The sequence below is a fragment of the Callorhinchus milii genome, unplaced genomic scaffold (assembly GCF_018977255.1).
Source record: "Callorhinchus milii isolate IMCB2004 unplaced genomic scaffold, IMCB_Cmil_1.0 Scaffold6, whole genome shotgun sequence".
NCBI classification, from domain to species: domain Eukaryota; kingdom Metazoa; phylum Chordata; class Chondrichthyes; order Chimaeriformes; family Callorhinchidae; genus Callorhinchus; species Callorhinchus milii.
In genome coordinates this window covers 28321518-28465696 of record NW_024704747.1, presented here as the reverse complement: position 1 = coordinate 28465696, position 144179 = coordinate 28321518, and the positions used below count along the sequence as shown (strand labels likewise).

Here is a 144179-nt window from a genome sequence, read left to right as displayed (position 1 = left end):
AACTGAGCCTACTGCCAAATTAAATATATTAATGTAAAATAGTGCCTGACCTATTTTGTGTAGGAGTTAATGAACACTTTATCTGGTTCAAATTGTGAGATCCTAGTTTGGTTTTCATTATTTTTACTTCGGCGTAGAGGGAGAAATGGCTTGTGGCTGAAAATGTTTTTGTGCTTTTATGACATGTTCTCAAGCCTTCTGATGTAGGTGGCACCCTGTAGGTGGTGAGGATCAGAGAGAGAGATACCCACTTGAAACGGCCAAAGAACCCCTGTCTGAAGCACACTCTCACTCAGCAAGGAGAGGCTCAATCATGGTCAAGTTGAGGCCGAGAGAAATTGCCATCACCAGTAGACAATTCTCAGCATTTGTGGAACGCGTTGGTGTAGAGAAGCTGGATTCAAATAGAAGAACATCACATGGGTGATTTAGACAGATATCCCCACAATTCCTTATGATGTTTCAACGAGCTAAATCCTGAAGGGGCATCATAATAAAATAATAAGGAGCCAAGGTTGCTGTAAATCCAACATTACTCTAAAAGCAAAACTGGTTGACAAACATTCTATGAATGTATATTTTAAATGGTATGAACAGCTGCGTGATGAAATACCCTGGCCGGGTGACTAACTGACTGGGGGAAGCCTTGTAATCAACACTCACGCTGCAGGAACCTCCAACTTTTGTAGAGAGTGAAAAACACCCTTAATTTTTAAACTTAGTCATCATTCTTTCACAATTCCAGTTCAGACCTGCTGTGTATGTTATCATTTGTCCTCCAGCTGTGATCGTCTCAACCTTTCCCCCCCCTCCTATATTATTTCACCAGGAACCCAATGTTCCACAGTTGTTAAAGAGTCCCCTTACCTGCTGAGAATGCACTTACTGCAGATTGTGTTTCTCAAGCACTTTCCACTCCATCTGATTACAGCACAACCAGACCACACTATCCTAAGCATTTCTCCGTCCTACAGTTTAAATTGCAAAATGCTCCCAGTTTTAAAGCCATCCGGCTGTTTATCCCAGCTAACTACAATATTAGCATTATGACCTTTAATTGACAACTATAGAACCAATTGGATTGTGCTTGTGGCTATCTATAATCAAAGGCTTTAGCGCTCCTCTTTCCAGCTAATGCTGAGAGAGCTTTCTGATCTGGAATGTTTAATGTGCTGGTTGTGTGCTGTGTGCTAATCTCTGCCGTTGATACAATGTGGAAGTTAGTGGTTGATTGTTTTACATCTCCCAAGTGTTCATATCTTAACATGATGCCCTGATCTTAACCTGGTGCCCTTATTGGATTTGGTTCTGGGCTGAATCACTTCACTGCTCTTATTGTAGGTGGGAAAAGGGAATGAGTTAGGATGAATGCCACCGCGCTTTTCTAGTTGACAAATGGTTCTGGCTTATGATTAGGTATAGCTGATGGCCCTGGACACATTTTTGATGCTTTACCCAGAAGTGAGTATTTGGATAGTGATCAGTTGTAGAAATCATCTTGTATTTTCATCTGCCTAGCCTGGGAGTACAGAGGCACATTGCAATGCTCACACTTCGACCTCAACTGATACATTTATCCATAGTTATTTTTTTCCAGAGAGTTAATCAATTACGCACACAAATATTACAAATGGGATATCCGCTGCAGTTATATTGCACACCATTTCAGGGTTAGCCAGATGGACTGCGATAGTCTTTTCAAGTTCTGTAGAAACTTGTGTTCCTATGATTACATTATAATATCTTATTATTAAAATTTGGTCACTCAATCAAAGTGCTTGTGGGACACTGCTGTGCGCAATTGGCTACCGTCTTTCGCCCACAAAATACACAGTCAATTTACTTCACACTATATTCTGTGAAGTGCTTTGAGTTAAATGACTCGAAGACATAATAAGGCGCTATATCGAATACAAGGATTATTATTATTATTTTGTCTTTTTTTAAAAAACATGGTTTTCAAGCAGTCTTAAGTTCATCAGATCTGCGTAACGTTGACTTCTCAAATATTCTCCGTCTATCCCTTAACAGATTTCAAAAAGCATTCACTTTCTGTAAGGATCTACCTTCCAGAACTGTTCTTGGAATTCAACAACAAAACAACAATTTGGATTCATACAGCGTCCTTCACATGGGGTAGTGTCCAGGAGCACTTGAATCTTGGAGCACAACAAGCAGCAAATGATTTGTAATTTGACAGAATCACCACAGATATATCCGTACTGAATGTTCATCTGCAACGCTGCAACTACACCTTCTCATTACCATTGAGTATTTTCAAAAGACCCAAGGGCAACATGGAAATCAAAATCCCTGACCCAGTTACTAATCTTGAAGAACCTTCACTCTTTAAGATCGTTGCCTGAACTGAGCATGTTCAGTTCAATAATTTTTTCAGATCCTTTATTCAATAGGACATTGTTTCATGTAGAAAAAAAAAGGATTTTTTTTGATGATATCTCATGTAGGACAAACACAGAAAATTCTGATTCAGCCAACAAAGGATTTGTGGTTCACAGCAAAGAAAAGCATCAAATCAAAATCAATGCCATCACAATCTTTATGAGCCAGTTGTAAACGTTTGCTATCTGAGCTTAATCTCTTATTCTAGATCCTTGTCCTTTGCCACTAAACAATGTTCTTTGATGTTTTAGTACTGCAACTACAATTTACTGTTGTAGCATTCCTAAAATCTTAGTGTGTTTATTCTCTTTTCTTATGGTTTTCTGATATTTTTCTTTGTTGCTTCAGAACGTTTCCCATTTACTGCCTGATCCGTCATATTTCATTTCATCCGCCTCATGTCTAACTTGTGTATTTGTTAATCATTGTTTTGCGGCTACATTGAGCCGTCCAATATCTTCTAAATAACCAAAAAATTAATATTTCAAGAAACCCGATCAATTCCTACGATTTGAAAACCAAGCTCAAAACAGTTCATCATATAATAATTGATATCACTTACACTGCAGTGTAGAATTCCCTTGCATCAGCGATTTTCATATCTAAAAATATCTATCATTTGTTTGCAATGGACCAGACTTATGCATTTGATGCAAAATGGCTGAGTTTTTTGGAATGCTCCCTCAATACTTCTCAGTGGTGTGTGTAGCTACATCCTGTTTCCTCCATCTGTGCGCCCTTCATTGGCATCTAATGCTATATAGCATACAGCATTCATGCCTGGAGTCAAAGTGGTATCAACAGGGACAAACCCAATGCCAATTATCAAGTCTTTGCGAATGGAAAACATTTGGCTTTTAAAGTTGAACGAGGAGCAAACGCCATAAAATCCAAACCCGAAGGACAGTAATTATAGTATTCTGACAAGGAGCCTAAATCCAGTCTGTCAGGCTCAGGTGGTCATAGTGAAATGACTACTATTAGCAAATGTGGAATTTCCCACTCTTGTTACAACAACTTGTGTATTTATATAGCGCCTTTCATGTCGAGAGGACGATTTCTTCCAGGTGGCATTTAATTCCCCCCTTCTGCCCAATTTTAAAGTCAAAATACTATCCAAAGCCGGACTGAGCCATTACAGATATTTTACCATATATTTTCTTACTTTGGAATTAAATTACAAATCCCATCAATAACCGTTTCTTGTGAGAAACAAATCATATACAAGACTATAGTGGATCATCTGGAATAACAAAATAGACATATCGTTTAATGGACTTTTTTTTAATAGCAGGAGTCACAAAGAATTATCTTTTTATCAAAACTGTTGAATCAAGGATGTTTTAAATCTGTCCTAAAGCAGCTTTAGTTCAAATTAGTGGTTAACTCACAATTCCTACTGTCCCTGATTGCACCAGCGTTGATGCTTGTAAGCAGCTTCTAGTAGTTTGTTCTAATCTGATATAACAATTGTATTGCTTTTCCACTCTCTTATAACAGAGCTCACTGAGAAGAAACCCTATTCCCCATCCTGAACCAGATTATACTTGACAAGATGGCCTTGCAGGGAGAACTATAGCAGCTCTCAGTCACAATCACACGTATTCCTGTCCTTTATAAAAGGCTTATCTTTATCAGTAGTTGAAATGGAAAGGTTCCTTCCATTTCATGAGCAGATGCGTTCAAGTGGAAGGTAGACCTTCACCTCGGGGAGAGAGGAATAGAAGGCTATGGGAGGCAGTAAGGAGTGGGTGGTGACACATGTGGAGTATCAATACAAACACAGTTGGGTCGAGTGACCTGTTTCCGTGCTGCACAGTCTTTGTAAATCTTATACAACAAACTTAAGTTGAATGCGACCTCATTAAAATCGACAAACTGTGTGATATTTACAACCATAGAAAGTGATGACAAACAGTAGTATTCTGTTTTAGATTCTCGATCACTTACGTAATCACCAAAATAGACGCATTAATGTGGAAAAGCACTTTGGACACCTCAGCGGGCAAACACAGCAGTGCTGTGCTGGCATTCAACAGTGAGAGAAGTTACTGCAGACGTTTGGCATTCCAATGAGACTCGCTTGAACGCTCTTTGAATGGGAGATTTAACAATTATTTTTGATGAGAGATGGCACTTTATTTTGTTCGAAACTAGATTGTTCAGCCTTACAACTAAAACCATAGCAGATTTCCTGCCGTTATTATAATGATAATAATAATGATAGTAGCTGTTAAAGAGATATTCATTTCTAGGAGACTGAAAATGAACCAGGCACAAAAAAGACAGAGGGAAAATCTTTTAAAAAGTTGAATACATTTTAAACAGTCAATAGATTTAAATAAATTAATCAATTAATGGAATACAGATAAGATTATATGTTTAAAAAGGATAGATTAGAAGATATTGGATGGGGCTTTAACTGAAGAGGAAAATTTATTCGGTGGAGATGTTGATCTGCAGTGTTTCATATCAAGCTTTCTATAAATTATTTTGCTGTGCTAACAAGGACAGTTATTCAAGATTATATGTGTTTAAGGTCTGGAAATATCTTTTGCGTATTGGACTAGAAATTAGTCAATTATGATTCCATAAAATAAAATCATTAAAAACCGTAATAGGACACACCTCACCTCCTCTTGTTAGGAGTTTGACTCAGTACAATAGAGAGATACACGTAGCAAGTTCAATTCAAGGACAGATATATTCAATACTGAGAGCAGAAATGAAAAATAATACTCCTTAGACTTGATAAAGCTTCTTTCACATTGGGAGGACATCTCAAAGCGCTTCATAAAATATCTTCACGATGTACAGTATTTTGTAGCAGCAAATTTACACATTGTGATGGCCCCAAAACAGCCATGAATTGAATGATCCATTTTTGTTACCTGGGGCAATTGATGGCCAGGGCCCAGGAGAAGCTCCATTCTCTTTTTGAAGTGCATGTAAAGGCAACTTGGAAGAGATTTATTAGAGTTGACTGGTTCAAACAGTTACTAAAGGCTGCTACAAACAGCATTAATCATCAAGATTAGTGTGGTCACCACAATTGTTAATGTTTATTTACAGTGTGATTGCTAATATTAATGTACATAGTAAAATGCCTAAGAACAATGCACACAATGTTGTAATTAGTAAGAATGATTCATGTATTAGACAAAGAACACCACTGGGAAGTCGTGCAACAGGGATGAATGCTGTAAGGAACGAAGAAGCCAAAGTGAATTAATTGAGTGTTATTTGGGCTAATTTCCTAAAAAACTGAATTAGTCCAATTTAGATCACTTGACATTAAAAACAATTAAATATCTTGGCACTTATGGGCACTTATTTTTTGGGTCAGCTGGGTGTCTAACCCGTACAAAAGAAATCACCATGCTTAAGAGTTTCCAAATCAAATTGAGAATTCCACAGAGAAATGTCCTCGTGTGTTCAAACAAGAAAATGTGTCTGCAATATGCCAGGCAGGTCTACAGGTGCTTGAATGATCAGTACTGTTCAGGGATACATGATTCCTAGCAGTCGAGCGGCTAGCTTAGATCCATGCTGCCTGGATGTTTGGATGGGATGGTGTGTTTGTTTAGAGTGAGATGGTGGTAGTAGATACAGTACATACATTTCAGATCGCTCAGTCTTTGTAAGGATGCATCCATTGCTTTCTGATGAACTAGTTCCCGTCTCAATCAAGATTGGGCTTCAACCCTGAAGATATTTGAGTTTCAGGAATGATGAAAGCCCAATCTGCAAACAAATGAGGATCCCCGACATTCAGAATTGGCCTACCAGAAAACAACAGCAACTTTCATTTATACAGCGCTCCTCAGGCAGGGTAGCGGTCCAGATCTCTTGACAGTGGCAGAGCATAACCCTGAGCAGGGCGTGGGGTTGGAGGAGAGGGCAGAAAATGGTTACTGTGCTTGTGCACTCTTTATTCAGTGATCGGAGAAGCAAGATCTAAAGTGCCTTTTAACTTTATTTTGATTTCTTCGCTTAAAAGAAAAGAGAATTGAGCCATGCAACATGACAGCTGACATAAACCTGTCTCAACCTTAGAGCCACTGTGCATTCACGGCCTCTGGAAGTCCCACTTCACTCAAGCATGTACATTTGCATCACATCCCAAATCCTTGGTACACTGTTTTCTTTGACAGATGCCATACAAATCCACTTACGTGCAGAACTAAATCTATCTCAGCCCTCAATTAACATCGTACCATTTGTGACAAAATGCATGACTGTCCCCAAAAAACCTTCAGTTCTTTACAGGACTTAAAATCTCCTCAAATCCTTCAACCATTTGAAACTGCAGTACCGCTTTACATGGGGAAAAAAATGAGCAAGTCTTTCAGCTTTCGAGTTCACCAAATGGGCTATTGGTTCCTTGTATTTCTCTGATTTTCATATTTAATATTTCATATAAAATTTATGGTGATAGTTTTCTAAATGTTGAATGATGTAGAACGAGGATTCAAAAATGTACTTTATGTGTGATGAGATAAAGGGAGAAATAAGATGTTCTTGAGGGAACGGCAAGATCTTGGGTGCATACAGATTAATGGAACCACGCAGCAGAGGCTCCTCTTTTGCAACCCTAAACATGTGTCATCTTACTTTGCTGTCTCGGTGCATCTGAAAGTATTGTTGTTTACAATACTTTCTCAATCCCATTTAAAAATATTGTACATCTCTATAAGGTCCTCTCTGAGATGTTCCCTTTCAAGACTGTAGAGTCCTAGTTTGCCTGATCATTCTTTACTAAATTGCATAAATAAAGCATGTCTCCTTATACATACATCTCAATCTTCTTTTGTATAAATATAAAATATATTACGAATCATTCAAATGGTTCTTGAATCTAATTTCTCCTATTCCACAAGCTAATGTTACGACTATTTTTCCAGTAGAATGAACGTCGATTAAACATTATATGATGGAATTGTTAATTGTAAGAAATTATTTCTACTTTTGAACTGAGGTAATCTAAACCAGTCAGAGTTTATGGAAGGAATCAGTCAATAAGAGATTAATTTGAGTAATGGAAGCGTGTCACTTATAAGAAAGTCAAGTGGAGTTTCTTTCTACGTTAATTGCTTTGGTTCAAGATTAATATTATTGTAGTGGGTCTCCCAGGATATATTGCCCAGAGGAATACGAAGTCTTAAGGCTGTAAACAATATCACCTCAAATATGCTTGCTTTCGAAAACTGTCCATCATGCCAAACAACAATTCGGTGGCAAATTGCATGAAGAAGCTTGAAATCATCATAAAGATTTACAAAAAGGAACATTTTCGCTTTCAGTCATCTTTTCCACCTCCAATCCCTACCCCAAGCTCCGGTGCCAATCCCGCTTTGCCACTATTGTTAAGTGCCTTGGGAGGTCTTCCTGATGTGAAAGATCTATATAAATGCAAATTTTTATTGTTTTGTTTTTTCATTTCTAGAAATGTGGCTGTTTGGTTTTTGGTTTAATCTAAACCAGTTACAAAACCTGAAAGAATATTGAAACTGCAAAATCTTTGTTTTCAATTACAATGGAAATCCACAGGGACAATATGAGCTGATCTGTGCTGCAAGCATTTACAGATACCGTTGTATTTAGTACATTGCCAAAACGCTGACCGTACAAAAGCATGGTGTGATACGTAATATAATGGTTCAGGGNAAAAAAGCAACAGAGTGCCCGTACTGTCATACTTGTCTGACTCCAAATCTAACAGTCGTCTACGTTCCCTCAAAACCCAAACTGGACGCTTGAGCAGTTCTGCACCTATTGGTTTTCCCTCTCGTAGGCCCAAACTGCCATCTTCTATGCTGAATGATGCTTAGGTTAGAATGTGAAATCAGCTTCCCACGCTCAGCATCGACAGCTGACAACCCTTTCAGAACGTTTGGAGAAGAAATCTAAAATGAAATGTTAATCATGCGAGTTGATGAATCATTTGGGGTTCCTCACCTATAGGAAGAGTGGGAGATGAAATTGCTGTCCGGTGAAAATGTTTTGCAAAAACAAAAAAAGGCTTGATTTGGTCGTGGGGTTATTGACGTGCTCCGCGTGCATGTTCTGAACTTTAGGAAGGCTTGTGGAGTAGTTATGACGTTGCTATATTTAGCACAGTGGGGTCCTCCAGCGGATCGATAATTAGAATGTAAAGGTTCAAATTATCACTGGAGCATTTGAGTTCCATTTTGGAGAGCAAGGAATAATACACATTACTGTATATTTGTGAGCTCTTTTAACTCATAATCTTATTAAAGAAGCGACCGCAGCCAGGGTTAAACAGGCTAACAGAACACTACATGGTTTACTTAGTTAATTTTAGGATCCTCACAAACATTGGACCACTTGCATCGTTTAATATAAGCAGCCTCAATAGGTATAGTCACGGTTAACGTCAGCTGAACCACAAACGTGGAAGGTGCTATCCTTGATCATTGTTGCGTTAGCCAACAATTGCTGGATCCATAGTTGAGAGTATTATAATTACCAGCAGGAAAAGGGAAAGACAATTAAGTCTGCTTCCAAGTTATATGTTGACTTTCCTGCAAAGGTCACTTGCTGGAAAGCTCAATGGGGGGGCAATGAATACCAGCTACAGCTTGTGATGCCTCCTATGGATTATACTGATTGTCTACACAGATACACAAAGGATTGTCGCTAGGCAAGTTACCAGAAGACAAATGATGCTCATGAACTATGGAACCATATCACACCACAAGTCAGTCCTTCAGGAGACAAGATGCATGAAATCATTAAAGAGAATCTTGTGGTTTCACTGATTCGAACGTATCTGATTTTCTCCCCAGAACTGTATTGCTGTCCTTAACTAAACAGATTCATTTTCAACGGGATGTTTCTGTAAAGAAAAAGATTCTAAAATTAGATCCAGGAGAATGAAATAGCAGGGCATGGAACTGATAATTAACATCCATTCCCTGACAAAGTGAATGCTTTGTGGAAATGCACTAGTACCAAAGAACACATATTATTTTAAAATAAAATGGTATGTGAGCCTTGAACTCTCACTTGCAGGGATTTGGACCTGAGCTGTGGGTTGGGATCAGGAGGGGTGGAGGGCAAGGAGGGTAAGGATAGGATGGTGACCGAAGGTGCTGCTGAAGAGCAAGTTTTTGAGATGGGTCTTGAAGGAGGGATGGGAGAGAGCCAGGCGAAGGGAATGCGAGATGGAGTTCCAAACGTTGAGAGCAGAGAGGCTGAAAGCCCAACAAGCCGATGGTAGGGTAGGCCGGGCGGGGGACATGGAGCAGGCAGGTGGAGGGAGTGGACAGGTCGATATAGAAGTGCTTGTTTTTTGAATGTTTTAGATAAGGTGCGTTTTATAATGTAAACAACTGCTCAAGTTAGAATGTGAAATCAGCTTCACTCACTTAGCATTAATGTCCTGTTGTACTTCATTTTCTACCACATTGGACATGGAGTTTGATAAGCACCGAATAAGAAAATATATGCTGACAATGCACTGGTCATGCGAGTATGGATTAGTCTGCAAAGCACAGAAATGCTTTCTTGCTTTGATTTTTTCCCTGCAACTCTGCAGTCAATCTATGTTAGTTCTCATAACCTCAAATATTGGCCCTGGAAAAGTACAGGTTTCACAATCATTTTGTTGAACAAACGTCCCCAGATTTGTTAGGATGATCAAACTGCTAGATATCGTTATATTCACTTGGTAAATATTATACTGAAGAAGTGTTTCAAAGGTAACAAAGGTATCAAATGAGAGTTGAATGCTGATGTACCAAAATAATGGCTTTATGTTAAAGCCCCAATTTGTTGTGTAACATTTAGGTACCAGCCTCTTTCATAAGATGGAGGGGGAGATACATTTTGCTGAATTTTTAATAATACTTTAAGATTTATATATTTAATATATAACAACACCTTACATTTATATTACACCTTTGACGTTAAGAGAACGTCTCAAAATGCTGAGCGGAGGAGTATGTGTGTGTTGTCTGTGTGTGTGCGGAGGGGGAGGGGTTGGAGAAGCTAACCAGGGGAATGCTTAGCTCCTCTTATATCTTGTAACACTCACACTACAATTAAAACCTTGGGATGATTGCAAATGTAATTGTTTGAACAGTTTTCAAATCTTATAATAATCCAGAGACTCAAACAACATCTTCCAGTGGTGGATTTCCTTTCCCAGAGGCAGTGGGCTAAATAGAGCCTTTCCACGACTTTCAGGCATCTTTATAATGAGGCTGCAGGCTGCTTCGGAGTTCAGCTCAGTTGCCTGGGTAAACTAGTAATAGCTTCACATTGGCGGCCTTTGCAGAGCTTCCCTAGCAGGAAAGCCACACAATCAATACGGTTGGGATTTGTAACTGAACACAGCGTTTTCAGGGGTAACTGAGAAGTAGTTTGAAGTTACGGTCAGTGTAAATCTAGGGAAATAGTTTCTACACTTTCGGAAATGCTGATCAATCAGACTGTGTTTGTGTGTTTTTTTATATACACTGCGATGCTAGGAATTCAGAGAGGGTAAAAGGTACTGCCAAGTACAAAATGGATTGTCTATAGAAGACCCTGTAGTAGATTTCATTCAAAAAGAGAAGGGAGCTTCTCCCGTTGTACTGGTCAACAATCACTCAAATAAAATTGGTCATTCACTACATGGTTGTTTGTGAACCAAACAAATGAGCTCCCACATTCGCCTACAGTTACTGCACTTTACAATAAATCTGTGAAATGTTATGAGACGTCCTCCTGACGTGAAAGGCGTTATATCAAATCAAATGATAATTATACAGTAACATTACAAGCACTCAAAAGCACACATGCAATAATACCATTTAGGATAGCAATAGGCAAGCATTGAAGCAATGAGATATGGTTAGCACCAACTGCCTTCCACTGCAGACAGTTGCAAAACATATTCCTGATGTTCTTGACCACAGGATATAACCTGCAGCAGTTGTGTTAACAGCAATTCTCAAGTGAAATTGTCCAATTAGAGTCAATTATGAGCAATTATGTGTCATGGTGGACTGATTCTTCCATAAAACAGACTTCTGCAGCCTGTTGACAGATTAAGCTCATTAGACTTGATCCTAAGATCACTTACAATTTCAAAACCACAATTAGTTAGTTCTTCCCATCCAAGCAAAAGTGATTGCTGCTGTGTCAATTAACCTCTTCAAAAAAAGAAGCAAGTATCTGGCTGTGAACTGTTTTAGAACTTATAAGAATCTGTACAGACCACAACTAAAGGACAGAATTATTTTTTGTGCTCCTGTGCGCTGTGAATATTTGCTGTATGTGTGTGGCAGTGGGGGGGGGGGGGGGGGGGTGGAAAGTAAGATGATGAGGGTTGAATAGACAAGAAGAGGGTAATGTCAATGTCTCAATTTTTTACGCGTTTCTTATTCTCCGATCAGTAAATCAGTACACAGTGGTTTCCTTAAATGTGAAAGTAATTAATTAGCTGATCTTAGTCATGATGGAAATTGGGGTGGGGGAGTACAATTAGCCAATTCACCCCTGTTCTAGGGAGCAATAGGAGAGTACGGGAGAGAAAAAAAACAGTCAGAATGCTAACTCAACAACAAGTTGCATTTAAACCTTCTCTCATGCTGTGGTGCGTCCCAGATTGGCCTCAGACACATTCTACGGCTTTCATTTAATTCCGGATGTCAACTGTGCATTTTTTAAAAATAAAGTAAAGCAGCTACTCAAATGCATCGTGAATCATCACCTATTCCTGAATCTATCTGTATGTTTCAAGTAGTTCAGTGTTCTTTTTTTCAAAATCGGACACAGCACATGGCCTCTTGACATCTTCCCACCTGTGAGCAGACTGCAGTCAGAGCACTGTCTGGGCTTTTAAAGTGCTACAGCAGTACAAATTACCTGAAAGCAGGATTGCTTGACAGCATTTATAATGCAGCCTTTTATCTGTGACAAAAGTCGCAATATGTGATTGCCTGGCGAGGTACAGTACATGCTGTGGAAACAGAGAAACACTGTATTATTCACTCGAATCAGAAACAGACAAAGTTATCAACACAGTTCTCCGTATTGAGTCAGAGGCGTGCGTTTAAAGCACACATACTCACGTTCCTAATTTATCATTTCTCATTTAATTATTATTTATTGATAAATTCAAACTTTATAAACCTGTGAGTCTGCACAATCTGCACACTTTGGCCAACCTTTGTGAACTAACATTTACTCATTTCCAGTGTTGTCAATCTCCCCATTCAGAGTTGGTATGTCCCATTTAAACATGTTGTGTTTGTCTTACTCTTTCCTTTAGGACATTAAAGTTATATATCCATTAATCCACTTCTGTATTCGAATCAGCAAACAAGTGGAAAACTGCGTCCCACTGTATTGGGCACATTTGTAATACTGTAGTTGAATGAAGTCAATGCATCATGCCTTACCGAAATTAATAATAATAACATGTTCAACAGAGGCAGAAGTCAGCATTTGATTTCATTCTCATGTTACATATAACCTGACAGTCAAGATTAATGCAGCGTTCAGGGTTAAGAAGTCAGTTAAGGCAATTAAAGCTCACCAGGGTGACCCTAGGAAGCGCATCGACCAGAACATGGTTTGATTAGCCTGTAATTGTACTCTTTCTGGTGTCATAAAGCCTCTGTGTTGATAAAGTGCTTCTTATTCAACCACTGAAAATGGTAATGTACATCTATAGCTTGGATCGTCAAGTGTGACACGCACCACGCAGCAAGGTAAATGATCAAAGGGGTCAGCAGACACGTTCTGATGTCCTCGAGTGCCCTTATTTTAAGACTCCGACTCTCTCCACCCAGAGGGCAAAATTCTTTCATCCCAATAAATCACACGACAGACTTTGACGGGCAAGTGTCAGCAGTTGACAGAAGGTGGGAACACGTCTGTGGTTATTCACACAGGATTATCGCTGGAAACTCATGACACTAATGAAGGTATCTATACGTTGCTCGGTTCTATAATTTCAGATTTTAAAGTGTCACAGTGTAGCGAGCCAAGTGAATGCGTCAAGGTAATAGACTAGTAAATACTGGTCAGCCAAGAGTTCAAGTTAAACTAATCATTAATCAATTTAAAATATCCCATGGTCTTATTGACCATTAAGAATACAAAAACATGAATTGTTGTGGATTTTATTTGCAATGCAAATTTGCAATTTTATTTTATTGGGGTTGGAAGTGTTGTTTGAGATGATGGGTTGATTACCAAGGTTTATAGATAATTCCACCCTTTAAACTAAAAGGACAAAAGCACAAACTATATTTGACTATTTATATTTAACTAGCTAGAATAGAATTTAGTCAACACCTGCCCCCACATACACCTGCAGCTGTCTGCCAATACACAGTAATATTGAGTCATGCATTGAATTTTACTGAAAACATTTTTTTTCCAATTGTACATTTTAGAGACTGGGATTTGAAATGAACTTGATACCTTATAAAAATATGCAATTACAATCACAATACACACTTCACTCAGCACATGACTCACAGCACTTTGGCAATCTTCTGACCTTGAGATCAACTCACGAAAGAAGTTAAAGCCTCGTCTCTCCAATAATTCAATTTGTCGCCTCGTGGTGATTTAATAATAATCCTTTCATTTGACATAGCGCCTCATCACGTATTCGATACGTCGCAAAACGCTTCAAAGACTATACTGTAAAGTCAATTAATGTATATTTTGTGGGCAATGACATTTTGTGAGCAGTATTTGAACATTAGTTGCCACAGACCCACCTCCCACTGAAAAATTCACAGCTGGGAATAAGTTCTTCAAAACAACTAGAACTAATGTTCATGGACAAGATCTCATGACAGCAAAGACACAAATGATACACTTTATGTATTGTTTATTGCATTTTTAGTTTAAAATTGTTTTTTTTAAACCAGTCCAACAAAAGTCAATGTGAATAATAAGCATCAGTGCAATACAAATGATTTGCGGATATACTGCTGAATTATGATAAATGAAAGTGTGGGATATTCATAATTCATTGAATCTTTTATAAGGTAAGCTCACCTGAGGCCATTGATTTGAAAATATGCAACGAGCTAGAAAAGTGTGTTATAGCTTTTTCAGTGAGAAGCTCATTATTAACAGTTTTTTTTATCACTGTCCATAGGATGAAGAGCAAGTGTTCCATACAAAAGCATCCGCTCCATAGAGAGAGAGAACAAAAAAATCAGAAATTTACCGTGAACTAAAGTTCAGATTCATCCATAACAATGTCTTGAGGGACAGACAAAAAGAATTTCTCTGGCAGTTGTGCCCTATGCCTGGCGTTTTTTCTTCCTTCAGGCAAACTCAATTAGTCTCCGCAGTAGAATCATGCCAGGAAGAAAATCCCACACATTGTCTCCTCATTTCCATGTGTGAAATTTGAACATTTTAATACGGTTTCCTTTATGATTTCTGAAACGACACGGGGACTGTTTGATATGAATGGCTAGCGATTGCGATCTTTTTGTTACAACTACAGGATATAATGACATTTCTACTACCTTTAACGAAAATGTGTAAATCTTTCATTTTTAAAAAAGTCTCGCATGTCGATCATCACCAATTGGCTTCTGAGAATCAAAGTCTGTCACGTCAACGATAACCTATGTATCAAAAAGGCCACATAGGCAACTGTGTAATTATTTTTCCTTCATAGGAGGTGAAGATTGACCAAATTTATAGTATTTCCTAGGTATTTGACACAGGTAAGCAACAGGCTTTGATCAGAGATGGATTCAGCTTCAGAATTCCGAAGTGCCAAGTCACACTGGTACCAAAATATCACTGGCGTCAGTTACACAGCTCAATGGCTCATATCATGTCTTATTATGAGCCATATCACTGTCAGCATCATTTTAGCCAATTTAATCATTACCTCTGTAGACAGGAAGATTTAGGGAGAACCACTTGAACAGCTAATCTATAAAGAGATGATCTATCCAGATCCGATTTTGGAAAGTCTTTCGATCAACAGTGTTATTTGTCACCAAATCAGACACCCACACAACTAATATTGATACCAACAGTCATACGAGTGTCAAATGGAATGGAAAGCTACCCTGTTATAATAATAATAATAATAATCCTTGCATTTGATATAGCGCTTTTCACGTCGGGAGGTCGTCCCAAAGCACTTCACAGAACACACTGTAAAGTGAATTGACTGTATATTTGTGGGCGAACGCGGCAGCCAATTGCGCACAGCAGTGTCCCACAAACAGTCGTAGATTGAAATGACCAATTTATTATTGCTTTTTGTTTTGGAGGGATTATCTGTTAAGGGACCTCAGCATTGAAATGATATGAAACAGAAGGATACAATTTCCACTCTTGTCATGGTATTTTCCACAAAAGCAGCAATAATAAAATAAGAAACCGGCAATGCAAAAATACTTCATTTAAATATCCGATCTTCTTAACCCCCATTCAACCACCCGTTGCTTAAGCCTCCCTCTCCCCCGGCTCGGTGTCAGACTCCACCACTGTGAAGCGCTCCAGGATGTTATCCCACATGAATGGCGCTGTGTAAATGTATTATGTTGTTTTGTTGTGCCTGGACTTCCCAAAGCCTTTGGAACTCTATCCCACTGTGGTTTCGCCTCACCCCCTCCCTCGCCTCATTCAGGGCCCCTCAAGATCCTCCTCTCCGACCGCGCCTTTGGTCATCCTCCCTACCCTCTACCTCACCTGATCCCAACCAACAGCCAAGGTACAAATCCTTGAGTGTCCAGTGCCTTGGGACGTCCTCCCGACATGAATGACACTATACAGATGTAATTTGTTGCTGTTGTGTCCACTTGTCCAGGTGGTTAGCAAACATTTAATGCTTTAAGTAACTTTAAAATATTTTAAAGATACTTGAAGTTAAACCTGACATCTCAGGAGTCAGGAGTTGATGGACTTCACTTACATGCTGACATTATCTTGTCAAGTTCTCAGACGTTTGACCATGAACAATTCTCACCAAAACACCCTCCTGGGATCTTAATAAGCTTCAGTGTCACTGACTACGGTGCAAACATTCATTATGGGTGTGAAAGTTTAAGATATGCATCCTTAATCTTGTTATATGGAAGGTCAGAGGCCGATGAGCAACCTCCTGAATATCATGAACAAGATGATGCAGACAAGTAAAAAAGCATGCTTCAAATTGAGTTTGCAGTTCTGACCTTCTTCAGGCGATGCAGCCTTATTGAAGCTTTGGTTCCAGCAACAGGTAAACAAACAGCAATTTTCTACTGGAAAGCGGTCAATTATAACTAAAGAAAGCGTTTAATATGCACAAAGCACAGTATAATGTGTTAATTATACTCCATTGTCCCTATCCTGCAGAATAAATTGGAAAACATTGCAAGTCCTTTACCTTTGCTTGTCCTGTTCAGTTTCATCTATTGGAATATCTTTGGTAATTATTTGAACTTTGTTCTATTTTAGCCTATTCTCATTTTCCTCAAATAGTTCATTTGAAAGTGTTTTTATTCCCATCTTTCTTCCAGTTCCTGTCATTTGATATAAGAACATAAGAATTTGCTAGAAGAAAGAAGACCAAAGTCCGTGCAGTTCACCTTCCACCATCCTGGCTGCTGCAATGCACATGTCGTATCCCAAACTAAATACTGTATCCTGAAATATTATTTCCTAACAGAAATCTATCTGATTTGTTCCTGAAAGAATCGACACTTTCTGCTTCCACCAGCGCAAATGAAGCAGCAACTCTGTGTTTTCCAGTGTGGTCGGTGCTAAAATCAGATTTGATTAATTGGCTGAATTGGAACCTTAGAGCACCATCCTCAAGTTCAGACATGGGGGAGGAATGCTACTCTGTTGGAGCCATCAATGGGCTTTGCTCAGTCGTGCCTTTTACATCTTATTTCTCATGCAATTATTGAGTCAGAAATCGAGTGGCTTGCAACTGAAATGCAACCATGTAGGGCAGGGGAGGGGTAGGAGGGCGACTGAAGGCTCGATCGAAGAGGAGGGTCTTGAGATGTGCCTCGAAGGAGGGAAGCGAGATGGCTTAGACGGAATGAAGCTGCTTTCCCAGCCACTGAAAACTAAATTGAAATTTTTGTTTTCATCCATCTTTCAGAAGGGTTGCCAAGAAGAATGCTGTAAAAATAGAATCGAGTTAAATTGGGCAAAATAGGAATTGATAGAAGAATAAAAAACTTATAATTACAAAAAGGAAATGAACAGGATAAGGCAGAGGTAAAACAATTACCATTTTGTTATGCTTTTAAACATTTGTTATGATGTTTGAATGGATTTATTGCTGTAATATTGCAGTTTTACTCAATATTGCAGAACATAAGCTGAAAACTTGCAAAAGTGGTTGGCTAACAGACAGGAGTTTCTGTGGATCTAAACAACAGTCTAGTGATTATAATAGCCCAATTTAGATCCCTGTAGTTTCACACAGAGATTGAAAAATAAGCAAGAAATTGCTCCAAACAGTGTTGTGAAGTTTTGGATCAGTAACTATTAAAGCTACGTGTAATAATACACAATATAACTGAAATCTTTGAAGTACAGTAAATGTCCAAACGTTTCAATAACATTTGTACTAAGCTTGAGGGAGGTGCAGCTCAGATTCCTGCCAACTAGGCAGAACAAGAGTAGGGACAAATTGCAAAAGTATGATCACTGCCAGCACAATCTCTTCAAAAATCTGTTTGTCAGAGTTAAATGCAATTACCTCCTGTTACCTCTGGCACCTCAATACATCATTTCATTTAGTAATGAGTCCTAGCTGAAACAAGGCCCCAAAATGATACTCCAGTGTGATTGCAATCCCACTTTCCTTGTCCTGCTATGGTTCTTGCCTCTTCAAAGAGTTCCTGTTTTGCACTGCCTCTTGCAAATCTATCAGTTTTTCTTCTTCACATCTGCTGTAGGCTCTCTCCTGTACCAACTCTGTGAAAAACTACCTTGGCACAACTTTTGTTTTCCCTTTCATGCCGCCAAATTACTATTTATTATTTTCGTTTTACTCTTCTTTTTTTTCGCCCCTCTTCTGTGTTTTAACCTTTGCTGTGGATCGGAGAGGGTGAAGCCTAGAGAACCCTAGATAGAGCAAACAGAAATGCAGGAATGGGGTGGACACATGAAAGAGAGAGAGAGAGAGAATGCAAGAAACAGCTACACAGAGATGGTGAAAACAGGTGAGAGTGATGGCTAAAGAATAGAGAGAAAGGTTAAGAGAAACTCAGATGTGTGGAGGAGGATCATTAATAGAAGTTAGGTTCTAGTGCAAGGATTGATTGTGATACCTTGTAATTAAGGTGACAGTGTGAATCATTTTACTGCCACTGCTGCTTAAAAAGATCATTCCACCCGCAAGAAAGGAGACAATTTCAGAGCAGCCACAGGTCAGTGCTTACACTATGCAGAGGCAAAGCTTGAAGTAGTAATCTCTTGCCCATCCCAGACTCTCTCACTGTTTTAATGTCAGGGAGGTGTCTGACACCTGTAGAAATCCATCACCGCGCTCAAGAGTATCCAAACCAGAGAGGTCCATAATGATACCACTTACATGTGAAGATGTTCCCGTGTTTGGAATGGAATGTGCACTCTTTTTGGAAGCTCACAGCCTGCTTACCTAATTTTGGAGAGTGTTAGGTGCAGGTTGGCAAATGCCACGGTTAAGGGGATACCAGACTGTGCATTTGTTAAACTCCAGCAGTAACCCCAGCTCAAACTGCATAGCTTGTCAATGAGAGCACTGTCTGTCCAGCAAGGGCCAACCTACCCATTAGGGCTGTGGACTTGCAGGGTTAAGAGGGGCTGATTCCCAGTTCCCGTTGACTGATCTGCCTCTCCAAGGTCTGCTTTAAGCCATGCAGGCTGACCTGTCATCAGAATTCCTTTCAGCCTCCCAAACTCTCATAGGATTCTCTTAACAGAGGAAAAGGAAAAATAAACCATGCACAAATGGCAACCATCAGCAATGCTACTGTGAAAAATGGTAACCCTTTGAATGGTTATTTAAAATTCTCACGTAAATCTGAGTGAACATGTTCTTATTGAGAATAAGAACTCTTGTGACATCCTATCGCATCCTTGTTGAGAGGAGTGTAAGGTTTGTAGCCAACAAAAAGATTACCGCTGGTTATCATCGAGAGCTTATGACCATGTGCATCAGTCTAGAAAAACGTCTTTGCCCTTCCACACCTAAAAAAAAACCTTCAACGGGAAGGGCAAAATAGCTGATACGATTTCAAAATTGAGCTACAAGCAATGTAGCACGTTAGTTTGATTATAGTTATTCAGAATTTGGAAGGATAATTATACTGCTATGCGGTTTTTGTCCATAAACTACACAGTCAATCCACTTTACAACATAGTGGAGTCCTGTAGCTCAGTGGTTAGAGCACTCGCTTTGCAAGCGAGACACCTGGGTTCAATTCCAGACAGAGGGCGAAACCTTGGGCAAGTTTCCTTACTCCACACAGAGCCTAATAATAATCCTTCCAAAACCAAAACAATAATAAATTGGTCATTTTCAATCCACGACTGTTTGTGGGACACTGCTGTGCGCAATTGGCTGCCGTGTTTTGCCCACAAATATACGGTCAATTAACTTTGCAGTCTACTCTGTGAAGCGCTTTGAGATGTCGAGAAGACGTGAAAGGCGCTATATCAAATACAAGGATTATTATTATTATTCCATGAAGCGCTTTGAGACGTCTCAACAATGTGATAAGGTAAGGCTTATTATTATTATGTATAACCAGATGCTTATGAATAAAGATTGTGGTCATCTTTATTGGCTATACGACGTATTCCTGCTTTTCCCTTCCCTCAGAATAAACAGTTAATTATCCCAAGGATAAAACTCCTGTATGGTAAAGATTTAACGTTTCTACAGCCGACCTAAATCTTCAACAATGTAACATGGCATCTCTCATCATTCCATGGGAAAATAAAGCTCACATTATCCGTCACCTCCATGATATAGAAGTTGATTTAATTTTGTTGAGCTGACTTAATTAGGTGGCCTTGCATATGGTGCACACAGTGATGCTCCACAATGCAAACAAGGAAAGGATTTGACTGCTAAGCACTGAATTTTCCATTACGTTTGCAGTCCCCGTGAACAGATGTTAACAAATCTGTTTTGCACAGTTTCTCGTTAGGTCTGGCCAGATTGGCTTGCACCCTTTGGCTCTTCCAAGTAACCACATTCGAGTGACAAATCTGATGCATAATGTCTTCTTTAATGAACTTTGAGCGAGCTTAAATTCACAAAAGCACCTCGCACATCCCTGCTGTCCAAATACTGACAATACAAGCTGACTCCTGCTCAAGCCTTGGACATGATTAATTATCTTCACGCAGATAAACAGGAGCAGCCATAGTAATTATATAGCGTTGTAGTGAGATATCACCAAATTACATATATTAACTCAAACATCTGAAGCCTTTTTTCTCTGGCAGGTCTATAGTCTTGTTGTTATTAATTTGTGGGATTCACTGAACAGGAGCATTTATTGACCCAAGGCACTCTGAGATCAGGTAGATATACATTTGCTTGACAACCACTTCAGCATGGCTGGCAATAAAACACAATCATTGACTGTGAAATTCTGCAAGGGAAGATTGATCAGGCGCCAGTCTTATTTACTGAACCCTGAAAAGCTGCAGCAGTAGATTTATACAGCCGGCAGCCAATGCTGAGCATTTGAGCATTTATTGCTATATATACTTGGTATTTAAAACAGAATTGACTTACTTGTTACAAAGCAAACACCAAGTTAATATCCTCAATGCTATACCTAAATTATGCCAATGCGTCAACAGTTACGAGACTGACAGATGTCGTGTGGCAACAAGAAAAAAAAGACAGTGGGGTTTGCAAATGTCCAGAACAGAAAGGTTGACATAAGGATTGTGCTTCGTTTTCAGAATTTACAAATGAGCCCAAACTGAGATTGATGTGTAGAGTTACAGCAGGTAAAGCGAGCAGGGACTGAGCTGTGAACATGATTCCGATTTGGAATCAATCCAGATCGAGCCATATTGAATTTATTTCTCAAAGGCAACAATGGAATTGTTCACCGGAGATGATTTGGGCAGAGCAGAGACAGTCAATTGAAGAAAATGGGCAGCACATTCGCACTTGGGACACTGTTTTATTTTTTGCCTAGTTTGAGCATGCTTGATACATTAGAGTCCGGTAATATAGTTGTTAGACCACTCACCTCACAAGCGAGGGGACCTGGGTTTAATTCCCGGGCAGAGCGAAACAAACATTGGGCAAGTTTCCTTACTACACACCCCACTGTTTACCTAGCAGTATGTCCGAAGCTGGTTATTAGCTGATTGGAGGGATCGCTTTCCCCTCAAAAATAATAATAATAATTTGGTCACTCAATCCACGATTTGTGGGACGCTGCTGTGCGCAATTGGCTGCTGCGTTTCGCCCACAAAATATAGTCAATTCACTTTACAGTATATTCTATGAAGCACTTTGAGACGTTGTGAAGATGTGATAAGACGCTATATCAAATGCAAGGATTATTATTATTGTTAATATAATGAAAATGCCATGTTTGCTCTGCTTAATAAATGTTCCAATGAGAACAGATTCAACTCCCCAAAATACAGCCCTTTTCTTTATTAATGATCTCAGCCATGGATCCTTCCTACTACCTTCTGCCTTTTCATAAATATTCCAGACACAATACTGCACTATTGTTCTCGTCAGTACTTTGCGAAGCATCAGCATATTTTCTTTTTGACTGTATTGATTTGCTTCTCTACAACAGTGTTCGATTTGCCTTAGAAACAGTTATTGTGTAATGTCGCTATCACCCCCAGATTTGCTTTCTCCATCCAACATATTTAATATTTTGCAATACTTGCTGCCTTTTGCAAAAATGTCCATCATCTTATATTTCTCTATAAAATGTCAAATGTCCGGCTGTTATATCCAGTTGTGAAGTCCCAAAGGAACAGATATTCAGTTGGAAAGAAAAGCAGCAATTCTACAGATTGAGGAAGTCTGTTTCATTGGAACTTGCCTTAGAGTTTCTTTTCAATATAAATGTATCCTATAAAAAGGGTAATGTTGGTTTGTGCTGGTGAAGGGCCTAAAGGCAGAGCTGTTGAGTTCTTTTTGCAAGATTAGTACTGCCATCATTTGGATGGAAGGTGAATGCATGTCTGTACAGTCACCTACCTTTACGTAATGCCAAAGATAGATCAATAAAGCTGTTTCAATGAGCCAGCATCTTTGCTCATTTCATTTGCTAAAAGTTTAAAATGCCATTTCCGTGACAGAGTTAAGCTGCATGTTTTTTTTTAAAAATTCATTTTATTTCAAAATAATGTACAGATAACTAACCTGGCACCAGTGATCATAGGTTGGTTCTGATGTTATCATGTCACTGAGAGCATCCTCCCTCTGATTACAAATAATCAAGTTGTGAATTATACACCAGTCGTTTCACACTTACCAAGGGTGTCCTGCCAAAGGGAAACAATTGAGTAATTGGGAAGTGGAGTTAGTAATCAGTTTCGCCCACAAAATATACCGTCACTACACTTCATAGTACATTCTGCGAAGCACTTTGAGACATTTCAAAGACATAAGGCGGTATATCAAATGCAAGGATTATTATTATCCCATTTTACATGGTCTTTGAACCAATGCATTTCTTTAAAATGATCTTTAATACAGTATAGGGGTTGAATTATTGGAACAAAAGAATTGCTGGGTGAAAGAAGACCAAAGTCCACCCAGTTTGCCTTCCACCATCCTGACAGTCACATGCACATGTCATCCCAAACTATATACTGTATCTATCCCGAGATATTATTTCCTAACAGTTCTTGAAAGAATCAACACTTTCCGCTTCCACTGTCTCCCTGTTTCACATGTTTACTACTCGCTCACTGACTGAAGTAGTGGTTCTGCAGATTTGTTCTATTGGGGGTAATGATTGAAACAAAAAATATCGCCTGTGCATCTGTGAATGCTGCCAATCAACCAACCTTCTACTTTGGCCAGAAGCCTTGAATATAAAAAAATAGAAGATAATGTGTGCAAAACACGTCNAAAAAAATCCATGACACCCTCCACAAACTGTTAGAACAGTCTGATAATTACATGAGATTTTATCAGGCTGTTGTTTCCAAGAGCTATTAAAATCTATATTCCCCTGGTGCAGATCACTGTGGCAGAAATGAAGCTGAATTTATATTAGTGCCAATTTAAAATGGTCACAGTTATCTTTCGTGCCATCGGATATACAAAAATCAATAAAGAATATTTAGTGCTTTGCAGATTGGTAAGAAACGGTACAGTGGAGGAACTAGTTTAAAATAAAAAAATACAAATGCTGTTGAAAGATCTGCATCTGTTGTTGTGTGAATTAGGTCACGTGGTAATATGGTGGCCTTTGAACAAATTGTTCAGACCAGGTTATTTCTCAATAAATCTTGGCAAAACCTCCCTACTTCAGTGCCACCCACAGATGTACTTCAAAATGTGTTCAGTGCCATTTCAAGTGAGGGAAGGGATAACATTATATATAGCATCGTGCATTTATACAGCGGCCTTCAGGTGGATGTTAAAAATGCGATCACAGTATTCACAATGAGAATTGCTTCCCCAATGTCCTGCCAGACCCCCTCCCCACACCCCCACCCCCCCAAAAAAGGCATATTTACCAATCCATGAAAGAATGTAATAATTTTCTTGTCTTCTAACCTCTAGAGGGCTGTTTTAATTTCAGGCTAGTTAGTGATCAATAATTATACACCTGAACAAACATATCAAATGTTGCCCTTGACCATTAACCCATGCTATACTTTACTGAAGAGAATTTACTAAAGAGTTCAAACAATGTATGTTGCTTTCCCCCTCCCCATTGCTACTACATTCTGTTTCTCAAGAGTTTGAGATTGCCAACACAATCTCCCTCAGACTTTTGCATACCGAGCCCTCTAGCCACGCATCTCTTTTTCTACATAACTACACAGGGACATTAGATAAAGAAAAACAGACACTATTCATTTCTATCAAGGTTACAAATGTACTCGGTAGAATCTTATTCAAAGGCACAGCAGTAGAAATGTTAAGTAAGTTCCATTATAAGCAAAACGCCTATTAAAATAGCATAACAGTCGGCCTAATGGAATCTAATGGTCTATAATGTTAAAGTCATTACACATATACATTCAATACAGGCCAAAGCTAAGCAGTAGCATATCTATTCCATTGAAGTATCACTTTTATTGGCAAGATCAACTCACCCATAATAATAATCCTTGCATTTGATCCAGTGCTTTATTATGACTTCGAGACCTCTCAAAGCTCTTCACAGAATATACTGTGAAGTGGATTGACTGTGTATTTTGTGCAGGAGCCAATTGTCCCACAAACAGTCGTGGATTGAGTGACCACATTTTTTAAAAAATATAGTCAGATGTTTCAGTTATATAAGAAAAAAATGTAGCATGGCCACTTGTCCTTATTTAAACATAGAAACTGTTATATTAATTCACTATAGAGTAAGGTCTTCTTCATAAACATTGCCTAAAACTGAATCATTCAGAGTGGGAGTTCTCACCGAACAGACACATTGAGTTAAGTAATCAAGACCACAAAATTAGTCACGTAAGCTTATGAAAAGCAAATGTGTTGGCTCTTAAGCAGATTTAACAAAGAAACGGGTCAGAACCTTGATGAAAAAATGACAGTTATTATAATATAATTATTCAGGTCCTCCAGACAACTGTCGAAATCCCACTCTTGATCATCCACCTCAGCTAGTTCTATGTTTCCCCCTTCCCCAGAGCTCTCGTACACAATTGATTTGAATAAGTGGACAGCTTGTGACATATGTTAACCTTTTAACTGAGTTTGTGAACAGGTTATGCGGCTTTCCTGTTGAGTATGTGAAGTTACCTCTCACGATGATGAATTGGAGGATTTTGTACCATTGCTCATTTGCTTTGCTTCTGAAGCTAATACCGTTTTAAAAATTGCTGAGGAAATTGTATGTTCTTTAAGAAGATGATTTAAATACAGTCACCTCTCACTCGAGCATTCTGAACTGTTGGAAGTTTATATGTTGATAAGTAGAGAAATGTTTAACTCCATTCCCCTTTATCCCAGACGATAGGAATTTATGCAGCTCAAGATCAATTTGAAGACAAAATTTTGAAAATGACCATGTTAAAGAAAAACCCATTCACATACTCCACATGTGATGACCTTATCACTCATTCAACCGAAGCGATCACGTGGATGGAGATTTTTTGAGAAATTCAACGGCAGAACATTGTGATATTTGCTTTTGTATAGCACATAACATAGCTTCTTACGATGGCTATACACAATTGATTTTCACCCACTGTATCTACTTATTATTAGTAGGTTTTTTTTGCCACTTAGTCACAGTCAAACTGTACTAGAATCTTTGCAATATCAACTGATCACCAAAACATTGTCATATAAACGTAGTTGAACCCAATGTTTTTTTTTTATTTTCCTTCTCTCCCTTTCCTAGCATATCTTTTGCTATTTCAGTTTCAATTCAGTTTCTGCTGCTGAAAGGGTTTTTCAAATTGCTTCCAGGAATAAAGCAATAAAGGAGGGACAAATACATAATATTTCCCACTCCAAATCCGTACTATCTGCCACCAAACACCTCTACTTTGATCTTGCTCCTGAGAATAAAATGCAATGTGGCAGAGTTGCACTTATATAAACACCTATTACATTACTTCATAGGAAAAAAACTACTTACCATATATTTATTGCGAATGAGGAAAGGTAAATGATAATAATAATAATCCATGCTTTGATATAGCATGAAGACGTCTCAAAGCTCTTCACAGAATATACTGTAAAGTGAATTGACTGTACATTTTGTGGGCGAAACGTAGGTAGTAAAGTCATCATGCCTGAAAGGAAACACAGTCACACACAGGTACAAACCCTTAATTGTTTAATCAAGTCAATGGAAAATAATGAACCTGTGTGTTAACACACAGTACGATGCACAAAGAAGACCTCACTTTCTTTCACATTGCAAACACAGATGCTTGTTTGGAGGATGGAGACCTTGAGATCTGTAAAAGTTCAATGCAACATTGCAGGAGTTTCAAATATAGCTTGGAACAGTTTCTTGGCGAGCAAAAGCCTTATATGACCATATGGTGGAAAATTCTTTTTTTTTTAATTTGAGGGTCATTCTAACTGAGTGTGTATCCCCAACAAAGCCAAAGAAGTGCTATACTATTAAATATCAAACTGGTTAATTCTTTGGCAGGATAACAAAGAACAGGATTACATGTGACCTGAACTAATTGTTAAAATTAATTTTGTATCCCATTTATAAGTACAGTAGCTTTAATCCACTCATGTGAAAGAACCAATGTACTTGGTAGCTTGTAATTCAGAAATAATGTCTTTCCTTCATCCTTGTGTATGTTAATAATAATCATCAGTGCATTTGATGTAGCGCCTTATTATGACTTTGAGACGTCTCATAGCGCTTCAAAGAATATACTATAAAGTTAATTGACTATCTATTTTGTGGGCGAAACTCGGCAGCCAATTGGGTACTGCCATATACCGGCAGTCGTGGAGAGTGACCAAATCATTTATTTATTTATTTAGTTTTTCCTTACTTTGAGATAGTCTTAAGGGAGGATGTGCTAGAGACAGTTTGAGATTGGTTTTACTTATTGTGAAAGATCAGTGGGTTAAGTGGATGGGACTGCTAAGAATCTCTATCCTTTTAAGAAGTCACAGCAATTGCTGTTTTTCATGTACGCAGTTTCTTTGATAATGCAGTCCAAACCTAAGCACTTTCATTTCATACTGGATTAAGAAAAATTGAGAGAAAACACTCCTTAACATTTTACATTCAAGACATTTCTTTTGAAAATGACTGTTTACTACTTTAGAATCTCTTTTTAGAACCACAAAGTCACACAAGTACAAAGCTGCCTTTACGAACCAGAATTAAACACAATTAAGTGACATTTTTTGAGTTACAGAATCTCTCATAAACATTTGGTCTTGTAAATTGTAAATATAGTAGGAAGAATGGGAAGCCTAAGTCAATGTCCTCTATGTAAAAAAATTCTGCGACTGTTTAATTCACTGTATGTCAGATGGAAGTGTAAGATATCTAATCATATACTTGCAGGTGGTGGAGATAATTGACTGATCTTACTGAGCAACCTGAAAACTAATTCTTTTTTAGCCCGGGGAACTGACTTCATGCCATTATAATGGGCAGGACAATTCCACATCTAGTCAATCCTGGGCATAAAGGTTAACTATTGGTGAACTATATTTAAAAGTATTCCCCTGTGAAAATATCACGAAGATGCTATGCAAGTACATAGCAGCTGAAAACACGTCGGAGTATAAAACTTAAGTAAAATGCGGGTAAAATTGCTATTGATCCCTAGTTAATGCAGTGGAAGAAACTGCCATCAACTAAAGACAAGGCACATTAATCACTCTCACATTGGTTTCTGCTTCTACTGCCATTGCCTCAGGCATTTACTGCAACATAATGACAGAAGTCGAGATATATAGTACACGCTTTGGTGCATTGACAACCACGTAGTTGGCCAAAGCTTACTAATTCCTGTAGTATTATTGTATTCAAGCAAAGTTGCATGGGAAGGTTGCTATGTGCTTATTAATCAGAGTCACCTCTCCAGCTGTCATATAACAGATAAAGGGTAAAGTGTTAACTGATAATTCCAAGCAACTGCTTCCAGTTCTTTGCCCCCAAAATAGTTTGTGATGAGGCATGAGACGCAGTTATATTCTTATATGGGAGATTTGTGGTTAGTTAAGGTATTGCTGGTCATCTCCCCCCCAACCTCTCACCCAACCGTCATTGCCTTGTAGGCAGAGGCACCACACAATGAGCCTGATGTCAAAGACTAGGATCGTGGCTTCGAATCCTGATCTGTGCTGAGTTAACTAATCGCTATTACTACTGTTGAGGTATGATCCTCCAGTACCTCGCTCAGAAACAATCATTATTGATGGTGAGCTTTGACAATGAATGTTGGCAAGGTTTTTGACTACAGCAGAATAGGATCTTGTTCTGACTCAATATTTTCTCTCCCCCTCACCCTTTCCAACAACTATAGGAGATTTTCCTCTTCATAGCCCAAGGACACTATAGCATAATTACAGCAGAATTGCTGGCTCGGCTGAAAGCAGCTAACTTAATACAGAGCAACTTTAGACCCTCTGAGGTGGCGTGTACAATTTCATGCTACTCAAAGTGATGCCTTCACTCAGTAGGTCACAAGGGAAGCTCTGGGTATTTTTTCTAAAGCTAAATACCACAAAAAAATCATGGAAATTGAGACAGCTTTGGGGGAAAGGTTGAAAAAGGTTTCTTTTTACGGTGACGTAGAAATGGCTGTACTTAAAAAACATCGTAAAGCTATAACTGAAATTTGACTGGTTGTACAGAACAGCTTTTTCAATCAATGATTAATTATAGAACTGGTTATGTTATACATTAGCCACAAGGCAATTTGCAGATGACAACATTACAGAAAAAAAGCATACACAGGCACACGAGTTTTGAGTGAACTCACACTTTTAAATGCTTTGGAAAACTGTGCCATACAATATTGAAGGTAGTCAAATAGTCTATGAAGCAAAAATATTCTCGGCCTTTTCTACATTAGCAGCCGTGTGTCTGTCCTGCATAATTTTCTTAATAATAATCCTTGCATTTCATACACAATCACAAATTACACTAGTATAGTGCCTTATCACATCTTCAAGACATCTCAAAGCACTTCAGACATGATATTCTTGCGTATTAAGGAAAATAAATGCTTATCTGTACATCTTTACACAGGATTATGATTCTGCTGAATCTACTCATAAATTCATTTGCTTCATTCAGCATATTTTCCTGTGCCTTATGTCTTCTGAGTCTAGAATATCCAATTTCTTCTATACAGAGTCGTGGCATCCTGACTTGGCTTTCTTTATTCCAGGAACATTCAGTGAGCGCTAATGCAACTCTAAATTGTTGCCAATAACAAATGAACACAAACTCCCAAATGTCCAATTTGCAAAGGGAACAATGCTGTGCTTTACACTGTCTAACATTTCATTCTCTCCTATTGGGCAGTGTCCTATCACAGCCTCTCTGGTTCCTTTCCAGCACAGCTCAGCCACTCATCAATGCCAATTCTTGTTCCCTCAATATGCAGATGACATGTTTGCTCTTTTGAAGCAGAGATTAGGTCAGTACAAACCGGTAGTATCGAAATCCTTTGCTTTGTTGCACACGACATAACCTCGCTATTATAGGGCGCATTGCGTACACACTGTACAGTTTGAGACTGCTATACGTGGAATAGCAATGATGTAATAACATCCATGTCTTTTAGAAGGAACCAGTATCAGAAAGCATAAACTCTTAGCATTTAATTCAGCAGCAGTAGTGCTAATTATGGACAATATCAAACAAAATACAAACATAATGAATGCAAATGACCTCTATGTTGAAAAAACCTTAAACGGCTACAGTATCAAATGTAAAGCTTCGTTCACCAATGAGTTAGAATATCAGATAATTAGCTCCATAATTCAGCAGAATTTCTTACAAAGTAAATGTGGCAACTTTATGATTGATAGGTATAGAATGAAAAGCTATTCACACCACTGAGTGAGTTTCTACTTCGTGTAAACCACCCAAATATAAAACATCTAAAACCACAACTATGTTTGCGTGTGTGTGCTTATATAATGACAGGCATTCAGATATACCACATCGCAATCCATGTTGTGTTTAATAACATTATCTTGCAGCATTTTCTGTGCAAATGTCCAGCTCATCCCTAATTTAAAAGCATTCCACATGCAATCCTCACAGTTTTCAGGTTGTTCTATTATGCAATGCTGAAATGTGAAAGAAAATTCAACCTTAGCCCCTAATAGGTAAATTCTGAAATACTGATACTGAACTTTAACAGTATCTTAGATAATATGTACTTGGTGTCCGTAATAAACTAGACAGTGTAGATGGTCATTTATATACTGCCTCCACTCTTACTTGACACTCAGCACTGCTGAAGGCCTTTTCCACACACGTCACCTCCCCACCAGAATTCTACATAGCCCCCTCTCTCTCCAGCTTTTCCATCTCAATTATCCACAAATCCGTTTACCAACGGCAGTAGGGTTTCTAGTTATCATTCTAGTCAGCAGTTACCACAACGTTCACTCTGGGGTCCCCAAGCCTCGACTCCTGCCAACCTGAACCTATTTACTCTCTGGAGGCAGGTAAACAGGATTGCAACCCTCCAGGGGAAAGAGTGTGCATACTATTCAAATAAATATCTGGAATTTCCATGTGTAGGCGGGATGGATGGAACTTAGGATTTTGTGCATGTGTCAGACATCATACCATACATCTTAACGAGATGGTTCACAGGAGTATCTAATATGGTAAACTCAGAAGACTAAATTTCAGATGCAAAGACAGTAGAACAGAACAATATTCCAAATGGCAGTTTCAGGAGAGAACCGGGAAGTATTTCGTTACACAGAGGGTAATTAACAACTGGAACAGGTTACCAGGAAGGGTGGTTGAAGCCACAGGAGTGCACTTTCTTTAACAGAAAAAATATTTTGGTGCTATGACAGGAGCAGTGGAATGGGTGATGTGGAAGGGTAAAATTAAATGGGCCAAAGGGCCTCCTCATCCAAACCTCTCGTTATTCAGTTAATGATTGATTCTTACGTTGAAACAATAAGATGAGCTAATGGCTTTCTTTTGTGGAGATTCCCATCACAGGAGGCTGCGTTGTGCTTCACAATGCAAAGCTGCTCAATTATTCAGTGGTTATATCCCAATTAATCATTTTTAAGGTTATGAAGAACAGTAATTGACCAGAACTGCTTGCTGTAAAAATAACAGACACACATAATTGTAGAAGGTGGCATTGGGGAAACCATTTNAAAAAAGGGCAGTTCACATCATTTTGCGGTTCAGAAATCTAGCAGCAGAAATTAATTCACCACAATTAATCCAACCATTCTTGCCTTTCCTGTCAAATGTTTCTTAGGCTCCTTCAATGGCTCAGGTGAAAAGGTGGCAATATTTAGCATTAATCTGAGCCCATTCAAACAAGATACCAGCTAGGATCCCTGTTTTGTTAGCATATTTAAGCTGGGACACCACCACTGGTCCTGAACTAAATAAGGAGAAATTAACTCTAGTTCCCATTCTGAATCACTACCTAAATGTGCATTTGTGGCTAATGTGAATCAGAATAAGATCGGACTCCCTGACACTCACTCGTATCTAACACGACAATGTCCAACACTGGATTTTTTGTATAGCATTATTCATTGCAAAGTTTTCCAGGCCATCAATTTAAGACAATTAGTGAAGGGAGAAGGTTAGGATGAACATTTTGCACACAGGACTATTAGGATGTGGAATAGCATGCCAGGTGTGATGGTTGAGGCAGAATCCAAAATAGCTTTCAAGAAGGAACTAGATTGACATCTAAAAAGGAATAATTTGCAGAGATATGGGGATAAGGCAGGTAAATGAATGCCTCTTTAAAAGAGGTGGCATACGTAATGGGTTAAATTCCCTTCTTCAAAGTTGTAAATTTCTATGTTTTATGAAGGTCTTAGAATGCAGCAGTTTTTTTTTAAAAAAATCAAAATTTAGAGTTGAAAGCTTGTAATAAATATAGTGGCCTTGAGTGCATTGGAAAATTCCATTATATGACAGTTTTGAATGTGCTGGTATTTATAGCTTTTTGTTCACTAGTAACCTTGGTAACACAAGTGACAAAGCTTGCCTGGAAAACAAACTGCAATGTTAGATTTAAGCTGAGATCTTTTACTATAACGGATTCTTACTTTCTGCTCGGTAAACAGAGGTTTGTGCAGTCAGGAAACTTGCCTAACGTTTCGCCCTGCCTGGGATTCACACCCAGGTCCTTTCACTTGTGAGGCGAGTGCTCTAACTAAGGACTCCACAGGACTTTTAGTGCAGTAAGCAGATTTAAAAAATCAGTCATGAATACATAAACACCAACTGGCCCTCAATACTCTGAAGAGGATAGGCAAGAAACGGCAACTTTGATCTTCAGCTCACAGTAAAAAAAAACTGCTGAGTTTGGAAGCTTACAATCTGGAGGTCAGACACCTCTATAGTCAGTCTAGGTCTATAGGGATTAATGCAAGCATATACAGAACACGTGCATTTAAATTAAGCTAGAGACCATAGATTTAAAATAGTGCAGCTTAAACAAGAAATGCTTATTGGATCCCTTAGTAAATTAAAGCACGGCTTCCTGGAATTGCACTACACAAACCTCTACATTTTAAAACATCATACTGGGACTGAGACTTAAGCAGCATGCAAGACTCCCTTTCCTGACTTAGCAGCGATTTGAAAGAAAATGTAGAATCTTGCTCATGTCACTGTGAAAAAGAGCCAGTATAGGTGCAATAAATCACTATTAAGGTTTTCACTCTCCTTGTGTTCTCAGTTTCTGCAGTCATGTTTCAGAGCCCACACTACAAACCTTAATGCTACTATTCAATAAGGCTTTTTTTTCCATCTCGTGGTCAGCCATGTGTCCGACATGTGGAAATTCATCATCATGCTTAAGAGTATCCAAACTGAACAGAGTTCTGTGCATCCCACCTACAGTTGGAAACTCCTGTGCATTAGAATGGAATACACACTCTCACCATGGTTAGGGGGAACACAAATATTGTAATATATATATACCTTCATGTGTAAATATTACATTAAAAGTAATGTCCTCTACCAAACTGTAATATGATAATATATATTTACGTTCAGTGAACACAGGAAGCATACATTTAGCATTTGAGGGGACGAACAGCTAACTAGGATTGAAATGAGGTTTAAATCGCTTCCAAGTTCTATTTGTATTTGTCTTAGCAATAGGAAAGCGTTTATGCAAATGCTCAGCATTATAAATGTAAACCACCACGGTGCATTCACATATCTGGCAGGATTCCAGTATTTGCTAACAGAAGCAATGTTTTAAGTGAAATGCTGCAGATTTTTATCTTCAAATTATATGAGAAAAATTCCAGAACATTCCTCCATCTTCCAGTGCAGCATTTAGGGTAAGTCACAAAATGAACAGTTTTCCAGTACTTCATAATTAGAGCATACTTTTGTAGCTTTACTTACTCTATGCTAATTAGACTAACTAGACTTCACCTCGTGTTGCTGCAATAATATTCCCAGTCGCTGATATTTCATTTTCAACGGACTTTCTTTGTTCAGTGGAATAAATGAGCCAGATTTCTGTTAGGGAATAATATCTGGGGATACAGTATATAGTTTCGGACATGACATGTGCATGCGACTGCCAGGATGGTGGAAGGCAAACTGGATGGACCTTGGTCTTCTTTCCCCTAGCAATTCTTATTATGTTCTTACGTTCTCCTCCTAATTCAGGTGTTAGCTATCAATTGATACTTTTCATTTACAGTGAAATTTAAAGTTAGCATTGGGTAGATTAAGGAATGTTTGCAAGTTGTAAAATGCAATAGGGAACATAACATATTGGGCTGTGTTGCTAAGTCAGTTGAGTTCAGGCTCTTTGAAGTTGTGCCCAAACTGTACAATGTGAAACTACAAAAATTCAAACACTTGATGAGTTTAGCGGAGTCTGTAGGAGCAATTATTTTTGCCATTATTTTTCTATTTGCACATCCTAACGCAATGCTAGCTTTCCTCTGGTTCCATTTGGACCACAGCGCTTCCTGACATGATAGAAAAAAAGACTCAAATAACTAGGCAACATTGCTTTTCTTTCTTGTTGTTTTGAGATGAGTTTTGAGATTCCTTAAGGCTTGGGGGCATTAAACTGGTCCATTTATTAGATAAATATTGTGTCTCTGTATCCTCTCTCTGACTGGATAATGCAGTAGCAAACACAGACTTGGGAGCGTGTATTCCCTCACTTGTTTTTAATTAGTTTCCATTTAGTGCCATCCAATCTTCAGTGTTACATGATGAGTTTGGCCTTGGAGGAGATGTCAACAAATTCTATTAAGAACCATAGGAACTCGAAACCTGTCTGTACAGAGAAAGAATTAATTCAGATGATGACACGGTGGCAGAAAATAATTGCATCCCCAACATTAACTTGTCACGGTTATTTACGATCCAAAAGCTCCCAATAGTAATCTGTTCAAGTGCTCCCTGGAACCAAAATAGTTATATGACGGTAATTTGCAATGGGTAGAGTGTGTGTATACACGTACTGCACAATGGTGTTCATTACAGGTGTTGAGCCTCGAGGCAACTTCAAGCTCAGACAAGGCAGCAAGATTATGATGCCACACTCATTGTGTTATGCACATTCATCTGATAAAGGAATCCAAATTTAGCTCATAAATTTGATTCTGCATGGTTTATGGCCTAAGGAGCATACATCTGGTTCCTGAGGTCGAATAACTTGTTGAACACTGCTCTGTTGAATGACAATTTTCAATATTCACAAAACAAAATTGGCAGATCCTGCACATTGTTTGGTTTGTGCAAAAGGAAGTCAGTTAAACAAAATAGGTACATATGCTGGTAATGTGCGATGGGTAGAGTATGTGTACCTTGCCAGGCTGTGGGTCAGATTGGCTGTGTCAGCCTGGTGCAGTGGTTGTGCTCTTGCCTCCGAGTCAGATGGTAGTGGGTTCAAACCCGACCAACAATCCCCCAAATAAAATTGGCTGTTTGTGGGACACTGCTGTGTGCACATTGGCTGCCAAGTTCACCCACAAAATACTCGATCAATCCACTTTGCAGAATATCTTGTGAAGTGCTTTGAGACGTCTTGACGACATAGTATACCGTGGTAAGGCACTATACCAAATAGAGGGATTATTATTATTATATAATAACTTTTAGATATCATTCCTGGTCTGTCAGTAATTTCAAGCACAACACTACACAGAAGAACAAAGTGCATGCAATGCATTGAAATTAGACTAATGTCCAAAAAGGGTTCGTCTCCTCTTTGATTTAAAATTTTAAATAATTCTGCGACTTGTCCTCATTTCCCAGGAGCTACACAATCTTTGCATCTGAAATGCACGTAAGCCGTTTTGTCCCTGATGGCCCTACAAGTGCTAGGCATGCAAATACATGTCTATAGAGTCAATCATACTCATTCACTTGTGTGAAAAAAAACATTTCATGTTGCTGAAGAAAATCAGCAAACAATGCCACAAGTCATTTGAAGGCAGAGCACATAATATTTAACAAAAAGGTGCAGTCTCTCACAAAATTCACAATTCACATCCATTTACAAATTGCAAAAATAGTGCTGCAACATAGAATCTCAACTCTGCATTCATCCTTGAATCAGTCTGAATACAAACTGAACCATTATAATTTCTGAAGCCCAAACTATTGAAGCACAAAGAGCTGTGTTCTTTGATATCTCGAACACATTTCTCTATATTTTAATCAAATATCTCCAAGTCTTACTATGCTCCCAATTACCATCACCTTAAATTCTTAGAATGCTTCTAGTTTTACTTGCTTTCCCCCTCCACCATACACAAAAGCAAAGTAAAATTGATTCCCCCACATCCCAACATCCTGAAGAACTTCATCAGTTTCTGACATATTCACTTGATTGAATGTCTCTTTCAAGTAGAGTATGTTAGAGTCACAGGAACTCGCAATATACATCCTTAATGTACAGTCAATTCACTTTACAGTGTTTTCTGTGAAGCAAATTGAGATGTCTCAACGACGTGATAAGGCACTATATCAAATGCAAGGATTATTATTAATGAATCAAGAGAAGAATCATATTGACTTGTGTTTGTGCTGCATTAATCCAGCTGGCATTTAGCGTACCATCAGAAATACCATTAACAGCATCCAACCAAGCTTCTTTGCAGTACACATCAATCTCAGCACACAGCAAGATGCATTAAGCAGTCTACCAGATAGAGACGTGTTCGAAAATAGATTTAAAAGTTTGACCTCTAGGGAAAGCAAAAGAAAATGAAAAAACAAAAACCATTACAGGGTAGTTTTTCCCCTTGTTATATGAACTGAGTAAAAGTTTGTTAAATTTTTAAGCTTGGAGACCATAGCTGTGAACTGAATCGAAATTAGAAAAGAGCAGCAATAATATTTTTAAGCTGCTTTGTACTTAATGTTTCTTTGTAAAGTGTCACAGTAATAAATTATTGCTGTCTCTTGAGTATTAATCTTACAATATTACCATTGCATATCCAATGCTAATTAATCTGGATTAACAAAGACATGGTTTTGAGATACAGAGGTTGCACTTTGTAAAGAGAATTTTAACATAATTCCTAAAGAGAAGCTGCAAAGTACAAAAAAAACCTCAAAGGCAATTATTCTTATGTTAGATTTACACTGAGTATCGATGACTTTCATTTAAAAAAATGAACTGACAGAATAAATAGAATTTTGTTTTGATGAGAGTTATCTAAAGGACAGTAGGAATTAACCATCATTTTTTGTAACTAAATCTCCCAGAGTCCTAGCCCAAAAGCCATTTTCATACATTTGTATATGGTCAGTCGTAGTGGATGAAATGATGATGGATAACAGATTAATTACTTATGTTCTTATTGGGTGTCATTTCTGCTGTTCTCAAATACCCACAGGATATGAGGCAACAGCATGATGTTAATTACACCCAAATAGATGAAACAGTTCAAATTGAGATGCAATACACTATACACTGTCTATCAACCACTTCGCCTATAAAATACAGTCAAGTCACTTTACAGTATATTCTGTGAAGCACTTTGAGACGACTCGAAACGTGATAAGGCGCTATGTCAAATACAAGGATTACTATTATTTAACTACATTCGAAAATGTTGATTTCATGCTGGTCAGAACACAATATGTACTCAGTGTTTGCAATTATTTCACATACACGACAAACTATTCAAATAACTCGCTATTGTATGTAGAAGAAGCAATACAAAGGGTTAGAAGGTACAGTATATATCTAAGTGATTACAGAAATTAAAAGTGAAAATAAACGCAAATTTATCAAAAAAGCGTGTGATGATGAGGTTAGAATTTGCTAGTTGAGCAGTTTTCCTCTTGCATTTTGCGGTGTTAATCAAACCTTTCCTGCTCACAATTCCTGTTCGCATGAGCATTGATACCTTGTTGATTATTTTTATTTAAAGAACCAGAAAGAAAATGCAGAAGCAATTAGCAGCTCTACGTCAAACCAATTAATGCATTTCTGATGAGAACTTAAAGGTCTAAAGTGATTTTCTCTTGAAATACCAACTGTAATATTTTCGCTCTTTGGGCAAGAGCCAAAAAGGATCATGCACGTCATTTCATTAGTATGTTGATCCTAATTGTTTTGCACGTGCAATGTTCCATAGCTTTTGAAAGAAAGAAGTGATGGAAAGTATGATCAGAATAAAAAATGCACTTTTATATGCACTTGGAAGCCATTGCTTTATTTTGTGTGTTTCATTATTTTGTGCGTTTCGCTCACGAAATGCACAGTCACTCCACTTTGCAGAATATCCTGTGAAGCGCTTTGAGACGTCTCAATAACTTGATAAGGCGCCATATCAGATGCAAGTTTTATTATCGTTATTATTAGTTTTTGACTGCGAGCTCCAGAACAACAATTTGCTCGTATGTCATGAGTAGTGTCAGAGGGGGTTATGGTATTTATCTGTCAAATTGTGTGTAACAAAGGCAGTCAAACAGGAACATAGCAACAGGAGGAGGCCATTCAGCCCTTCGAGCTTGTTCCGCCATTTAATTAGATCATGGCTGATCTGTACCTCAACTAATCCTTTTAATTCCAATTTCCCGCTTTCTCCCCATATCCCTTAATACCCCGACCTACCAACAATCTATCAAATGTGTGACAGAGCGAGTAAAGTTGAAGCGGGATTGCAATTAGCATTTTACACAATACAGCATCTCTTGCAAGTGTCAATAAATTGGCAGCCCAATTCCCTCATGCTAATCCACTTAATAAATGCTAAACTAGATGGCTTCCAGTTTCCATAAAGCTGCTGAGTGCTTTTTCCAGTTATATCTGAACAGGGCACTGTGTCAGCTTGGCTCGGGTGGTAGTTCAGTACTCTCGCCTCCAGATCAGAGGATCAAGCCAACATCAGGGAGGAAGGGAGTTTATCCTGGTATTCCCAGCCAACAATCGCCAAATTAAATTGGCCAATCATTCCAAGGCTGCTGTTGAATCGTAGCCTGATCTCCGTGCTTTTCGACAAGGCCACCTTTTATGAAGAGGAGTCCCTTTAAATGGCTCGTCTTTAAATCGTATGGTCGCATATCTTACGTATAACCACAGTGGAATAGCTTCAAGAGTCCCACTGCCTTATTGACTGCAGAGTGCATGCTACGCCTTACGCCCTCACAGTAAGGTTACTATGGTAACCTCCCTTAATGAGTATTGCCAGCAGTCTGCTGGTCAGAACGCTGAGTTTTAGAACCAGACCTTTCTTTATTGCTGGAGAAGTGCAAAGGCTTATTTTAAACACAACCTCCGTGAAGCCTTGACGTTTAAGTCATCCTTTCCATTCCAGTCAAAAAGCTCCCACTCTTTGCATTGCTCATAGCATTCCCTCTCTCCTTACTTACCGTAAACTTTCCCCAGAAATCACAACTGTGTTCAATACTTTAGATTTGCATCTAACTCTGTCTGCACATGATCAGAGACATCAGTTGGGATCAGAAATTACCACCTATTTTTAATTTATTTTTTCTGATCCTAGAAGTTACCGCTCAATCCATTATTCCTGGTGCTTCTAAGCATTTCATTCCGGTTTATATTTGACAGTTCCTTTTTTTTTCACAATCCAAGCGGGCAAAATTTCCATCCATTCAGCGTTTTTCGAGTATAACTTGATCAATAATGCATAGCCCTGAACACATTTTTGGTTATCCCAGTCCCCCTGTAGTCAACGCTAAAATCATAAAATTCTGAATTATTACTGAATATGACATTTGAATGATTAATGCTGATTTTTCTTGTCAGCGTATCACCAACAACTCTTAGGTAGATGAAAATATAGCTAGAAAATATATAAATTGCCGATTACATGCAACTGAACAAACAAGTCCTCTTTAAATATTTTTGTACGAGGTTGTTTTCCTATCTAACAAAACCTTCCATCTGCATCATAATGGCTGGCCCTGCGACCTCCATGATTATATTTGGTACCAGAGAATACTTATGCTCATCTATGTTTTGGGAGATATTTGATTGATTGAGTGGTTGGATCTGTTGAAAGTGAGGGCTCCAAGGAGAGGATTTTCTACCCATCATTAGAATTTCTTTGTAAATAGATGAATAATAATGGGGGGAGGAGAAAGCAAAATTGAAACTTGCCGATGTTCATTTATAAAACACAAGTTGCAATTTTCCACCGAGCAGGACAAGTGGCTTACAGTGGTTTCTAAACATAATGTTGAAAAACACTTCAGTGATGCTGGAAACCAATTAAGTCAGGGAATCTATAATTTCTCACCGTCTGGCTCTCGAAACCCACTCAAAACAAGATTATTGAAGCCAATTGTAGTGCTTCCAACCTTCTGCCCCAACACACGTCAACTAACCCTACACAGACTATGAATTGAACCCAAGACTCTGTGGCTCGGTGTGGCTTAGTTTTACTTTGATAGTGGTTCCTAAAATAAGTCCTTCTTTCAATTATAATTTTTAATTTGAAACACTTTCATTTGCTACTGACAGAACCTTGTGCCCCAGTGATACAAGCAGGACATCCATTTGACCATTATCTAAGATTTTAGTCACATTCCCTTGACAGTTCCTTCAGTTATCTGCCCCGAATCCTTTTATTGAATGATTTCAGAATGCTCATAAATCACTCTGATAATTCTCACATTTGAGACCTGCATCTTGTGATTAATGAGTTGTACAGAAATTCCTCCCATCTTAATATGAAACTGAGAAAAAAAATGGTTTCTATCCCCATTACCCATTTATTTCTGTAGATTATTGACTAACGTTGATCCTAGCATTGATCTTTGAAGCACCCAATTATCCACCTCCTCCTAAATTAATGTAGCTCTATGTGAAACTAACCATCGTCTTCTATAATTTGACCATTGCATATCCATTTCAGTCATCTTTCCCCCTACTGTTCCATGGCTTCCAACCAGCAATCCAATCTAATATACGTTTTAATCTTCAATGTCATTCTAATTACACAATTCAAAAGCTTTGCTAAATTCTGTTAAGTTAATGCCCATTGAATTTCCCTTGTCCACAAGTCCTATTATCTCTTGAAAGAACTTTTAATAGATTTGTCAGACATGCTCTCTGTTCCATAACACCCTGCTAACTCTCCTTTATATCTCTGTGTTTCTCTAGGTCGCAGTGCTCTAATCTTTTCCCTACGTCACACTTACCTTTCCCAAAGTTATCCTTTTTGCGCTGTTACATTCCATACCTGCTGATTTCGATTTTTGATTTTTGAAAATGATTTTTTTTTCTCTTTCTTACAGCACTTTCCCTTTCCACATCTAAACTTCTTTAGCGAAGTAACGCTTTACAATAATTAATAATAATAAACCTTGCATTTGATACAGCGCTTTATCACGTCTTCAAGACGTCTCAAAGCGCTTCACGGATTGTACTGTAAAGTGAATTGACTGTGTATTTTGTGGGCAAAACATGGCACACAGCAGTGCCCCACAAACAGTCGTGGATTGAGTGACCAAATTATTATTATTATTGTTTTTGAAGGAATTAGAATATTTATCAACAGCACTGAAACCTTTTTGGTCAAAAACTTTTTTTTAATCTATTCTTTTCTATTTTTAATCACTGCATCCTTAGAGCAATGCATTGCTGAGCTCTGACTGTGTATTTTGTGAGTTGGACTAATGAACTTTCTTTCATATCTTGGCTCAGTAATGAAGCAGACTCCACCTGTGGCTTAGACTCGAGGCTTATCTCCCTTCAAGATTTGAGGCACACTAGACAGATGGTCCTGTGCATCCAGCAGAAGCTCAATACTCTCTGCTGCATACTTTGGCTGTCATTTCATTCTGGAAATCATTGTGAGATGCTATTTCTCTCACGACGTTTCTTCTTAAAGTTGAGCTTTGTAACATATGCTCTATAGTTGGGTGCCACTGAAGTGAGCACATTTGGTTAGGATATGGTTTATGCTTTTACCCAGGTCTGCACTTCTTTGCTAGTTTCTTAATTAATGACTGCATTCTTCTGTAGAAACCAGATATACTTCATGTAGTCTCAGCTTTAAAGCTACAATGTTTTACTTTTGTGTACAGTTTTAAACAAAGACTTTGTGAAAGAGAATTCAAGGTGGTAATAATAATCCTTGCATTTGATATAATAATCCCTCCAAAAACCAAAAACAATAATAAATTGGTCATTTTCAATCTACGACTGTTTGTGGGACATTGCTGTGCGCAATTGGCTGCCGCGTTCGCCCACAAATATACAGTCAATTCACTTTACAGTGTGTTCTGTGAAGCGCTTTGGGACGTCCTCCCGACGTGAAAAGCGCTATATCAAATGTAAGGATTATTATTTATTACTATAGCACTTATCACATTGTTGAGAGATCTCAAAGCGCTTCACAGAATGCACTGCAAAGTGAATTGACTGTAATTTGGGGGCGAAATTACCAACACTTTAACCTGAAATACATACACTAAAAATTAGTACAGAATCTCAGACTAGTCATGCTGCCCTTTCTATGTGTAGAGCAGTTTACATGGTTTAATTACATTATAATAAAATATCTTCACTAATAATTTGAAATACATTGTCCTAGAACAATCAGAGATGCCAAATTGATGAGATGTTTGAAAGAGAGATAAATAGATATTTGGGGCCTAAAGCTATTAAGGAATATGTAAAAGACTTGCACTTATGTAGCACACTTTACTTAGATAGCGTCCCAGAACACTAGACAGTAGCAGAAATGGATACTAAGCAAAGGAGACTGGGAAGGGGGTGGTGACTATAGGTGTGATCGAAGAGGTAGAGCTTCAGGCAGTAGATAAAAAGAGGCAAGTCGGGGAGATTCAGGTAGGGAGTTCCAGGAAATGGCAGGGAAAGAGGATTAAAAAATCTGATATGATCCAGTAAAATGGTGGAGCAGGCATGGCTTTCTCCTATTCGTAAAAGGAAACAAACCCACGTTACTTTCTAGGAAATCCAACTGATTCAATGAAAACCTTATCTCCACATCACACAAGAGGAGGCTGTGTGGCAAAACTAAGGAGCCGGGTCACAGTTAATGAAGCAAACTGAAGCTAAAGCAGAACTGCAAGAAACTCAAAGGAGCCGGAGGTGTATAAAAAGAAAATATTGTATTAAAATGTTTGCAAGAGTAATGAAGGGCTTCACACTCAGATACATGTAAATGATTCAACAATTGCTTGAGTTTCTTTAGCAGCTAACACATTCCCAGACAAATATTACCTACAAAATACAGTCATAGCACTTCATAGTAAATCCTGTGAAGCACTTTGAGACGTGAACAGTGTAAAGATTGTTTTTATCATTACATAAGTGATATTTAAGTACAACAGTTCGTTTGATTTTCTTAGAACTTGCCAAGTGTCTGGCAAAGTATATTCATGCAATAAATTCTGTGAAGCGCTTTGAGACGTCTCAATGGCATGATAAGGCACTATATCAAACGCAAGGATTATTATTATCCACAACTACCTTGAATGGAACATTTGACAACCTGAATAACACTCCAGAATATACAAAGAATGAAACCTTTTGTTTTAATTACTTGCTTTTAAATGAATTTTTTTTTGTAAGCCCCCCGTAGCATTGTTTTCCGATTTGCCATTTATTCCGAGTAACTTTAAGTTCAACTGGAACTGTAGTTAAACGAGTTTCAACCATTGGCAAATTGAACAATTGATTCTACTCTCCCGAGAAAAATACGAAAAGGCACAAACCACTACTGCAGCATTTGTGGATGAGAAAAGGATTTTCGGAGCAGAATCCTTGAAAAGAACTGAAAACAATGAGGTACTATCGGGGGAAACCATAGCAACAAGAATTGAAGCACATTGAAATTTCATCTAACCAAGGTAGCACATTGAAATCCAGATATAATTATTTCTCATGGCCAACAGAAAATTAATGGAGGGTTTGAAAGCAGAGGACACCTGAGATTAACCTTGTAGAAAGAACTTGGAATTTATAGGAAAGGTTCAATGTTTCTAAAGAAAGAATCATTTCAACACTCTTTGTATTAGGCAGAGAATTGCATTGCAGAATTTGCACTTCAATTAGACCAAGGGGGAAATATTTGTAACACTAAATTTCCAATTAGCTTTCAAAATAGAAAGTTGTCAATCATTCAACATCTATAAGAATGCTAATCTGTCTGTTGAACCAGCGAACATCATGCAATGAAGTGAAGTGAACAGAAACACAATGCATTTCTTCATTGACATTACAGGTATAGAAATGTTATTGCACCCCTCAAGGTATTAACATCCCTTTTGAATTAATTTGTTCCTACTGTGCAATCCTTTTATTTGTAGGGATTGAAATGCCACAATGACTTATTGTACTGGAAAAAAAACAGTTACTGTGGAACTATCAGGGCTAGGGGTAGTGGATGGAGGAATGTGTGTTCAATGAACAAATACATATTTGAATTATTTATTTAAATTGGGGCTATCGCTAACTCTTGAAGGTAGCAGGTTTGAAACGAAGCAGAGATCAATTATGAATAGTGTGAAATAATACATCTCTCAATGTGTTGCACCCAAGATTAAGAAAACTATCCTGAGGATTTAATAAACCTTGAAACAATGAAGTACAGTTTATAAATATGTATTGAACCCGCTCCATAATGTTGAGAGTGAGAACAGAAACTCTATTAACATAATAGTGAGTGTGTTTCAGATGGTTAGTGGTACTATTGTGGATTATCTGAATATATTTTGAAACAAACATTAAAGTGAGCCAACAAACTAATCAAGAAAGAGCAGTTTTTAATGTTAGTGAATTAAACTAGTTTTATCTTTCCAATAACCACAAAGGGAAGTTTATTCACAACGTAAAATCTTTCTCCACATCTCTGACCCATTATTGTACTCTAAAATTATCAAGGCGACAATTCAATCACAATATTACAGCAACGCCATTCACAAACTAGTTCAATTGCTTAAATTAAGAATGTAGCGAGCAATTTTATTTGCCAGAGTCACAAAACTGCTCATTGCGAAATCATGAGAAAGCTATCTAGCAAACCAGAAGCCAGGATTAACGCAACAAATCCAGTTTGCAAATATCAACAACAAGTTGCATTTGTGGAACACCTTTCACTTCGAGAGGATGTTCCAATGCACTGGATGTCATGGATGTGCACCTGAGCTGGGTGTACTAATAATACTAATTAAGGTAGGGTGACAGATTATATAAAGATTTGTTCATGGCAGTGAAGTTTTAACTCCTAGTAAGGTCCTGACCCCCTCTCCTCTCCAGTCTATCAGTCACAATCTAAACTGAAGCTTTATCGAGAACCATTTAACAGACTGAAGGATTGTATTTGGCGAAACTCTGATAGCAACTCACATTTTTGTTTTACACGTGGAGTCATCTAAAGTGTCTAACGTCTCTATAGCTATCGGAGAGAAACCAATTGTTTGTTCGAGGTGTACCCTGGGGATGGATTCATGGGCTGCCATGGGCTATTGCACAAGTCAGTCTCCTTCATAATGATAACCTTGTAGTCAGTCAGGCACAAGATAAACTCATTCTTGAAGGTTTCAATTGTATAGATTGATTTTCAGAACATGATCTGGAACCAGATTCAAGAAAATGACTGAGATCAAAATTTGTTTCTTCAATGAGATTTGCTCTGAAATACTCTCCTGCTTGAAAGGTGCTATTTAAACGCAAGCTGGTGTTGGACATACTAACAACAACAACAAGGTTACTAGCACACTATCAAATTGCTTCATTTGGTACAAACTCACGCCTTCTTGCCTTATCAAGTCATCGCGATGTCTCAAAGCGCTTCATAAAATATAGTTTAAAGTGAAGTGATTGTATATTTTGTGGGTGAACCGGGGAAGCCAATTGCGCACAGCAGTGTTGCACAAACAGTCATGGGAGTGCTTAAAGCAATTGGGTTCATTTCTTTCCTGCATCTCTGAAGGAGATATTTTGGGAATGCTATTGGGAAATGATTAATTCCAGCTTCTCCTGTACTTTGATTGCCATTACAATATAATTTTACACAGACCCATCAGGCAACAGGGAGAGAAACACTGAGACAACATATGGTGCTTAAAACTAGCAAGATTTCCTCTCTGGATACAAGGTTCAGCAGTTTGGATTCCTTATTTGATTTGGCAAACATCCCAAATTCCTCAGAATAATTGTAGCCCAGAATCCAGTGACAATTAGTGAACATTTGGAGGGACCTCCCTGAGAGAGACTAAAATCTAACTCAGTCCAAGGGTATGGCACTCGAAATACAATGCTAACATCACGGGAAACATGATGTAATCAAAGAGCACACTGATTTGAGTCTTTATCAGAAAGATTAAAGTTAAACTTCAATTACAACAATCACCTCTAATTACTTCACACAGGAAAATATTCAAACATTTTATGATTAACATGCAATCATAAATGGAGAGTAGACAGCAAGGATTTGACTTCTGTCTTTATAGTTCCAACACATACATCCCCATTATTGCTTCATTGTACCGACTTTCCTAATATACAGAAAACCACAGCACAATAGTGGTGAAATAACATTTGGTGACAATAACTTCCCTCATGTGGCAAAATGTTTCTGCATAGTGCAGGTCAAATACAACAGCTTCATTTCTTAGAATGTCACAGCACAAGAGGAGATATACAGAATAAATGAGATGAGAATTTAACATAATAGAATTAGCTGCAAAGCCAAAGTCACAAGTAGACTATGTATAGTTGGATGTATTAGTTTATACATCTTGCCACATCATAAACCAGTGCAATAGGAGACCAGGGAGCATTTGAGAAAGCAAATGAAGATATGTTAGTCGATTGGCGGATCACTTTTCCGGGGGGAATAATTCCTTCAAAAAAATAAGAAGAAATTGATTACTTCAATCCACGACTGCTTGTGGGACGCTGCTGTATGCAATTGGCTGTCGTGTTTCGCCCACAAAAATATACAGTCAATTTACTTTACCGTATATTCTGTGAAGCGCTTTAAGACGTCTCGAAAACGTGATAAGGTGCTGTATCAAATGCAAGGATTATTATTATATGATAGACGGTTTGCTTTGTGTTTACGTCCTGCTGGTTTGAAAGTTTCCAGTTTTGTTTTCGACAATATATTAACCATATCTGCAGATTTAATATTATCGATTTATTCCTCGCTGTTTGGTAGTTTGATTGCTTTTTGAATAAAAAAAAATTTCGAGAGCAAAATCGACCAAGTGCTTTACTTTCAAATGATGAATGCTTTACAGCATTTAGGATATAGCATTGAGCTGCTCTAAAGACCATTTCTGCTGAAGGAAGGACAACATGTATCGGAGGTTACTCTGGTTTGGTTATCAATTAAAACTGCTATTCCTGGCAGATGGCTGCATCTGTTTGACAGACACCAATTAAAAATGAAAGAGCAATCCAACCTCAAAGGAGGGGAACGAAATAAAGTCAGTGGGAATCACAACAGGTTTAGATCAATGGAGTTTGCATCCGCTATCCACAAGAAATCATCATTTTAGACATTGTGGATATGTCCTTTTAAGTGCGGTTCGTGCAATGTCACAATTAGGCAAACCAAATAATTAGCATTCATTTAGACTTTTTTAAAAAAATGTTAATAGGGAAGGTTTCGTAAGGGTATTCAAGCTAATTGCTCAGTTTACCAGCAGATCTGTCTGACTGTTGGCCAGGACTCTTTGCAACTTCTTTCCCTTTTTGAACAGAGCTATAAGATCTTTGATATCCATCTGAAAAGCCAGACTGGATCTCAGTTTAACGCTTCATCCAACAATGCTGCACATTCTAACATTGCATTTGGAGTGTCACAGAAGTGTTTTCCATCCTCAATCTCGGAACTTTAGAATTTAAATAGATTCACAATAATAATAATAATAATCCTTGCACTTGATACAGTGCCCTATCACGTCATTGGGGAAAGAGTGCTTATGTTCAGACTCTTAACCGCATTATTACGGATCTGATGGCCATCAAAGATTTTTATTTTCTTTCTATCCCGACAATGACCACATACTTTTGTGTAATGCAGATTCTCCGTTTCCACCAAGAACATCAGATATGAAAGGATCAACCTCCTTTCTCCCTGGTTTTAGTGAAGATAATTCTTCCCAACTAATAGTTCTGTATCTGGAATGTGACAGGCAGTGGGATGAAGCAGCGCTTATCACTAAAAGCCAGGTGCTGCCAGCAAATTGGGAAGCGAGCAGTCAATTTAAAATTAAGCTCTGCCTTGAAACTCACCGATATATTTTCAATGGGAGATATTTTCAATAGGGGAACAGAGACAGTGTTTGGAACAGAATCGAAACTGAGCAAAAGAAAAGTGGGGGGAAAACATTAGCGAGAGAAAAAAAAACAGGAAATATGTACTGGTGCAAAGAGACATTTTGTTTGAAAGCATATTTTCAGAACACCTTTCTGGGTGTTTCTGATGCTCGATTCACAATCAATGTGTGGTTGACTAAGAAACCATCACCAAAGATGCTAAAGCAGATACTTATCAATTAAAACCTGGCTTCTCTGTAAAGGAAATTGTTTGTAAAATGTTGCAAAGCATTGCACCGGTTTCTTATTTTACGTTGGAGGCATCTTGTTTGTGCTTCCCATTCCCAATTCTTGGTGTGGTTACAATTTATTAGAAAAGTAGTTTCTTTGCAATTTGTGGTTTGACGTTTTATTCTGTGAAGCGCTTTGAGATGTTTCCCGACGTGAAAGTTGCTATACAAACGTAATCTTGGTGTTGTTGTTTTGAAGGCATGATAAGGCGCTATATCAAATGCACGGATTATTATTATATATACTATTTATTATATATAAATAAAAGGACTTTCCAACCCATTGTGCTCAATACTAAGATGGACCATGGAAGCTATGCTTTGGAGCTCCAGAACATGATGTTACATGGCCTTAGGGATCACAAGGCAAGAGATTTTCTACTTAAGATCACTGAAAAATGCAGTTTTCCACCCAACGTCAATTAAGGAGTCACTCAGGGTCCCAGGTAGGCAGGCACGAGGTAGGCCATCTCTGCCTGGGTTTCAAATTACACTACAACTGGTGAAGATACATGCTGCGGATAAAACAGAAGTCGCTGGGAACACTCAGCGGGTCAGGTAGCAGCTGCCTGGGGAGTTCACTGAGGAAGGGATTGGAGTGGCAATAGCAACAAGAATAGGAATCATGTAATGTTCCCAGGTCACTGAACATTTCCATCCGACTACTGCTAAACTTGACATGAACCCTGGCTGTTTTGTTGCAATTCACAGGAAATGAAAAAACTGGTTTTTTAAATGTACCTGTTGCTAGGAGAATGATTAGAAACTGTTCCCCACAGTATAGCACAGACAGGAGAACAGAAGCAGCTTTCAGCCTTCACAACGCAGCCCTACATTTGTCCACATTAAATATGCATGTTTTTTTTCTTTTAAAAAGAAAGGCATCAATGTTTTTTTCCCTAAACCGAGAAAAGAAGCGTGCAGCTCGATTTTATTTTCTGCATTTTGAAAAGACCAGTCGCTAATACTAATAAATTATATCCACACCTAGAATTGGGAATGGGAAACACAAGCAAAGTGCCTCCAACGTCAAAATAAGAAACAAGTACAATGCTTTGCAATATTTTACAACCTTTACAAAGAAGCCAGGTTTTAATTCATAAGTATCTGGGGGCAGGGAATCCTCCCACTCGGATCCTGTTAACCCTGCAAACCAAACCCCTAATCGGTAGGGTGGTCCGAGCTGGACAAGCAGTAGCGAAGCTTGCCATCCAGCGCTCTCAATTACAAGCTACGCGGTTTTAGCTGGTTAGACTCCAGCCATTAACCCAACCCGCACCAAGCCTCAGCTCTTGCCAAACTGCACCTAATACTTTCCGGGATTAGGCAACAACAACAACAAAATGGCAATTATAGAGCGCCTTTCACGTCTGGAGGACATCCCAAGGCGCTGGACAGGCAAGGGTCAGGACCCGAGCATGGGGGAGGGGTGGGGTAGGGGTGAGGGAAGGCAGAGAGGTGGGAGGGAGACCAAAAGCACGATCGAAGAGGAGGGTCTTGAGAGCGGCCTTGATGGAGGCAAAGGAGGAAGCGAGGCCAAGGGACTGTGGGATGGAGTTCCAGAGTGTGGGGGCAGAGAGGCTGAAAGCCCGGCCACCGATGGTAGGGCGGGTTGGGCGGGAGACATGGAGCAGGGCAAAGCCCACTGAACGGAGGGAGCGGGCAGGTTGGTAGGGAGTGAGCAGGTCAGAGAGGTAGGAGGGGGCAAGGCCATGGATGGCCTTGAAAATGAGGACGAGGATCTTGAACTCGATCCTCTGGGGAATGGGGAGCCAGTGGAGTCGGGCGAGGGTGGGAGTGATGGGGTCGCGGAGCCTGGTGCGTGAGAGTACATGAGCTGCAGAGTTTTGGATGATCTGCAGCTTAAGAAAGGAAGGCCAATGAGGAGGGAGTTTCTGTAATCGAGCCTCGATGTGACGAATGTGTGGGTGAGGGTTTCGGTAGCCTGAGAGGTGAGGCAGTGGCGGAGTCTGGCAATGTTGCACATGTGTCCCTCCAGAAAGAGAGTGTGCATTCCATTCCAATAAATATCTCTGGAGTTTTCATGTGCAGGTGGGATGCATGAACTCTGTTCGGTTTGGATACTCTTAAGCACAGTGATGGATTTCTGCATGCGTCGGACACCCGGCTGTGCAAAAAAAAAAAAGAGTTGTGCCCATGTCCTATTCTGCTCTACTTATTCTCAAAGCTTGCAACATTGGCAATTTAGTTCCGGAACAAATCCCAGTTTTTCATTCAGTATTTCTTAAGTGCCTTTAGACCTTCACTTGTTCCGTGTGTCAGGTGTAATGAGTTTTTTTTAATAAGCAAGCATGAATTTTCCTTGAGAACATAGAAACAGGCAAATGCTATTAGGCTCAACCCTCCATTTCCTGAGATTTTATGCCCTTGGAAGTTTGCTGATTTCATAAAAAAATTACTACAGCTTTAACACTGGAAAAATAAATTAAGAACGAGATAAGTGATCATTCCCTGGACAGATTGCAGTGTCAACAACAATATTACATTTGTATAGCGCCTCTCACGTCAGGAGGACATCCCAAGGTGCTGGACAGGCAGAGTTTCGGACCCAAGCTGGGGGTCGCGGTGGAGGGCAGGGCTTGAAGCAGGGAGATCGAAAGCACAGTCGAAGAGGAGGGTCTTGAGATGGGTCTTGAAGGAGGCAAGGGAGGGGGCGAGGTGGAGGGACTGTGGGATGGAGTTCCAGAGGGTGGGGGCAGAGTGACAGAAGGCCCACCCACCAGTGAGCAGGATGGTAGGGGGTTAGGAGGTCACAGAAGTAGAGGGGAGCAAGGTCACAGAGGGCTTTGAAGGTGAGGATCAGGATCTTGAACTGTGTCCTCTGTGTGATGGGAAGCCAGTGGAGTTGGGCGAGGGTGGGGGTGATGGGGTCACGGAGCCTGATGCAGGAGAGGACACGGGCTACAGAGTTCTGGATGATCCGCAGCCTGTGGAGGGAGGAGTTGTGGAGGCCGACAAGCAGTGAATTTGCATAGTCAAGTCTCAATGTAATGAAGGCGTATATGAGGGTTTCGACGGCCTGTGGTGTGAGACAGTGGCAGAGCCGAGCGATGTTGCAGAGGTGGGGGAAGGCAGAGTGGATCATGGCACAGATGCGGGGTGTCCTGTTCATTCCATTCACACCCCTCTCCCCACATTGACAGCCAGCTTACATGCCATCCTAAGTAATGTCGCACTCAAAACCTTTTCAATGGTCACAAGCAGTTTGTTCCCATGTGAAGTGTGTTGATTCTCTGCCAACTTAAAAGGAAGCTTAAAATTAAATTGTCCTGTTCACAGAAAATTCTCAGCTCACCAGCATTTTCTAGTGTTCAACGACTACATTTCAAAGCACAATAAATAGATAGATCATTTATCTTTCCAATTTTCTGCAGCTTGTACTGTATACTTAAGTGATGCAGTGAGCTCAACTCCACGTATACAAGACACAAACACAGAAATGAAAACTTGTGAATTTTAACATTATATTCAAACAGAGCTCCATTTGAAACCTGTTTTCCATTTACCATTCACGGATATGAATGTAAAATCAGCTGTCCATTCGTTGTCTTCGTTTGTCTGTATGCAATTCTCCATTTCTGCATTATAATAATAATTAAAATACATGCAATATTCCTATATTTATACAAAGGCATGTTCCATGAGAACAATTACTTAACTGCGTAATCAATAGATCACAAAATAGATTGATCACTATGATGTACAAGTGGTTTGCACTTATTGCATCAAATTCTATTTGGCAAGTTAGATATCTGTTACTTGGACTATCTCTGTATTAAAGCCATGGTCTTTAGAACAGGCATTACATTGCATTTAAGTTAGCTACACCACTCCTAACAAGTTTTCCCAATGATATATCTTCTATTAAATCTAGGTTAGAATATGTAAAGTGCTTTCAACAAGGCAAGAAGTTTCCTCGATAACTTGACTCCATTATTTCACTTGGCAGCACAAAGTTATCCAACATATGTAATTATATTTATCCCATAGTTCCAGCAAAATAAATAGCACACTTGAAGGCAAGTGGGGTAATATTAAAGGTGTTATTTTCCACTAGACAGTAAAATGTACTGTTCTTGGCAATGTGCCACTTACAATTTTCCTATTACTAGAGCACATTGCCAGAATCACTAAAGGTACCAACTAGCAGAAAGAAAATTCTCACCCTTCATTTATTACAGCAGTGATGCAGGACTCCATAGCCTTTGCACGTTGCATTACCTTAAAAGTGTTCTGCGTATATTTATTGAGAGAATCAATCTTATTGTACATCATCCCTTCGTTCAATCACAATTATCTGAGACTCATTGAAGCGCATATTCTATGGGAAATTAATTCTGACCAATATGTAGTTGCCACACATGTTTGAGAATAACAGAGGAATACTTAACCTTACGTATTCCTCTGTTATTCTCAAACATGTGTGGCAACTACATATTGGTCAGAATAGTGTTCTTTCTTGGTCACAGGATTCTTCTCATTGCCTACGTAACCGGCATAGACACAATGGGCTGAATGGCTTTCTTCTGTGCTGCATAATCCAATCATTCTATGATAACCATTGCATTAGCTACTGCAAAATAGTGCCATATTGGACCTGGACTTGTAAAAAGTGAAAAGAAATTAGGGGAACCGTGGCTCTAGTGACACCAATACAACATTACTTTCCAATGACTATCCACAACCCTTCATAATTGTAGGCATCTCAGACCCTCAGATTGCATCAAAGCTAGTCTGGTACACTTGAACAGCGACTTGGGACACCCCTCAACAATATTATTCAGTTTGGAAGATATGCTAAATACACTGGAGCAACAACAGGCACGTCTGAATTTTCAAGGGAGATAAAAGTATCTTTCAAACAAGGAGAAGTCTTCTGGAACAGGCTCCATTACACTGCTCTCTGAACTTATCTATAATAGAAGCGGTCTAGAAAGCTCTGACAAAGTGAATTACAGCAAACCAACTACACCTGGATTCTGCCGTGTCAGTCTGGCTCAGTGGTAGCACTCATGCCTCTGAGTCAGAAGGTTGTGAGTTCAAGTCCAATGTCAGAACTTGAAATCACACAGTGTAAGCTGATACTCCAATGCAGCGCTAAGGGGGTTGTTGCATTGTTGGAGGTGCCGTCCTTCCGATGAAACATTATATACCGAGGTCCGGTCTGCCTGTTCAGCTGGACATTAAAGATCCCATGGCACTAGTCAAAAAGAGAAGGGAGTTTCTCTCCCCTGATGTCCTGGCCATCAATCAACCAAATAAAATTGATCACTCACCTCATGGTTGTTTGTGGAACATTGCTGTGCGCAAATTAGCTGCTGCGTTCATCCACAAAAACACAGTTGCTCTACTTCATAGTAAAATCCTATGAAGCACTTTGAGATGTCCTCCTGATAGGAAAGGAGCTATACCAAATGTAAGGATTATTATTATTGCACTTCAGTTGCGCAAGAATCATCTTAGCATTCAACAACGTACCAACACAGATTCAGGTCAGAACTCAGCAGCTGGTAAACTTTTGCCTTGCATCTTCCCTTTTATAGTCACAGTTCAATAATTTATTGGACCATTGCTTCCACCTGAGTCTCCAAGCACTGCTAGAGGTTTCTCTCCTAAAAAGAGAAATGGTTATCCACTTCACAGCTGTTTGTGTGCAAATTGGCTGCCATGTTTTCACAGTAGCTACAATTCATTGTAAAACCTGTGAAGCACTTTAAAATGTCCTGCCAATGTGAAAGGCCCTATTTCAAATGTAAGGATTATTATTTTAAAAATTACCTCTGCTTCAGGTATCTCCTATAACTCTAACCTTGATGAAGAATGTGCCTTCATCATTCTGTTCTATAATTATCATCAGCATCAAATTTTATCCTCGCTTTGTCTGTCGGATCCATCCCTGAACTCAAAATAAGCACATTTCTGATGCTGGTATCCTTCCAAGAGTCTCAAAGAACTGTATCTCTGATACCAGGCTCAGTAGGAGCTAAAAAGTTTATCAAAGACAAAAGATGTGTTTTCAGTGGTCCTACTTGAACAAATTAGCATGTAACATCTGCCAGAAAGTAAGTTAAGACAGCAATTAGTGCGTGTAGACCATCGCAATAAACAAACCTAGAGAAGGTTCATTCCAGACTCAATTGTTAAATCAGCAGCTCTGGTACTTATTTTTAAAATATAATTAGAAAAATGGTTGCCATAACAACACAAGCAGGGAAAATCATGTTGGGAGCTGAAAGGTAAGCCGGCACAAGAGCCACTTCTTGTCTTTTATGATCCAATACAACATAAAAGATGAGGTGCGAGTCAATAAGGATCCAGAAATGTAATGAGTGACTAGAAAGCAGCAATCCTTGCATCTCTCAAAATGATGAACTCTGTGCGCACAGTTACACCCAGATACGGAAGGATATACAAACAACGAAAAATCAAATCAAATTTCTACTGCACCTTCTGACTGGAATGCCTCTGATGTCAGGCAATATTCTGCCGTCCCATGAGATGGCTTTATCCTACATGCTTTAGAAAGTGATGGCCCTTTCTGGAAAGTTTAGTGATAAAAAATGAATGTCACTAGTGTTATGGGCAAACAATGAGAAAGCCATGCATGCCGGCAAAGTAAGTTGCTGATAGCCTCGAAATAATTTTTTCCCCCAAAATGCAGTCAGTATTATGATTTGAATACAAGATAAAAAATGTTCACCTTCATTTTGTGCGCCTCCAGTTCAGAGGCTAGAGATTCAGAGGGTATTAAACCTTTGATCAACTTTATTAAAAAAACAGATGGTTCATTGCAGTATAAATAAAATCTAAAATATTATTATTACCAGTATTTACATGATTCCCATGGATCCTGACAGTAACTGGAACAACTTGAGGCAACTTCAGTTAGGTGTAACCTACTCCTGATCACCTTGGAACAGATTTCCAACTGCACTCAATGCACTTAGTTAGGGGTAGTATTCAGCATTTGTGAATGCTCTCTGACTCTGGTTGTTAATATCTTGTTTTAGACTGCCATGCATGATAATTACATCTCATTTGGCCAATCTTGTCAGAAACCAAATCGTCAGATTAACAAGGCATAAACATGTCTTAAGGATCTATTAACTACTGCAAGCAGAATCCTCCAGAAAAGACATATGTGGAAATGATCCTAACCCAGCACCTCTGAAATGTCTGTGTCTTGAATTCTTGTGTCTGATTCAGTCAGTCTTCTGCAATACACCCATAAACATTTACAGCACAGAAGAGGGCCAATCGGCCCATCGTCTCTATGCTGGCTCTCCTAAAAGCAATCCTTTCAGTTCCATTTAACTGACCTTTCACCCACAACCCTGCATCTTACTCTGTTAAGTATTTATCCAGTTCCCTTTTAAAGCTATTATGGATTCTGCTCAACCACTGCTCCTGGCAGGACATTTCATAGCCTAACTAGTCTGTAAGTGAAAAAAAATTCTCCTAACCTCCAGATGCGCCTGTTTGCTAATGTATCTTAAATTTATGCCCTCCAGTCACTTACTCAGTTTGATGCAGTTTACAGCACAGACGTGATTAGATTTGTAGCTGAAGATCTATGACACAGTTGTCTATCAGAATATCATGTTTGAATATGTGTTCACCTATTTTGTTAGAGGCTGCTCATTGAGATTTAACATCTCACAACATTCTCCTAAAAGTGTGTTTGTAATAAAGGATATATTTGTTTGCACACCATCAGTACAATGTCACCATAACAGTCATTGCAACTGAAGCAAACGTGGAGCAAATCTGCTACACAAATGCAGTCAGTCCACTTTACAATATATTCTGTGAAGCCCTCTGAGACATCCCACCGACATGATAAGGTGCTACATCAAATACAAGCATTATTATTATTACCCAAATCTCCCCTCTAAAGGATAACCTTGCTAGCCTGACAAGAATTGCCGGTACACATGACAATGTTATCAGGAGTATAAGTTTCTCAAATAAGTTTAGGAACAATATAACAATCTTGCAAATTTACCCCAAAATTACCACTTGGGTATTTTAGAGTGCAGTTAACTCTCAGAACAGTTTCTCAGAATCACTAATCCCATAAATGGATTTTCTTTCCCACTATGGAACAATGATTATGTAATTTATTTCTATTCTAACCTTTGCACATGAAACGTGACCCTCGGTCAACAACATGCTTGATTGCCATCAAGATACATATACTGTCTCCACACTGCTAGGTTTTTTGGAAGGTGGATATTATGACACAGACCAACATCTTAGAGAGTGATATAATTACTAGATTCATTCAGAGAGCAAACAGCAACAAAGACACAATTACCTAAACAGCCACTATTGAAATGCTGCCCAATTAATCTGCAATGATGAATTTCAGCCCGTCTCCAAAAGATTGTTACCCAACGGAACATCAGATTTACAGATTAACTGAGATAAGAGTTCCTTTGTGATTTTCTCAGAATTTATCCTCCTTCAGAAGATAATATAATGAGATACTATTCAGCCACAATACTTACGTTAATGAGTATTCCGGAGTCCAGTCAATCTGCAGTTGAACTGATGGCCTTCCAAACAGCCTCATCAGGAATGAATAATTGCTTTTAACATAGCAGTTAAAAGATATCAGTTAAAGGAACACTAAAAACTTAAGACTGGTTGATATTGTAAGCTTGGATCAGGAATTCTGTAAACTGGGAATAAATTGGATACCATTCTATCAGGTTTCAGATTCAATAACAACTTTCAAAAGGGAATTACATAGGTACTTGGAAAGGAAACACTTGCAGGGTTATGGGGAATGAGCGGGGAGTGTGACTGATTGGGTAGCTCTTCCAAAGAGCCGACACAGGCACGATGGGCCGAATGGCCTCTTTCTGTGCTGTAATGTTCTATGATTCTATGATTTTAGGCTTGGATCAGATTGAGATGCATCATTGTACAGATTAATCCTTTTTTCCAGTCTGCCCTACAGTTTGGCATTTGTGTTCTGTCTCTAGTGCTTAAAATGCAATTATCTCTTACGCATGGGTTTATCTGAAGTCATCAACTAGCCCAGCTTTTAGATATGTCTTATTCCTAATTAGCACCTACCAAAGACACTCGTTCATTGGTTAATTAGTTTTGCTGTGAGCCTTTATGCAAATCAAAACAAGGCATTCGTCCTTCAAACATAATTCCTGACAATATTTATGATGCACAAAAAAGGAACCAATAACTACAGAGTAATATCCACTTTCCGAGGATATCCATTAGCAGAATTACCGGCAGATTTTAGGTTAAAATGTATTCCCCCCCCCCCCCCCTCCAAACAGACATCCGAGATTTGTATTGTCTGATTAGGCCGATCAGCTACAAAGCACCTATCCTTTGAGATGGGAGCCAGTTACTGATAGCTATCAGCCCCCCTGCTAGTGACTGCTGCATTTGCCTACAAATAGACACTACACGTAAGCACTATTACTGTGAAGCCGCCTGAGACTTTTCCATATTATAAGCACTGAATCAAACGCCATTGCATGTCTTCATCATTATTATTGTAGAAATGGTCTTATTACCTTAGAATTTGCATTTACGTAACCTGCATTTCCAAACAGCTAGTTTTAGATCTTCAAAAAGCTTTATTTTGCCCGGTGACTGGATTGCGATAAACCTGCTGTGATCCAGATGTAGTTTGTTAATTGTGTTCTCGGAACACTAGTCTCTGACAACGGGTTGATATCGTAACTTTGGATCAGAGATTCTTAAGCACGAGTTTATCCGAAGTCACCTATCCCAGCTTTTCGATATAGCTCATCTCAAATTGGCATCTACCAATGTTTCTACATGAACTGTTCCCACAGCAGACGGCAGAATGTTTCCTTGCAGCCAGATGGCCACAGTTTCAGACTCTGAAACCACTTGTCACTACAGTTCACCTGTCACTGTACTTCATCCTCAGCCAAGTCACCAGATGGATCACCCTGTTATTGAGATACGCTGCAACTCCAAGCCTCCAGCAAATTGTGGATGAAACGTACATTGAGGAGGATTTCAGCCACTTACCTACAGTGCCTCTGCATCATGCACATTTGTAGCCATCAGTCTTTCGCTTGGGATAAGACAAGGATGTGCACTTAAGGGTAGCCTGTCATAAATGTGAGAGAAACAATAAATGCCATGGAATGAATCCATCAAAGGTAAAACAAGGCATGGGACGTTAACACTCATAGAACATAATACTAATTTGGTCCTTCATGCTCAATTCAAGCTTCTCGCCCAGGATTTAGAAGCGAAAGGTTGAATGCCCTTGAATGTCCAGTGGGACGTCCTCCCGACATGAAAGGCACTCTATAAATGTAATTTTGTTGTTGTTGCCCTTGGTACCTCTATCAAAAGTAGTACATGTCTGATCATTGCATTTCATAAATGCAATCATTTATTTGACAGTAAAATGGCTCCTGTAGAAACAAAGTCAAAGTACAAACTATGTTTTTCGTATCTTAACCTAATCTGTTTAACCTAACGAGTCCAATAAACCTGCAATAAAAAAATACACCTGAAAAATCATTTGAATGACCGTCATTTTAGTATCAATTTCCTTTTCACTTTATTTAAATTGTTTTGGCCAGCAGAAATGATGCATGTGGAAACCCAACACTTTGCTTAAGAGTATGCAAACCAGACTGACAGTACGTAATAAACTCAGAATTGTTCAGATACTCTTATGCATAAAAAATCTTTTATTGAAATGGCTTTTACAGCCATTTAAATTGCAAGAGAAAGGTCAATTAGATCATTGAGCCTGATCTGCCGTTCCACTGTAATGTCATGAAGATAAAGCCAATCTTATAATAATAATAATCCTAGCATTTGATATTGCGCTTTTCATGTCTTCCAGATGTCTCAAAGTGCTTCATAAAATAGACTGTGAAGTGAATTGATTGTATATTTATAGGCGAAACACAGCAGCCAATTGCGCACAGCAGTGTCCCACAAACAGTCGTGTTTTGAGCAACTAAATTTTTTTTTTTTTTATGGGCTTATTATCAGGCGTGTGGAGTAAGGAAACTTGCCTGTTACAAATTCACAAATTGTTACTGAATCCATCATTCTTTGGTCCTGGTTTTAAGTTAATGCTGGTGCCGTACAAGTCCTGAAGGGAAAGTGGAAATCATTCCATTTAAAACGAAATACAACTTCCTCACCCTTCAGTCCTCTCTGAAGGAGTAGCTAATTAGATCCGTGATAACAACCTTATTAACAGTGCAATCCATGGCAATCCAGTGGGCAGCTTTTTAAACCATATATGTACATGCACGGACACGAAAGTCACCTCATGTTGTTTGCCCTGATAATATGTGGCACAGATATGGTGCAGAATGCAAAATAAATGAACCAAAAAAAATGCAGATAGATTCACCAAAGGATTTCTTTTCACTCATGTTTCAGGCACTGCTCTCTCTGTAGCCTGGTTGAAAGATACACACTGCATTGAGGACATGGAGGTAATGTCATCTGAACCACTTAATGTACTCTTTTTATTAGTTTGCATTTCAGGGCAACTGTCGAAGACAGAATCTGGAAGTAATCACACTGGGAATCAGCGAGTGAATTGGAAACGCCACCTCTGGACCCTGGGGCAGGTTTGGCTTCAAAACGTTATTGGTCGTGAATGTACTAAAAGACCAGTTGTGTTATGTACTGAGCAAGAATATGTCAATTCAATTCAGTAATTGTAGCTATTGCAGAGAATTGGTCTAACAAGTAATACATTTTGTGCTGCCGAAAAATATGTTCGGTGTTCCAGAGTTCATACAGCCCATACAGTCCAGATCACATAGCTCCCGTGACTTCTGTTAAAGGCTGTAGTATAGTACTTGATTACTCTTGTTTCATCACTTATTCTGTGGAACGGTATGTGATTCAAACATTTCGGGAGCACCCTTTTATTTTTGCTAATGCCATAAATCTAGCAGATATTTAACAGTATTAAAATTAAACATAAACGATTACTATGTTTACAATGTATATAGGGTGACCAAAAAGTTGTGAAGCTACCCTCTTATCTAAAACAAATATCAAAAATATTAAAATATTTTTAAAAAAAGAAATATTATTCACATTCATTAATTACAACATTCCTGTGAAGTAACTGTTTGTCGCCCATCATTCTAGTCCTAACTACATTCTAGTCCCAACTTCATCTGGTGCGGCTCATATTCTTATAGGGAAACAGAAATCAAATGTGTAATAATCAATGGTAAAGCAATCTGTTTCTTCAATAGTCGTTATCTGCCATGTAATTACATTTCAAGTCTATCTTGTGCAGCTCAGCTTTGTCAGAGCAGACCTGAATTATAACCATCGATGTCTAACACTGCAGGATGCAAGTGGCTTTTTAATGACAGATTCCTCCTTCCCGCTTTGAAATACATAGCAATAATCTATTTAACCTGTTATAATTCTATTCTACTGTTACATTCTGTGTTATCCTCTATCTAATACTTTTTGTTCTCAAGGTTTCAATTTTTCCTGTCAAATTTCCTCCCATTCTTTTTCCAACATTTCCATGAAAGGGGCAGACAAGTAGCCTATTAAAACACATTCATTTGGAGATCGGACTGAGGGAATCCTAGAAAATAGGACAGAAAGCAAAATGTGGTCTCACTCGCCACGGCTGAATCCAGTGAAAATCTGGACACCGGCACTTTTTAGAAACATAGAATAAATTTGTTGATCTGAGGATGAGACAGACTATTCTTAAAAAAGAATGGATCATAGTCGCTAACATACGTCGCTGCTAATAATACAGTTGACACATAAAGGATTCATAGGGAATATAGCCATATGAGCTCTGAATATTGACCATATGCCTTGGTGTTAGACCTCAAAATGAATCTGTCAGATCAGATAATGTGTTGTTGATCCATTCAAATAAAAGCTGGAATTTAATATCCTTTCAAAATCAATCTGTTGTATTTGTACCTCAAAGAGAAACAGGATGTGTTTTATATGTATTAGCCTGTAGCTGGAACGGGATAACAGAATGTTTAGCTAAGGCTGGATTGCTGGATGTATTCAGGAAACAGATGTAATGGAAATATGGTAGGATTGGTATTCTGAATAAGAATCAAGTGGACTGAAAGGCATTAGGACAGGGAGCACTGCTAATTACACAGCAATAGATGATGGCATCTGATAAAGACTTATGAAACGACTTGGACTTATATAGCGCCCTCCGCACAGGGTAGCGTCTCAGAACACTTAAACAGGTTGATGGGAATTAATGGTGACAGAAAGTGACGTATCTGCATTGTTGGGTTATAATAATAATAATCCTTGCATTTGATATAGCACCTTATCACCTCTTCGAGACTTCTCAAAGCGCTTCACAGAATATACTGTAAAGTGTAGTGACTGTGTATTTTATGATTTATAATGGTATTTTACAACAGGAAACTATTGAATACTATTCAAAGTTCTCAACCTTGAAACACGGATGCAGTTCTGCATAAGACACTGGAAGCTAATTACTGTTTAATAAAACTCAGATTAACGTTTAAATTATTTATGATTGTTTGACTTTATGGCTTTTTCATCAACATCAAGGTTGCTCACAAAGCTGAAGGTTCTGTTTCCGCTCGTCTCCAAACAGGAATGTGTAAACTCACAGCAGTCAGTTTTAGTTGTGTGAAACATTCTCGATTTTGTTTAAAACAAAAAAGGATTCTAGGAATTGGGAAAACCTATATCCTTTCTGTTAGATATTGCGTTTGCATCTTGTGATCTTTGGCATCAGGTTAACATATTTGAGGATTTGTGAAATGGATGTTTGAAGTGGATAAGGAGGTCAAATTATCAATCTTATGGGTTTCAAACAATCTCAAACAGATGTTTCATTACAGAATGATGGTGAGTGTTTGGCTGATCAATAGATCATCGCAAAGAATTAATTAAAGGAGCTGGTTGACAATGTCATTGTGGATCATAAAGTATATAGTAACAGGACGTAACAGTTTGCCTGGAATGGCAGAGTATCATATCCTGGGCAACAACTACAACACAAAGAAACCGTGACATAACAGCAACAACAATTTGCATTTATACAGCACCCTTCACACAGGGCAGCGCCTCGGAGCCCTTAACAATGGCGGAGCCTGACGCCAAGAAGGTGACCGTAAGCACGGTCGAAGAGGAAAGTCTTCAATCTCCCCACCTTTACATAGTGTAGCTCCTTGCTGGGACAGAAGCAGGGAAATATGTAAATATATTTTTTGCATGATGATCAACACTTTATAACTTATCTTCTGATGCTGTACATACAATAGATAAAATGAAAGGAAATGCTCTCTCCATATCAGATGAACAAATCCACATACGGTATCTAATAAGCCCATATCCATAACTTGTCATATTTGGGGATACTGTGTCCATTTTTCATTGAAAGATGAATAAAAACACAAAAGATTCAGATACATTTCAAATCTAAATTTTTAATCTGTGTAAAACTTTATCTGACTACATTTTCCTCACCACAGTCCAAGTATATAAAATTGGCCCAATTTAATATTACGCCATGGATTGCTGTAATCACACTACAGATTGCACGCAGATTTTGTTACCTTTTTAAAATGCATTTAATATCTTGTTTTGCAGCATTGCAAGATTTTATACACAGCTTCTGCTATTAATATGCTAATTTATCTCCGATATAACCTAACAATGAAGTCACCTTTTCCCACTGGCAAAAGAATAACCAAACAATTTTCTCTATTTATTTCTAAACTAAAAAGAGTAACTTTGCAGTTAATAATTTCTAATAAAATAACCCCTGCTCGATTGAGGGATGGGTATTTTATAAGTTAGATATAAAAACAAATGTAATGGTTCTGCGATGTGGAAATTTCATCAGCATCTTACTTTTGTGGAACTGTAGTTGTAAAACAAATCTAGTTATGTTGACTTATTTTGGTATATTAAACTTAATGTTTCCAAAACTGCCACAGTGTAATTCATTTGTATCCGCATAGATACATAAATTGCAGCCAATACATCAAACAAATGCAGTGAACTTCTTGCTTTACACGGCAAAATATTAAAATCAGACCTATGTCTAACATCATTCAACACTGAGGTGAAAATGCACTATGGGACGAAATTTGCAGGGTTTTATCACAAGGAAAGCATTGTGAAATGCTGCAAATTTCAACTAAAATGCTACATTTTATAAAATGTTAACACTGAATATTTTAGCGTTTCTCTCGGAATAAAATTCATAAGGCTCAGATGCATTTATTTATCGATTGACTGAAGAAATTGAAAGAAACGGTAAGCCACGCATACATTTAGCATAAACGGTCCTGTACTCGGTGAGTTTAATCACTTGTTAGACATAGGTCTGTTTGACGACATTTGAATGTGCAACACGCCTTCCAACCATTCTGGTGGAATCCTACAGGGGGTTTATTTCACCTGTACATTTTTAAAGCAGATTTTCTTTGTTTTATGGTGGATTCATTTAAGCTCCTTGATGTTGCTATCAGCGCGCATAAATATACGACTGATGTACAGTAGCAGAAAAGACACATATGACAGATCCTGAACTGCTGACAATGCCTTTCAAAGGAGGTTATGTGCATGTGACAATGTCTGTGCAATTTGAGAACACCTACACGGTGAAACTATGTAATATTATTCAGTTGGAGTGAGCACAGTTGGCAGAGCAATAGACGAGTTTAGAATAGACACCAATAAATATTTCTTTGCACAAGCAGTAATCAAGGTTTGGGCTATTACCACAAAGGATAGCTCAGGCTACAACAAGGGACTCATTCAGTGAACAGCTTGACGCTGAATTGGGAAGATGGTAGCGTAGGGATTTTGGGAAGGAGAAAAGTTGCCAAATGGCTTTCTTCCTCCACAATCCTCTTGCAATCTTGCGGCTCTCCAGTCAATCTGCTCGCTACCCTGGAGCCCAACAAGCCACCCATTGTGAACTCATTGTGGAGACCTGTATTCCATATGGAATTATGTGGATGAATATATCAGCTGTAATCCTTTTGTCATATTGGAAAGTTTTCAAGTGGCTGCTGGCAATAATGGCATCAGTGCAGAGCGAGTGAATAGCCACACAAGCTGTTGATATTAAACGGGAGTGTTTAGTTCTCTTCCTTTTTCTCCAAACAACCACACATTATAGCGCTAGTTGTCTTTTTCCAATGTTTCCTCTTTTAGTAAAAGTGCTTTCGCCTTTTTTTTCTATACACTTTGGCACAATTCAGCATGTGCCAATTACTCTAGTGTACCAATCCCCAGTACCTTAACAGTGCGAGGCTTGACCGGAGCGGCAAGTGCAGGGGCATTGCAAATAAGCCCAAACCTATTTTCACCTGATGTCCATACACATCTCCCTGTAGCAAGGTTTGCTGGATAATGATCAAGAACAGAAACCAAGGCTGATTTTACCCTTTGAAAACATGGAGCACTGAAGTCCCTTGACTCCCAGGTAAGATTAGCTAACTCACAGCAGCAAGATCAAAGCTGAATAATATATGGTTCAACGATTCAACGAACAAAGTCACTGAATTGTCAGAAGCACCGTTGTAGCTATTTCTTAAAGTGCTCTGCGACGTTACCCTGAGTGAGGGATGCTATATAAATGCAAGCTGTAGTTGTTAACAATTGCAAAACGCTCCCCATATTTTTCAATTAACAGAATAATATTGCTACAAGACGAAATTAGCAAGCCACTATACTTATTTTTCTCCTCCACATTTCAGGTGTAACACTGAATGCTTTCGAAGCATGAACTCATAGACTGAAAACTGAACACTGGCTACCAATATCTGGAATGTTATATAAGGTATAATAGCATACAGAGAATGTCCTATTATACCTTATATAACATTTCAGATATTATAAGGTTTAAAGCCTAACCCTCTGGAAATCTACGGTTACGTAAATGTAAAAACGAGTGTGTGTTTTTGAAGCTATCCAATTGGAATTCATTTATAATAATAATCCTTTCATTTGATATAGTGACTTATCATGTTGTTGAGACGTGCTTCACAGAATATAATGTAAAGTGGATTGTCTGTGTATTTTGTGGGCGAAACGCGACAGCCAATTGCACACAGCAGTGTCCCACAAACAGTCGTGGATTGAGTGACCAAANTTTTTTGAAAGAGAGATTATTACCCCCAGAAAGCAGTCTGCCAATCGACTAACAATCGAGTTTCTATTTACTGCTAGGGAAGTATTTGCAATGTGTTCACACAGCTATATTGGAGAAAGTGAAATATGAGGAACTGTTCTTTAAAATTTGTGACTGTGGTTACGTTCTAAGTACTATACTGCTGATTAGCACACACTGCGTATACTGTGGAGGTTGGAATCTGTTAGCTCCTTTCTCTGTGCGCTGAAAAGTAATGCTTTGAATGTTAAATGTTCACTCACAGTTGCGAGCACTCAGCACTGCACAAGCCTCTGCTCCTTAACTCAGCAATATCCTGATAATAAGTGATTCAACACCAAGTCAGAGATGGCATTAATAAAATGCCTGGTCTATGTACTTTGCTGAATCCACAACTCATTTCTGTTTAATGGCTTTTAACAAGGCCTTTAATGAACCTAAATCCAAGTTTTTTTTCCCACCATCATGGATAGGATGTTAAATACTTTACTGAAATGTATACTGAATTTATATTGCACTCTCTCTGCACTGTGAACGATTACTATGTGAGGGCACTGCCTAATGAACACCCCTCATAATGTACACCCTGCTATTTTTTTCAGCTTTTCTTCTACACAAATGCAGAACATATAGCACCATATAGACCATATATATAATAATCCTTACATTTGATACGGCACCTTATCACGTCTTCAAGACGTCTCAAAGCGCTTCACAGGATACACTGTGAAGGGAATTGACGGTGCATTTTGTGGGCAAAATATATTTTGTGAGCATACTCATGGGAAATTTCAGAACAAAACGCAGTATTAAAACATCAAAACCACAAATTGCAAAGAAACTACTTTTCTAATAAATTATAACCACACCAAGAATTGGGAATTGGTGAGGAATTGGTGGGAACAGTGACACCATCAGTGAGAGACAACGGAGTAAGGATTCGGCCCACGCAGGTCAGAGGACGACACTACCTTGTTTATCACTTCGGCTTTTCTTGCCACAAAAAGTGTTCAGCTGATCATTCTAGGTCGTCTCTTGTTACCTTAAATAAAGTGCTTACACACGAAAACAAATATGGAGATGATTTCTGGTAGCTGTTGGATAAAATAGTCTTAGCGAGAAAATCTCTCAAAACAGTCAAAAAAAACTCTTCGTATTCAGACATCATACAAGCATTTTTTGTCAGTAATATTAAATAATAATTGCCTTTATGTACTTTTTTTTAACTACAGTCTTGTAATCTCCTACGGGTGCTTCGGAGAAAGCATCTCTGATTAGTGAATGCAAACTGTTCTCATCTGCATTCTACGCTGTTTCCCAGTCATCACACTGTACCACTTCTGTCAAGCACGGAGAGATTACTGTAGGCATATTATATCCTCAGTGATTCAGGTTTCAGAAAGATATGTGATTTTCTAAATGGTATTACCATCAGCTTAGAAAAACAAACTTCTTGAAAGATTAGTTCCCATGTTCAAGTCCCTGTTTATTTTAAGTACCATTCAAATCCCAGCCCGCAAGATGGATAAAATCAACTGTCATTTACATCAACAAGGAACACAGCCAAGCAACTTTTAATACATCTCATTTTCAGGTTTCTGGATTTAGTTAATTCTATTGTGCCTTTTCCGTTCCTTTTCAGGATATTTTTCCCCCATCGATGGCAAAATCATTTTTACTGACGTTTGCTGCAAAAACTAATGAATTCCCCAAAACTGAAATCATTTAAATCTTATTTTTTTTCCAAAAAAAAGAAAATGAATGAAGGTTCTTTTCCCTTCAATAAACCAGAGCCCTCTGCGATGCATCTGAACTTGTGTGCCCCATCCCCTCTAAGTGGCCTTAGCAATCACAGCACCCCGTTGTGGCCTGGGAAGACCTTTGCCTAATTCGCCATTCTGGATAATTCATCGCTCAGCTCCTTTCCCTTGGAGTGATGAGTTATCAGGAGTATCACTCTGATGCAAAATATCCATTTCACCCGCTTTATATTCTATGGCTTCCTTGAATCAGATTTTCTGGATGATTTTAAAGTAAATGTTGAGTTTTTATTTCCCTGGAGAGCTATTACTGACTAAGAATTGGAGTGAGGCAATCTGTTTCTTTTGTGACACTTAACAGCTCTTTGAGAGCTAAAATGTCCGGTTTGTGTTGGCTGGACTTAATCCAGGACCAAGATAAACAACAACAACAAATTACACTTGTCTAGCGCCCTTCACGTCGGAAAGATGTCCCAGGGGGCTGGACAATCAAGGGTTTTGGAACCAAGCTGGGAGTTTGGTTCAGAAAGGGAGGAGGACAGGGAGGGTGGGGGTGGGAGGGCGGCCGAAGACACGATCGAAGAGGAAGGTCTTCAGACAGGACTTGAAGGAGGCAAGAGAGGGGTTGAGGCGGAGGGATTGCGGGATAAAATTCCAGATTGTGGGGGCAGAAATGCTGAATTCCCGACTGCCATTGGTGGGGTGGGAAGTGTAGAGGAATTGGGAGTGGACAGTCTGATATGGGGTTATGAGGTCGGAGAGGTAGGAGGGAGCAAGAGCATGGAGGGCCTTGGAGATAAGAACAAAGGTTTTGTACTCGATTCTCCAAGGAATAGGGAGCCAGTGAAGGTGAGCAAGAACGGGGGTGATAGGTTCCTGGAGCCTGGTGCGTAGACGACACGAGTTGCAGAGTTCTGAATAATCTGCAGCTTGTGGAGGGAAGAGTTGGGAAGTCAAGCCAGAGTTACAACTTGAACAACAACTTACTATGTATATAGTGCCCTTCATGCGGGTAGTGCCCAACAGAGTGTATTATTCCTGGCTGTGACTTAGTATAAATTTAACTTAGCTTTTCTCGATTTCTCATTATTATGCATTCTACTCTGCTTACATTTCAGTACGTTTATTGCTGTCGAGACTAATTTTACCATACGGATCAACACACAGTCATGTTTTATTAAAAATAAGACATTTTGTTTATGCCTTCGGGTACATAGTTGGACTTTTCTATAAATAATTGAGTATTTCCGCATGACGGAAATACATAACAGTCACAATTTTTGTCCATGTGGTCTGTTTATCAATAATCATTTTAATGATATTTCCATATTACTTATATACATTTTGAAATGGAGATGCATAAAGTGCAACCTGGTTTTAGATTTAAACAAAGGTGGCCAAACTCATGTCAAAACTGCAGTGTTTATTTTGCTGTATATCAGAAATCTGATAATGAAAATAATCCTTGCATTTGACATAGCACTTCATCACATCGTTGAGATGTCTCAAAATGCTTCACAGGATATCCTGCAACGTGGAGTGACTGGGTATGTTGTGGGCGAATTGCAGCAGCCAATTGCACAGCAGCAGAATCTAAGAGATGGTGCAGATAACTGATCTGGACATGAAAATCTAATACTATATAAAGTACACACAAATATGTGCCATTATCTCATTTCACTTTTCACCAGCCATCTTGTTTTGTCCGCACTGCCATACAAGGCTCAGCCACCAAGTCCTAAAACTCTGGAACCCTGTTCCTCTATCCCTCCGCCTTAGCCCTTCCTTCCCATCTTCAGGTTATACCTAAAGACTTTCCTATTCGTCTCTCCGCTCCCCCCGGCTCAGCATCGTGATCCGCCCCTGTCAAGCGTTCTGTGGCGATATCCTGCATAAGGGGTGCTGGATAAACACAATTTTGTATTTGAATACATGTGGGAGAGAGCAAATTAATCAAAGGTCTCATGAATGGGTTAAGAGACCATCAGGGTGAGACATATGGCCGATATATTACGTTTCTTACTTATTTGTTTGTCGTGTGAAATTTAATTAAAAATGCAACCTGTGTTATTAGTCATTCCGAATTACACAGACAGCTTTTCATCGAGGCCACTCGGTCTCTGCCCTGATAGTTCTTTTTCAATTGATGGTGGCAATAAGCCAAAGACCAAAGGTAAATTAAGACGATCAAGCGGCCAGATGTGATGTTGGGATGACCAAAGGAAGCTGGATAATTATCTGGATGAAATCTGCTTTTTACATTTTTAATCAGGTGCATATTAAGCAATCTGCTTCTTTTGAAAATGATCGTCTAAGCACCGATGATAATGCCAGATTTACAAAATAAAGCTCGTTTCTCTGAGCTCCCACTTAAGTGACTTGGTGAATAAATGCATTGCCCTTTAAGCTACTGAACCCAGTCTGTGGGTCAATACTAAGTCTGAGCTGAATTAGTTGATGTGAAACATTACTGTTGCTTTGTCTGCACACTTGACAACAGCCAAGACATTATGGGAACATAGCTTCCTGAGGCCAGCAAAGGATAGACTATAGACTGATGAGACTTTGTTAAGTCGACTGCAAAGCCTTTCTGTACAAATAATACCATGATAAAGATTTGTGAACAAATAAATAAATCTGGTCTCCGTGTGCTTGACTATTTTGGTGTCCAAACAGTAAGCTTGACCGTTCGAGTGAACATGTGGTAAGAGGTTACGGTCAGCTTCAACAGCATTACACTAGGGAAGGGAATATAGCCAGCTAGGAATCCTGCTCTGATCATTGCCCAGTAACCTCGATCTTTTGTGCTGGTAACAGGAGACGACAGGATTGGGTGAGTTATCATATCCCACAGTGACTGTTTGTGTATAAACTGTGAAGCTCTCTGAGACGCCGTCCGGCGTGGAGGGCGCTGTATAAATCCCAGTTGTTGTTGTTGTGTAAGGAGCTTAAAACGTGATTTTTATGACAGATTTGTGTTCAATTCCCGGGGTGAATCAGAGCAAAACCTTAGGCAAGTTTCCATGCTCTACACGCCTCTGTTTACCTCGCAGTAAGTAGGAACCCGGTTGTTAGTCGATTGGCGGATCGATCGGGGATAATAATCCCTCCAACGAAAAAAATTATATAATTTGGTCACGACTGTTTGTGGGACGCTGCTGTGCGCAATTGGCTGCCGCGTTCCGCTCACAAACTATACAGTCAATTCACTTTACGGTGTATTCTGTGAAGCGCTTTGTGACGTCAATGACGTGATTAGGCGCTATATCAAATCAAAGGATTATTATTATTATTTGATGCAATATCAAAGATGTGATCAAATCTACTAAGTGACAATTCAAGATGGCACAACAATGGTTCCAAAGTTGGGGGTGGGGGTGGGGGGGGGGGGGAATGGATTCATCAGCAGGTTTTATATCACAAACCATGCTCACCCCCACTGTGTTTCTGTGTTTCACACTAAACGAGGTTATAATTTTGGTCAGAACCTTTGGGAATTAAAAATTATTAAACTTTCTAATTGAAAAAATGGATTTTCAAAAACCTATACTTTATTAATGTTTAAAGTTACAGCACAATCTCTTGTATACAGCTGTTCCACCTACAGAATGTAGTTCACATTTGCTCACTCAGCCACACAAAACCTTACGGGCACCATTTTGTGTAAAGTTCCTGGAGCCCATTTTAATCAATGATACATGAAAAACAATGTACCGTAATAAATTAGTTACAAACTCATTAAATTTTACAATAACTGCAATTTTCTCTTAAATGATCATTTTATATTCAGCCGCGTTTTCTGAAGTACCAATTTAAAACTCTTTACTAGCACTAAGTTTTTTTTTAACAACCATAATAATAATCTTTGCATTTAATATAGCGCCTTTTCATGTCATTGAGACGTCTCAAAGTGCTTTGCAGAATATACTGTAAAGTGAATTGACTATATATTTTGTGTGTGAAATGCAAAATATATAGTATTTTTGTATAATTTATATTATATTATTACTTATATTATATAAGTTGCACAGAAAAGGATAAAACGGAGAATTAATATGTCAATTAGTTTTTCCTCCGTTGTAGACTGCTAGAATTCATAATATGAGACGTTTGTGAACACTTTGTGTGGGTTACCTATTGGTAGGTTAGCTCTTTGTAAGATTTTGCTCCCATTGAGGCTATGCTGAAGTAAGGTAAAGTACTTGTATGTTTTATTTTCAATTGGACAAGAACTCAATGATCTCATAACAAAAAATGTGATGGATTTAATAACTTCCCAAACTTGTGCTATTACAACTTTGCATTATAGAGGTCTTTAGATTTTTATTCGTTAAATGTTTATGACCTTGTGGGCTTTGACTGTGAATGCTGGTTTAGCTTATTTGCCTTATAGACGACAGTTCAATAAAATCATTTTAGTATCGATAAAGCATTCAGCATCACCTGAACGTCAGGCAACTGCATCTAATGTCTGTTGCTATGACAAAAGTACTGCATTTACTTTTCTTTTAGTATTTCTTCTGCTCTGCATGTTAGCTGAATAGCATACTCTGTTACCTTTGCTGGGTAATCATGTACTGATGAATGTCTACTTGAAACATTAATGAGGGAACATTAAATGAGTACTCGCACTACACTGCTCTAGACCCACTTTACAATAATGAAATAACCAAATCAAGTATGGTTTAATTTTTACAATGGTGAATAATGCCCTTGACATGCACGTTGACAATTTCTGCTTTCCTGCATCAGAAAGCAAGCTTGTACGTACTGGAGCACAACATGTTTGTTCCCGAGAACTGTTTTTTTTAATCAAAATGACTGACGTGGCATCTTAATCACTTGTCAAACGACCTTGTTTTTGGTCACCAAAGTATATTCTTGTGCTAATTTAATTTTTTTTGTAGGGCTGCTTCCGTTTTCCATCACTGCAAAGAATTCGCTTCCAGATTAAGACTGAATTTAAGAGGGTTTTGCCCAAACTCCATACCCATTTTAGATGTAAGATGAAGGTCTTAAGTCTCAGAAGATGAGAAGTTTCAGGCCCAGATTTTGCTTAGCAGTCTGCAATCTCATAACTCTGATTTCTGTACAAGGTACCCATTGTTTCACACATCTGATTAATACCTCTTAGATGTTAGTCAGGGTACAGAATTCGGGGGGTGAGTAAGCCGAGTATTTAACATACCCTGCTTACCTAATTGCAGGATGTATTAGGCACAGTTTGACAAGAGCCAAGACTTGGGGGACTCCAGAGTACTGCTGTAGTCTTAACAGCGAAAGCTTCCTGCTGCCTGTCCAGTTGGAATCACCTTGCCATTAGGGAGGGATTTGGCTGACAGGATTAACAAGACCTGAGCGTACAGCACATAACTCCACTGAGAGAGGTGTTCATGCCCAGGGTTTGTAAGAAAATCAATATACTTTTGTGTACCACAAAAAGAAATTTGGTTTAGTTCCTTTTTTGTCCTCTTGGGGAAACCCATGATATGTTCACAATTCTTTATGAATCAGTATCAAACAAGCCCAGCAGCACGCCACCAGTCTATTGGCACATTAGGTTAAGCTGCCCAACTTCACTATGTCAATGCTTCATTAGGAGAATCTCAAATAGTTTCAGTGCACATTAACTTCACTTTCTTTGGACAAATTCATTTAGTTTGCACATGGGTCTTGTTAAATCCTGTGGTGAGTACAGTGGATTGTCAAGTCAGATTCAGCTTTGAATCTGGATTATACATTCATGTCCATTACAAACTAAAAAAGACTGACCAATTAACTAAATTACCCAGGTTATTTATTACTCATGTTAGTTATGGATACTTGAGGCATGTGGAGTAAGCTTCCTTAGTCCACACGCCTCTGTTTGTCTAGCAGTAAGTAGGAACCTGGTTGTTAGTCGATTGGCGGATCGCTTCAAAATAAATAAATAATAATAATAATCTGGTCACTTAACCCACGACTGTTTGTAGGACATTGCTGTGTGCAATTGGTTGCCGAGTTTCGCCCACAAAATATACAGTCAATTCACTTTACGGTGTATTCTGTGAAGCGCTTTGAGTCGTCTCGAAGGCACTATATCAAATGCAAGGATTGTCAGAGCCCTATTAATAAAGTAAATACATCTGCGTATACTTCTATACTAAAGTTATTTAGATTATGTTTCTCAGATGACTAATATTTACAAACTCACAAGTCTGCAATGTGTGGGGAATTGTCTGTTCAAACCACTGAGTGAGTAGCACATCTTCCACAATCTATATATATATATATATATATATATTTTCTCTGGTAGAAATCATTAAGGATCCTGCTGTGTTGTGCGGTTCTCTTCTGGTGTGTCAAACACTCCACTGAATTCTTGGTCTATAAAGACAACAGATGGTACAACAACAGAGAATGGACACACACACACACACAAAGCTATTTGAATACTGGATTACATAACTGCAATCCCTGGTAACATTCAAGTGACGACCATTTACTTTACGGAATAACAAACAAGTGTCTTAACAGTGGTCACTAAAGCTTGAAATAGTGCTGCTGGCCTCACAGCAAATCACCATTAGTTATGATGTTGCCTCAACAAAGAGCACATCACGAAAGCTGCCAAGAAGGAAGAGCAAAGCTAAATAAATAGAAATGCAATCTGTACAGAATCAAACACTGTAACCCAGCAGGCAGTCAAGAATCTGCTCTCTCTCCGTGAAAGTTAAGCTCAGGTATGTAAGCAAAGGAATTAGTATGGCTTGAATACTGGTGTTCACTAAAGCAGATTCCATCCTCATTCAATTCCTTGCAACTGGAGCAATGCAATTCCTTAAAGGCAGACTGGAAAGGGACTTTGTAAACAACTAACTGATATAATTGCTATTACGGTGATCAGGATCATGCACAGATGGTGAATACAGAAATCCCCTTAGAATACAACAGAATTATTCATAAATCTCTTGTGAGAAAAAGTAAATGATCCATCACAACGTTTGATGTTTTTTTTCCTAATTTTTCTCTGCTGTCTAAAGAATGTCCCGATGTGAACCTCACTTTCTAAAGCAGAAAATCAAGATTGGGTACATTGCTGCTGGTTCAAAATCTAAATGAACTATTATGGTCGACTCCTGTGAAGACACAACCTGTCATCAACTCATGGGATTGCACCAGCAATCAGTTGTGCTCAGCAAGATTCATACAACAATCATTTTCCATCAAACCCCCGAACCACAAGTCACTTCCACCAAGAATGTTGTGTACCGTGCTTACTAACATAGGAGAGTGCTCGGCTCGCAAGTTACAGGACCTGGGTTCAAATTCCCAGGCAGGACGAAACCTTAGGCACGTTTCTTCACTCCACACGCTTCTGTTTACCAGGGCAGAGCCAACAAACGCCCCCCACTCCCCTCAACCCCCTAAAAAATTGATCTTTCAGTTGATGGCTGTTTGTGCTGTGGAGAGGGTGAGGGTGATGGGTTCCCAGAGCCTGGGAGAGGATACGAGCTGCAGAGTTCTGCATCATATGGAGCCTGTGGAGGGTAGAGTTGCGATATTATTTCTACATAAGGTACTGATATGAATAAAATATTATTTCTCCCCCATAGCGGCTAAAAATGGACTCATTTATTTCCACACACAAGTCTTGCCTTCAGCATATTTTGTACTGCATGAAGGGAAGCTTTCGCTTTTTAGAGTAAAACAAATGACCAAATATTAATGACAGAGTGAGGAACGATGTCATCTTAATGGAGTCTGTCTATCTATTGCTCCCATGTGTAAGTAATGCATGGCAGCCTTACATTAAGGGTTTTCCCAGTATCCTGCCAACATTTCACTTCTATGCTGCATCAATATGTTCCTTCTGTTTCCTGCTCGTACATAATTATTCATCCACAACAGGTTCCGTTCCATACGATGGTCATGTCACAGTTAATGGAATTCATGTGTATGCTATTCTCATTTGGAGCATTCGCTTTGCAAGCGAGAGGCCCAGGTTTGATTCCCGGGCAGGACAAAACCTTAGGCAAGTTTCTTTACTCCGCGTGTCTCTGCTTACCTAGAAGTGCGGATCCCTGACTGTCCAGTGCCTTGGGACGTCCTCCTGACGTGAAAGGCTATACACATGTAAGTTGTTGTTGTTGTAGTAAGTAGGAACCCGGTTGTTAGTCGATTAGCGGAACGCTTTCCGAGGATACTAATCCCTTCCAGAAAAAAGGTGTCTCTCAATCCAGGAATGTCTGTGGGGCACAGCTGTGCGCAATTGGCTGCCATGTTTCTCCTCCAAAATACACAGCCAATTCACTCTACAGTATATTCTGTGAAACGCTTTGAGCCACGAAAGCCATGTGTGCTAGTAAGGTCCCACAAGCAGCAATACGGTGAATGAGGATTGTCAGCCAGGACAAGCTTCTCTTTTCAAAATGTATCATAGTTTTTTTTAAAATTCAAGAGCAAGGGACTTGTACCACAGTTATAAAATAAAGACAGCAAAAGCGAATAGCTGTCATCAAAGGATGAGCCGAATAAATCTTTGGGGAATGTGGACAGGTCGGCTCGATAATTAATGGTTTACTCCTTCATAAGATCACGATTAGGTCACCAGAAATGGAGCTGTCTGTCTTTACACCCTATTGTACCTATTGCAGCAAAATTGTTTACCGTTTATGTTATGCTGAATCCCACACATCCATTCTATACTGGAATCAATTGGTGGCAGTTTTCCAGAGACCTGCAGGACATGAATCACAAGAGGCAAGTCGAGCACTTGGCAAAGTGCCCGTTTGTATTGGCTGGCAACATGCCTGTTCCTGGTTGGCATATGGCTACACTACGGGTTGGCAGGTTGCCTGCACGTAGGGGGAATGATGCCCTCTACATAGTTGCAAAAAATATTTCTGTGGGGCCGCAGATTACCAATCGTGTGTTGTCGTTGCTGCGGTTTCTGCACATCAGTCGTGTAAAGTCAGTGCTGAGCTCCTGCAAGTCAGTCATGTATCACTGTTTTGCAAGTATCTGAACACACATTATTCCATGCCATAATTCTCAAAGCAATGGAAAGGATCAAATATTTCTCTGATGGCAGGTACAATACATTGCACCCTGAAGCTACCGCTGCTCTTACCACTATTGAATGCATTGAACATTTGCTCGTAGCAGCTCACAATGTATTCAGCTGGAATGGTGTAGTCCCTCAGTGCTCACACAATCCAGACGGTTTGCGCTTTATCTTATTGAATGGCTGATTGGGATATGGTGTGAACCAAAATTATGCGTCTGAACCTTTTTTCACCAATGTTTTTATTTTCAGGAGGACCCTTAGGAGATCGAGTTTCTGATTTTTCTTTCCCAAACATTATTGCAGCTACTTTAAACAATGATAAATGCAACAGTTAAAGCTGTGTATTATTTTCCTAAGTGCCAAAATACAATAATTAAAGGAAATCCCTTGGAGGTTTAATTATCCCTCAAAACACTCTTTATGTAAATGTAATTTTTTCATAAACCTGGATTCCCCACAGCAGCCCTACTCTTCTTGTGAGAACATCTCTTTTCCTTTTTATGGGCAGTTTGGTTACCAGATATTCAGTTGAAAAGGGTTCACTGCTATAAGGGAAGCACTTCTTCAATATTATCCAAACAACTTCTATTTTTAAATCCAATGTTCCCCATCTATTCAAAAAAAGCCATTCTCAATAACTGTAAATGGTATCTGAATGAAACAGAGTAGCTTTTAACCATCATAGGAAATTTAGACAAAATAGGAATTTCCACCAACACAAAGTGGTACAATGTTCTTAAGTTTTTAATTATCCCATCACAGGGCCTCACAACAAGAGGTAACATTAAACTATCTGAAAATATTAATAATCCTTGCATTGGATATAACATCGTATCACATCTTCGAGACGTTTCAAATCGCTTCACAGAATATCCTGTAAAGTGGATTGACTGTGTATTTTGTGGGCGAAACGTGGAAGCCAATTGCTCATAGCAGATGGAAATTAAAAAGAAAAAAAGAAAAGGAGAAATGTGGAAAAGAATGGGTGAAAGGCGTGTCACGTTAGACATATGTTCAAAACAAAGTAAAACATTTTATAAGCTAAATGGTTTTGATTTTTTTTTACTCAACAGCCAACATTGAACTTTAAATCCAGGGCTTTGGTTATGTTTTATATTTGTTTTATGTTACAGTAATTACAAACCTACGTCAAGGCAAGTAACATTGTCAAATCATATACAGTAGTCAAAAGCTGTTACCACTCAGTTAGATTCTGTCAAAACTCACTTATTCTTTTATGCTACAATGTCTTTGCTCATTTATGGAAAAACTGCCTTGCCTACAGCCAACAATTATTGATAAATACTTGAAGCTTCAGAGAAGGGCATTATATTAAGGAAGCGATTATAACCTGTCAACACCTTCATATCCATTGAACTACCTTACAAAATTGTTTCTGGATGTATGCCCTCCAACGAGAATTATGCTAAACTGAATTACCATTTCCCCAATTTTGTAAGAGCAGAACTAGATAAATGCATCTGTATAAATGTCTCGCATTCATGCAATTTTGTTGCCCCCAAAACATCACATCATTGGGTTCTGGAAAGCTTTTGACAAATAACTAACAGGTATATAAGAATGCAGTGAATATTGGGCGGACCAGGACCTCACTGGTTCAATTCCCAATTTATGACCAGTTTGTTGGCCTGAGCTGGAGGCTGAATGAGGGGGGCATCTAAATTGGTTAATAATCATCTGGATTAACAGGTCCTGGCTGTTGTTTAGCAGCCTCTCGTGGTAGTGTATGTGTGTGTGTGTGTGTGTGTGTGTGTTAGCCGGGTGGGAGGAGGGCAGACTTGGCTGTGATGTCCTTCAGAACCCCATCCCAACATAAGCCGGACGGACACCATGAACAAAGGCAAACGTCAATGGAACGAATATAATTATAATTATAAATTAACTGAACGTTTTTCTAAAAATGGTTGATAAAGTCAATATAAATCATGGTATATGCACAGCCCTACAGGTAACCCCCATGAAATGGTTTGTGTTCAAGAGAGTTAGGCACTTTGTTTTCTATTAAAATGTTGAGCGCACAGACTCATCATTTTCTTATCTGCATGTTTAATATATTAAAACATTTTAAAATGTCTTTTGAAAATCACATGGGAAAAAGTTATACTTGCACACAAAAAAATACACATTATTGTATTTTTTTAAATTCATTTTGCTTCGAAAAAATCAAATTTAAGACAGTGCAGGAAAGAATAAGATTGGTACTTGAAACGTATCAATGAAACAAAATGTGCTTGATACTTCACAACATACTCAGGAAAACACAGTAGATGGATTGAATTGCATAAGAAAACGAGAAGCAAATACTGCATATTAAGAACTGACGCTCAAAAAGTCTGTATCAGAAAATCTGCATTCTCTTCAGGTACAGCTGCAGTTTTGCAGCATTCACAACAAGCTGACACAGCTTGGTCGATCTACCATTCAATAAGTTTTTTTTGTAAATATACAAAGCTTACGGAGAGAGATTCAAGTCAGTTGACATAGGGAAAATCAATGTTATCTTGTGTTGTGGGAGTTTATGCCCCATCAAGCACAGTCTGAAACATTCTACTAATCACTGAACTTATCTCATACATGGAAATCTAGATAGATGAGTGAAAAAAAGCCGTATGACACATTATTATCAGAAGTGCACAATTTCACATTGTCGGATTTTAGACGCATCGACTAAGTTTTAATTATTTCTACTGTATCATTTCCCTTCATAACACATACACAGAGACAGAGCAAAGTTTGTGCAAGTGGGAATTGATTTAAAGTGCAATCAATCAGATGCATTTTAGAGACCAACAATAAGCAACTAGAGAAAAATCCTTTCTTAATTTTTACGACTTAAGAATAGCTTCTGATATTTGGTTTAAAGAGGAAGTTTGCAGGTTACATTTTTTATCTTCATGTAAACCCGACCCTTAATAACATCAGACTGATGGATAATATACTAACTGCACCATTAGTGTTTGAGAAAGCTCCAACTGGAGGGTTTAGTGGTTATTACGGTCAGTTCAGATTTATGTTGCGTTCATGTACCCAACAAACCGAAGATCGATCACAGCACAAAGTAATAATTGAACAAGAAATATACTTTGGAACCGAAATTATGTTCTGCTCGAACTTGGCAAGCAGCCAGCCCATGTACACGAGTAAGCATTTCTATGAAGGTTAGACCTATAATTTTGTGGTATAGATCCTATGAAGAGGTTTTTTTTGATACAACTATGGCCTTAGATTTCAGGCGGAAGGCTTAAGGGAACTATGCATGTTATAATGATATAACAGATATATTGATATATACTGCAAAGCGAATTGACTATGTATTTTGTGGGCGAATCGTGGCAGCCAATTGTGCACAGCAGCGTCCCACAAACAGTCATAAACTGAGTGACCAGATTATTATTATTTATTTTGAAGGGATTATTACTCCTAGAAAAGTGATCCACTAATTAACTAACGACCAGATTCCCGCTTCAATTTCTTTGTTTATTCCTCCTCTCCCACTATAGAGGCACATCTCCTACAAACGCACAGGATATGGAAAACTACAGGACAAGAAAAAGATCACTGCAATCCATCTGACCGCTCTCAAAGTTGAGACGAAAAGTATTTAAAAACTAAAATCTACGCAACTTTGTCTCTAGAACTCTGAATTAAATAATTTGCAAAGATACTATACAATTCCCCCTTGAAATCTCTAGCACTATCTTCCTCCCTATCCATTCTGCACATTCACCACAATCTGCATATCCAAATTAAATCTGAACTGTGTGTACACCTTCCTGTCTCTGAGCTCCAGTGCACTGTTAAGCTAAAACAAAATACAAAATGAGTCACCGATTATATTTGAAGATTTTTGGCCAGGATAGTGAGAGAAATTCCCTTCTTGTTTCGAATAGTGCGGTGGGATCTTTAACCAAATCTTTTTGTTTTGGTGTGTTTAATGCTTAGTCTCATTCTCGTTGAATCTTACAACTTGAATTGATATAGCACCTCTCACACAGGGTAGTGTCCCAGAACACTTGATTTTATATCAGTCAAAGCTTTATTTCAAAAATCAAAGCTACTGCAGACTGACAGTTAGTAATAATTAATATGAAATAAAAAAATAACATTCAATGGTCTCATCAGCTGTCAAATGATGCTGGCTACCTTGGCAACAACCATAGCAACCGAGTGCTCTTCAATAATAAATAGAAAACTATTGTTCAGCCCAATAACAAAATGAAATCAGATCATTAAAATCCTTTCTCAGCACACAGCACAATTACAAATCGATTTCAAATTAAATGAATATTCGCAGCTTCCTGCAGAAAGGCGACATTGCACCTTAAAGAATAACAAACAGAATTTCAGCTAAATTGGGATTAAATGATCGACGTGGTAATAGAAATATGTCAGGAGCACAGTTGCCATTCACAAAATAGATCACAAGGCGTATTGGTCAAGTAGAACCCTCAGAAATACAACTAAAGGCTTCAATACAGTGCTCAATGTAGTACAAGTCTTAGCCTAAAATACTAGAATGGGAATATTTTCCCACTCAATGAGTGTATCGAGTGAGCTATTCAAATGTAGCTTACAGGGTTTGCCAGGTACAAATTGCACCCTTATGCATATTAAGGTGAGCCGGGCAAAACAATTTCACAGTTCACTACACTTTGTAGTAAATCCTGTGAAGCACTTTGAGATGTTTCAATGACGTGATAAGGTGCTGTATCCATACAATTAATATTATTTATTATTCATTCATTTACTTTGGTCAGTTGCGAGGTAATACATGTTCTGTCTAATAGCTCCTGATTCAAGTTCATGTTACAAATCATGACAATAATCCATTTAAAAGAAAACTGCTGGAACAAATGGCCATTTGATATTGTGTTTTATTTATTTTAGACACTCCACATTCTTTTAGGGGGATACAAGGAATATATGCAGTTGCCACTGGTTAAATTGAATTGTATCTGTCCATTTGAATTTCTTGGGCAATCACACACATTGTTCTGATCTTTGAGCATCGGTTTGAACCGTAGCTTGAGAAAGTGATTCTATTCATTCGGTTTCCACTTCAATCACATGACAGACAGAAAGAGAAAACTACTATTTAACTGTGGGAATGCAAGGATGATGATCTCATACTATAGATGTAGTGTAGTACTCTCTTTCTTTGCACTCTCCCGATAACTGGTTATATTTAAATTAATATATGCAGCAGTATAATTTGTATACATTATACTTTTATGATTATACATAACTGTTTATAATATTATAAAATAAGTTTTGCCCACAAAATATGCAGTCAATTCACTTTACAGTATAGTCTGTGAAGCGTTTTGAGTCGACTCAATGACGTGGTGATGTGCTATATCAAATCCAAGTTTTATTATTGTTGTTATTATTATGTTTTGACTGCGAGCTCCAGAACAACAATTTGCTCATTATTATTAACTGAGTCCCCACTTTAACACCCTCCTTAATCTTCCTCAATGACAAAATGGTGAGAGATGCATCGGAAGTATCAGTATTTAACATTACACTCTGTTTGCTCCATTACTGGAAAAGTTTGTCTTTTTAGGTACAACACCCAAGATGCTAACAATGTTTTGAACATAGCAATTGTGGATTTGTTCTGGAGGCACTGAGAAGAATACAATTACCAAAATAAAAATAATGTTTGGAAAGGAAAGACAAAAATAATAATTTCCTGTCTCACTAACCCGTGTTGCTTCATTCAATGCCACGACAGACCATAAGACAATTCTGTTTTATTCATGAAATGCTAAGTTTATCCTCTGTCAAATGTGCTGAATGATGTGCTGTTATTTGCAGAAGCCCAGCCTGGAAGCTTTGATATTTTTCATCACAAGTTAGTTTCTTCCCATAATGATAATCATGATCCTTTAATTCCATGGCTGACAGATTTTCCAATAAAAAAATCCCAGTATGAAACAATTATTCTGAAAAGTGTTTGGCTGCAAGATATTTTCCTTCAAGAAATTTAACACCTTGAATAACATGGCACCGGCAGAACCTTTGCTGTTTTAAACAGTAAAATATACATAATCTTCCTTTAAGTGAAAATAATTATAATACACTAGTACAAGTTGGAATTTGTCAAAACATGAGTATGCAATACTAATACTTATGGTTTGTATAGCGTCTTTCACGTTGGGAGGACGTCCCAAAGCGTTTCAAATGATATAAGAAAATGCATAAAGAAAACTAAAGTGTATTTGCTATACCAGACATCCGAGCTACTGACCCAAACTTGGAAAGAACCATTAAATCAAAAGGGAATCATGTGTCCAGAGACACAGAGAGTGAAGTGAGATACATTAAGAAAATTGTGCCGGAGGCAACAGGTTAAAAGATGAGAAGTACAAAGTAACCAAAACGTATTGTTTGACTTTGCTCCCAGAGTATAATTTATTTGTGGAATTACAGTACAGGTGAAGACGAAACTGTTTAATATAGAAAATTACTACTAGAATTTCAAAAGAATATTCCATTTAGGTTCTCGGATTAAATAACTCATCGACTTTCAGATGAGAGAATTTCATTTTTTTTTAAAAAAACAGACATGATATGATCATCATAATTTTTTGCATTTACACACATTAGGCCAAAAGCTTTATATTATTGTTAATAACAAAAATACAGCCATAATCTATTATACTGAACTCTAAGCCATGTGAAGGTTTTGCCTTGTGCTACAAAGAAATGGATGCGGAGAAAGAGTTGAGTTTTCATTGAATTATCTGGTCAATTATAAGTGAATTGTGTTTGAAATCTCTACCCTAATGATATTTCTCCTCATCTAGTAGTGACACATGTAACCTTTCTGTCCTGGTTGCATTTGTGTAATGAAGGTCAAATTGTATTAAGTTAGTGTTTGAGTTGGTTTACATTTTACTTCTGAAATCATTCGGAAATTAATCAAATCCCCGTCACTATTTTTAGTGGGAGCCACAATCATTGCCCAGGGTTTTTAAGCTCTCAGCTAAAAGGAAGCACTTTAAATGTGTCTAATGGGAAATATCAATTGCTTTGGTGACTAAGAGGCACACAGGTGATGTTCACCCTGTTCTTTCTCTGACAAGGTGACAGGACAAAATCCAATTGCTGTGTTCTTACTGAACAGTTTGCGACACCGACAACAGCACAGACCCGAAGCTGTGAGAAGCAGTTCCATACGTGCGATCACTAAGCAGAAACTGCAACATGACTCACTTGAAATAATAATCTTTGTGAACTCCGTTAAACATTTAACTCCGTCCAACATTAGAAATCGATGTTGGAAGCTGGTCATGTGCTGACTGCCTTGAACCACGCTATCAATACTGTTCCTGACTGTCATTTTAGCTCGAAGCTCACCTCAATGTTAGGGGGTTCTGAATTTGAACAAAAAATTATCTCAATCGAGAACAGCAAGAACAAGATTACTCGTGTACAGCGCCTTTCATGTCGGGAGGACGTCCCAAGATGCTGGACAATTAGTGTTTTGGACACGAGCTGGGGGTTGGGATCGGGGAGGGTGGAGGGCTGTGGGGGCAGGAGGGTGAGCGAAGGGACGGTCAAAGAGGAGGGTCTTGAAGGAGGCGATGAAGAGGCTGAGGTGGAAGGACTGAAGGCCCGCCCGCCAATGGTGGGGCGAGCGAGGCGGGGAACGTGAAGCAGGCCGGCGCCCGCTGAGCAGAGGGAGCGGCAGGTTGGTTAGGGGTTAGGAAGTCGCAGAGGTAGGGAGTACATCATTGGTTGATCAAAAGAATGCTGCAGTTAACGTGCAACTTTTGCATTTGGCGGAACCAATTGTTAATTAGTTACACATAACCGAGGGCATTTTTCATCCAGATTCTATCAAATAAGAGTGAAATATGAACTGAAGGAAGTCACAGGTACCTTTGCATAACTCACAATGATTCAATGCAGTAAAAGTGTCATTACCACAGTATGACAGATTGATACATTCACATCTTCTGACACCGCATATTGCAATTTGAAGAATACAAAAATAATGTTGAACATGGCAGCAGAAAAGAAATCATCTTTTCATTACTGGCTATCAAATAAAGAAAACTGAAATAGGGAAAACAGGGCAAAAGCCAGGAAAGAGGATAGCCAAAAATCCCATTTGACGGAACTGCATTTTATACAATAGAAAAGTGTAATTACTTACATTTCTATACTGTGACTCAAATCAATAGTTTTTCTCACGGTGGTGTTTCGTGGTCTCGGGTTGTGTGTGGAGTGGTGTCTTGATGATCCTTAAAGAGACCAGGTTGAAGGATCTGGATGCTTAACCAAAAAGAACAGAAGTAGAGCAGTAAGATATACAACGCAATATGTATGAGTTTCTCCCCACAAAGTATACAGTCAATTCACTTTACAGTATATTCTGTGAAACTCTTCACTGTCTCGAAGACCTGATAAGGTGCCATATCAAATGCAAGGATATTATTATTATTATAAGCAAACCTCGATTCGCTTTGACAAATCGTTAGCAAATGTTGAGGTAAAGTTGTACACTTGTTGTGTTAATTAACATAACACAAAAACATTGCGACTTCATTTCTTAACTTTATGGCAGTGTTAATTGAGCTGTCAATCAGCCTCGACCCATCACACCCCTCCCCTTCCATCTCCCACTACCTTGGATTTTCAACCCTTGCGACTTAATAATAATACTTGCATTTTTAATACTTGCAGAATATACTGCGAAGTGAACTGACTGTGTATTTTGCGGGTGAAACAACTTGCCATTGTTGAGTGACAATAAAAGAGGAAACTGACCTTGTTTTAAATGTGGTTTTCTGACATGCGGCATTGTAAAGCTGCGTATACTAGGCTCTGAAATAAAATTTGAAATAGGGATTGCCTAGGAATTTATCAATGTGCTGAAGGGGTCGGTGGGGGGGTGGGGGGAGAGGAGAGAACTCACTGTTGCTCATATTACTTTTATTATATCGCGTTACACATTCCTTTGCCGGATAAATCCAAGCTAAAACAGATTCCAGTCTGCATTATTCACACATCATCCTCAGCTCTCATCTCACCCGTGTGTTTAATGTAGGAAGCTCGGCGAGAATTCTGTCCTGGGTTACCTTGGCAACCAACTACGTTTTCTACTTTATTGCATCAAGCCGCGTGTGTTTTTTTTTCTCGTGAAATTCCCACTAGTTTCTTGGAACAACATCACAAAGTTATTTAAAATAACTTGAATGTTCCTCAAAGCAGGAAGGCCTCTGCAGGTGGTGTCATTCAAAAGGATGATTGAAGAGTCGGGCTCCATTGGAATACCTTTCTTACGTGAAATCTGCAGCCGTCAGTGTCATTCAAACCCTAGTCACCAAAACCGATGGGAATTCCGCCCTGACTTGATAGCTTTCGGGATCTTTCCCACGTTCCTGTGGGTCAGGATGATGTACATCTAGTTACCAGCAGGATGCAATTATTCCAAATTCTGATCGATGACTCCAGCATAAACACTGTACATTATAGTGGTGACCTCAGGGAGATTGCCCAAAAGCAATATTCCCAGTACATTGTAGATAATACATTAAACTCCTGATATATTGTCACTCCAAGGGAAAAAAGCTCAGTGACTACATCCAGGGCGACTATATAATAATAATAATTTCACAATGCTACTTGAAAATTACTTTTGCTTCCTTCTGTTTATGGTTTCATTTCTGTTCATTAATTGGTGCTATTTCTGAGTTTTGTAACCGTCATCTATTCCCATGTGTAGCAAAACTATTACATAATTACTGTAATAAATGCAACATTTTGAATGTATTCCTTTGTGGGTGAATTTGTATGTCAGTTAAACAGACAATATTGTTAGAATAAAGAACGTGTTCACTTTTCATTAGCAATAGAATAGATGATTTCAATAAGAACACATGAAAGGTCATTGTGGACGTGATGTACTTGTGTAATTTCCATCTATTCACTGCCTAGTCAAAAGTGATCAGATTAAAAATACTTTTGCGTTGTTTGGAAAATTAGTACGTCCGAATAAAAAGATTTTTCCACATAATCCATCAAACTATGATCATATCTCTACAAATAAATAGCAGTCAGTTAAAAGTATTTATGAAGTATTTTAAGTGATTTATTTAGCCGGTAGTCATTTTTTGGTGGAGAATAAATGAAATCTATTTCTCACTGTAGTGCTTGCTATTTTTATAAAACCAAGTTTAAATGTTGCAATTTCTTCCTGTTTTTTTTAAAAAAAACATTTGAAAGGGAAATTGAATTTGCCATGAGCACAAATAGCAGCTAAAGTACTTATTGAAGGGGAAAGTGCTAATGTTACATTATATAATTGCCATCAGCTGCAAGCGGTGGTCTGCAGTCATTGCTCTTTCATATTCTAATGTTAGGTGACACCAACAATAAAAAGATGCAATTTCTGTCAATGCTATTCTGTGATGATAAATTGTTCAATAGCCTCCACAGTTATTTATCTTGGCCGTCGTTTGTGCAACCAAAAAATATTTTAAGACTGCATCTACGAAACGACAATGTTAGGCAGAAATATTGTAATTTGCAACTGACACTTTTTCTCTCGTATATTATAACAAATTACGATAGTTACTGTGACATCCAATTCACTGGTACAATGTGAATGCTGCCAGATACTGACATTCACCCAAACTGGCACAGTGGCCTCAGGCAAACACGAGATTCCAGGTATGCGTGGCTTTTTCCTCTGAATCTGAACAGTAAACAGGTGGATAATTAGCCTAAGATTGTCTCAAGACATCAGTCTGTCCATTGCTTTGTCACTTTGTTTGAGTTTAGAAAGGTGTCACGCAGGATGTCAAACCGAGAGAATAATAATAATAATAATCCTTCCATTTTATATAGCGCCTTAACACTTCTTCGAAACATCTCAAAGTGCTTCACAGAATACGCAGTAAAACGGATGGACCTGCGGATGTTTTGTGGGCGAAACGCGGCAGCCAATTGTGCACAGCAACACCACCACCAACAACAAATTGCATTTACAGAGTGCCTTTCATGCTGGGAGGACGTCCCAAGGTACCGATATTACAATTAGAGTTTGTTATTAAGATAACAAAAGCACGCTGCTGCCAATTCCATCATTAGCAAAGCAATTTGCTCAGACTTTGATGGCAAAATCTAACACAAAAAAAACTTGATTCACTTCTGCTGTGTGTAATGCAATTTATTTATTACAAAAAAAAGGCTCTCTCATCTCCAGAAATTGCTTTCATCTTTGAAAAGGTACTGACGTCCATGTGCTTAGGACTTTCATTTTCTAGAATGATGGGATTAAATCTATTGGCGGTGATAATTCTTATAAGTATTCTCTAGACAGAACTGAGACAAAGCTCGTGACATTGGGGGGACTTCAGCAAATTATGCTTACGAATAATTAAGCATAATATGAAAGATACGAGGATTGATTCCCTCTATTTTCATTTGATGGGTTTGATGGGTTTGAATAATCCAGTGTGCCTGAACAAAAATGCTGCTCAGCATATATTGCTGTCAAATTTAAGAAGGTAAAACAATATGTTAGAGAACGCTAAAAGTACTGTACGGACAAACAATGCATCAAAAATATACTTTGGTGGATAAATTGGAAGCAAAGGTTATTTGGTAACAAACAGGTAAGATGCTATTAAAAGAGAGGTAAAAACAGCTCGACTATTTTTCCGAAGTTATTTGTAGCAAATACATATCTAAAAAACTGGACTGAGAATTCAGCGGAAAGTGTTGCATAACCGTTGTGTATTAGGGCACAATTTGTATTTTANTTTTTTCTCCCCATTTGTGCCCATTGTGCTTTGGAACTTTTATTTACTTTTCCATTCAATGATTTTTCTCTGCATCAATATCTATGGTATGTGCCAACTCTTCATTGACAATGTACAAGTCAGCTATCAAACTCTTTAATTGATACAACCCCTCATCATAACCAATTCTACTTTAAAAACTGAGTTGTTGAGTGTTATTTGTCCTTTAAATATATACTGTCTTCACAAAAACATTCCTATCTGTAACTATATTGCCNAAAAAAGTAATGACACATTAAAATGAGCTGAAATGCATATGTAAATTATAACAAGTACATCTTTTTATACAGCCAGACTTTAATAAGGATGCTGGACACTATAGCAGTTAATTAACAAACCAGAGGTTCTTGTATTTTCAACGATTATATTCAGCTCATTAATTGTGAACAAATTTAGATTTTTTGTTGATGCAGAACATTTCGAAAATTTATGAGACACAACATAGCATTAATAAAACAATTAGCGAATAATAAATTAATAGGTTCTCCAAATTCCGGTAGTGAGGTGGTACAAGCTTCATCATTTAAATTAAGGCCCCACCCATTGAATCAGTAAAACACTGAATAAACAAACTGATCTGTATAATCTGTACAATCTTTTGATTAAAATTCAAACGTACCTCAGTCTGAGTGGCACTATTCCCCTGGTTTGGACTGGTAGATTACTCAAGACATTTACTGAAGAGCCATTCAGATGCACATCCATTTACACGTGTGACTGAATACCTTCCCGCAGGTACTAAGCTAACCTGCAATGAGAAAAAAGACAGACCGATGACTTGACAAGTAAGTTGTGCTGGACTTATTCAATGTTGATAATTTTTGATGGATGCAATTCGGGTGATTACCTTCATTCACAGAAAAGCACCGTAAAAGCCATGGGGATGATTGCTATAACTTATAAAATACAAGTTTTACAATTCATAAACCTTCTGCATGCAATTATACCATTTCCTCAGTGAATTGGATTTAAATGTATGTTTACATATCAAATAGAGCTTCGGGGAAACACTCAAATTAGAATGTAATTGGTGATAGTGGACATCGCAATGAAAGAGATATAATACTACATCTGCTGAAGAATCCTTCTCATTCTTTGAATAGAAACATCATCCACATGCTAATCACCATCACCCCCCCAGCCGTGCTCCATTCTGTGACTTCATTGGGAGAATACATCACTGTTTTGATTACTAACGTTTCACATTTCTACTTTATTAGCAAATTCACCAACTGCAGCGATGCATTCGATGTGCATTTCCATATCAGAGAACATAAGGATGGTTCGAGGTAGTCTTCTCTTCCATTTTAAGCTATGAATAATATAGCATTTTATTACCAGTAGATTCCTGCATCAACTATGCTTTTTTTAAAAAAAGCAATGGCTCCTGTCCCCACCACAAACACCCATCTGCCCAACTGGAAACCTCTCGTTGGATTGTTGGGAAGTGATGAGGCATTACAACAAATATACTTCTCGAAACAAATTGTGGGATGAAGTAATGTATGTAGTTAAAAAATGGTAATTTTACAAACATGCACTTTATTCACGGAATATATTATAGCATAGTCATGGGATTAGACAGAAATATTTTATACTCAAGATCAAATGAAGTAGCACCTAAAAAACAATTTGGGTGTCATAGTGGTTATGCAAATCATTAACATTCTGCAATAATTACACCTTTGAGGCAATTGTAAATTACAAAGTATCAACATTCAATAGCTCTTTTTTTCACAAAAATGGAGACTATTTCAGGAATTATGANTTTTTTTAAATCTACATCTGTTGCAATGTGAATATCTTTGTTTAGCTCGCGAGCGCTAATGATATCACAGGGGAACTGGCTTGGATAGGCTTCTGAGCTCCTGAGTCTGAGTGAGCTGAATGAAAATAATACAAAATATAATGATTAATTTGGGGTATTCAACTGCAAAAACTGTGTACATTAATTCAACTCCCTTCCACCATCCCGCACAATTGCTCTTTTTAAATTCTTCCAGTAATATCATGGACACTTATTAAAAAGAGTTAGGCCAAACATATTACTTACCTTACTACAAGCATTCTCCAACACTGGCTCATAAAATGGCGTTTTGGGAGCTTGGATGAAACACGACTGGTTCTAACTTGGCTCAGGCCTCGTATCACCTCATTCACATTGGCCCCAAATAACATTTTGATAATTCATCAGCATTACAAAGCTGCGATGGATACATTTTACAGGAAACTGGAAATAAAAGGTGGTTTAAAAGGATTGCAATGTGAATAGTTAGTTAGTAGCACGAGATGTGATTGAAAAAATATTTTGCTTTTCTGGATCATGAAAAAGTGCACTTGGACAATAACATTCATATAAACATTAGTCATATTGTTGAAACCAGGTGCACTATTTTGCATTCTAGCTAAAGACTTTTGATTTGATTTAACAAAAGTCTGTTGCAAAACCTATTGTACAATATTGATAAAGAACGCTGTAGTCTATAAAAATGAAACACCGAAAACAGTTGAAAAGTTTAATATAGCTTCAGCTAAAAACTGAGGTTGCAGCAGGAATAAATACAGGTATTCGATATTTCCTTAGTATTTCAAATAAACTTGTGTTTATACACATAAGGTTTGCATGCCTGAAGATACTATTGGTTTGGTAACATGTTTGACTTTATACAGTCCGTAATATGATGCAGGCTGAAGGGAAATAGTGTTATTTGAGATGATTAAACACAGACCTGCTGTGCAGACTTGTTACCATAGTTTACTTTACCATTACTATATCCACTGTCCCCAGTGCTTGCCTTTACCTCCACCTTCATTGACTAAAGACACTTCAAGAAACAGTAACATTGGTAATTAAAGCAAAATTAAATGGTAATAGTGAGGCCATTAAAACACAAAAACAGGAAGATTATTTAAGGCTAAAACCTTCTGAGCCAAGAATTCTTTGTATTGCCTGTAGCCTTCGCTAATTCTGTAAGCCAAACATGCATTCAAAGGACTAGTGTAAAGAGAACATATTACAATCTGACATACATAAGTATTTAAGATAACAATCGTCATAATTTTAATTGAAACCATGAAAATCAATCCGTCAAATATACCCATATGAAAATCAATCCATCAAATATACCCACACTCATTCAGGATTGCACTCTGCAGGACTTTAAACCCTATTTTGCAATGGACAGCAAAAGCCTCTTTTTTAAAAAACTTTTTTTTTGCTGCTACTGAATAAATAATACAAATTTAATATGAATCATGCCATTAAACTATATGCAAAACTTGCACATCATTATTGCATGCTATTGATGATCCTACATGCCATGTGATTCTAATATTACAATAAGTTTAAAATGGCTAAAGGTCCTGTATCAAAGCAATTAACATTACAGTTCACTACAGCTGATAAATGAACAGATCAGAATGCTTGTGTGTGTATGTGTGTAGTGCTAATTAAACTGTTTCCCTACTTTGTAAAGAATAAATACAAGTAAGTAGTGTTGACCCCTTAAACTCCTTGAAATTACAGTAGCATTTCTTTTGATCAAAAATGAAAGTTGAATGTCCGTTGAAAGGTTTCCTGAAGTTACGTGAAGCGTTCAGAATTCATCTTACGTAGTTTGGGAGGAAGTTTGCCCTCAATCCTTGAGCCACCCGCTAACCTCTGTAATTTGGGTGGCAAATCAGCCAAAGACTGGCTCATTGGGTCAGAGGCCACTTTGCTGGACTTTGGCACAAGTTTCTCCTCAGAGTTCCCAGGAACAGAACGGATTCTTTGCAGTTTCAAAGGCAGGTCTCCCAAACTGTAAACCTTTTCTGACGTAGTAGAACTCATCCTTAGTAATTTTTTTGGTAGATCTTCCCTCCCAGTCATCTTCTGCAATTTCAGTGGCATCCTGGTGCTTATATCATCCAGACTATGTAAGCATTCCACCGAGTTATTTGTTTCTGTTTTCACCCCTCTACTGCTATTAAGAGCTGGGGCCGTCAAAGGAGATGATATCAACAGCATTTCCTCTTGTTCTTTAACGCTGTAAGGTGTTGTTGGTACTTCAAATGTACCATGGAACTGTGAATAGTCTACTTTGAAGAACCCTTCCTCCAGAGAAATAACAGGGTAAAAGCGATGACCCCAAAGAACTTCATCTTCTGTGTATGATGTTCTGGCTTGGCAAGTCATGCCTGGAAGCAAAAGAGACCCAAATATTAATCATTAATAATTAACAATTAATTCTGAGCCCTTTAAAACCAGATCTGAACAGTACAATATATAGCCCACAGTGACCCGGGGTCGTTTGATTATTAAAATCCCGTATTGAAGCAATTGTTAAACATTATTTTCAAATCTAAAGACAGATGTTCCCATCAAATTATTTCTGTTATTATATCATCATCAGCGTTACATCAATCTGGTCCTTGGGTCATTCATTGCATACTTAAACTCCAATCACGACTGAAGTTTTGCTACTAATTTTGAAGCCCATTTCATAGAGAGTGGCTGGAGATGTGTTGAACGTACTTGTATCAACAGAAACTAGTAATTGAGTCGGAATTGAACTGTCTTTTCAAATAACTTTCTCCAGCTTTGCTCATGATAAGCCCTGAGGATTTAAGCTTTTATTTTACTCTGAAGGTTTTTATCTGGAAATATTGCATCATTATACCATTAGGCGATGTCAAGAAATCGTTTAAAATTATGGCAACAATCCAAACAGTGCAAAGGCCATACTTGGCAACGCATTTTAAAGACACTGTGAATTAAATTAATAATTATTCTTGTATTCAATATAGCATCTCTTCTTGTCAAAACCTTTCAAAGCCCTTCACAGTGATGCCATTATGTGTTTTAGCCGTGTTTTTTGTAGGTAGATCTTGTATCTTTAAATTACTTAAAACTAATAATACCATTAACTAAAAGAATAATAATAATAATATGGCTGATGAAAAGTGTTCAAGAGGTCTTCAAATAATTCGATACTTAACATGGCATATTGGTGAGAGCTCAACGTGAAATTGCAAGAACGGTTTGGATTACTTTATAGCCTTAACTTTCACCGCAGGAACAAAGAAATTGGTTTTAAATAAATTTCATTTGTATCACATTCAGCGAAATGTCAAAGTGTTGACTTCTACAATACTTTAACACATCAAATCCATATTTACCACTATGAGAAGGTAAAGGGTTCACGTCTATTAAATTAGTATCCCCCCCACTTCCACCCCCAATGATCCTTTGACCTTTTATGCAGCCTTGTGAACATGAATTGTTTATCAGCTACGTTTTGTGGAAACACAACCATAACTCATACAAAGCTCGACACGTTTTTAAATACCAAAGCATTACCGAATGGATCATTCATAAAACCCATTACATTTTCTAAATTCATCGACAAAAAATTGCAACAGGAGAAAAACGATATAGGCACATAGGAACAGGAGGAGGCCATTCAGCCCTTCGAGCCTGTTCTGTCATTAAATTAGATCATGGCTGATCTGCACCTCAACTAATCCTTTCAATTCCAATTTACCACTTTCTCCCCATGTCCCTTAATACCCTGACTGACCAAAAATGTTCACATTTACGTGATATTCTTTGGTGACAGAATGACTAAAAGAATTTTATTTCAATGTGCGATGACCAACATGTCTAAATCCAACAGTCGCTGAAAACTTCTCCCCCACCACCCCCACCACCCCATAGAGAAACCACCCCCAATATATTTACCATCCTAAATACTTCACTCCTGCGAATACAAGGAAACCAGAAAAGATGTGTATGTGTCGAAAAACTATTGAATGCATTGACAACATTTTCAACGCGCACAAACTCTGAGGAGATAAAGGGTTCGCGCCTGTTAAAATAGCAAATTAGAAAAGACATTTACATCAATATTTAGTTCTAATGTAGTCATTTCAGATCAAGGTTATCAATTCAACGCTAATTGCCCTGTAATCTCAATTATTTAGAACCACTTGTAAACAGACTATTGCCGGAAATTATTTCATTATTAATAAGAAAAGCGATTGTGCACATTTAAAGTGATTTCCAACTCCAGTAATTTTTGCCTATGTTTTTTTTACATCAAGTTTTGAAAAAAAAGGGTATTGCATACTGTGAAAAGTTGTAATGTTTTAGAAGTTATGAGTTACCCTGCTGCAGTGTTGACATTGCTCAGACTTGATATCAATTTGATAACACTTAGGGGAGAATTTCCACTGAGTTCTATAGTATTTTCTTCACATTTCAGGGAGTGGAGCATTTGGCAAATTGTTGCACAGTCTCAAAATTTGCAACTGGACTTGTTAAAAAATATACTGCAAACCAGTTGTATTTATGAATTTGCCAAATTCTGTACTCTCTAAAAAGCTAAGAGGATAAAGCAAATGTAGATTCGGTGAGAATTTCTACAACACGTGAGGTTTTATTTTAATTTAAAGATGGATCTCTCTCTCACACAACACATACCCACCCCAAAATTCTTCAAGGCTTATGGTACAACGTAATGTTTTTCTTTCATTTTCATGTAAATCCAATCTGTTGCACACATTTATACAGACAACACATATATATATAAATTGCTATTCAAACTGCTTTTGTTTTGTGTATAGCGAGATCAGATTGTAATTTCTGTTAACCTGAGGCTTTCTGCTTGACACACTGAACGTTTAATGCAGCTTAAAGTAAGGTTTAGCGTTTTCATTTTCTTCCGCCAGCTCAGCACAATTTTGTTTTGTTTCACTTTGGCACGCAAGCTTAACAGAAAGATGAGGTTTGGTTCTATCTCAAGGTCCTTCATTTTGTTCTGCAGACTCATTGCAAGCTGTGAATAAGCCAAGCAGCACTGGTGTAATTGTTCAATTTTGTCACCAGGCTTGTTTTTTTTTCCCCCAATTCTCTACAGCTGTATAGAAACAGAGATTTACATTCATGTCTGCAGGCCTTTTGAAGAAAAAAACATTTGAATTATACAAGCAGTCAGATAATCCGATATGAAAAGCAAATCGGAAAGGTTTTTCCTTTCTTAATGTTCTCCCCCTCCTCTCCTGAAGTAGGAGACAATTCCAAGTAGCCATTCTTCATGTGTGAGTCTAGACAAGTGTCAGCAGGTTATTCAACTGGAGGGCATCTCGCCAGAGTCCAATTGTGTCGTGTTTACACACAAACATTTCCAGCTGAGCTCAGGGAATAGCAATCAGCTGGAACTTCAATGGATTGTTTCTCTCCCTTAGGATTAGGATGGCAAAGTTTGTTAATGCACATATAATGTGGATATATTTATAGAGGTTTACGAACACTTCCTCCACCAATGAATCACATGTAACTAATGGCCAGCAATAAAGCAGGTACAGTCACTGATCAAGGTGGACTGAGTGGGACAATAGTAGACTTGTCACTTTTGGCTTCAGTATCCCCAGGTTATAGGGTGCTGACACATGAATAATGGCCATTTAACTGAGCCATTATGCAAACCATATCACTGAGTGAGTCATTGCCTTCAGGGGATCAGATAGTGAGAACAATAAACAGGTTTTATCATTTATCTTCACACTTAAAGACTTTGACATTGTTATTTGATGACATAAGAAATTATGTCGGACTTACACACAACACATAGGGATTTTCACTTCACGCAATGAATATTAGGCTGCCTTACAGGTTTTGTTCACCCACAAAATTAGCTGCATATATTGTTCTTCCTAATGATATATATATGTTTTAAAATATTTTATCGTGGCCCTAAAGTGACTGTTTGAACTAATAAATCACCCCTTGATTAACAATAAGCTTGTGACATTTTGTGAACTGTTGTGAATTAACCAAATATATGGGCAAACCAAATAAATTGTCTCCTTGAGCAAAATAATTCTTGTTGGTCCACAGAATTTTAAATACAGGAAACATGATTATAGTTCTGTACTTCAAATCATTTTACAAAGTCTCACAGGCTTCGTATGCCATACCTTGTTGATTTAGCAAAGATGAGACTTGGAATCATTTAAACTCAAAGTAAGCAGATACCTAAGCAAATGTAGGAGGTGAGCAACAATCCAATTGAGGATTCACATTAAATACAGCAAACACATGTGGAACATTGGTAAGAGACAACACTTATCAGAGAAGCAGACAGCTAATATTTACCTGGATTATATTTAACTAGTATTTTATTACAAGATCACTTTAGTTTCGTTGATCTTAACCTTCTAGAACACCCTCCCCACTGTATTCTTGTCACAGCATCAAGCTGCTTTTTCAATGGATCCAGTGTCCTGGTCTCAACCACCCTTCCTGACAACCCATTCCAGCCATTAATTACCCTTAGAGTAAAGACAACCTTCCTGCTATCTGTCCTGAAATTGACATTTGCGATTCTAAACCTACATCCTCTTGTTTTCCTGTCTTGGTACGTCCTAAAATATTGTTCTGGGTTTACTTTTTCAAACCTATTTAAAAATGTATACACCTCTATGAGGTCTCCATCTGACTCATCTTCTCTCAAGTCTGAAGAGCTCTAGCTTGTCCAGAGCCACGATAAAATATTTAAAAACATATATATATCATTAGGAAGAACAATATATGCAGCATATATTGCTGCAATATATGCAGCATTTTGGTAGAAAGAATGAGGGGAGGCAATATAAGCTGGTAATACAATCTTAAGGGGGGTAAAAGAACAGAGAGACCTGGGGGTACAGGTAAATGAATCCTTGAAGGTGGCAGGACAGGTAGATAAGGCTGTAAAAAGGGCATATGGGATACTGGGCTTTATAAATAGGGGCATAGAGTACAAGAGTCAGGAGGTTATGATTAACCCATAGAAACACTGGTTGGGCCTCAGTTAGAATACTGCCGCAGTTCTGGGCACCGCACTGTAGGAAGGATGTTAAGGCATTGGAAAGGTACAGAGGAGATTTACGAGGATGGTACCAGGAATGAGGGACTGTGATTATGAGGAGAGACTAGAGAGGCCGGGATTATTCTCATTGGAGCAGAGAGGGTTACAAGGAGACCTAATAGAGGTCTTCAAAATCATGAGGGGGATTTGATAGGTTAGAAAGGGAAAAACTGTTTCCACTGGTGGATGTGTCGGTGACTCGAGGTCACAGATTCAAAATAGTATCTAAAAGAAGCCGAGGGGAGGTGAGAAGAAATGTTTTCACGCAGCGAGTTGTTCGAATCTGCAATGCATTGCCTGAAAGAGTGTTGGAGGCCAATTCCATAACTACTTTTAAAAACGCGCTGGACGGGTATTTGAGGAGGACGGGTTTGCAGGGTTATGGGGAAAGGGCCGGGGAGTGGGACTGACATTAATTGCTCTATTCAAAGAGCCGGCACAGACTCGATGGACTGAATGGCCTCTTTTTGTGCCTTACGATTCTATGATAATCATTGCTTATAGATCATTCCTCTAACACTGGGGATCATTCCTTTATGTCATGGAGACCAAAACAGTAGGTGCAGCCTGAGTAGAACATCTGGTGATATAAACTCAACTGATTTAGCAATATATCTTGTTTATTTTGTTTATTGCTGCCTCAAACTGTTTTAACACTGTTGTGCCATGAGTCAACTAACACCATAGATCTTTTTCAGCTTCCCCCCTTGGCATGTTCAATCCCATCCATGGAGTACCTGTATTTCCTATTCCTGCTTCCTATATTTAGCACCTTGCATTCATCTATATTCAATTTAATTTGTCAGTCATCATCCCATGGGCATACTCTTGACATAGCTGGCACTTGCTTAGCAGGCGAAAGGATGCTGCCAGCTCAGTAATCTGTCTGTGTGCAGGATAACTATATCTATTCTGTAATATTAGGCACAGGATTGAGTGATAGGCGACATCTTAGTTACAGCATCCATGTGATGTTTTCTTTAAAGCACTTCTGCAGTTTATATCTTAACCCTTACGACTGAGTGATGCATATTAATGCTTTTAATGCTTCTTTAGTTTCTGTCAGTCTCAACAAGCTTGAAGGCACACAGCAGGCAGAGTTCAGGAGGAGATGTGAAAATAAAATTACTGTTCCATCAAATACTGTAATGCTAAGTGGGTTAATGTATTCATCCTTCGGTGTCCTATGGCAATAATAGTTGGTCTGACATTGAGGAAACTGATCCATATTTATAATGGAAGGACCAAGAGTGTCTGCTACAACACCTTTCCTCTGATTTGTGTCTGCTTTGTGGCCCCACACCACCATGAAAATGCATTATAGCAAATGCAAGTGTTATTAAAGATGTTTGTTCAATAAATCCAGTATCCTGTCCTTAAGTATCTTTCCTGACTACCCATTTGAGCTGGCGATTTACTCTCTGTATTTGCCCGAAATTGCAGAAAATCAAAATCTAACTGCGAAGTTCTGAAGAGCTAAGGTTGAGATGCAGAAAAGTGCCCAAGTGAAGGCACTCTGTCTACAGGCAATGACCTCTCTTTCACTCCCCAACTTCCGTCAGTAATACAATTATTAGTACGCTCCAATAAAAAATCTTGCAGTAGATGGTTCCTTACATCTTCCAACTAGCAGAACAACTGAAAAATGAATACACTACGCAGAAGATGGGAGTCACATACAAAGACACTATTGTCCATCTGCGCCCTCACTTGCTTTAAATAGAAAAGGGCAGATGTGTTCAAATTTAGTTGAATTTGAATATTTGCTAACAAACACGTTAATGGCCAATTTCGTGCAGTGTACACTCCTGGCATCTTATACTGCTTCCCTGTTAGATTTTCCCAGCATGAATTATTTTCCGTCTGCCGCTTTCAATCCCAGGAGTTTTATACGGAATACGACACAAACATTTTCCTGTGCTCATTGCAAATGGATCTTCCTCACTTATTTCTTAGTAAGAAAAAATACGTTTGACAGACTTCACGCATCATTCCTTTCAAAAACTAAACATTTTCTTAATGAATCTGGTTTGCAGCATTTGCCCGGTGAAGCATATGAAGCAGAAATTTCTCAAATAAATGTCATTATTAGAAGACTATAAAAAGCTGCATATGTGGCTTTGTTATCATTGTGGATTGTTACCAAGGCTCCATAATGATATGTTAATTACAGCTTTCAAAGTACTGCACTGTAGAAATGGTGAACGGATCCGAGGGTTAGCTTATATCAAAGGGTTCTGTGCATATTTAGTACAATTCAGTATTCAAATTACAATCTGCATGTTCCACTGCACAAATCACTGATAGGATTTTATTTGGTCATTGAAAATCCTGCTTTCCATCCTGTTTTATCCTTGATATAGAGGTTCTTTGAATTATATACCCTACACTCGCAGCTAAAAATAGCCATCTATTCACCATACCCTTTGGGAAATCCCATTATATAGACGTAGTTGACCGATTGCTACTTTCAGAGATTGGGCAAGTCAGAAACACACTTTCCAAATCTCTTGTAATGTCAGTTTGTACTAAAACAAACATAAAATATAACAGGCTTTTCATTTGGGATATAATATTCCTTTTTGAATTGTGACCATTAACAAACACAAGGCGAGTTCAAATCAATAAGCAGGCCAATCTACACTACCAGTAAATGCAGGATCCATAATTTGCAGTATAAATTCCCTCATTTAATGGGCCAATGTAATGCTGCTTTTATTCAGTGAAAAGCAGTTTCAAATTTAACACTGAATTTAAGACGTTTTGAAAATTCTGCACAAGCTTTAAAACCAATGGTCTCATGGCTGAGACATATTTTACTAATATTTTTAAATATTCATGAATATGTTACACGGTTCCGTCTTCTCCAGCATCTGTTTAAACGTAGCAAGAAAGTGTTCTTTCCCAATTGAACCCTCCTCACATTGATCGATGGTGTTTCCACCATTCAGAACTCAGCCAATACTGAGCTAGTCATAACTGTCTCCAGCTTTGGACAATAAATTGCTCCCCTATTGAGCAGAGAATCCAGAAAAGGTTGTTCTCCAGGAAGGGAGAGAAAAGTAGATTAAAAACATGAAAGTCTGCTGTCAAAACACGAGATTACAGTATGTTCATTTTGGTTCCTTTCTAGCCAGGCAAGTGCTTTGATTGAACACAGGTCCCGCTGCTGTGATGTTCCCTTTATCGTTCCAATCAACAATATTCTGAGGCACACCGCACCATTAATCAAGAAAAAAGATATCTTTCACAACGACGTAGTTTAACATTGGAGAGGGTTACTGTGCGTGGCGGTAACATTGCACTGTCAATAAGGACACCACCACTTCAACGTTCTCTAATACTGCAATGAGAGGATAAGAAATTTCAACAAGCTGTGGATTATCATCGAAAGACAGATGCTCATGTGGGGAAGTCAAACAGATAAGAGTTCAGAGAGGCTGGAATTGCTATCTTGACACAGTTACATGTGTAAAATAATCACATTATTTATTTGTGATAATCACAGCTATTTATTTGTACGTCTCTCAGAATTACTGGCATATAAAAGGAGTAGTCGATAATATGAATGCTTTACAGTTGGAACAGTGCCCACTTCCTGGGTACTGCTTACATCTTCTTCTCCCCTCCGCACCCTACCCACAGATGGATAATCCCTCTTACCCAGCATCAAATTGTCAGGCAGTACTTTGGTCATGAACAGTTGGCAAGGTCAATTGGAATGGTGAATAAAGGCAAAAACGTTGCAAGGAAGCAAAGGAAGGGATTTACAAGGGAGGGAGGAGGAGGAATTATCTGAAGAAGACATGGGTGTTATAGTAGGAAGAAAAAGGGAAAACAGCAGATGGATTGGGAATGGGAGTCTGATAAATTAGAGACCGTGTCTGGTGATGCAGTGAAAGATTACCAAGAACACAGATTCCGAGAGGCAAGGCAAAGGCGGGAATCTTGGAAGCTCAATGACATCGATGGGAACTCAAAACAAACGGCAAGGTAAAAGACATGACCATTAACTTAACATGACCATGACCATTAACATGACCATTAATCCATCTGTAAAATGGAAAGAAGTACATCTAGAATCCAATTTCAGTAGGACGGCAGATTGTAAACATAAATGCAACGTAACTCGAGAAGCCAACATCCCAAAATAAAAATTCCACAATCTAGAGGAGTCCTTTGGGACACTGCTGTGCGCAATTGGCTGTCGCATTTCGCCCACAAAATGTAGAGTCAATTCATTTTACAGTATATTCTGTGAAGCCCTTTGAGACCGAAGACGTGAAAGGGCATTACATCAAATGCAAACATTATTATTTATCTTACAATAAAAGTCAAAGCCAATATTTCACAAACTCTCTATGAAAATGTATCAAAACAAAGAAAATCACTTTTGTGTGGATATTTTGTATGTTGGTGGTGTGGAGAAGGAATCTTTCCTGGGTTGCTAACCAACCAAAACAAACAGTGTTGGAGGTAAGATTCAATTCCTTGATTTATGGAGTTTATATCATATCATTTTTGAGTGCCAGGGGAGAAAATATGAGCAATAATGTTCACAGAACCTAAGTAATCCATCAAAATTATCCTTAGTTATAAATTTAGGGTTTAAATATCTACTCAAATTCTCAGTGACTTGGCAGATGCTCCTCTTATGTAGGTCACACATGTCCAACGAATATACCCAGATACCAAAGAGGTATTCATTTGTAACCTTGTGTTTGAGATCATTAACTCTTATTTTTACCCTCTACTGTTAAAGCAGAAACAGCAGATAAACTGCTTATCTGCAACTCACATGGCAATTAACTGAGAACTGAATGAACCAAAACAGAAGGTATGGGACAAGTCTAGGGATTGGAACAAAGCAAACAAAATAAGGACCAGGTTCTGTTCACAGTTAGCCTCGTATAGCCCTTGGTCATTATGTATGATATAAGTTAAATCACTTACCTACTCGTATATCTTCTAGTACATCACCATTTTTATTGAAAGGGAAACATTGGCTTAAGAAGCTTTCCACAACTATTAGATACATTGAAATGAGAGTCATTGAGGCCAGATGGCTAGAACAAATCTGTCCATCACTGCAAAGGGTATGTCTTAAAGAGATTTACAGGAACTACAACGTAAAGAGGGGTGAGCGTGAATCAGTTGGCAAATTAAGTTTAGTTAGCCAGATGATGATGATTTAATATGTTAAAAGCAAATAACATATGATGCAGAAACTTATATACAGACCAGCACAAGCTGTGCATGTTCAAAGGGAGTGAAGCATCATGGCTGGGAATAAATGGAGGTCACTGATGATGGCTAATGAAAGAGAGAAGCAATTGCAAGGTACTGTTTGTCTCACTGGTGTCTCGGGAACTAGACTGCTATCAGCAGATCCTGCTCCAGAAGAGATTAAAATAAAAGTCACTTAAACTTAGTTCTTCTAATGATGAGTCTCATCTGGAGAAATCACACCTCCCTCCATGTAGATGCTTCAGTGAACTGTCAAATTTCAGCAATTTAAGTGAACAATATTGTTTTATTAATTGACGATAATTGACGGCATCCTTAATCACGATCATCAAAAATTAAATAAGGTCCTCATTGCAACAGTGCTATTTTTAATTCGTCCCTTCCTTCAACTAATGCAGCTCTCAAGAAATGAGTCATCGCAATAGAAGAGTTTAATCTCTATTTGTTCTCAATCCCTTGAACATTCACACCTTCTGTTGGGAGAATAGTACAGTATAAACATACAATACAGTCACTACACTTGACAGCAATTACTCATGAAGTCCTTTGGTATTTTGATGTTTGACAATAGATCAAATACTAGGTTTATTCATATATTATTAGTAGTATATGCTAGGTTAAGTATATTTGCTATCTCTTTCCACGGCAGTAATTCTGCATTTTGCATGATTTAGATGCATTACTAATGATTTATTCATATTGACCATCAATATCATACCTGCAAGTGGCTACCAGCTTTAAATAAAGAAACATTTTTCGATTTATTTCTCGATTAAGTCTCTCTTCCCCTGCCCCCCACCAGCCCCCCTCCCACCCAGAATAAACTCCCTTCCCTTTTCAAAGTGAAATGGGATCTTTAACATTCATCTGGACAGGCAGACAGGACCTCGGTTTAACATTTTATCCAAAGATCGGCATCTTCGACAAAGGCGAAAATTATGATAGTGTTCTGTTCCAGAATATATCCGTAACAAATCATTATATTATGCAAACAGATTGACATGAATTTATTGGCATAAACAGACATAAAAAAAGAGAAACAACATGTTCAATAATCATTGCTAGGTTATGAGGATTTCTTAACATATTCTAGTTAATACTATTTTTTTTGTTGGAAGAAGGTTCCGTTACTTATTATTCTCTTGAGAATCACTCTCTTGGGGGTTACTTCAATCTAGTCATAGCCCACCAAGAGAACTGTAATTGTCTTCATCTGCTTCTCAACTGACACAAACCTGATTTTTCACAAAAATAATATTGCAAATGATAAACTTTATATTTGATACAATGCCTATAATGTCAATACATCTCAAAGGACTTGAAAGGCAGTTGCTGTAAAGTGTAGTTAGTGACTGTGTATTTGTAGGCAAACAGCCATGAAGTGAATGACCGACCAATTTATTGTTATCTGAGGAAGCTCAAACATGTCACGGAATCTTTAACTTCCCCCTGAACAGACAGATGGGACCTTGGTTTAACATTTCATCTGAAGGGCAGCAACTATGAGAGAGAATAGGGAAGATGAGAGAATGCGGGAATGAAGGAAAATAGTCATACTTTTCCTTGGGAGAAAAATCCTTCTGATCTCTAATATTGCTTCATTCAGGGTTGATAATTTTGCATTTGCATTCTCCGGATCCTATAATTATTGCTTAGAATTGTCATTTAGAAGCATCAAAGCTGTCAGATGCTGTACGGAATCTAAACACAGTTCTTTTTAAAAAACACAAACAGAACCATGATATTTCTAGTCTGCTATAAACGTACAAGTACACTGTACAATCTCCACGATGCAATACATCTCTTCTTCAAAAGGAATGTCCAGGTTGATATGGTTTCCATACATGACAACAAGGCACAGAAATAATAGTGCTAGAAAAATAACTGGAAGAGAGTGGGGTCATATTAAGAGCCACTTTCACATGGCAATATATACCCAATATTATATAGGATTAGAATAATAATCCTTGTGTTTAATATAATGTCTCATCACAGTTAAATGCCTCAAAGCATTTCAAAGTCATGGTTGTTAAGTGAATGTGGCAGCCAATTTGCACACAACAATGTCCCTCAATCAGCTAGGAGCATAATGCCCAACTTAATTGAAGCATTATTAACCAGAACCCCAGGAGAAGGTATTTTTTCTTTTCTAAAAGCGCTATGGGTTCCTTAACATGTACCTGAACAATGCTGTATCTAAAGAATGACACCTCCAACACTGACCTGCCCTGCAGTGTCAGCCAAGGCTACAAACTTAAGAAGCTGAGCTTGATCCCATAACCTTCTCACCTAAAGGCAAGATTTGAGGGAGGTAATCGGCTTTCTAATCAAATATCTATCACTAATCCACCACACGGAAAGAAAAGCGCAGCAGAGAGACCAACCTGGAGCAGCCGTGCTTTGCAGTCTTCACTTTCAGGCAAAATGAATCAACAAATTACAAATAAGCGACTGCAGTCACATCCTGATTGATTTTTTAGTGAAGACTAGGCGTTGCGCTTGAATTGTGTGCAAGTGAAACAAATGAACGTTGCAAGTATTTTGAGCAACAATAAATTGCTTTTTTAGAAGCTGCAATGTTCTTTAACTCGTTTCTCTGTATTTTACAGTAAAAACATACAGAGACACACCTTACATAGGTTTTGAAAATTACCTCGTAGGAGTTCACATATTAATAATTTCTAAGATTTATCATACTGCTTTCCAGATGTACTGTACCAAACTATATACCACTGGGTTATTACCAGCATTTGTTTGCCATAACCATTGAACAAATGAGAACACCTTACTGGTGGTTCTGTTAAGAAAACAAATGTTGATTGACTTTATTAAATATGTTTGTGAGTGTTATTTTTCCACATTAGCTCCCCTGACTTTTCCTTTGCATCAATGAAGATACCTGTGATAATATTAGTGTGAAAATACCAATCACAGTCTGACCTTGCCACGTACCACAATCTCTGCTAACTGCCTGACAATTGTCAAGCACATTCCGTGACTAACTCTTCTCACAAACCAGGAGCAAATAAGCAGAAATAGTGAGGTTGTGAAGCCTGATAGCCATGCTAATCGTAAGGTATTATTAACCTCTCCCCAGGAAAGGAAAAGTTTAATTAGATAGATTTCTGTTAGGAAGTAATATCTCGGGATCCAGTATATAATCTGGGACCCGACATGTCACCCGACTGCCAGGTTGGCGGAAGGCAAACTGGATTCTTATAAATTCTTTTTAAAAAAAATGATTATTCGTGTAACACAAAATAATGTGCAACTGGTGCTGCGCAGTTGGATTTATTTCACTGCAGAGACGTCCATCCAGTCAGTAGTTGATGCCACAATGATAGGTCTTCAATGCTTGTGAAGTAAAATCAGTGTATTGTTGCCGGTGCAGGATCTTATGGAACGTGTCGTTATAAAAACGGGTTATTTTGTCGAGGCCGCTAGATGACTGGCAATGGAATGAAAGGCAGTAATCAATCAAGTGGACCACAAGATATAATCTGTGAATGAAAAACTCTTGCATTTGTTTCCCAGATGGAGACCTACCTATAATTCACCACCATCAAGTAGTAGTTATATGATGGAAAGATTATTGATTTTTTAATGAAAACCAGAGATCATAATTTTAGCTGTGCCATCCCAACATCACATTGTCGGTCGACTGTTCAGTGCCGTATACTGTAGGTTGTAATAGGAAAAATAGCATGACACAAGCTTTTGTTCAGCCTTCTTGCCCACAAACTATACAGTTTATTCCCTTTCAATATATTCTTTGAAGCGCTTTGAGACGTCTCGAAGACGTGAAAAGGTGCTATATCAAATGCAAGCAATATTATTATTTAGATACTGCTTGTTATTAAAAAATGATAAATTATACAAAATGTACTATTCCCTAAATAATAATGAGACTGAGGGTACATGTAAGTTGCAACGTACAGCTTTACAGTGAATAGAAAATTCAACAGCTTCCTTGTTCTCCTCACTGGGACTGAAATAAAGTTGTATTGTTGCTTTTTTTCCAAACATTTTCTTTTTGCAGCTAGCAATATTCAATTCTTTTTTTTTGCATCTTTAAGAATTGCATTAATTATATATTAGACCAGCAAATATACAGCACCGATTTACAAAATCCACAGATGTATCATAATTCATGTCAGGCAAATGTGGAAATTATGAAAGTCCTTACCACGAATTAACAATACACAGATGTAATACTAAACTATAAATATACCACAGCTATTTATTTTACATCTAATGATTCATGAACTAGTAATGCCAGATAACTTTGTAAAATGTTTCTGGATGTGCTGTGGCTGTCAGCCTGAAGCCAGTGAATTACAATGGCTTATGGCATGATTTTAGCATTTAAAGTTTGATGAGTTTAGAGCCGTGTTTTGCTGCTGGAAAGAAAGAGTATTCTACTGCCTTGCCAGTAGAATACTCTTTCTTGCCAGTTGTCCTAATGCTCTAAGCAACTTCTTTTAGTGATGGTGAATTGAGCAGTGCTGGGCCAAACCAGCAAATGATATTAAAGGCAAGGAGAATTAAAGTTGGATGGCAAAATGGTCTGCCACGTTTGGCTGTGGATAAACTATTGGAACTGCAGTAACTATTGGAAGCAACGAATTACGTTTCCAAAAAATACAAATGGTGAGACCATGAAAATCCAGGCAAGTGAACAAAGTAACCCATGAAATTAGTTTCCGAACCAGAAGGATTTCTGAATTTCTTGCCTGAAGTGCAAATCAAAACAAACTAATGAAATAATATCCTTCTCTGACAGCTGGAGACGGAATTAAATGGTCGATCCATTTAATGGTTCAGAAATTATGGGAAACGGTAAAAGGAGACTTTGAGGTCTGTTAATATAGCAAATCATGAGACCCTGGGAATATGTGAACATTTAAAATTTGGGATATTTGTGAATCTAAGTCCTCTGACCACATTAAGAGCTGTGTTTCACAGATAATAATAAAGCCATCCAGTGATTTCCACTCCAATCTGTCAAAGGACAAAATCTCCCTTACGAGTTCTGAAGCATCAGAGAATAGAATCTATGGACTTTCACGTAAAGATAATAAAATATACCTGTGTTGCAACGGAGCTAACCAAAGATGGCAGACAATTCCTCACCATTCCACTCAAGCGTTTTGTGACTGTGCACATTTGTGTCACTATTTCGTAAATTGATGCACTGGAGCACAAAGCATTGAACCTTTTTAAAAACTGCAGAAAACCAGCTTCCAAATGGAGGCCGCATGTAAATTTTCCAAACTTGTGTAATAATAATAATCCTTGCATTTGACATTGGCCTTATCACGTCGCTCAGACTTCTCAAAGCGTTTCACAGAATATACTGTGGGGTGAATTTGGTACACATTTTTATTCATTTAATATTCTTTGTGAAATCAGACACATTTGCAAGAGGCTTGGTGCAAAATCCACACGTTATGGGAACATTTGCCGGGCTATAATTATCATATTCTTCTGCACAATTTTACATTTTAGAACAAACGTCTTAAGGCTAAGACCATGATAAATGTTGTTCTCTGATTTCTCTTTAACATTGCCAGAATGTATCATCACTGACTCTAAGCACTTAGTTATCATTATCCATCTGTTATGAAGCATAATGAAACCGAGACTCTTATTACAATACTGCAATCGATAAGGTCTCCCAAAAAGATGAATCTTGCTGTTAGAGAATACTGTGGGTGAACATTGCAGTTATTCCTTCTATTAAATGTCCTTAGGCCAATTTATGGCATTTGGCTTTTTATAAATGTAATGCATTTCATTCTTTTTGGCTTTGTCAACGCATGTTTTGTTAAAAATAATGACAAAGTAAAAATGTAAAATATACTACATTTATGAAACTGTAAAATTAGATGACTAAGGTGAATAATAGATCATACACAATTACCCCAAAGAATATCCTACAGTGTTTATGATTTTTAATGAGTACCTCAATTTGTCAGTAAAACAAAATAAATTATGTATATTCAAAAAAGTGTATCTGGATTCGTAAATCATAGTTGTTTGCCCTTTTAAGTTTCAATTTAATATACTCTTCAAAGCCAACATAATGTTTTGAACATACTGTACAGAGCAAAACAAAGAATTACAGCCCGTTCTACATCACAGCTGCTGTTGTAAAGGAAAGACAGAACAAAGACTATTTTGAAGACAAACAATGAATTAAAAACACTTAAAATCAGAATTTAATGGAAAAACTATGGACTGGATGATGGTTGTCCTACTGTGCTTTTTGCAGATTATCCATTTTAACACTTGGGTTCATCTGCTGCTAAAATTAGCTAAATATATGGTGTCAAAGGCACCACTGATTTGTGTTTGTTTCCATAGCGACATATCCCCCCCCCCGCGCACACACACTGATACAAACATCCTCAACATGTGTGCAAAGTGCCATTACAATGATTGCACTTGCAGACTGTGTACAATGTAATTAAACTGACCTATTTGACATTAATTTAGGGGGGATATTTCGCTCCCATCAGTAAGACCTTTAGAATCTGCATCAGGCATTCAAATGGCTTGATTTCTGAACTCGGGGAAAGTTCAAGTTTACAAAGGCAGTTCAGTTCTGGCAGCGATTCATAAAATATAAGTAACCAAATTGGGAAAAGGCAATGTAATGGACCGCTAATCAACAAATGACAAGGTCATTACTGCATGTAATGAGCGAGTTGTGCAGACAGGAGGTAATGGGTTTGTTGTTATTTTTACTTTGTGTTTTTCCAATAAAGTATACGCACTGCCAGTTCTTACGAAAAGGGATTATTTGACTAACCACTATATGACACTGAGGGAACATTACAAAGAGGGGGTCCAAATGTAGTCTCCAAAGCCATGTACAGTAAACAGTATCTGTATCCACGGGACATAAACTCATTCACAAGCTCAGTGGACATGTATGCTTTGAAAGTGAGTCAGAATTATTTCCCAGTTGTGAACTAATTCAACGTACATTTCAGTGTTATGACTAAGTTGCGTGTTCACTTACCCCCATGTGAGTTTGACCGCAAATGAGCAATCAAACACATACTGAACAGAGGCTACTCAGGGCTATACTCTTCTTTACTATAGAATACAAAGCAAACCATAAAGAGATTTCAAGCACCTTCTGGCATCTGGTCAGAACGAAAACTTGGCAGAGACTAGCAATTAGGTTGCCTGCCTAAAAAATACCCGAGGGAGAGTTTGAAGAAATTAAGAAAATACGTTTTCATTTTAAGAAGGGACTTCCTGTTACTTTATTTCAAAATTACAGAATAAGAGCTCTACGTGCCCCAAATACTAATTTCCTAAGCAGTAATAATAATATTTACATGTGCATCTTCTGAAAATGTTCATCCATCCCAGAGGTTTAGTTTCATAACATTTTGTGGCCTTAATACTTTTATTACCCAATTACCTAACTATCTGTCTGTCTCATTTAAACACCCATAACCATTCTGCCTCTACAGCTTTCTGGGGCAGAATGTTCCACATTTCCACACTTAAAGTCTAAAAGATGCAGTGATTCCTGACCAGTTGAAATGGTATCATTTTTGAGATCATTTTCTTTATAAAGTGATTTAACGGTGCTTCTTGCACATTAAGTGCATGAGTGTTATGTAAGAAATGACATGAGCGGCAACTTGGAATTTGACCATTTGTTAGTGTGACTCGCTGGCTACTCAATTTGCAGTTCAAAGGAGAGGGGTTCATAGGAGACTAGCGCTATAATTCAGGGTCCTGTATCATGCTTAGGATAAAGAAAGTCAGAATGAGTGAGATTTTCAATAGCATACCACCCTGGGCTGTAGGATCTCCTGTGGATATAACCTTGTGTACAGCCCTCTCCATTTCTTCCATTTTAGTCTTCCTTGTCAGAATAGGATTTAGTTTAATGTAAACTTCTCAACACAGACTGTTCGCGACTGTACAACCCAATCTTAGACTAACTGACTGCCACTTGAGATCATGATTAAATAGCCCCATGTTTGGCAAATCTGAGAGGCTGAGGAAACCAATACATTTCTTGGCTTAATTGGCTTCCAGCATCAATGAAGTGCATTAACTGCCATTTTCACCTGAATTTTCAACTTAACTTGAAGCTTGTAAATGGATTCTGTTAAATGGATGAACTATCCCTATCATTTTTATTGAGATTACATCTAACTATGATGGTTTGTTCAAATAATTGACCATTATTGACATTATTTTGTGAAATCAGACACATTTGCAAGAGGCTTGATGCAAAATCCACATGTTATGGGAACATTTGCTGGGCTATAATTATCACAGCTTCTCTACCCACTTTTCAAAGACATACATATTATTGCTAGCAGTAGCCAGCTCAGAAACAAAGTGGTTTCCGTGGCAACCATCAATTTTATGCCATTCGGGAGAAACGTATATTCTAGAGGATACTGAGTTTTTTCCACATTGGTGGAGCTGCTAATGTAGCATTTGGCACAGACCCTACAGTTTCTCTGGAATTTGTGACATAATACAACAAAGATGAATATTTTCTTATCAGGTATATTAATATTAAATAGTTGCCATTTAACTGACCAATGACTCTAAACTATCATCATCTCATTCCAGAGTCCACACAGAGAACATCTCTGGAAAATGTGATATTCAGAGTTTATCTATTCTTTCCTATCATTACTGTGTGCTGCTGTATCAGTTGACATTTCTCATTATTTGCTCATTATTTGCTCACTGAATCTTGAAGATGGCTTTTTAATCCCACTTTTGGTTTTATAACGCAGATGTCAACCTATGAAGAGATCAATAAAATTGTCTCTACTGTGATACAACTTAAGTTACATAAGGTCTTTACAGTACAAAATTTCTAAATACCAAACCCCAAAGCTTCTGAGTTTAATAGCCTTACAGCAGACTATTTTTCTACATCATCTTTCTCATTATACAGAGATTTATCTGATCTAACCTAGAATTAAAAAAATTATACAACAACATGTGGTCCATCAATCCTCTCAGAGGATGTAAAGCCTTATTGTGGGCTCCACACACCCATTCCCTCTCTTTCCTGACTATGTCTACATTGTTAAAGGTGATCAAACTAAAGCTCTATAGTATTGTCATCCCCAGAAAAGTGATCTGCCAATCAACTAACAATAATAATAATTACCCTTGCATTTGATATAGCGCTTTTCACGTCGGGAGGACGTCCCAAAGCGCTTCACAGAACACACTGTAAAGTGAATTGACTGTATATTTGTGGGCGAACGCGACAGCCAATTGCGCACAGCAATGTCCCACAAACAGTCGTGGATTGAAAATGACCAATTTATTATTATTTTTGTTTTTGGAGGGATTATTATTAGGCTCTGTGTGGAGTAAGGAAACTTGCCCAAGGTTTCGCCCTGCTCGGGAATTGAACCCAGGTCTCTTGCTTGTGAGGCGAGTGCTCTAACCACTCAGCTACAGGACTCCATGATAATTTAATGGATGTGTCGCGAGTATCAACATTAAAACCAAGATGTTGTGTAAGCAGCCCATCTATGGAAAGCATGTAAATCCATTAATGATGGAAAAGCAACCAGCTCTGAAGATTTAATTAGCGGTAATAACTCTGTATATTACAAGCTAATCCATTCATATCTGTATAATTAAAGAGCTCCATCATGACCAACAATTTAAGTCGTCATTATTTTACAAAAATCTGTTTGCACAGAAAAGTGTGAGCAGTCGTTTTGCATCTTACTTCCTCTCAGAGTCATTTATTTTGTTGTACTCTTTAATTGATACCATCTTGTATGAAACATTATTTCCCAACAACCTTCCTGAGCACTTATCTTTATACTACTCATGTTTAGAAAATTGCTGTTAATTTCCTTTAGTGCACATCTTGTTACATAATTCATCAAAATAAACAATAAAATCCAACATCTCTTAAGGTTATTGTAAACACACTAAAAGACAAATTAAGAAGAGCCAAAGATAAATCTGATTTTATATTAGCTACGAGACAAATATCTAAATAAATAACCAGTTTTATGCGCTCCAAAACACTACCCCACATGAAGGGTGCTGTATAAATGCAAGTAGTAGATGTTGTTGTTGAGCCAAAAGGTTGGATTGGATTTCCATTTGGACAATCCAACTTTAGAAATGGAATTTCACATGATAAAGAGTTCAAGACCTGCTAAAGGAAATTTCATGGAAAAGGCAAGTACGCTACACATTTGTAGCGTGCTGGATACCTATCATTGGATTATAATGTGCAGACCCAAACTTTCCGACGTAATTTACTAAATTGCAGTCTCTCCTGTCTTAGTCTCAGAAGGTCAATTTCAACTTGAACCTTCAGAAGATCGTGGTATGAACACTCGGCACAAAATTAACTCTAGAACAAGATTAGAGTTGTTTAGCGTTGAGTTGCAAATGCTACATGTTTTCATGCATTTTCCTACACAGTGTTAAGATGTTAAAGATAATAGTTTGGGGACAATCCAGTATGTTTTTGACAATTTCTATTTAAAGTAAATTTACAGTAACTTTCATGGACCATTCCTACACCAGAACAAATGCTAGTCGTGTTAATAACAGCTGAAAAGTACACAGAGAAAGAGAGCAAGCATGCAATTTTCCTTCAGATACATTGCCAGCATTTTAAGCTATTATAATCTACTGGGGCACTCGAAGCAGGTTGCAAATCAAGGGGTTGGCACACGTCATTGAAATTCCCCCCTCCCATCCCCTCCACCCTCCATCGATGCTCTCCCACCCACTCTCAAAAAAATATAAGAGAGAACACAGTCTTAGATTTCTGCTGAAACCAACTTTTTTTTTAAACAGAAGGGAAACAAAATTATTTTCTATTTGGGGGAGAGGAGAGAAAGAATGCAGATTGAAGGGAAAAGGACAAAAATAGTATTAGAACCTGAAAAAACATGTTATCTCCAGGATGAACGAAGCCCAATACTAATGGCATTTAAATGTCTAAATGGCATGGAAGCAGATATCACTGGCTGCTGTTAGGTTAATCAGAAGCACCATTAATTTGGGACATTGCTACACCAATAGGGCAAGGTAACTCTCTGAGTTCTGACGGAAGGCAGAGTAGTACAAACAGGCTCACTATCAGGAGCTGTGCTGGCACGAGAGGAAGGGAAATGGCTCATATCTAACAATACCTCCTATCTCTCCAAAGTGACGGAACGTGCAAAGAACCAAAGCAACAAAACTGTAACGTAAAAATATTAAGAAACTCTGCAGGAAGCAGCAGAAAAACATGTTAACAAACAGGAGTCTTCAAAATGGACAGTCGATTGACTTTACAGTATATTCTGTGAAGTGCTTTGAGACGTCTCAATGATGTGATAAGGCACTGTATCAAATGCAAGTGTTATTATTATTATTATTACGAGAAACACACATATGTGAAAAGGATCTTGACAAACTGGCATTTCTGCCACCATTTCACCCTTCCTGCAATATGCAATCTCTTCTCCTCATATTCACATTTGTTAAGTGTTTACCACTCCCCTATTTAAATCTATATATTTCAGAACCCAAGTGACCTCCTGTCTATTTGCTTGGAAGACAGTTCTTTTGAGAATGTCAGAACTAAATGGAGTTTTAATTAAGTGCGGTGTGAATTCCATACACAGAACGGAAACTTAAGCAGCAAATTATTGGCTGCAATTCTGATCTTTGCAATCACTAATCAGTGGTTTGTCTAAATAGGTCAGTCAAACGCCACATTATTCACTTGGTGCATTAGTCCATCCAGAATAGATGTCACACTTCTAAGCTCTGCAAACCAACCTTAATGTCCAATTATAACCACGATAACCCAGCATTCCTCCAAATAAATTAGCATTTGCAACACAGTCTTCAGAGGAACTTCTTTTAAGGAATCAGCAGAGGAAAGGAAAAAAATCTGTTTACCACAAGGCTGAAAGCACAGCAATAGCCGATCTGGGAAACAAAACTATTTTAAGATGATCCCTTTTGCTAGATCAGTAGAGCATAGGCATCTTTTTTTTAAATAAATTATCCTTAGAGGGTGATAGGTGGAGAGAGCAGAGGGAGGATTATTTGGAGCTAAGCTGGCTCCAAAGTGACACGGCAATGGAATATTGGAATCCAGTCAACCCTCTGTGGCGGTTTTGGTAGTCCTGTTCCTGAGACAGATGGGTCCACAGCAATCCACAGCACTGTTGATGACAGACCAGCCATCCTGCCTCATGAGCAAGACTTGAAGGAGTAGAGTGGTCACTGGGAGCAGAGATTCTTCCCACTCAGCTCCTGTTAACCCTGTAAGCCAAACCCCTAATGGGTAGGGTGGCTCTACCTGGTCAAGCAGAGACAATCTTGCCAGACAATGCTTCAATGACACCGTATGGAGCTTTATTTGGTTACAATCCAGCAGTACCCCCAGTACACCCTCTGCATTCCCAAGACTTGGCTCCTGCCAAGTAATTAATATTCATTACTCTTTTTCTGCTTTTTCTCTAAGGGAGTTAGTATAGTTTGCACTGTTCCTGAAACAAGCCAGCCATATGTCATGTGAAGAATAGGACACCAATATAATAGGAGCTGATTTAACCTACACCAAGTTTTCTTGTCCTTTATGCTGTGTTTACACTGCTCAAAGCAAAGCTGTTTCACTCTCAAGAAGTATAACAATGGGAAGTAGAAATTCCTGTTTATATTTTTACCTTGGCATTGGATCTCAGCAAAACGTAGGCAATTTGCTGCCAAACTTGCAGTACACATGCGGCTAAATATATTCTAGTGATAAAGGGATTAAAGTGCGCTAAATCACTTGCGACTTTTCAAAAGGATACACAACTGGAGCACATGGTTTTGTAATGTGCCATTCCCAACAAACAGACTGCAGATACATTATTCTCACTTGTCTACATTTGTTTAGAAAAACAACCTGTGTGTGTTATTTTGTCACCAACAAAATAATTACTGCGTGTATGTACCAGGTGTGAATCTGGCTTAGCTGGTAACAATCTTGCCTCCGAGTCAGAAGATTGTGGGTTCAAGCCCCACATCGAGACTTTGATCTGGCAATACTGATATAGTGCTGGGATGTTATATGAGGTCCAACCTGCCTGTTCAGTTGCCTATTAAAGATTCCATGGCACTAGTCAAAAAGAGAAGTACGTTTCTTCCCATGTCCTGGCCAACAATGCCCTGATGAAACTGATCACTCACCTCATGGTCATTTGTGGGATATCATTGTGCACAAATTGGCTGCCACTAAACCCACAAAATACAGTCACTACATTTTACAGTAAAAACAAATTCTGTGAAGCACTGTGAGACATCCTCCTGATGTGAAAGGAGCTTTGTCACACGCAAGAATTATTAATTAACGTCAGTAATGCTTTGCAAGTCCAAAGCTTCTGATATTCCAAACACATTTGGTAAAATGTGTTGTGGAAGAAAATAGGCTTTTTCAAAGTCCTCGAAGATTTATAATGGCAGCGCTTTCACTAAAGTCTTCCAGGTTACTCACAGTTACAGGTGTTATCGCATTTGGAACCAACCTTGATAAGATAGTTTCAGACAAAAAACACAGGCACACAAATAAAAAATCATATTGTTCACACATAATACTGCATAGTACTGAAAGGTAACATGTCCTATTCAAATAGTTCTGCTGTTTCATTGTTCCTTTCCTAATGAGCAACATTTGACACTGTACTAATGACACATTGCAGAATGGATAACAAATAAAAATTCACACGATGGACAGTGCAGGTTGTTTGACTTGTGCAATAGACCATCCAGCATCTCAAATGCTTATGACATCTCTGATTTATGGATGTGCAGGAAAACAGGCTGTTGCCAATTTACCATTGACATATGGTTTATTCTCTATTAATGAGTCGCCAGTTTTAGAATCCACGTTATATATACAGTGGAACATAAACCTCATTTTTAAAGTGCTAGAAATCTATCTTAAACTTTGTTCAATAGGTACTGCCTTCAATGTTTAAGGCTTGCAATGCAATGTTAAGACTTGCAATCTAAGACATTTTCTAATCATTTAAAACCATGGATGAAATAAAGATGATTGTGTGATATTCTTTATACACCTAATATTGCTCATTAAGAAAGCAACATAGAATCAGCAGAACTATTTGAATAGGACGTGTTATCTTTCAGTATTATGCAGAATTATGTGTGAACAATACAAATCTTTATTTGTACCGCCTGTTCTTTTGTTTGCAACAATCTTATGGTTTTGTTATATTCCTTCAACATGAACTCAAATGCATGCAATTCAAATTCTGTTTTTAACCAGTGATATGTGCATTGTCGGCTACATTAGCACAAGTGATAAGTTTGGCAATCAGATTATTGTGGAATTTGAATTCAGTTTTCTATGTCTCTCCATGAAGGTTAGTCTGCTCTAGGCACATCACCTGATCTATTAGCCTGATGTCCCACAGATGTGAGCTGTGTGCGTGTGTGAATGTGAACTGTCTAAGGGTTGCTTTGAGCCCCTGGATGATCAATTTGAGTCCTTGGATAATAAACCCTCGACCCAAATCTCCATCCCTTGAAACCCAGCAGGCAGCCCATTGCCTTACCAATGAGCAACGTCACTCTGGAAACACATAAATTTCCACAAAGTTATAATATGCACATCAGGTGAGGTCTAACATGTGCTACTCTGTGTTATACTAGGACCTGAGAGAGTCGAGTCTAATTGACTTTTATTTGTAGGAAAGGGAATGGGGTTTAAAAACAAATTCAAGTATATGCAGGTACCTGGGTTTTTAAAGCATACAAAGCCAGTGTAACCTGGAGGGTTTTAGTGAAAACATTGCGATTAATCCCATTCAATTTAATTTCATGGCATCATGATGGTTAATATAGTGAAACCCTGGAAGTCTATAGTCATTCTCTAATTCTACACCTGGTAGAGGTGAACTGTATTGACATACAATCTTCACAGGTTTGGTACATTGATGGAATCCAGCCCAGACAGACAGATGGTCTGAATATCAACGGATGTTGTTTGGGGCCCAAAACAACAGAATGTGGGTCACTTCAAAGTAACTTCCAACGGTCACAACTCCAGGGGAAAAGCTGTACTCAGATACAGCACAAGTAAATCAGACTCACTAAGACAGAAACTAATAATAATAATCCTGCATTTGATATAGCACCTTATCATGACTTCGCTACGTCTCAAAGCGCTTCATGGAATATACTGTAAAGTCAATTGACTGTATATTTTGTGGCCGATAATCAATATGGAAATCTGACAAACTCTGATCAGTGAAGAAGAACAACTATTGTGGGCCATTTATTGCACAATTATGTCTTCGCACAGTGTCACTCTGCTAAATAGTACAATGCAGACTGTTTTTAACCTCGGGTATTTTATAGATGGCATATTGACTGCACATTGATCACAGAGTGCACATTGATCTCCTAACGTATACACACAACACACACCTCAGCTGGTTACAGAGTAATACCCTATATTTTATTTCAATTATGCAAAAGTTTTTGTGATATAAATGATTTAATTTATTCTACCTTTCCTTTTCCACTACCCTGACCAGGTTAAAGCCAAGACCAGGAAATTGAAGAATGTGTGTCTGCCTCACCACCTCAGATTACTTCTTCATGGAACATATTAGTTAGGTATCAATGGAAAATATAAATACAGAATGACACCAAGATTTGTGCTGTTTCCTACCAAACCCTTTATTTACCTTCCAATATCATGTGAAGTTCGCAAACAGATATAAATTTACACTCGAGTTCCATCTTCTGTTTGATGAATTCTGCTTAAATATTTTCTTCCACATCGCAAAGTGGTGCTTTGCAACGTTGAACAGAAAACATGTTGAATGTGATGCATTCCCATTTTTCGTTAATCAAGGAATATGGTTAGAAATGATCGCACATTAAATCCCAGTATTACTCATTTGATTCCCAACATTAGTCCAATCGGAATATGGCTTTAAAGCGCTTTTAACAAGTCGCCAATGCTTTTAGACTCCTATAAAATATACTTTTTTCTATGTAGCGGAAAGCATGTCCATTTGATGCTTTGAATTATACAGCAGAGAGCTACAGATTCTAACCCAAGATCAAAAGTGGGTCAGAGAGTTTATGCTAACAGCACTGCTCACATCATGCATCAGAATGCCTGTCTGAAATCTAAGTGCATAAAACCTCAATTCAATCCAAGTATCACACCACTGAAGTCATCCGCATCAGCCAACATTTGCTGTGTTCACTGATAAATATTTCAAGGCAGCTATTTTAGTATTTCGGCAATAAGTTTCCAAACGCTGATACGGTCCTGTTTTTAGCAGTGTTGTATGATGTTGCTGTCTCAGTTCACAGCACCAAAAGAGCTCTTGTGCTCCATGTTCCAGTCTCTCACTCAATCTCACTATCTTATCAAAGACTTTCACCATTCCTATATTTACTCCTTCATTAAACTCCTAGTCATTATGTTTCCCTGAAAATACATTAGCCTTTTCATACCACTTCAGTCTAAAATATAATGCAGTTTTGAGTGCAGGAAGTGATTATCTGTGATGTGCTCATTATTATTTGAATAGTTAATATACTAAAGCGCTATTAATTTGTTACCAATATATTTGTCTTTCCTCAGCAAGCTACGTTCTTTTGTGGACTAGCAAACAAAACCGTATTTCAAGCACCTACTCACGTCAAAATACTTCCTGAGGAACATTCATGTAATTATATAATGTGTACTTTGAACATGCAGAGTAATATCAGAATGGGCTACAATTCATTGTGAATACTATTCACTAATGCCAACCACTTAATGGGATCAAATTTGCAGCATTTCACAATAATAAATAATAATCATCGTTGCATTTGGTATAGCTACTTAAATCAACATTTCAAACTACTTCACAGAATTTTCTATACAAGTGTAGTGACTGTATATTTGTAGGTGTATGCTGCAGCCAATTTGTCCCCAAACAGCCATGAAGTAAACAACCAATTTTTTTTTTAAAAAGTTGGTTGTTGGCCAGGACACCATGAGAAACTCCCATTTCTTTTGGAATAATGCAATGGGATCTTTAATGTCCACCAAGAGGCAGATGAGTCCTCAGTTTAAAGTATCTCAACAACAACAACTTGAATTTAGATAACTCCCCTCATGCAGGGTAGAGTCCCAGCGCACTTGCAAAGGAGCCTGTTCCGAACATCTGCGAATCCCTCCAATAATTTTTACTGCAATTGTTCAGAAGTGATCAAATCGATCCTGCAAACAGCACAACAACTTGGTCTAAGGATGCTCAATGATACTAAATGATTTCAGCATCAATAGTAAATTAATTTGTAAGAGAAGTCAATAAGTCAGAAAGAAATTGCTTAAAATAATGTATTGCTCCCTAATGAGAGCTAAAATATACAGAAATGTAGCTTGTGTCAGCGCTGTTCTGCAGCAAATAATGTGGAGTAGTATGTTGACTATCAATAAACAGTGATCTTTATACAGTATTCTTTTTTCCAGCAGCTTCTAAATATTCGAACAATTATAAGCAGCTGAATCAGGTGCAAACACATTAGCTTTTCACACATTTAATAGGTTGTTCCCTCCCCACCAACCCCCACCTCATTTGAAGTGCAGGTGCAACAAACAAGTGTAGTTACCATCCACAGGACGATTGAGAAACTGTTGCCTGATATTAAGGTAATGGCCATAACCTGCATCTAAATGTATTCTTTTCCTCTTACTGCTGCGCACAAGAAGGTTCTTGTTTCAGTGCTCAGAACAATCTGCCTCGTAGCTGATAGCCATTGTATTCCAGCTTGAGGTGTCCATAACAAAATGCATACAAAGATCATCAGACATATTCGAGCCAGTTTTCAAGTGATGCATAATATTTGTGCGCATGTATGTGTGTGGGTGGAAGAAAACAGCAGCATTGGCCATGACTATGCAGATTGCATTGAAAATTCAATCTTCAAGTCTTGTCATCTATTGTTTAATAGTAATAAGAAAGCAGTTGCAGTGTTATTGATTAAAGGCATATTTAAGGCATAAATTGACCAACAGCGCTAAATGCTTTAAATTGAATGGGAAACCTTTCTTCCGGGTTGGTTGATAAAAAAATATTGGTCGCTTAAATCCACGACTGTTTGTGGAACACTGCTGTGTGCAATTGGCTGCTTCGTTTCTCCCACAATATACAGTCAATTCGCTTCACAGTGGGTCCTGTGAAGCGCTTTGAGACGTCTGGAAGATACGATAAGGTGCTATATCAAATGCAAGGATTATTATTATTGTATATACTTTGTAAGTCCAATTACAACTGTTCTATAACTTGGATGAGTAAACTCAAAACTATTCTGATCTGACATCGATTCTAGGTGCAAATCCTGTGATGTGGCAGCTTTGATCCTTTCTTTTGACTTTTTAAATCTTGAATTACCGTCACATCGTGCAGCCCGGTTGTAATTAATCTGCACAAAGGCAAGACATGTAAATACAAATGAAGTAATATTATTTGCAGCTTCGCCAAGGCTCTAAAGAAAGCCCTTGAGAGTAGCTAAGCGACCAGATCAAAGGACAGCACGTCAACCAAAAGTGTGCAATAATGTTAGTTTTCTCTTCTGTTAAAAATAAAATGGATTTAAAAACATTAAACAGATGTTTTTTCTATTCAATAGAATACATTTGAAAATATTTAACACATCAGAAGAAACCTTCCTCTTTGTGGACCATCTTGATTAATTTGACGTTCATCACATGGCTGTTTGTAGGACCTTGCAGGAGTAGATGGTTACCACATTTTACTTCAAAACCAGTCGCTACACTACGGAATAATTCATTTAGAAATTCTTTTTGAGACATTTAACGTGATAAAGTGCTATAAAAATAATAACAATCCTTGCATTTGATATAGCGCTTTTTCACATCTTCGAGACGTCTCAAAGCGCTTCACAGAATATGCTGTCAAGTGAATTGACTGTATATTTGTGGGCGAAAATGCACTTTTTTCATTCTTTCTAAGTACAGTAGCACAGGTTAGTTTCCAATGCATGTTTTGCTTAAAATTCAGAGTTTTATTTGAAAACCTAATGTGAATGATTGGTAGGTTGGACACTGGTTTCATATTTCTGGGAGTATAGCTTTGATCCAGACCAAACAAGTTCCTTGTTGTGCAAAGGTGGGACCATGTCAAACCAACTCGCAAAGAACAAACACCAATCTCTAATTTAATAATCTCCTTCTTACAGGCCACAAAATGGACTGTGTGGGAAATGGAAAATGTAACAGCAAGAGATACTCTTCTGAAGGTTGGTCGGAAGAAAATTGGTTGCATGTTTGATGTTGATATGGACGGTCCAAATATCCATGTGTTCCCATTTTCCCATCTTTCATATTACAGGGAAAATAATCATTGTTAGTATCTCTGTGTAAAGTATTTTCTGCAGTAACCACCAAGGCTTTCAATTGCCTGTAATGAAACCAGTCAAATCAAAGTGAACTGGATTGTTCAGCATACAGGTGGATCCTGATAATTGAGATGAATGTGATGGCTGTTCCCAAGAAAGAAAGAGACCATTGAGACTATATCCCTCGTTGTGGATTTATACACCGGTGGAGTCCCATTGGAGTGAGAGATAAATCAGCTGGAGAGCTTGATTTAGCAAACAAATAGTAGCTTATCTATGTGCTGATTTGATTTGTGGTTTCAAAACCACAGTCGACATTTAGTAGAGGTTTACCTGCACCTGTCAAATTAACAGCTGCCCCCAACTTCAACGCTAGTGATTTATCTGCCGTTAGTCAAACTGACAGATGCGGTTATGTTGGTCAATATGCTGATGCCCTAATCAAGTGACCTCATCGCTCTGTGTACACAAACACTAAAGGCAAAACTGAAGACTTTACACTATTTGTGGTTTGTCCTCAGGCTTTGCGCAGTAAAGGACGACAGCACGGGGATAGTGGTGAGTGAGGGACCGAGACAACAAGCAAAGAGGCCCAACACATCAGGAAATGATGGAAATCATGTCAAAGGTGACAACATTGCCCAAAGCATTTTGTTTGCAACTCCCTTTTAATATGGCCTCCCTCTCACATACTCAGGATTGTCTAGTATTTTGAATGACCTCCCCATCCCCAGTATTTTTACTTCTGATTATGTTTCTTGATAGATGATTTCAAACGTTAAGCTATCACTCTTTTGAGTAAATAATTTATTCCTGCGGTTCATTCTAAATTTACTTCACCTTCATTCCCATTAATGTCCCCCTGGGGCCTACTTTCTTAGCTTACTTTGAAATGGTAGCTCCTGGATTTACCTTATCTATAGTATTTAATATTTGATATACTCCAATAACCTCTTAACTGTCTCCTTTCTAGACTGTAAAGTTTTGCTCATTTATCATCATATTTCATCCCCTTCCATTTGGGCCCAGTTTTGTTGGTCTTTCCTGCACCATTCTTCATTTCTTCCACAAAATACACAGTCAATTCACTTTACAGTATATTGTGTGAAGGCCTTGGAGACGTCTCAATGACGTGATAAGGTGCTGTATCAAACACAAGGGTTATTATCCATTCAAGGGTTGGTGGTGTGACCAAAACTGAATACAGTATTCCAGGTGACTTCTGACCAGTCCATTGCACACATTCTATTCTTTTGGTTATATATGCAATCGTTCTATTAGTGTTTTTTTAAATAAAAAATGTTGCTTCACATCACCTTGAAATTCAAATTGATTTGCAGACTTGCTTCCAGGTCCTCTTTCTAAGTCTGAATGGAAATACAATATACGAACTGACACGGCTGGAAATCTCCTTCTTTCATGTCTTGCCTGACCACAAGTGGTTTCAATAGAATGTGAGTCATTCAACCCTTTATCATCATATCATCATCATATATCATCATATTTCATCCCCTTCCATTTGGGCCCAGTTTTGTTGGTCTTTCCTGCACGTTTCTGCACCTACAACCCTTTGACAGACTTAATGCTACACTTTCTATCCTTCTCTCAGACTTTGAATATCGCACCATTACCAGCATCAATTAGCTACAAATATTGATTTTAAGTAATTGCTGACCTTCGATCTACCCCGGGCAATACTGTGGTCTGGGAGCAATTAAGCGGCATTGCAGTCTGAAGAAAAGCTTAACCAAACTCTAGGGAATCACAAGTCTATTGAATCTGTTGTACTGTACTCACCTTTATTGAACAAAATATTAATAAAATATTTTTGTTGTTGACCTGGAAACATCCGTCTCTCACACTCACTCTCTCTCACATAAACTCTCGCTCTCTCTCTCTCTCTCTCTCTGAAGTCTGCAGAATGCGTCACTACCAACTTTAAGATTACAAAATGTCTTCACAGTTAGGAAGGCATCACAAGTTACTGCATCATGCACCAAATTAACACAGATATCCTGAGGGTGCGACTGAGAAATAATAATCCTTGAATTTGGTATAGCGACTTATCACATCTTTGAGACGTCTCAAAGCGCTTCGCAGGATATACTGTAAAGTGTACTGACTCGTGTATTTTGTGGGAGGAAATACTACGATCCTTGTCTTATAGAAGAAAGACTATGATCCATAACTTGCTCATACAACTGTATGAATAGAAATGTAAGAGTAATGTTATTTTGTTTTGCCCAGAGAATAGCAGAATAGTGATCACTTTTAATCCTGATCCGGGTGATGTACATTGAAGTGCTTGGTGTATGTTATGACCAGATAGCGATATTGCTATCTGCAATAGTGGTAATCGCTTTTCCCAAATGTACTGAAATGAAGAGTTCTTCTACTTTGCCTCCAGCTAAAGAAGCAAACAAAAGTAACTATAATATTAATATGGTTATCATTAACCTCTGGACCCCTGGGTTGGGGAGTGGGGTGAAATGAAATTGTTCCTTCTTCAGCTTGTTTTTCAGTATCCTTTTTACAGTAAATCCTAGTTTGTGGGGGTACATCTGGAAGGAGTAAGGCTCAACTGTGCTTTCCGACATGAATATGTATCCTGCCTACATTAACTGTCAAGATTCATACATGAATAATGACCCTGTGCATCAAGTACTAAAGGGTAACATGCAGTGATGGAACCTTACTCTCATAGCAGAGAAAATAAATCAGAAACAGGGAGGAAATTGGACGAGTTCATGTGGAAATGGAACTATATTAAAACTATATTGTTAGGGTTCTGAAATGCTGTACACTGTCCAGCGCCTTGGGACATCCTCCCAACGTGAGAGGCGCTGTACAAATGTAATCTCGTTGTTGTTGTTCTGGATGAAACTGTGGACAGAAGAGATGAGATCACAGATGGGAGGAGGGATACACTGCAAAAAGTTAGTCTGGATGGTGTATCGCACACTATATACTTTGGATTGCAATTTTAATGAAATACTTGCTGTTATTTTTGTGTTCTTAACAAATTGCTTTCATTTGCATCAAAATTTCCAGAACTCTGAAATTGATAACAAGAGAAAAGTGTCAGGATGGAGTAGAAGACTCCAAACTTGGGGAGGAAGGTGGGGGAGTGGGATTGATTTGGAAGCTCTTTCAAAAGAGCTGGCACAGAAACGATGGGCCGAATGGCCTCCTTCTGTACTGTATAATTCTATGAAGACTGGATTGTGCGCCCATGGATCAGACTAAGTAACTCCTTGTTAACATGAGAAAATCCCCCAAAATTCAACTTCTCAATTAGTAATGTTTAAAACTAAATTTAAATGCACTTGGTTTTTAATAGTCCGAAGTCAGTATAGACATGTACAGTTTATAATATCGTGTTCAGGTTTTTGAGGGCATTGAGGCAGTCGAACAAGAGGAAACAGGTTTAAGGGTTGCAAAGGACAATTTCAGGACAAACGAGTGGAAATTTGTTTTTAAAGCTCAGAGAGAGAGAGAAAGCAATGATTAACAAGATGCAGGGAAAGTTGTTTCAGGCCAGGACATTTGACTCATTTTAAAAAAAGCTTTATGTGCAATGGGAAGACAGTAAGATGCATATTCTGAAAGGATAAGATGAATTGAGCTGAAAGTCTGTGAATGCGTCATTCTATCATGATATACTGAATCCAGCTTCACAGGAAAAATAAATAGAACGACTTCCTCACATGTCAAGGACATTTTTTTCTATATCTGTGAAGCACGAAGTTACTTTCAATCAAATCAATCACTTTCAAAACGCAAGACATGTCGATCGAGAATGAATCTCTTTGGCGAATGTTGAATTCTCTCGTTTCTAGTTATACAACCTTCAATTGACAGAAGGTCTGAACTTCAGATTCTGTTCTCAGTTTTATAAGCACCAGAAAAATCGCAGCATTTTTGTAGCTATAAATTTAAACCTCACTAACAAACTGTGAAGCCATGATTTATTAAAACACTGGGTTAAAACTGAATCACAGTTATTTATCCCTATATCCCACCACAAAATAAAAAAAAAGCAGATGCTTTTCTTTTGTTTTATGCAGACAAGAAAACCTGGGTGTTTCATGCATTATTACTCACATTCACCTCAATTTGTCTCACAGCAAAGAAGTCAACAGATAAAACATTCATTTGTTCCAACAACGCATGCACAATCATACAAGTTTATTATATGATTCCAACTTCTGGCATGGCCACAACTTATTTTCTTCCCTATTCATTACCAGTGTGTTGCAAGCCATCTGCTTCTAATCTGCGCATGCAAATGTATGTGCCCTCTGAAATATGTACCAGTCGAAATAACTGTTGTAATCAAATCGTAATTACCATTTCTGATGCATTCAGATTTTTAGGCTGCTTTCATTAAGAATAAACGCCTGTACTGATGCAAGCATACGTTAAGCATGTTTTCCAATAAGCCACAGCTGAGCCACTTATCTTAATGTTTTAGGAGCATTTGCATTCGCTCATGTTTGTGCTGCAGGATTAATCAGAATGATTATTATTCCATGCTTTCTGTAAATATTGTGAAGGTTATTCCAGTCTTACTCCATTTCTTATCTGCAAATTGCAAGTAGGCTCACATTGCAAGCAGTTTAATAAGATATTTAGACATCGTGTTCTGTCTTTCTGAACACAAGGTCTCTCTTCATCTCCAGTCTCAGTATGTTATGCAACTGTTCCTATGCAGTGCATCTCGCGTCACTGTTTGCTGCACATTATTCGTAAAAGACTTGAAATGCTGACTGTTACAATCATTTTCCTGAGTAGAAATCTGCAGGCATCTCCCATTGCTGAATTATATGCAACAAAGGACAAGTGCAAACATAAGCGTCAGCTCATTTTAGCAATAAAGAACATAAATAACATGATTGTTTTCATCATTATCTCTTCAGTCACAAGCAGATTCCATATTGTGTTTGTCATGGGCTTCTTCTAAAGAACTACATGGAGAGAATTCCTCAAGTTTGCCATGGAAAATAAACAGCACTCAAGAGCATTGCAGCGTTCACTGAAAAAAAAGTCCAAACTAATATTCCTAACCTCGTTCTGTCCTTTAATTAGGGAACCCCACTGCTGTTTCCGAATGTAGAGAACAGTTGCTCAGCCTTCTTCATGGGATGCTGCCCTAATTCAGATTGAGTTTGTCCAGCATGCTCTGAATATGGTCAGAAAAGGTCATTTGGCAATTCCTGATGGCAATGCTAAATGCTAAATAAAATCCAAGAGGTTAGAGCCCACAGCTTTGATGTGGTTATGGATTCTTACCATTGTTAAGACAGGAAAGAGGGAGGGTGTATTTCCCTAAACATAGCTTTTCAAAAGATACCAAATAAATATCTGAAAAAGGAAAAATCTTAAAAGTATAAAATGATGGGGGGTGGGGGGGGGAGGTTGGGAGTAAGGGAATGGGACTAATTGGACAGCTCTTTCATTGAGCCAGCAATTTCCATGTGTAGATGGATACCTGGAATTCTCAGTTTGGTTTGGGTACTCTTAAACACGGTGATGGGTTTCCGCATGTGTCAGACAAGACAAAATAGAGCCTGCACAAAGCACAAAGGGCCATCCACATTGCCTCCTTCTGCGCTGCAAGTTTCTATGGCTCTGTAACTTAATGACGTTTCTTAAATAAAGAATAGATAGTGTTTGGTGATACCACAATGTTGACCCACAGTTCACATCTCTATTCTGAATTCATCCGAATAAACATTTTGGGGTTAAGCGGTGAGCCAGACTATTTGTTTACATGGGATTTATCTTCCTGCCCGTCAATCACAAGCAGCAGTGTGTTGAATAAATAAACACGCGGTGGAATAATGAAGTCAGCATTAGTGATTGACAGTCAGTCTTGCAATGAAGCTGCAGGGAATACTTTCTTTCAAAAACTCCTTGCGTGTTTTCTTAACCTTTTTTTTAAGTGCCTGCGTCCCTTCAACAATGAATGGTGAAGATACCATTCGCACAGTAGTGTGCCGACAATCACCATGGAGAAATTCAACGCTGTTCCCACTGAACGGGGAGAAACAAGGCAGAGGCAATAATCATAAGGGCAAAGAGAAAGATAACAGAAGAGAGCTACGTGAGCAGAACCACTAATAAAGAGCACTGCATTATGTTAGCACTGAGATCCATTTGTTGGTGGAGCTACTATTTTATTCACTATTTTTAGTTTCACCTTCTGCCTTGTCCCTGCCAAGACATTACCCAACTAAGGTTCGTTAGTCAGACAACTTTCTTCCAAGGCTACTTTCTGTGTAAATGAATGCAAAGAAGTACACTGTAGCAGCCTGTGTTGTAGCACTTTCAGAATATTTCCTTCCTTCCCGTCTGCTACATATCTAAGCCCTACTCTCGATGGCATAGCTAAGATAAGCAAAATAAGCTGTGACAACCCATTGAGCAGTTGTTACTTAACCGTTTGGCAAAGCAAATACCTATTCACAGTACTGTTGTGAAGCACTCAGGAACACATCATGTACTAAACTAGTGATATAAGAGTGCAAGGCTGGATACAATGGTTCAGTTGGTACCACTTCACCTATGAATTAAAAGGTTGTTGGTTCAACTCCCGTGTCAGATTTTAAGATCACAATCTAGGTTACACTGCAATCCATCACTGGCTCGAGGCTGTCAGAGGTGCCATCCCTTGGATGGGATGTTAAACCAAGGTCCCATCTTCCTATTTAAGTGGAAGTTAAAGATGTAGACAACGCTTGGCGGACCACTCAAAACGAGAAGGGGGCATTTCTCAATCTTCCATTTATTCACTTCATAGCTGTTTGTGGGACATTGCTGTGTGCAAAGTTACTGCGCATTCACCTACAAATAGTTAGTACTCTTAAGAGACATTTTAAAAGCGTGATAAGGCACTGTGACAAATGCAGGGATTATAGGATTATACCCTCAGTAAACATGGTCTCCGTTAGTATTTAACTGACAATCTGTAGGGGTAGCAGGATACACATAGATAAGTGCAGTGGAGCTTGATTAAAATCCTAGCAAAAATTAGAGGCACTTCAACCCAGAAAAGTGACATTTCAGAGGTACATAGATTTATATGATACTTATTAGAGTATAGAAAAATGATTTCAGACATACAAAAGGTAACAGGAAAAGGGCATTGAGACTTTAGTTCGTAAACAAGTTAGTAAGAGAGTGTTTTTCACGGACAGAGCAATTAGTATATGGAACTGCTGAGAACGGTAATTGAGACAAAATCCATATTGGCCTTTAAGGGGGAATTAAACAGACACCTTAGAAGAGTCAGCTGCTGGGACACAGAGAAATGGCAGATAAGTGGGACTTAAAGGACGGCTCGAGGAAGCTGGCACATACACGATGAGCAGAAAAGTCTTCCATGCAGTAAAGTTTTATGTTCAATAGAGAGAGGCAGATTCAAGGCAATTTTAGGAGAGATATCATAAGCATTTCCACAAAGCAAAGAGGTACTCAACACATTCCCTTAGTCTCAAGTTGATAAGGTTCATAACTATGTCTTCATTTTCCTGTGCTTGGGGTTTATTGAAGGCAAAGTGAGCAAACACAGAGAATTGAGATTAATTAGCCACTGACAGAAGGTACAAAAGGGCTACAAAATGTCCTTTTGGACAACCCTTTCCTCAGTCTTGGACGTTAACTAACATAATCTACACAGTATCACACATAATAACTTTAAAATGACCGGCGTCAATATGAGAGAAACGCTTTATTCTAGATTTGCTTTCATTTCTCAATACCACTGCACCTCCAATTACTATTGTTGTTCTATCAGAATTAATAGCAAAACTCTACCCTTCAATGAAGTAACAGCCCTTACCCCAAAGGTTTAATAACTTAAATTACATTCTAAGGAAACCAGAAGAGCTAAAAACATGTTTCCCTCTCTACCATCTCAATCATGGGAAGTGATACTAAGTCTCCAACATATTTTCCGGATGATTTAGGGGATAATAATCCCTTCAAAAAAAATTATAATTTGGTCACTCAATCCATGACTGTTTGTGGCACATTCCTGGGTGCAATTGGCTGCTGCGTTTTGCCCTCAAAATACAGTCAATTCACTTTACAGTATATTCTGTGATGCGCTTTGAGACGTCTCTAAGATGTGATAAGACAATGCAACAATGATTATTATTATTATTATTATAATACCATTAGCCTGGTATTTAAGATACTGCCCAAGTTAGAGGGAACAAGAGTGGCTGTTCACAATACCATATTTGACTAATGCTGATGATGACAATTTATGGTTTCTTAACTTAATGTTGCATTTAATGAAACGTGCGGTCCAATGAAGCCTGATGCAGAGTAAAATTCACAGCAGTTTTGTTGCCGACATCACTTGCAGACAATGGATTTGGAAGCAATGTAATTTGCAGAATCAATCCGGTCGGCGCAAATCGTGTTAGGTCTGTAGTTTTTTTGTAATGTTATTACAGAACTGATTAAGTGACCAGATAAGTAACTGATACCTAATTCTCATTACTATGCGTCCAGCAAGTGTGCGTGCACAGAATACCCAATTTGAGATTTTCTCAGACGAAATTCAATGCAAGGGTGAAAAGTGTAAATTGGGCTTTCGTGCACATTGTCACAATGCCAGGACCAACGTATCTCAATTCATGGAGGTATAAACACAGTGTTAGATTAATACTGGTGCACTGTGCCTTTAACACTAATTCATACAATTATATTCTCTAATAGAGGACACATGCAAGACAGGACTTTGAATGGTTTTCAAATAGGGCACATACACAATTACCAGTGTTCTAATGTTATTAGGGATACAAAATCTTTGCAAGTGTAAAGATCAATGATCGAATAGTCTCTGGGATCTCATAAGCAGTCTCGATAGATCATACCTATGTCAGCACCTTGGGACGTCCTCCTGACGTGAAAGGCGCTATACAAATGTAATTTTGCGTTGTGTTGCACAATAAACACATCAACGATAGCAAAGCATTCAAAGTTCAAGTTTTAATTACAAAATATATCCAGAGATATGTTCATTGATTCTGGATCAAAGACTGGATTAATGGATAACACCTGACAGAAACCGTTTTCTCAGCATCAGAGATCTTTTGAGAATATATTTTCAATATTTATTTCTACAAGTTTTGGGCTATTCAGAACACTCTTTTGGGTTGGAGCTCTTTCCAATTCTCCTGGTTATAGCATTTGTTGTGTTTTTATTCCTAGTTTGATATTTTGTGTGTTATATTTTATTTGGATTAATAGACTAAAGTCTTATGAAAATAAACCAATTTTTCTCCATTTGCCTGGTGAACTGACTTCGCACAGCTTACACTGAGATAAAGGAGGATTGTGCTATAAAATCCTATTGAAAGTCTAACTAAGTGTTACTCCAACAAGAGCCGAATCTATGCTTACATAAATTATGGGCACATATTAAAGCAAGTTCCTGAAAGCCTTCACAGCATCTTAACAGATTGATTCACATGTTTTAAACATTCACATTTTGCACAAATTCTGTTCTTTTCCTTCCTTTTCCCAAAGCAAAATGTTGGCGAGGCAAACTTTCTGCCCAAGAGCTTTCATGCCAACGGATAGGAGGTGCTCAAGGGCAATGTCGGCTCAAACTACCTGGGATTTTTCCTATTCACTTCTGTTGGTTTCCAGACTTTCTACCTGAGATTGAGCGCTCTCTGACCGGAGATCCTATTATGCATATAAACGTTTTTGCAGAGTAAGTCTGTGGCCACCTCTTTTGCAAAGGAGAATTGACAGGCCACCAGACATCAATTTGTATCATGTCCTGAAGATAGAGTAGAGGTGGAGATGAGAGAGATAAGGGTGAGTTACCAGTGAGTGGACAAATTTGCAAGCGAGTAGAATGAGTCATGAGTAGACACGATGGAACGGAATAATAATGATAATCCTTGCAGTTGATAAAGCACCTTATCAAGTCTTTGAGATGTCTCAAAGCGCTTCACAGAATATACTATAAAGCGGATTGACTGTGTATTTTGTCATGGACAATGCAGCCTGGGTTTAAAATGAAACATATCTAATTATTATGTGTTGTCTTTTTTAAAAAAAAACAGGGGAAAAATAATTCAGCAGAACGAACTTCAAAAATATACAAACTGAAACAGCGGTAAGTTTCAGAGAATAAAACAGGTGCGATATACCCAGTGTGATTCACTTCAGCTTGTACCAATGATAAATTATGCAGTGCTACACAACTCACTGACGGAATTTCTGTAATCCACCAACTTCCTAATGTGGATGTCAACCATACATAACACTTTGAATGTTACCGCACAGTGATAGGTCAAGCTGAAGTTAATAAAGTAGATTGCAATGATAAATATGAAAATGGAATTAATTATAGAGCAACACATTAATGTGGGAAGCATTAAGTATTGTAACTTTTTCATTGCAGATCTTAAGTATCCCACAGGGATGTATTAGGTAGCGAGCATGATGGCTTTTAATGTTAAGGTCGGTTGACACTCACTGAATACGTAAACAGGCAAAGCTATACCTGCTAAAATAAATAATATCCTGTGTTTGCTACATATTTCACAATGACTTTTTTTTTAAAAAATGGAATATGTTTTATGGTAAAATCAATATCTTTAATCCAGTTCTTTACTGGCCTCATAAGTTAGAATTTGTGCACTTTATACTATCTGTTGGATCGATTACTGAAATCATTTTATTCTGATTATAATCATTTTGTACCATTAAGTTCATTGCTTCTGATATTATAGTGATTACAAATGGTTGTGAATGTATACAGCAAGGATAAAAGCTTTTCAAAGAGGCTTTGGGACGTCTTCCTGATGTGAAAGGCGCTATACAAACACAACTTGTTGTTGTTGTTGTACAAATATCTGCTTCTTTATATTTAAAGAAAAACACTTTTCATTTCCTAAGCTTCTGTATAATATTAATTGATTCTTCGAAATGGGCTTTTGAACGTATATAATTAGAGGCAGGAGGATAGATTCTACCAAACCTTAACATATTTACAGTTTACAGTCTTTTATTTGGGCTATAACGTCAACCTCTTTCCACAGATCAAGACTAGGAAGGGAACAATCGGGTAGTGGTTCTAATGACCGAGGCAGCACGGTTAACATGCGTAAGGTGGAAATGGGGTTCAGATCAGACATCGCTGCAATGCCCCGGGTAGGGAATAGACTGCAACACTTATTGTGTCAAGGAAAACAATGACTGATTTGACAGTGGGTCGCTAGTACCTCTGGAAGCATAAATCCAATGAAATACCACCTTCAAAACAGAAATGTAAAACGAGAACGTTTGGAAGGAAGCTGTCAGCAACAGACAATAACTCCAACAGACCAAGCACAGCTGAAACGTAAAATGGTGCTGACCTGGAATCATCCAACAACAACAACTTGGATTTGTCCTCCACGCCGGACGGCATCTCAGAGCGCTTTACAGTAACGGATCCCGGGACCGAGCCGTGGGGAGGGGGGGAGCCAGGGGGAGGAGGGGGAGCCAGGGGGAGGAGGGGGAGCCAAGGGGAGGTGGGGGAGCCAAGGGGAGGTGGGGGAGAAGGTGACCAAAGGCGCGGTCGAAAAGAAAGGTCTTCAGCAGAGAGAAGAGAGAACAATCCAGCAGAACAACTGACCATTCGGTGATCGTACAGCAACACAAGTCTCCGACACGTTCAAAACATCAACTATTCCCCAGGTATCATTCACCAAAGTCACTGAACACATCAGGAAAGTTGAAATTAATTTGATGAAAGAAAAAACAAATCAAGAATGCAATGTCAGCAGCAAGCTGCTCGTGATTTGAACCAAATCAAATTAATGTCCTTCACCAAAATAATTAATGTTGGTAAAAAAATTATTTAGGTCCAGAGTTTTGTTTAGCAATGATATTGTTTCCCCCCACTATTTGAATTGTAAAGATTTTTTTTATTGCTGTTTATTACTCGAACTATAATCTATACATTTTAACGTTTTGCTACATACATTTTGGGTGTCAAAAACAAATCGTCATTGATTTTAAAGTGAGAACAATATGGTATTTCCAATGTCTTTTAGTCACTGTGGGTGGCGATAAGTGGAGAAACATTTGTTTCACTCCCCAAAAAATTCTATCATATTTCAGAATATTTTAGTATCATGTTCGATTAAAACCTGCTTCAAATATTCAACAGTAATTCCAGCACAACAACTGCGAGACACGAAGCTTTAATAGTTCAATAATCTTTCATAATACTGTAGTTTGCTTGTTGCACGGGTTTTGTGCTTATTGCCAACTGCTTTGGGTGTTCTGCTAATGTACAAAGTAGCACAACATACAATAATCCCAAAGGACTGTCTAATGACTCATTAGAATATCAGCATTAATAGCTTTGCGTTCAGAGACGAGTTCAATGCATTTTGAAGCTTCATCTGTGGCACACAGCTTTTTTGGTCCGAAACTACATATCTGGACAGAAAGTTTCTGTTATCCATTAAGCCAGACAGGTTATTCATCCATGTTCACATCTGGGACATGGGGGAAATCTTTCCAAACTAACCGGACAGAACTCCTCACTGCTATCCAACATGCGATGACATCAATGCCAAAGCTTCCAAAATATTCTACAGCAACAACTTGCATTTATATAGTGTCCCCCACGTAGAGCAACGTCCCAGAGTGTTTGACAGTGGCGGAGCACAATGCAGAGCCAGGAGAGGGAAGGTGAACTGTGTGGGCACGGTCGAAGAGGAAGGTTTTTCAAGCGTGACCTGAAGATGGGGAAGGAGGGGTCAAAGCGGAGGGATAGAATAAGAGTGTTCCGGAGTTTCGGGGCACAGTGCCTGAAAGCGCGTCCAGGAACTCTAGCGTTTATACCTGGGTAATTGTGAAGATGACTGCAAAAAAAAAACACAACCTTTGTTGCTGCAGTAATGTAATCACATTGTCTGCCAATTCTCTGTAACGCGAATAGATGCAAACAGATTAAGATGGCACGTGCATAAAGATACCAGAGAGTGTGGCAGAAAATTGAACTCCATATGGTATATTGTGCTTGATCAAGCACAGCAGGGTCAAACCGCTTGCTTATACTGTAGTTTGTTCTTTGTTTCCCCATCACCTTCAGAAATGGTGACCTCACCTGGTAAAAATATGGAAACGCAGCTCTCTAAAAGTTACTGGAAGAGGGATAATAATAAGACCATCGAATAATTCTACTTTTTTAAAAAAAAAACGAAAATTGAATTCTACCGTTTGTTGAAAAAAAAAGGAACGTTTTGCAGAGCATTTGATATGAATTAAAATCAGTTACGATTTCAGTGAAGGATAAACACGAGATTTGATGCAAGACGTTATATTAAAGTAATAAACACGCGGTTCGGTTTCAATCAGTCTTTGAACCCTTTGCTGTTCCAGTTTGGAATGGTAACTGTGAAGTCCACAGAATATACAGTCATGTCTTAAAACTTGATCTTATATTAATGCCACTGAGATGCCAGCAAGAATGATGGCATCATAGAATCTTACAGCACAGAAGGAGGCCATTCAGCCCATGGTGTCTCTACCGGCTCTTTGAAAGACATGAGTTCAACCACCCACATATACTGGGCCCCCAACATCATTTGCAACAAGTTTACTTCAACACCAAATGTAGGGGCTGGTTAGTGGTCAAGAGTCTCACCATGAGTAGAAAGACAGAAGTAGTACTATCTATCCCACGTTCTCCTACAATACAAATTATATCCGATGAGTTTGGGAGTACGAGGCAACCAGACCAAGAAATGAGTGTACAATAAACTAACTAAAAGGAACCTCTGTGTGAAGTTGCACTCAGAATGCTATTAAATATGCAAATGACTTCGAGCTCCACAGATTTTTTTCCTAATCTGCGTTATGTTCATTTGAAATTAGCATCGAGAATAATCGCCCAAGGGCTTTATTGTAATGTAATAACCTACATTGGGCTAATGGAGCACTGTAATTTCATTACCCTCCCAAAAATCAATTCCAAATATTCTGCTTAATGCCCACAAGTTAACATGGGTGAAAGTCCATTCCAGCAGGTTGGGCAATCTTGGCTATTTGGCCTGTTAATTTGAAACGTGTGTGTACAGTATACATTTAATAAATTAGCAGCAGTACAAGTGGGAAAACCAGGTGGCCATTCAATTCACTTTGTACTTCTGTTCATTGAGCCGGATAAATATTTCTCAAGGCATTTTAGTCAGCTAACAATATCCCTTTAAAGGCGCGTGGACTTTTATATTAAAGGTTCAACCAACCGTGTTTGGCCGGAGACTGCAAGCTGAAGGTACAAATCACATTAAAACATCAGGCACTAAAGCCACTTTCGATTAAAAAAACTTTTGATAAATTTGTCAATTTATGATAAAACAAAATCATTGCCTCTTTACACCATTCGCTCCAAAGCAATATTTTGTCCTATACTGTTCTATTCCAAGCAATGTACTTCAACTATGCTGCTTTATTTGACTGTCTTCTGTGTATTGGAGCACATCTAAACCTTCTATAGAACCATCTTCTGCTGATTCTGTTACAACACCCGTGACTTGTATTTTTACAAGATTAGTGCTGCTGATGTCCTTTCCATTTAAAAAAAAACTAAATGGATTAACAATAAAAAAGAAATGTTCTGCATGCTAAATAAAAAAAATATATTTAATGTTTCTGCCTCCTCTTGAGGCTCTTAAAAGGTTTTTTTATCTCAACTAACATTTAATAAGCTTTATTCCCCATGCAGTTTCCTCTTTCGGGTATTTGTTTGCACTTCAGAAGGATGAACTCTTCATTTAATCGTGCTTTCCCACATTTCCCTGGTTCTAAAACATTTTTATGGTCCTAATGAGAGTTCATTTTTTTTAAAATCAGGCTGTTAATATACAATGCAAGTTTGCACCAAGTGTTTTATCTAGAATATAGAAGCATTCTGTGATACAAAGATCACAAAAAAAATACATTTAATATTTTACATAAATGTAAAATCAAAATACATGACTTGCATTTGGATTTTACTTCAAGTTCAACTCAAAACACAATCATCTCAAGAAGCACGAAAAGTAATTCACTCGAAGGTAAATTAATGAGGAGAAACTTTTGGGATATCTTCAGACAGTGAATTACTTAATTAATAAATATATTAGAAATAGTGGCAAGTGATTACTTTTCAGTGTCTTACAATATCCTAAATTGATAATATAATCCTTGCATTAGATGACGTACAGCACCTTGGGACGTCCTCCTGATTGGGAAAGGCGTTTCAGTTCCAACGACTGTTAACCAAACATAATGAGTCATCAATTCACTTAATAAATGCAACTTTTCCCCTACCCAACACAGCCCTAATTCATCCCTAAATATCTGGGGCTATTTTGCAACACTCACATCTACTTCTACCACCAAACGTCATTCTGCGTACAACACACTACAGTCTGAGAGACACATTTACATGGCAAGCAATGCCTCCACCATTAACAATCACCACCTCTTAGCTTCTTCTTCCCAATGTCTGGGGGAAATATTACTGTATTGAGAACTAGGGCTCGTTATAGAATCTATTTTAAGACGACTGCCCCACTCCATGTTAAAACATTTGGGTTACCTGCAATGACAATGGGCGGTTGACTCCCAATTTAACTGACCTGAATTTGCAATGGGACTAGCCTTCCTCTCCAGACAAGTCTCTGATACTTACTTACTTTGTTTCCTGAAGAAACCAACCTCTCTCTGCTTTTTCAGCTTGGCTAAGTTTATTAGCGGTCCATCACAAAGAGTTACCTGCTTCATTGGTTACTTGATCACCGCTGAAGCTTACTGGGACTCGCAAAGGGGACTCACTCGTTGGCACTTACACTCGCTGAAAAGTGCAGATTGTTTCACTCACCAGTCGTTTCCACGATTCCCTCCAGGATGACGACGATCTCGAATTGTTCGGTTTTCATGGACTGCTGGGAGAGGTCGTAGAAAGGGCTCTTGGGATCAATCACATGGCAGATAGTGAGCGGGGAGACGAGGAAAAGCTGGTCTGCCCCCGTGCTAAAGCCCACGTCCAGTTCGAGTTGGTCGAGGGGTAAGAACTCACCCTCAGGGGTCTGTCGAGACTAGACAAGCGTGGAAAGAAGACATCAATACTGGGCTGGCTGGAGTGTTCATCAAGACATCCTGACAATGTTTCACAGCACTGCCAAACCTCTCCACAACTAATAATGAGTGCTTCCCCCACACACCCACCTACTCAAATCCAAAGATGCACATTACATAGTCTCACCTGTGCATAATGCAACGATATTTTAGGCATTTTGGACCGATGACAAATAACATTTTGTGTAAAGTTCACATAATGATCTTGCCAAAAATCCTTCCAGATTGCATGGTGAAGGGAACTGGTTGGTGTACCATACATGGTTGAGTTCCAAACCATGCAAACATATAAACTACACTGCAGTTCTCTCATCTATTATTTAGTTGCCTGTATAGAATATTAATACATTTCATAATCGACCAACCAAATTATCAGATCATCTGAGTTTCCCAGCCAATGCTTTGCCCCTATTTTCTAATCACCCCATTTTCTATACCTGTTGTACAGTAACATGTATGTATGTGCAAGTAATTAGAGTAAAAGATAATCTGATTTGATCTTCCCAGTTGAGCCAGAGTTGCTGCATAATAGAGGCAAGTGGCTTGATAAATGGGACCTAAAAGTTTGTGCTGTGCCTCAACACAATAACTGGTTATTGGTGTAATTGGCTTTGAAATGAGTTCATCTGCAACTTGCCCACTTCTTTGAAGCTGCCAGAATCCATACTTGACACAGATGGTTTACGGTAACCTTTCTCAGGATCCTATGACGTCAGTCTACCGACTGAAACAGGTGAAAATCCTGGCTCCGTCAAGTTAGCTATTAAAATGAGGTGTAAATCCAACGCAGCCTTTTATGCATCAGTAATGAATGTATTTTTTTGAGGCATTAGTATAAGAATATCATTTGGTGACCAGGGTATTGATGATCAAATTTTGACTTTTTTTTATATGTAATGCTTGGATTTATATGGCTAGGATTCATTTGTGATGGGAATTAAAGATTTTGGAGTGTTGGACTGAAATGTTTGGAACCTGGGTCTGCTTTGCCTTTAAAAAAACATGATTTTTGAACTAATCAGAGTTGGGCCCCATTGATTTATTGCTGTTGCAATTGCAGTCAGGATGCATCTTACGAGGAGGTGCCGGTACATTATCATTGTGTAATATTATGGATGTCCAATTACGAATGTATCATTGTTGATATTTGCAGGTGGTGTTTTAATAATTTAGGACGGTCACATCACATCATGCTGCTTTACGGCAATAGTTACTTAATGATAGAGAGCAGAAGGGCAAGTATCTGAGTGTGGATAATAATTACTTGAGAATTTTCAGTCAGCTTGGCATCTAGGGAGCTAGGGCAACTATTCTAGTCCTGTAATTAGTGTGATTCGTGTTCAAAGGGGAAAAAATACGACAAGCCAATATGCGCGTACAATGGAAAATAAATGAACGAGCTTCAAATCAGAGCTCCTTTGAAATCTCTTCTGCTATTAAACATTGCAGATGCAGATCGTCGCTGCAGTGCTTAATAGAAAGGGTTCCTTACCAATCATTTTTCATGCTTTTTGTCACCACCCCCCCAACTACTCAGGTCGGGAGAGAGAAGAGTTGACAAAGATTTCCTTTCAAATAAAAAAAATGCATTTCATTCACCCTAACAGTTATTCTGGGTGTGTGTGTGTGTGTGTGAGAGAGAGAGGGGGCTTCACACGACTAGTGACAGCTGTTCAATTTATTTCCAAATTAAAATCAACTAACCTGGATTGCACATCATTACCTAAGACTAGAGAATTGCTACCCAGTAAGGAGGAAACATATTACATGATATAGTGCCTGTACCACAAACCTTGCCTGGAGTTACAAGGAACCCATAGCAACGCTCTACTTAATTTCCTTTATGTTAATTTCAGTGTGTGTGTGTGTGTGTGAGATGGGGGACGTGAGAGACAGAAAGAATCCTACAGTACGTAAAACAAATCAGCGCTAAACCAAGTGAGAATAATAAAAAAAATTAAAATAAGGCAATATGTAGGCTGCAACACACATACGTACACACACAGGCACACAGGTTATTTGAATCAATCCAAGTCTTGCAGTCAACTGTCACAACAGAATTTTGTTTAAAAAATAATTTGGTCACTCAATCCACGACTGTTTGTTGGACGCTGTTGTGCTCAATTGGCTGACGCATTTTGCCCACAAAATATACAGTCAATTCACTTGACAGTACATTCTGTGAAGCGCTTTGAGAACTCTCGAAGACGTGATAAGGTGCAATATCAAATTCAAGGATTATTCTAGGATTATTATTAACATACAAGTGATAAATAAAGACAATATGTAGGCTGCAACACACACACACACACACACACACACAGAGGTTATCCAAAACAATTCAAATCTTGCAGTCAAGTGTCACTACTTACTTTGAGCAATTTACAACGCATCTGTGCGGACACCATATGGCTGTTGCGAAGGTTTCCCACTCTGAACATCAGAGTCAGCTTGCCGTCCCTCATGGAAATAACCGCATGTTCGCTGAACATCAGCGTCTCAGCTCGCTTCTTGGGTTGAGACATCTTAATGAACATGCAACCGATCAAGAAAGCGTCCACGATGGAGCCCAGGATGGACTGAAAGAGAAAGAGAATGATGCCCTCTGGGCACTTGTCAGTAATGTACCTGTGCCCGTAACCTATGGTGGCCTCCGTCTCAATGAAGAACAGGAAGGCAGAGGGAAAGTTATAGACATTGGCCACACACGGGGTATCATCCTCACCATGAGGTTTATTGAGGTCCCCTCTGATATAGGCGATCACCCACCACATAAATGCCATAAAGAGCCAAGCCACAGTGTATGTCAGGATAAAGATGAATAGGTTCCAGCGCCATTTCAAATCCACTAAAGTGGTGAACAGATCCGAGAGGTAGCGGCTGTTCTCGCTGCCCAGGTTACCGTGCTGTACGTTACATCGCCCGTTCTTGTCCACGAACCTCTGCCTCTTCTTCTTGGGCGGCTGGTTGAATCCAGGGCCACTCGATAAGGTGGTCACCACTTGGTAGTCGTCGCCGAATTTTCTGCGAAGCGCAGACATAATACGGGTCAAGAGCCAGATTATTGCTCTGACAATCGCGACTTGGGTTCTCTGGGTCTGTCTCTGTGTCCACTTGTCCGACAGGGTATTTGGTCTTAGCCTCTAACCCACCACTTTGTTCTTCCTTACACAACACGCGCACACACTGATGTGGCTCCTAATGCAACAAAACACAAAGAACACAATAACAGAGAAATCCCCATCCCACCCCCCAATCGTTTGCAACCCTTCTTGTCTTCTTTATCCTCTTCCAAAAAATGCACACAAGAGCATCTCTTCCAGTGCAGTCCCAGCTCTGCCACAAACGCCCCCCACCCACCAATTCACAAGTCTTAATCTTTCCCTTTTTTTTTTCCAGGTTTCCTCCTCTTTCTCTCTCTGTGTCTCTGTGGGTTGATTTCACAGATTCAGGCTGACGTTGTCTGGTTGAGTAACGATGTTCCTTCTCATTGCAAACGAAACTGGATTGTTATTATTATTATTATTAATAATATTAAAAAAAAATGCACACAGTCTCCCTGATCCCACACAAACTTCTAACCTTTCCAATTCTGCAGCATTCTACTTTTTGCATAAGATTGCGAGTCCACAATAATCTCTGGTAGAAGCAAGTTTCATCAGCTGTTCCTTCACTCACTGACTGCCTGTGTTCTGTGTTGCTTTTTTTCCCCTCTCTCTCTCTCTCTCTCTCCTCCTCTCTCCCAGGCTGGTAATTTCTCTCTCTCTCTCTCTCTCTCTCTCTCGATGCTATTGCAAATGACAAGAAGGCTTGTTCACTGATGGTTGCCTTTTGCAGCTTCTGTGTGGCTTGAGCTGGGTTTGCTCAGTGACAGGAGATGCAGGTTGGAGCAGCTCAGCTCAGCTCAGCTCAACTTGCCTTCCTCATGTTGCAGGTGAGAGTGGATGGACTGACTGGATCAGCTGGAGAGAATGAACCCACTTCTCTCTCTCTCTCTCTCCCTCCTCCTCCTATTCCCTCTCCAGTAAATCCTGCGCACAAAATCTCTCTCTCACACACCACACACACACACACTGACTTGGGGCAAGGCTGGCATCACAACACGTGGACTTGCTCCCTTTTTCTTTAACACTGAATGAGAAGCTCAGCAGAATTAATGGCACACACAATGCAATGAGCCAAATAGGTAGATGTATTGATTAATTGATTGAATCCTGTGCCTGTGAGGAGAAGAGCAATCGTTTCTGCAACTCAGTTTAAGACTGAACAGCCCTTAAAAAAAGGTATAGGCTGTGACTGCTTTTGCTCTCACTGTAAACGCAATGGATCTCACCAGCAAATAATAATAACGATAATCCTTGTATTTGATAAAACACCTTATTGTGTCGTTGAGACGTCTCAAAGCGCTTCGCCGCCTATACTGCGAAGTGAATTGACTGTACGTTTTGTGGGTGACATTTTAAATCAGGAATAGGATTTTCAGAGAAAAGAGCTTCCAGTGAATCAGATCCCTTTGTCGGTAATAAATAGAGAAATGTTAGTGGGTTCCAGTTCGTAAACGTGAGCAAGCTAAAATAATAATAACCCTTGTATTTGTTAATGCGACTGTCATGTTGAAACGTCTCAAAGCGATTTACAGTTGATTTTGTCAAGTGTAGCGACTGTTTCTTGAGTGCAAATCTATCAGAGATTTTCAACAATAAAGGGAATGCTGTTACCCATTTCATTAATGCAATAGATATGGCATGAATTTTTTAATTAAAAATGTTGGTTTCATTGACACTTTTTTTCAAAGAGCGATTATTCTAACATTTAAAGAGTCCTTTTAGTCTCACCATTTTTTCCATCTGAGCAGTGAATTTCCCTCTCTCCAGTGATTTATTGAGGGGGAAAAAAAGACTTAGTCAGGATGAATTGCAGTGAAATTTGCTTAATTGAATATCAGATAATCGAATAGTTCAGTTATTTGAATATAATTTAGAAATTCCAAACCATTCGCACATATAATAATAACAACAATACGTATAGGTGGGGAAATTGAATATATGAATGATTTGGTTTATTAAATAATTTTCCCTGTGACCATTTGCATAAAAATGCAATTAATTTGAGCCCAGATAAACGCATAGTCCCAAATCACTACCTTCGACAATAATAATAATCCTTGCATTTGATATAGCGTCTTATCATGTCGTTGAAATGTCTCAAAGCGCTTCACAGGATATACTGTAAACTGTAGTGACTGCGTACTTTGTGGGCGAAACGCAGCAGCTAATTGCGGACAGCAGTGTCCCCCAAACAGTCAATAATAAAACAAACGAACAATACAGAGCAAATGTCATTGCGTCTTCTCCTCCTCCCCACTCCCCTCGCCTTACACCCCAGAGAGGTCCCTGGAGGTTGATCGGTTGGCCACGTGCGAGTGAGGACCCATCTGACTGTTGGAGGATAGCATGGTTGGTGCCTCGGGTGGGGTGGAGTCTCCTCTTGTATTTAGTCTGGTCATATGAATAGTTTGGTTTTATGAATAATATTTGCTGTCAAGGTGGATTCAATTAAACACATGTCTCTGTATTTGCAGTTATTGGGAAGGAGGACATTTCACTTCAAATGCACCATTCAACTGATCGATGAGTCATGGATATGAGTTTGAATATGCAATGTATTCATTTTGTTTCTTTTCCTCTGTCAGTCACAATACTTCTCAGTATAATATCTAACCAAATCCCATGATATTCACGTGGGAAGTGACTGTCAGTCTGCCATGATGCCAACAAGAGTAAAACATGAACTAGGAAACCAAATGTGAAAAAGGATAACTCATGTATCATTTGACTGTGTACAGTAATATGCAGACGAACACATTCTGGCACGTCCAAGGAATAACACACGTTGCGGGTGATGTTTCATTGATAAACCATTTAAGTTTTTATTGTATTGCGAACTTTTGACGCACTCCAGTCTGACCAATTGGCCAAATTTGGGACACTACTGCAGTGAAGTGTGGAAATGCAATTTAACACCCAACGGTAGTGAAAGTTGGAAAGTGGTTCCGGCAACAGCGACTTTGTACAGTCGCTGTGACTACACATGTTCAGCAAACCACCAAGGGGCTGTGGAGGTGTGTACCATCTGCTAATATGTTATTTCATAGTCCACCACAGAACAAACAATATCTAGTTCACATATTTGATAACATTCTGCATGATAGAATGTTCTTCAGGGCACAAGCTAAATGATTGTTTAACAAGTGAGCAATGAAGCGATGAACTGGGTATGATATGTTTATAGTTTGCTCATCGATTTGCAAAAAAAAAAAAAAAATGTTTTTACAGATTTCTCAATGTGGGACTTCACTGCAGAGGCAGACAAGGAACGTACG

General features: G+C 38.4%; 1 protein-coding gene across 1 annotated transcript; it reads right to left on the bottom strand.

The window, feature by feature from the left end:
- Nucleotides 1-90593: 90593 nt before the first annotated feature.
- kcnj3a (potassium inwardly rectifying channel subfamily J member 3a) lies at nt 90594-141513 on the bottom strand. Its single transcript, XM_007889927.2, has 3 exons — nt 140170-141513; nt 137541-137757; nt 90594-92270 (listed from the first exon to the last, which is right to left on the bottom strand). Exons 1-3 carry the CDS (start codon nt 140836-140838, stop codon nt 91675-91677), a joined length of 1482 nt encoding a protein of 493 aa, XP_007888118.1. The 5' UTR covers nt 140839-141513; the 3' UTR covers nt 90594-91674.
- Between the last annotated feature and the right edge of the window lie 2666 nt (nt 141514-144179).

Bases quoted from the DNA above. Each gene is read 5' to 3' on its own strand.
- kcnj3a (XM_007889927.2), bottom strand. From the start codon at position 140,838: ATGTCTGCGCTTCGCAGAAAATTCGGCGACGACTACCAAGTGGTGACC. The intron at 137,758-140,169 runs GTAAGTAGTGAC...ACGCTTGTCTAG, and splicing joins TGCGTTGTAAATTGCTCAAA to TCTCGACAGACCCCTGAGGG. The intron at 92,271-137,540 runs GTGAGTGAAACA...TTTTGCTTCCAG, and splicing joins GGGAATCGTGGAAACGACTG to GCATGACTTGCCAAGCCAGA.